At 38.4% G+C, this 125,621-nt stretch overlaps 6 protein-coding genes across 9 annotated transcripts; 3 read left to right on the plus strand and 3 right to left on the minus strand.

Annotated features, from left to right (window-relative positions):
- Nucleotides 1-52,520: 52,520 nt before the first annotated feature.
- On the minus strand, nucleotides 52,521-53,434 carry LOC116617777. The gene is made up of 3 exons (XM_048734511.1): nucleotides 53,425-53,434; nucleotides 53,108-53,319; nucleotides 52,521-52,944 (listed from the first exon to the last, which is right to left on the minus strand). The coding sequence occupies exons 1-3, from the start codon at nucleotides 53,432-53,434 to the stop codon at nucleotides 52,684-52,686; spliced, it is 483 nt and encodes a 160-aa protein (XP_048590468.1). The 3' UTR covers nucleotides 52,521-52,683.
- Nucleotides 53,435-54,615: 1,181 nt separating this feature from the next.
- LOC116617788 lies at nucleotides 54,616-72,382 on the minus strand. Of its 2 annotated transcripts, none has more exons than XM_048734431.1 (16): nucleotides 72,087-72,382; nucleotides 71,728-72,015; nucleotides 70,125-70,643; nucleotides 69,649-69,761; nucleotides 68,067-68,274; nucleotides 65,234-65,545; nucleotides 64,397-64,686; nucleotides 63,992-64,238; nucleotides 63,408-63,589; nucleotides 62,933-62,978; nucleotides 61,859-62,197; nucleotides 60,172-60,332; nucleotides 59,642-59,843; nucleotides 58,967-59,057; nucleotides 55,407-55,477; nucleotides 54,616-55,306 (listed from the first exon to the last, which is right to left on the minus strand). In XM_048734431.1, exons 1-16 carry the CDS (start codon nucleotides 72,130-72,132, stop codon nucleotides 55,266-55,268), a joined length of 3,156 nt encoding a protein of 1,051 aa, XP_048590388.1. In that variant the 5' UTR covers nucleotides 72,133-72,382; the 3' UTR covers nucleotides 54,616-55,265. The 2 variants fall into 2 exon arrangements, with proteins under 2 accessions (XP_048590388.1, XP_048590387.1); XM_048734430.1 differs by having other exon boundaries at nucleotides 62,642-62,978; nucleotides 72,087-72,381.
- A 12,745-nt stretch (nucleotides 72,383-85,127) lies between these two features.
- On the plus strand, nucleotides 85,128-98,974 carry LOC5511416. 3 transcript variants are annotated; one of them, XM_032380751.2, is made up of 8 exons: nucleotides 85,128-85,290; nucleotides 85,635-85,691; nucleotides 93,164-93,235; nucleotides 94,183-94,403; nucleotides 94,655-94,806; nucleotides 95,342-95,667; nucleotides 96,066-96,319; nucleotides 96,526-98,974. In XM_032380751.2, the coding sequence occupies exons 3-8, from the start codon at nucleotides 93,223-93,225 to the stop codon at nucleotides 97,372-97,374; spliced, it is 1,815 nt and encodes a 604-aa protein (XP_032236642.1). In that variant the 5' UTR covers nucleotides 85,128-85,290; nucleotides 85,635-85,691; nucleotides 93,164-93,222; the 3' UTR covers nucleotides 97,375-98,974. The 3 variants fall into 3 exon arrangements, with proteins under 3 accessions (XP_032236642.1, XP_032236643.1, XP_001631813.1); XM_032380752.2 differs by lacking the exons at nucleotides 85,128-85,290; nucleotides 85,635-85,691 and adding an exon at nucleotides 89,249-89,403; XM_001631763.3 differs by lacking the exons at nucleotides 85,128-85,290; nucleotides 85,635-85,691 and adding an exon at nucleotides 92,458-93,100.
- A 996-nt stretch (nucleotides 98,975-99,970) lies between these two features.
- On the plus strand, nucleotides 99,971-104,399 carry LOC5511406 (uncharacterized PE-PGRS family protein PE_PGRS3). Its single transcript, XM_032380754.2, has 7 exons — nucleotides 99,971-100,263; nucleotides 100,671-100,880; nucleotides 101,432-101,698; nucleotides 102,033-102,233; nucleotides 103,034-103,210; nucleotides 103,609-103,860; nucleotides 103,967-104,399. Exons 1-7 carry the CDS (start codon nucleotides 100,008-100,010, stop codon nucleotides 104,209-104,211), a joined length of 1,608 nt encoding a protein of 535 aa, XP_032236645.1. The 5' UTR covers nucleotides 99,971-100,007; the 3' UTR covers nucleotides 104,212-104,399.
- A 2,603-nt stretch (nucleotides 104,400-107,002) lies between these two features.
- LOC116617784 lies at nucleotides 107,003-111,333 on the minus strand. The gene is made up of 4 exons (XM_032380764.2): nucleotides 110,983-111,333; nucleotides 110,389-110,726; nucleotides 108,867-109,163; nucleotides 107,003-107,432 (listed from the first exon to the last, which is right to left on the minus strand). The coding sequence occupies exons 2-4, from the start codon at nucleotides 110,465-110,467 to the stop codon at nucleotides 107,137-107,139; spliced, it is 672 nt and encodes a 223-aa protein (XP_032236655.1). The 5' UTR covers nucleotides 110,468-110,726; nucleotides 110,983-111,333; the 3' UTR covers nucleotides 107,003-107,136.
- LOC5511410 (DELTA-alicitoxin-Pse2b) lies at nucleotides 111,185-119,138 on the plus strand. Its single transcript, XM_032380734.2, has 4 exons — nucleotides 111,185-111,241; nucleotides 111,413-111,487; nucleotides 115,541-115,765; nucleotides 116,901-119,138. The coding sequence occupies exons 1-4, from the start codon at nucleotides 111,185-111,187 to the stop codon at nucleotides 117,972-117,974; spliced, it is 1,431 nt and encodes a 476-aa protein (XP_032236625.2). The 3' UTR covers nucleotides 117,975-119,138.
- Nucleotides 119,139-125,621: the final 6,483 nt, after the last annotated feature.

A 125,621-nucleotide genomic window follows, 5' to 3' on the forward strand; every position in this document is an offset into this window, starting at 1 on the left:
TAACCCGTGAAACAAAGTGTGATAGTTAAACGGTAATAGTTAGTAAAACACAAAAAAGTACAATAGAATCAGATCACCACAAAGTGTAATACGCTAAAGCGTAGTTCACGGGTTAATGAAGGTTTTGACATTTCAACCTTACATCCACATGAAGGTAATGCCTAATATCGAGTGCCCTACAGTAAGTGTTTTGCAGTCAAGTTGTTTTCTGTTAGTAGGTAAAAAAATATTCTAAATAATAGTAATCATAGCTATGGTCACCACTTACACATATAGAACTTGTAATGTAAAGAAAGAAAAATATATATATATATATATATATGCAGTCAAACAACAGAATTGCATGATAACCTTGAATATATTGAATAAAGGACTGCAAAAAAACATCTTTTGTACTAGTTGCTTGAATTGACCCTTGGCTATTTTTAGCTGAATTCCCCTCCCCCTCTAAAAAAGAAAATAATAATAATAATAGAACAAAACTAAAAAGAAAACAAACACAACAGAGACCCCCACCAACAATTTTGATTTTTTTTTACTTTCCTTTAAAGGGGGAGTGTCATGGTTAAGAGATTTGCAATAGCATTAGAGCCCTGACACAATGAACTTCAGTGAAATTCTAATACTGACTTATGAGCTTTTGGTACATGTGGGAGACTTTAAACAAAACAAAAAAAATGACCACAAACTGTCAATTAACATAGTTTACAATATAATATTGCATATTATTTAATAAGGTATTCACAGCTTTTAAAAAGTTCAACTGTTTGTTGACACTTAAAAGCCTACAATAATCACTGACTCCAGACATGCGCAGTACTATGCTGCTGCCCCTTTAAAGTAAAATACACTTTACTTAGTCAGCGTAGACAAAATTGCGGATTTTGTCAATATTCTAATATGAAGATGTCAATATTCTCCTCCCTTACGTCTTTATTTCTATTTATTTTATGATTTTCACATGATACCAAAACAGCGTCTTTTTTCTTCGCTAATTTGATGTCATGTACACAATAAAAGAGATGCGCCCGTGCGCATGGCGAGTCCCAAAGGGACCCAAGACGCCCAAATAGACCTCTATTTTTTGTCATCCACAATCTCGGCGAGCTGTGCGTGGCGTAACCGTATTACAGACCTGGGATCCTGGTTATTGTCCTCCCCATTAATCCGCGGGTTGGAATAACCTTGCAAGAGTGTTGTACAGCATATTCGCTCGGAAATATCGGTGCTTGGGGCCTTCGGGTTCTTTACAGCCTTCCGTAAAAGCCTTGTGCTGCCATACCGATTGGGTAATCCGTATGTATGGTTTCCGTTTTGTTCTTCAGACCGGGTTCGATCCCAGGCCAATAGGCTTTTTTTTTAGTTCGTTTTTTTTTTCTTTGTGCTGGACCCCCTTAATCCTGATAGGTTTTGCGCAAAAATAATAAAAAAAAGTGAGTTTGCAAAATAAGCTTGCTAGATTTACTGATTATATGTATTCAATTTGTTCCTAGGAAGTTAAAAAAAACACAAAGCAAAGAGTTTGAGGAAGTAAACAAGTATGTGAACTTTAATGTTCTATTTGAAGGGGTGCATTTTGTACAGGGAAGCATACATAGAATGCTTAACTGGTGGAGAGGGAAGAGGTAAAAGTTTATTGAGCATAATTTCAACAATAGCAGGGGGAAGAGAGGGGCACTCTCTTCATACAATATTGCAGTTGTTACCTATTATTAAATAAGTTTGTAACATGTCTTTGTTTATTAAGCAAGGTCTATTTCTGAGACAAGCAAACTCAAGTAAGGATATTGAAATAACAGGTGAGTGTTAAAAGAAAAACAATTATCTGATTAGAAAACTACTGTAGATTCCTTTGCACCAAAATAAGAACAAACTTCATTTTGTTTGTTATTTATGAGGAACGAGATGAGCTCTACAAAGCCATAAAGAAATATGTATTGCTCATCTAAATTATACAAGTAAATAATAATATTAAAAAAGAACTACTGTAAGTAATTAGAGTGGTTTTCATTAACCCGTGAAACAGAGTGTGATAGTTAAACGGTAATAGTTAGTAAAACACAAAAAAGTACAATAGAATCAGATCACCACAAAGTGTAATACGCTAAAGCGTAGTTCACGGGTTAATGAAAGTTTTGACATTTCAACCTTACATCCACATGAAGGTAATGCCTAATATCGAGTGCCCTACAGTAAGTGTTTTGCAGTCAAGTTGTTTTCTGTTAGTAGGTAAAAAAATATTCTAAATAATAGTAATCATAGCTATGGTCACCACTTACACATATAGAACTTGTAATGTAAAGAAAGAAAAAAAAATATATATATATATATGCAGTCAAACAACAGAATTGCATGATAACCTTGAATATATTGAATAATGGACTGCAAAAAAACATCTTTTGTACTAGTTGCTTGAATTGACCCTTGGCTATTTTTAGCTGAATTCCCCTCCCCCTCTTAAAAAGAAAATAATAATGATAATAGAACAAAACTAAAAAGAAAACAAACATAACAGAGACCCCCACCAACAATTTTGATTTTTTTTTACTTTCCTTTAAAAGGGGAGTGTCATGGTTAAGAGATTTGCAATAGCTCTAGAGCCCTGACACAATGAACTTCAGTGAAATTCTAATACTGACTTATGAGCTTTTGGTACATGTGGGAGACTTTAAACAAAACAAAAAAATGACCACAAACTGTCAATTAACATAGTTTTCAATATAATATTGCATATTATTTAATAAGGTATTCACAGCTTTTAAAAAGTTCAACTGTTTGTTGACACTTAAAAGCCTACAATAATCACTGACTCCAGACATGCGCAGTACTATGCTGCTGCCCCTTTAAAGTAAAATACACTTTACTTAGTCAGCGTAGACAAAATTGCGGATTTTGTCAATATTCTAATATGAAGATGTCAATATTCTCGTCCCTTACGTCTTTATTTCTATTTATTTTATGATTTTCACATGATACCAAAACAGCGTCTTTTTTCTTCGCTAATTTGATGTCATGTACACAATAAAAGAGATGCGCCCGTGCGCATGGCGAGTCCCCAAGGGACCCAAGACGCCCAAATAGACCTCTATTTTTTGTCATCCACAATCTCGGCGAGCTGTGCGTGGCGTAACCGTATTACAGGCCTGGGATCCTGGTTATTGTCCTCCCCATTAATGCGCGGGTTGGAATAACCTTGCAAGAGTGTTGAAGAGCATATTCGCTCGGAAATATCGGTGCTTGGGGCCTTCGGGTTCTTTACAGCCTTCCGTAAAAGCCTTGTGCTGCCATACCGATTGGGTAATCCGTATGTATGGTTTCCGTTTTGTTCTTCAGACCGGGTTCGATCCCAGGCCAATAGGCTTTTTTTTTTAGTTCGTTTTTTTTTTCTTTGTGCTGGACCCCCTTAATCCTGATAGGTTTTGCGCAAAAATAATAAAAAAAAGTGAGTTTGCAAAATAAGCTTGCTAGATTTATTGATTATATGTATTCAATTTGTTCCTAGGAAGTTAAAAAAAACACAAAGCAAAGAGTTTGAGGAAGTAAACAAGTATGTGAACTTTAATGTTCTATTTGAAGGGTGCATTTTGTACAGGGAAGCATACATAGAATGCTTAACTGGTGGAGAGGGAAGAGGTAAAAGTTTATTGAGCATAATTTCAACAATAGCAGGGGGAAGAGAGGGGCACTCTCTTCATACAACATTGCAGTTGTTACCTATTATTAAATAAGTTTGTAACATGTCTTTGTTTATTAAGCAAGGTCTATTTCTGAGACAAGCAAACTCAAGTAAGGCTGTTGAAATAACAGGTGAGCGTTAAAAGAAAAACAATTATCTGATTAGAAAACTACTGTAGATTCCATTGCACCAAAATAAGAACAAACTTCATTTTGTTTGTTATTTATGAGGAACGAGATGAGCTCTACAAAGCCATAAAGAAATATGTATTGCTCATCTAAATTATACAAGTAAATAATAATATTAAAAAAGAACTACTGTAAGTAATTAGAGTGGTTTTCATTAACCCGTGAAACAAAGTGTGATAGTTAAACGGTAATAGTTAGTAAAACACAAAAAAGTACAATAGAATCAGATCACCACAAAGTGTAATACGCTAAAGCGTAGTTCACGGGTTAATAAAGGTTTTGACATTTCAACCTTACATCCACATGAAGGTAATGCCTAATATCGAGTGCCCTACAGTAAGTGTTTTGCAGTCAAGTTGTTTTCTGTTAGTAGGTAAAAAAATATTCTAAATAATAGTAATCATAGCTATGGTCACCACTTACACATTTAGAACTTGTAATGAAAAGAAAGAAAAAATATATATATATATGCAGTCAAACAACAGAATTGCATGATAACCTTGAATATATTGAATAAAGGACTGCAAAAAAACATCTTTTGTACTAGTTGCTTGAATTGACCCTTGGCTATTTTTAGCTGAATTCCCCTCCCCCTCTAAAAAAGAAAATAATAATAATAATAGAACAAAACTAAAAAGAAAACAAACACAACAAAGACCCCCACCAACATATTTGATTTTTTTTACTTTCCTTTAAAGGCGGAGTGTCATGGTTAAGAGATTTGCAATTGCTCTAGAGCCCTGACACAATGAACTTCAGTGAAATTCTAATACTGACTTATGAGCTTTTGGTACATGTGGGAGACTTTAAACAAAACAAAAAAATGACCACAAACTGTCAATTAACATAGTTTTCAATATAATATTGCATATTATTTAATAAGGTATTCACAGCTTTTAAAAAGTTCAACTGTTTGTTGACACTTAAAAGCCTACAATAATTACTGACTCCAGACATGCGCAGTACTATGCTGCTGCCCCTTTAAAGTAAAATACACTTTACTTAGTCAGCGCAGACAAAATTGCGGATTTTGTCAATATTCTAATATGAAGATGTCAATATTCTCCCCCCTTACGTCTTTATTTCTATTTATTTTATGATTTTCACATGATACCAAAACAGCGTCTTTTTTCTTCGCTAATTTGATGTCATGTACACAATAAAAGAGATGCGCCCGTGCGCATGGCGAGTCCCCAAGGGACCCAAGACGCCCAAATAGACCTCTATTTTTTGTCATCCACAATCTCGGCGAGCTGTGCGTGGCGTAACCGTATTACAGGCCTGGGATCCTGGTTATTGTCCTCCCCATTAATGCGCGGGTTGGAATAACCTTGCAAGAGTGTTGTACAGCATATTCGCTCGGAAATATCGGTGCTTGGGGCCTTCGGGTTCTTTACAGCCTTCCGTAAAAGCCTTGTGCTGCCATACCGATTGGGTAATCCGTATGTATGGTTTCCGTTTTGTTCTTCAGACCGGGTTTGATCCCAGGCCAATAGGCTTTTTTTTTTAGTTCGTTTTTTTTTTCTTTGTGCTGGACCCCCTTAATCCTGATAGGTTTTGCGCAAAAATAATAAAAAAAAGTGAGTTTGCGAAATAAGCTTGCTAGATTTATTGATTATATGTATTCAATTTGTTCCTAGGAAGTTAAAAAAAACACAAAGCAAAGAGTTTGAGGAAGTAAACAAGTATGTGAACTTTAATGTTCTATTTGAAGGGGTGCATTTTGTACAGGGAAGCATACATAGAATGCTTAACTGGTGGAGAGGGAAGAGGTAAAAGTTTATTGAGCATAATTTCAACAATAGCAGGGGGAAGAGAGGGGCACTCTCTTCATACAATATTGCAGTTGTTACCTATTATTAAATAAGTTTGTAACATGTCTTTGTTTATTAAGCAAGGTCTATTTCTGAGACAAGCAAACTCAAGTAAGGCTGTTGAAATAACAGGTGAGTGTTAAAAGAAAAACAATTATCTGATTAGAAAACTACTGTAGATTCCTTTGCACCAAAATAAGAACAAACTTCATTTTGTTTGTTATTTATGAGGAACGAGATGAGCTCTACAAAGCCATAAAGAAATATGTATTGCTCATCTAAATTATACAAGTAAATAATTATATTAAAAAAGAACTACTGTAAGTAATTAGAGTGGTTTTCATTAACCCGTGAAACAAAGTGTGATAGTTAAACGGTAATAGTTAGTAAAACACAAAAAAGTACAATAGAATCAGATCACCACAAAGTGTAATACGCTAAAGCGTAGTTCACGGGTTAATGAAGGTTTTGACATTTCAACCTTACATCCACATGAAGGTAATGCCTAATATCGAGTGCCCTACAGTAAGTGTTTTGCAGTCAAGTTGTTTTCTGTTAGTAGGTAAAAAAATATTCTAAATAATAGTAATCATAGCTATGGTCACCACTTACACATATAGAACTTGTAATGTAAAGAAAGAAAAATATATATATATATATATATATGCAGTCAAACAACAGAATTGCATGATAACCTTGAATATATTGAATAAAGGACTGCAAAAAAACATCTTTTGTACTAGTTGCTTGAATTGACCCTTGGCTATTTTTAGCTGAATTCCCCTCCCCCTCTAAAAAAGAAAATAATAATAATAATAGAACAAAACTAAAAAGAAAACAAACACAACAGAGACCCCCACCAACAATTTTGATTTTTTTTTACTTTCCTTTAAAGGGGGAGTGTCATGGTTAAGAGATTTGCAATAGCATTAGAGCCCTGACACAATGAACTTCAGTGAAATTCTAATACTGACTTATGAGCTTTTGGTACATGTGGGAGACTTTAAACAAAACAAAAAAAATGACCACAAACTGTCAATTAACATAGTTTACAATATAATATTGCATATTATTTAATAAGGTATTCACAGCTTTTAAAAAGTTCAACTGTTTGTTGACACTTAAAAGCCTACAATAATCACTGACTCCAGACATGCGCAGTACTATGCTGCTGCCCCTTTAAAGTAAAATACACTTTACTTAGTCAGCGTAGACAAAATTGCGGATTTTGTCAATATTCTAATATGAAGATGTCAATATTCTCGTCCCTTACGTCTTTATTTCTATTTATTTTATGATTTTCACATGATACCAAAACAGCGTCTTTTTTCTTCGCTAATTTGATGTCATGTACACAATAAAAGAGATGCGCCCGTGCGCATGGCGAGTCCCCAAGGGACCCAAGACGCCCAAATAGACCTCTATTTTTTGTCATCCACAATCTCGGCGAGCTGTGCGTGGCGTAACCGTATTACAGGCCTGGGATCCTGGTTATTGTCCTCCCCATTAATGCGCGGGTTGGAATAACCTTGCAAGAGTGTTGTACAGCATATTCGCTCGGAAATATCGGTGCTTGGGGCCTTCGGGTTCTTTACAGCCTTCCGTAAAAGCCTTGTGCTGCCATACCGATTGGGTAATCCGTATGTATGGTTTCCGTTTTGTTCTTCAGACCGGGTTCGATCCCAGGCCAATAGGCTTTTTTTTTTAGTTCGTTTTTTTTTCTTTGTGCTGGACCCCCTTAATCCTGATAGGTTTTGCGCAAAAATAATAAAAAAAAGTGAGTTTGCAAAATAAGCTTGCTAGATTTACTGATTATATGTATTCAATTTGTTCCTAGGAAGTTAAAAAAAACACAAAGCAAAGAGTTTGAGGAAGTAAACAAGTATGTGAACTTTAATGTTCTATTTGAAGGGGTGCATTTTGTACAGGGAAGCATACATAGAATGCTTAACTGGTGGAGAGGGAAGAGGTAAAAGTTTATTGAGCATAATTTCAACAATAGCAGGGGGAAGAGAGGGGCACTCTCTTCATACAATATTGCAGTTGTTACCTATTATTAAATACGTTTGTAACATGTCTTTGTTTATTAAGCAAGGTCTATTTCTGAGACAAGCAAACTCAAGTAAGGATATTGAAATAACAGGTGAGTGTTAAAAGAAAAACAATTATCTGATTAGAAAACTACTGTAGATTCCTTTGCACCAAAATAAGAACAAACTTCATTTTGTTTGTTATTTATGAGGAACGAGATGAGCTCTACAAAGCCATAAAGAAATATGTATTGCTCATCTAAATTATACAAGTAAATAATAATATTAAAAAAGAACTACTGTAAGTAATTAGAGTGGTTTTCATTAACCCGTGAAACAAAGTGTGATAGTTAAACGGTAATAGTTAGTAAAACACAAAAAAGTACAATAGAATCAGATCACCACAAAGTGTAATACGCTAAAGCGTAGTTCACGGGTTAATGAAGGTTTTGACATTTTAACCTTACATCCACATGAAGGTAATGCCTAATATCGAGTGCCCTACAGTAAGTGTTTTGCAGTCAAGTTGTTTTCTGTTAGTAGGTAAAAAAATATTCTAAATAATAGTAATCATAGCTATGGTCACCACTTACACATATAGAACTTGTAATGTAAAGAAAGAAAAAAATATATATATATATATATGCAGTCAAACAACAGAATTGCATGATAACCTTGAATATATTGAATAATGGACTGCAAAAAAACATCTTTTGTACTAGTTGCTTGAATTGACCCTTGGCTATTTTTAGCTGAATTCCCCTCCCCCTCTTAAAAAGAAAATAATAATGATAATAGAACAAAACTAAAAAGAAAACAAACATAACAGAGACCCCCACCAACAATTTTGATTTTTTTTTACTTTCCTTTAAAAGGGGAGTGTCATGGTTAAGAGATTTGCAATAGCTCTAGAGCCCTGACACAATGAACTTCAGTGAAATTCTAATACTGACTTATGAGCTTTTGGTACATGTGGGAGACTTTAAACAAAACAAAAAAATGACCACAAACTGTCAATTAACATAGTTTTCAATATAATATTGCATATTATTTAATAAGGTATTCACAGCTTTTAAAAAGTTCAACTGTTTGTTGACACTTAAAAGCCTACAATAATCACTGACTCCAGACATGCGCAGTACTATGCTGCTGCCCCTTTAAAGTAAAATACACTTTACTTAGTCAGCGTAGACAAAATTGCGGATTTTGTCAATATTCTAATATGAAGATGTCAATATTCTCGTCCCTTACGTCTTTATTTCTATTTATTTTATGATTTTCACATGATACCAAAACAGCGTCTTTTTTCTTCGCTAATTTGATGTCATGTACACAATAAAAGAGATGCGCCCGTGCGCATGGCGAGTCCCCAAGGGACACAAGACGCCCAAATAGACCTCTATTTTTTGTCATCCACAATCTCGGCGAGCTGTGCGTGGCGTAACCGTATTACAGGCCTGGGATCCTGGTTATTGTCCTCCCCATTAATGCGCGGGTTGGAATAACCTTGCAAGAGTGTTGAAGAGCATATTCGCTCGGAAATATCGGTGCTTGGGGCCTTCGGGTTCTTTACAGCCTTCCGTAAAAGCCTTGTGCTGCCATACCGATTGGGTAATCCGTATGTATGGTTTCCGTTTTGTTCTTCAGACCGGGTTCGATCCCAGGCCAATAGGCTTTTTTTTTTAGTTCGTTTTTTTTTTCTTTGTGCTGGACCCCCTTAATCCTGATAGGTTTTGCGCAAAAATAATAAAAAAAAGTGAGTTTGCAAAATAAGCTTGCTAGATTTATTGATTATATGTATTCAATTTGTTCCTAGGAAGTTAAAAAAAACACAAAGCAAAGAGTTTGAGGAAGTAAACAAGTATGTGAACTTTAATGTTCTATTTGAAGGGGTGCATTTTGTACAGGGAAGCATACATAGAATGCTTAACTGGTGGAGAGGGAAGAGGTAAAAGTTTATTGAGCATAATTTCAACAATAGCAGGGGGAAGAGAGGGGCACTCTCTTCATACAACATTGCAGTTGTTACCTATTATTAAATAAGTTTGTAACATGTCTTTGTTTATTAAGCAAGGTCTATTTCTGAGACAAGCAAACTCAAGTAAGGCTGTTGAAATAACAGGTGAGCGTTAAAAGAAAAACAATTATCTGATTAGAAAACTACTGTAGATTCCTTTGCACCAAAATAAGAACAAACTTCATTTTGTTTGTTATTTATGAGGAACGAGATGAGCTCTACAAAGCCATAAAGAAATATGTATTGCTCATCTAAATTATACAAGTAAATAATAATATTAAAAAAGAACTACTGTAAGTAATTAGAGTGGTTTTCATTAACCCGTGAAACAAAGTGTGATAGTTAAACGGTAATAGTTAGTAAAACACAAAAAAGTACAATAGAATCAGATCACCACAAAGTGTAATACGCTAAAGCGTAGTTCACGGGTTAATAAAGGTTTTGACATTTCAACCTTACATCCACATGAAGGTAATGCCTAATATCGAGTGCCCTACAGTAAGTGTTTTGCAGTCAAGTTGTTTTCTGTTAGTAGGTAAAAAAATATTCTAAATAATAGTAATCATAGCTATGGTCACCACTTACACATTTAGAACTTGTAATGAAAAGAAAGAAAAAATATATATATATATGCAGTCAAACAACAGAATTGCATGATAACCTTGAATATATTGAATAAAGGACTGCAAAAAAACATCTTTTGTACTAGTTGCTTGAATTGACCCTTGGCTATTTTTAGCTGAATTCCCCTCCCCCTCTAAAAAAGAAAATAATAATAATAATAGAACAAAACTAAAAAGAAAACAAACACAACAAAGACCCCCACCAACATATTTGATTTTTTTTACTTTCCTTTAAAGGCGGAGTGTCATGGTTAAGAGATTTGCAATTACTCTAGAGCCCTGACACAATGAACTTCAGTGAAATTCTAATACTGACTTATGAGCTTTTGGTACATGTGGGAGACTTTAAACAAAACAAAAAAATGACCACAAACTGTCAATTAACATAGTTTTCAATATAATATTGCATATTATTTAATAAGGTATTCACAGCTTTTAAAAAGTTCAACTGTTTGTTGACACTTAAAAGCCTACAATAATCACTGACTCCAGACATGCGCAGTACTATGCTGCTGCCCCTTTAAAGTAAAATACACTTTACTTAGTCAGCGTAGACAAAATTGCGGATTTTGTCAATATTCTAATATGAAGATGTCAATATTCTCGTCCCTTACGTCTTTATTTCTATTTATTTTATGATTTTCACATGATACCAAAACAGCGTCTTTTTTCTTCGCTAATTTGATGTCATGTACACAATAAAAGAGATGCGCCCGTGCGCATGGCGAGTCCCCAAGGGACCCAAGACGCCCAAATAGACCTCTATTTTTTGTCATCCACAATCTCGGCGAGCTGTGCGTGGCGTAACCGTATTACAGGCCTGGGATCCTGGTTATTGTCCTCCCCATTAATGCGCGGGTTGGAATAACCTTGCAAGAGTGTTGAAGAGCATATTCGCTCGGAAATATCGGTGCTTGGGGCCTTCGGGTTCTTTACAGCCTTCCGTAAAAGCCTTGTGCTGCCATACCGATTGGGTAATCCGTATGTATGGTTTCCGTTTTGTTCTTCAGACCGGGTTCGATCCCAGGCCAATAGGCTTTTTTTTTTAGTTCGTTTTTTTTTTTCTTTGTGCTGGACCCCCTTAATCCTGATAGGTTTTGCGCAAAAATAATAAAAAAAAGTGAGTTTGCAAAATAAGCTTGCTAGATTTATTGATTATATGTATTCAATTTGTTCCTAGGAAGTTAAAAAAAACACAAAGCAAAGAGTTTGAGGAAGTAAACAAGTATGTGAACTTTAATGTTCTATTTGAAGGGGTGCATTTTGTACAGGGAAGCATACATAGAATGCTTAACTGGTGGCGAGGGAAGAGGTAAAAGTTTATTGAGCATAATTTCAACAATAGCAGGGGGAAGAGAGGGGCACTCTCTTCATACAATATTGCAGTTGTTACCTATTATTAAATAAGTTTGTAACATGTCTTTGTTTATTAAGCAAGGTCTATTTCTGAGACAAGCAAACTCAAGTAAGGCTGTTGAAATAACAGGTGAGTGTTAAAAGAAAAACAATTATCTGATTAGAAAACTACTGTAGATTCCTTTGCACCAAAATAAGAACAAACTTCATTTTGTTTGTTATTTATGAGGAACGAGATGAGCTCTACAAAGCCATAAAGAAATATGTATTGCTCATCTAAATTATACAAGTAAATAATAATATTAAAAAAGAACTACTGTAAGTAATTAGAGTGGTTTTCATTAACCCGTGAAACAAAGTGTGATAGTTAAACGGTAATAGTTAGTAAAACACAAAAAAGTACAATAGAATCAGATCACCACAAAGTGTAATACGCTAAAGCGTAGTTCACGGGTTAATAAAGGTTTTGACATTTCAACCTTACATCCACATGAAGGTAATGCCTAATATCGAGTGCCCTACAGTAAGTGTTTTGCAGTCAAGTTGTTTTCTGTTAGTAGGTAAAAAAATATTCTAAATAATAGTAATCATAGCTATGGTCACCACTTACACATTTAGAACTTGTAATGAAAAGAAAGAAAAAATATATATATATATGCAGTCAAACAACAGAATTGCATGATAACCTTGAATATATTGAATAAAGGACTGCAAAAAAACATCTTTTGTACTAGTTGCTTGAATTGACCCTTGGCTATTTTTAGCTGAATTCCCCTCCCCCTCTAAAAAAGAAAATAATAATAATAATAGAACAAAACTAAAAAGAAAACAAACACAACAAAGACCCCCATCAACATATTTGATTTTTTTTACTTTCCTTTAAAGGCGGAGTGTCATGGTTAAGAGATTTGCAATTACTCTAGAGCCCTGACACAATGAACTTCAGTGAAATTCTAATACTGACTTATGAGCTTTTGGTACATGTGGGAGACTTTAAACAAAACAAAAAAATGACCACAAACTGTCAATTAACATAGTTTTCAATATAATATTGCATATTATTTAATAAGGTATTCACAGCTTTTAAAAAGTTCAACTGTTTGTTGACACTTAAAAGCCTACAATAATCACTGACTCCAGACATGCGCAGTACTATGCTGCTGCCCCTTTAAAGTAAAATACACTTTACTTAGTCAGCGTAGACAAAATTGCGGATTTTGTCAATATTCTAATATGAAGATGTCAATATTCTCGTCCCTTACGTCTTTATTTCTATTTATTTTATGATTTTCACATGATACCAAAACAGCGTCTTTTTTCTTCGCTAATTTGATGTCATGTACACAATAAAAGAGATGCGCCCGTGCGCATGGCGAGTCCCCAAGGGACCCAAGACGCCCAAATAGACCTCTATTTTTTGTCATCCACAATCTCGGCGAGCTGTGCGTGGCGTAACCGTATTACAGGCCTGGGATCCTGGTTATTGTCCTCCCCATTAATGCGCGGGTTGGAATAACCTTGCAAGAGTGTTGAAGAGCATATTCGCTCGGAAATATCGGTGCTTGGGGCCTTCGGGTTCTTTACAGCCTTCCGTAAAAGCCTTGTGCTGCCATACCGATTGGGTAATCCGTATGTATGGTTTCCGTTTTGTTCTTCAGACCGGGTTTGATCCCAGGCCAATAGGCTTTTTTTTTTAGTTCGTTTTTTTTTTCTTTGTGCTGGACCCCCTTAATCCTGATAGGTTTTGCGCAAAAATAATAAAAAAAAGTGAGTTTGCGAAATAAGCTTGCTAGATTTATTGATTATATGTATTCAATTTGTTCCTAGGAAGTTAAAAAAAACACAAAGCAAAGAGTTTGAGGAAGTAAACAAGTATGTGAACTTTAATGTTCTATTTGAAGGGGTGCATTTTGTACAGGGAAGCATACATAGAATGCTTAACTGGTGGCGAGGGAAGAGGTAAAAGTTTATTGAGCATAATTTCAACAATAGCAGGGGGAAGAGAGGGGCACTCTCTTCATACAATATTGCAGTTGTTACCTATTATTAAATAAGTTTGTAACATGTCTTTGTTTATTAAGCAAGGTCTATTTCTGAGACAAGCAAACTCAAGTAAGGCTGTTGAAATAACAGGTGAGTGTTAAAAGAAAAACAATTATCTGATTAGAAAACTACTGTAGATTCCTTTGCACCAAAATAAGAACAAACTTCATTTTGTTTGTTATTTATGAGGAACGAGATGAGCTCTACAAAGCCATAAAGAAATATGTATTGCTCATCTAAATTATACAAGTAAATAATAATATTAAAAAAGAACTACTGTAAGTAATTAGAGTGGTTTTCATTAACCCGTGAAACAAAGTGTGATAGTTAAACGGTAATAGTTAGTAAAACACAAAAAAGTACAATAGAATCAGATCACCACAAAGTGTAATACGCTAAAGCGTAGTTCACGGGTTAATGAAGGTTTTGACATTTCAACCTTACATCCACATGAAGGTAATGCCTAATATCGAGTGCCCTACAGTAAGTGTTTTGCAGTCAAGTTGTTTTCTGTTAGTAGGTAAAAAAATATTCTAAATAATAGTAATCATAGCTATGGTCACCACTTACACATATAGAACTTGTAATGTAAAGAAAGAAAAAAATATATATATATATGCAGTCAAACAACAGAATTGCATGATAACCTTGAATATATTGAATAAAGGACTGCAAAAAAAACATCTTTTGTACTAGTTGCTTGAATTGACCCTTGGCTATTTTTAGCTGAATTCCCCTCCCCCTCTAAAAAAGAAAATAATAATAATAATAGAACAAAACTAAAAAGAAAACAAACACAACAGAGACCCCCACCAACAATTTTGATTTTTTTTACTTTCCTTTAAAGGGGGAGTGTCATGGTTAAGAGATTTGCAATAGCATTAGAGCCCTGACACAATGAACTTCAGTGAAATTCTAATACTGACTTATGAGCTTTTGGTACATGTGGGAGACTTTAAACAAAACAAAAAAAATGACCACAAACTGTCAATTAACATAGTTTACAATTTAATATTGCATATTATTTAATAAGGTATTCACAGCTTTTAAAAAGTTCAACTGTTTGTTGACACTTAAATGCCTACAATAATCACTGACTCCAGACATGCGCAGTACTATGCTGCTGCCCCTTTAAAGTAAAATACACTTTACTTAGTCAGCGTAGACAAAATTGCGGATTTTGTCAATATTCTAATATGAAGATGTCAATATTCTCCTCCCTTACGTCTTTATTTCTATTTATTTTATGATTTTCACATGATACCAAAACAGCGTCTTTTTTCTTCGCTAATTTGATGTCATGTACACAATAAAAGAGATGCGCCCGTGCGCATGGCGAGTCCCCAAGGGACCCAAGACGCCCAAATAGACCTCTATTTTTTGTCATCCACAATCTCGGCGAGCTGTGCGTGGCGTAACCGTATTACAGGCCTGGGATCCTGGTTATTGTCCTCCCCATTAATGCGCGGGTTGGAATAACCTTGCAAGGGTGTTGTACAGCATATTCGCTCGGAAATATCGGTGCTTGGGGCCTTCGGGTTCTTTACAGCCTTCCGTAAAAGCCTTGTGCTGCCATACCGATTGGGTAATCCGTATGTATGGTTTCCGTTTTGTTCTTCAGACCGGGTTCGATCCCAGGCCAATAGGCTTTTTTTTTTTAGTTCGTTTTTTTTTCTTTGTGCTGGACCCCCTTAATCCTGATAGGTTTTGCGCAAAAATAATAAAAAAAAGTGAGTTTGCAAAATAAGCTTGCTAGATTTACTGATTATATGTATTCAATTTGTTCCTAGGAAGTTAACAAAAAACACAAAGCAAAGAGTTTGAGGAAGTAAACAAGTATGTGAACTTTAATGTTCTATTTGAAGGGGTGCATTTTGTACAGGGAAGCATACATAGAATGCTTAACTGGTGGAGAGGGAAGAGGTAAAAGTTTATTGAGCATAATTTCAACAATAGCAGGGGGAAGAGAGGGGCACTCTCTTCATACAATATTGCAGTTGTTACCTATTATTAAATAAGTTTGTAACATGTCTTTGTTTATTAAGCAAGGTCTATTTCTGAGACAAGCAAACTCAAGTAAGGCTGTTGAAATAACAGGTGAGTGTTAAAAGAAAAACAATTATCTGATTAGAAAACTACTGTAGATTCCTTTGCACCAAAATAAGAACAAACTTCATTTTGTTTGTTATTTATGAGGAACGAGATGAGCTCTACAAAGCCATAAAGAAATATGTATTGTTCATCTAAATTATACAAGTAAATAATAATATTAAAAAAGAACTACTGTAAGTAATTAGAGTGGTTTTCATTAACCCGTGAAACAAAGTGTGATAGTTAAACGGTAATAGTTAGTAAAACACAAAAAAGTACAATAGAATCAGATCGCCACAAAGTGTAATACGCTAAAGCGTAGTTCACGGGTTAATAAAGGTTTTGACATTTCAACCTTACATCCACATGAAAGTAATGCCTAATATCGAGTGCCCTACAGTAAGTGTTTTGCAGTCAAGTTGTTTTCTGTTAGTAGGTAAAAAATATTCTAAATAATAGTAATCATAGCTATGGTCACCACTTACACATATAGAACTTGTAATGTAAAGAAAGAAAAAAAATATATATATATGCAGTCAAAGAACAGAATTGCATGATAACCTTGAATATATTGAATAAAGGACTGCAAAAAAACATCTTTTGTACTAGTTGCTTGAATTGACCCTTGGCTATTTTTAGCTGAATTCCCCTCCCCCTCTAAAAAAGAAAATAATAATAATAATAGAACAAAACTAAAAAGAAAACAAACACAACAAAGACCCCCATCAACATATTTGATTTTTTTTACTTTCCTTTAAAGGCGGAGTGTCATGGTTAAGAGATTTGCAATTACTCTAGAGCCCTGACACAATGAACTTCAGTGAAATTCTAATACTGACTTATGAGCTTTTGGTACATGTGGGAGACTTTAAACAAAACAAAAAAATGACCACAAACTGTCAATTAACATAGTTTTCAATATAATATTGCATATTATTTAATAAGGTATTCACAGCTTTTAAAAAGTTCAACTGTTTGTTGACACTTAAAAGCCTACAATAATCACTGACTCCAGACATGCGCAGTACTATGCTGCTGCCCCTTTAAAGTAAAATACACTTTACTTAGTCAGCGTAGACAAAATTGCGGATTTTGTCAATATTCTAATATGAAGATGTCAATATTCTCGTCCCTTACGTCTTTATTTCTATTTATTTTATGATTTTCACATGATACCAAAACAGCGTCTTTTTTCTTCGCTAATTTGATGTCATGTACACAATAAAAGAGATGCGCCCGTGCGCATGGCGAGTCCCCAAGGGACCCAAGACGCCCAAATAGACCTCTATTTTTTGTCATCCACAATCTCGGCGAGCTGTGCGTGGCGTAACCGTATTACAGGCCTGGGATCCTGGTTATTGTCCTCCCCATTAATGCGCGGGTTGGAATAACCTTGCAAGAGTGTTGAAGAGCATATTCGCTCGGAAATATCGGTGCTTGGGGCCTTCGGGTTCTTTACAGCCTTCCGTAAAAGCCTTGTGCTGCCATACCGATTGGGTAATCCGTATGTATGGTTTCCGTTTTGTTCTTCAGACCGGGTTTGATCCCAGGCCAATAGGCTTTTTTTTTTAGTTCGTTTTTTTTTTCTTTGTGCTGGACCCCCTTAATCCTGATAGGTTTTGCGCAAAAATAATAAAAAAAAGTGAGTTTGCGAAATAAGCTTGCTAGATTTATTGATTATATGTATTCAATTTGTTCCTAGGAAGTTAAAAAAAACACAAAGCAAAGAGTTTGAGGAAGTAAACAAGTATGTGAACTTTAATGTTCTATTTGAAGGGGTGCATTTTGTACAGGGAAGCATACATAGAATGCTTAACTGGTGGCGAGGGAAGAGGTAAAAGTTTATTGAGCATAATTTCAACAATAGCAGGGGGAAGAGAGGGGCACTCTCTTCATACAATATTGCAGTTGTTACCTATTATTAAATAAGTTTGTAACATGTCTTTGTTTATTAAGCAAGGTCTATTTCTGAGACAAGCAAACTCAAGTAAGGCTGTTGAAATAACAGGTGAGTGTTAAAAGAAAAACAATTATCTGATTAGAAAACTACTGTAGATTCCTTTGCACCAAAATAAGAACAAACTTCATTTTGTTTGTTATTTATGAGGAACGAGATGAGCTCTACAAAGCCATAAAGAAATATGTATTGCTCATCTAAATTATACAAGTAAATAATAATATTAAAAAAGAACTACTGTAAGTAATTAGAGTGGTTTTCATTAACCCGTGAAACAAAGTGTGATAGTTAAACGGTAATAGTTAGTAAAACACAAAAAAGTACAATAGAATCAGATCACCACAAAGTGTAATACGCTAAAGCGTAGTTCACGGGTTAATGAAGGTTTTGACATTTCAACCTTACATCCACATGAAGGTAATGCCTAATATCGAGTGCCCTACAGTAAGTGTTTTGCAGTCAAGTTGTTTTCTGTTAGTAGGTAAAAAAATATTCTAAATAATAGTAATCATAGCTATGGTCACCACTTACACATATAGAACTTGTAATGTAAAGAAAGAAAAAAATATATATATATATGCAGTCAAACAACAGAATTGCATTATAACCTTGAATATATTGAATAAAGGACTGCAAAAAAAACATCTTTTGTACTAGTTGCTTGAATTGACCCTTGGCTATTTTTAGCTGAATTCCCCTCCCCCTCTAAAAAAGAAAATAATAATAATAATAGAACAAAACTAAAAAGAAAACAAACACAACAGAGACCCCCACCAACAATTTTGATTTTTTTTACTTTCCTTTAAAGGGGGAGTGTCATGGTTAAGAGATTTGCAATAGCATTAGAGCCCTGACACAATGAACTTCAGTGAAATTCTAATACTGACTTATGAGCTTTTGGTACATGTGGGAGACTTTAAACAAAACAAAAAAAATGACCACAAACTGTCAATTAACATAGTTTACAATTTAATATTGCATATTATTTAATAAGGTATTCACAGCTTTTAAAAAGTTCAACTGTTTGTTGACACTTAAATGCCTACAATAATCACTGACTCCAGACATGCGCAGTACTATGCTGCTGCCCCTTTAAAGTAAAATACACTTTACTTAGTCAGCGTAGACAAAATTGCGGATTTTGTCAATATTCTAATATGAAGATGTCAATATTCTCCTCCCTTACGTCTTTATTTCTATTTATTTTATGATTTTCACATGATACCAAAACAGCGTCTTTTTTCTTCGCTAATTTGATGTCATGTACACAATAAAAGAGATGCGCCCGTGCGCATGGCGAGTCCCCAAGGGACCCAAGACGCCCAAATAGACCTCTATTTTTTGTCATCCACAATCTCGGCGAGCTGTGCGTGGCGTAACCGTATTACAGGCCTGGGATCCTGGTTATTGTCCTCCCCATTAATGCGCGGGTTGGAATAACCTTGCAAGGGTGTTGTACAGCATATTCGCTCGGAAATATCGGTGCTTGGGGCCTTCGGGTTCTTTACAGCCTTCCGTAAAAGCCTTGTGCTGCCATACCGATTGGGTAATCCGTATGTATGGTTTCCGTTTTGTTCTTCAGACCGGGTTCGATCCCAGGCCAATAGGCTTTTTTTTTTTAGTTCGTTTTTTTTTCTTTGTGCTGGACCCCCTTAATCCTGATAGGTTTTGCGCAAAAATAATAAAAAAAAGTGAGTTTGCAAAATAAGCTTGCTAGATTTACTGATTATATGTATTCAATTTGTTCCTAGGAAGTTAACAAAAAACACAAAGCAAAGAGTTTGAGGAAGTAAACAAGTATGTGAACTTTAATGTTCTATTTGAAGGGGTGCATTTTGTACAGGGAAGCATACATAGAATGCTTAACTGGTGGAGAGGGAAGAGGTAAAAGTTTATTGAGCATAATTTCAACAATAGCAGGGGGAAGAGAGGGGCACTCTCTTCATACAATATTGCAGTTGTTACCTATTATTAAATAAGTTTGTAACATGTCTTTGTTTATTAAGCAAGGTCTATTTCTGAGACAAGCAAACTCAAGTAAGGCTGTTGAAATAACAGGTGAGTGTTAAAAGAAAAACAATTATCTGATTAGAAAACTACTGTAGATTCCTTTGCACCAAAATAGGAACAAACTTCATTTTGTTTGTTATTTATGAGGAACGAGATGAGCTCTACAAAGCCATAAAGAAATATGTATTGTTCATCTAAATTATACAAGTAAATAATAATATTAAAAAAGAACTACTGTAAGTAATTAGAGTGGTTTTCATTAACCCGTGAAACAAAGTGTGATAGTTAAACGGTAATAGTTAGTAAAACACAAAAAAGTACAATAGAATCAGATCGCCACAAAGTGTAATACGCTAAAGCGTAGTTCACGGGTTAATAAAGGTTTTGACATTTCAACCTTACATCCACATGAAAGTAATGCCTAATATCGAGTGCCCTACAGTAAGTGTTTTGCAGTCAAGTTGTTTTCTGTTAGTAGGTAAAAAATATTCTAAATAATAGTAATCATAGCTATGGTCACCACTTACACATATAGAACTTGTAATGTAAAGAAAGAAAAAAAATATATATATATGCAGTCAAAGAACAGAATTGCATGATAACCTTGAATATATTGAATAAAGGACTGCAAAAAAACATATTTTGTACTAGTTGCTTGAATTGACCCTTGGCTATTTTTAGCTGAATTCCCCTCCCCCTCTAAAAAAGAAAATAATAATAATAATAGAACAAAACTAAAAAGAAAACAAACATAACAGAGACCCCCACCAACAATTTTGATTTTTTTTACTTTCCTTTAAAAGGGGAGTGTCATGGTTAAGAGATTTGCAATAGCTCTAGAGCCCTGACACAATGAACTTCAGTGAAATTCTAATACTGACTTATGAGCTTTTGGTACATGTGGGAGACTTTAAACAAAACAAAAAAATGACCACAAACTGTCAATTAACATAGTTTTCAATATAATATTGCATATTATTTAATAAGGTATTCACAGCTTTTAAAAAGTTCAACTGTTTGTTGACACTTAAAAGCCTACAATAATCACTGACTCCAGACATGCGCAGTACTATGCTGCTGCCCCTTTAAAGTAAAATACAGCTTTACTTAGTCAGCGTAGACAAAATTGCGGATTTTGTCAATATTCTAATATGAAGATGTCAATATTCTCCTCCCTTACGTCTTTATTTCTATTTATTTTATGATTTTCACATGATACCAAAACAGCGTCTTTTTTCTTCGCTAATTTGATGTCATGTACACAAAAAAAGAGATGCGCCCGTGCGCATGGCGAGTCCCCAAGGGACCCAAGACGCCCAAATAGACATCTATTTTTTGTCATCCACAATCTCGGCGAGCTGTGCGTGGCGTAACCGTATTACAGGCCTGGGATCCTGGTTATTGTCCTCCCCATTAATGCGCGGGTTGGAATAACCTTGCAAGAGTGTTGTACAGCATATTCGCTCGGAAATATCGGTGCTTGGGGCCTTCGGGTCCTTCCGTAAAAGCCTTGTGCTGCCATACCGATTGGGTAATCCGTATGTATGGTTTCCGTTTTGTTCTTCAGACCGGGTTCGATCCCAGGACAATAGGCTTTTTTTTTAGTTCGTTTTTTTTTCTTTGTGCTGGACCCCCTTAATCCTGATAGGTTTTGCGCAAAAATAATAAAAAAAAAGTGAGTTTGCAAAATAAGCTTGCTAGATTTATTGATTATATGTATTCAATTTGTTCCTAGGAAGTTAAAAAAAACACAAAGCAAAGAGTTTGAGGAAGTAAACAAGTATGTGAACTTTAATGTTCTATTTGAAGGGGTGCATTTTGTACAGGGAAGCATACATAGAATGCTTAACTGGTGGAGAGGGAAGAGGTAAAAGTTTATTGAGCATAATTTCAACAATAGCAGGGGGAAGAGAGGGGCACTCTCTTCATACAATATTGCAGTTGTTACCTATTATTAAATAAGTTTGTAACATGTCTTTGTTTATTAAGCAAGGTCTATTTCTGAGACAAGCAAACTCAAGTAAGGCTGTTGAAATAACAGGTGAGTGTTAAAAGAAAAACAATTATCTGATTAGAAAACTACTGTAGATTCCTTTGCACCAAAATAAGAACAAACTTCATTTTGTTTGTTATTTATGAGGAACGAGATGAGCTCTACAAAGCCATAAAGAAATATGTATTGCTCATCTAAATTATACAAGTAAATAATAATATTAAAAAAGAACTACTGTAAGTAATTAGAGTGGTTTTCATTAACCCGTGAAACAAAGTGTGATAGTTAAACGGTAATAGTTAGTAAAACACAAAAAAGTACAATAGAATCAGATCACCACAAAGTGTAATACGTTAAAGCGTAGTTCACGGGTTAATGAAGGTTTTGACATTTCAACCTTACATCCACATGAAAGTAATGCCTAATATCGAGTGCCCTACAGTAAGTGTTTTGCAGTCAAGTTGTTTTCTGTTAGTAGGTAAAAATATATTCTAAATAATAGTAATCATAGCTATGGTCACCACTTACACATTTAGAACTTGTAATGAAAAGAAAGAAAAAAAAAATATATATATATGCAGTCAAACAACAGAATTGCATGATAACCTTGAATATATTGAATAAAGGACTGCAAAAAAACATCTTTTGTACTAGTTGCTTGAATTGACCCTTGGCTATTTTTAGCTGAATTCCCCTCCCCCTCTAAAAAAGAAAATAATAATAATAATAGAACAAAACTAAAAAGAAAACAAACACAACAGAGACCCCCACCAACAAATTTGATTTTTTTTTACTTTCCTTTAAAGGGGGAGTGTCATGGTTAAGAGATTTGCAATTGCTCTAGAGCCCTGACACAATGAACTTCAGTGAAATTCTAATACTGACTTATGAGCTTTTGGTACATGTGGGAGACTTTAAACAAAACAAAAAAATGACCACAAACTGTCAATTAACATAGTTTTCAATATAATATTGCATATTATTTAATAAGGTATTCACAGCTTTTAAAAAGTTCAACTGTTTGTTGACACTTAAAAGCCTACAATAATCACTGACTCCAGACATGCGCAGTACTATGCCGCTGCCCCTTTAAAGTAAAATACACTTTACTTAGTCAGCGTAGACAAAATTGCGGATTTTGTCAATATTCTAATATGAAGATGTCAATATTCTCCCCCCTTACGTCTTTATTTCTATTTATTTTATGATTTTCACATGATACCAAAACAGCGTCTTTTTTCTTCGCTAATTTGATGTCATGTACACAATAAAAGAGATGCGCCCGTGCGCATGGCGAGTCCCCAAGGGACCCAAGACGCCCAAATAGACCTCTATTTTTTGTCATCCACAATCTCGGCGAGCTGTGCGTGGCGTAACCGTATTACAGGCCTGGGATCCTGGTTATTGTCCACCCCATTAATGCGCGGGTTGGGATAACCTTACAAGAGTGTTGTACAGCATATTCGCTCAGAAATATCGGTGCTTGGGGCCTTCGGGTTCTTAACAGCCTTCCGTAAAAGCCTTGTGCTGCCATACCGATTGGGTAATCCGTATGTATGGTTTCCGTTTTGTTCTTCAGACCGGGTTCGATCCCAGGCCAATGGGCTTTTTTTTTTAGTTCGTTTATTTTCTTTGTGCTGGACCCCCTTAATCCTGATAGGTTTTGCGCAAAAATAATAAAAAAAAGTGAGTTTGCAAAATAAGCTTGCTAGATTTATTGATTATATGTATTCAATTTGTTCCTAGGAAGTTAACAAAAAACACAAAGCAAAGAGTTTGAGGAAGTAAACAAGTATGTGAACTTTAATGTTCTATTTGAAGGGGTGCATTTTGTACAGGGAAGCATACATAGAATGCTTAACTGGTGGAGAGGGAAGAGGTAAAAGTTTATTGAGCATAATTTCAACAATAGAAGGGGGAAGAGAGGGGCACTCTCTTCATACAATATTGCAGTTGTTACCTATTATTAAATAAGTTTGTAACATGTCTTTGTTTATTAAGCAAGGTCTATTTCTGAGACAAGCAAACTCAAGTAAGGCTGTTGAAATAACAGGTGAGTGTTAAAAGAAAAGCAATTATCTGATTAGAAAACTACTGTAGATTCCTTTGCACCAAAATAAGAACAAACTTCATTTTGTTTGTTATTAATGAGGAACGAGATGAGCTCTACAAAGCCATAAAGAAATATGTATTGCTCATCTAAATTATACAAGTAAATAATAATATTAAAAAGGAATTACTGTAAGTAATTAGAGTGGTTTTCATTAACCCGTGAAACAAAGTGTGATAGTTAAACGGTAATAGTTAGTAAAACACAAAAAAGTACAATAGAATCAGATCACCACAAAGTGTAATACGCTAAAGCGTAGTTCACGGCTTAATAAAGGTTTTGACATTTCAACCTTACATCCACATAAAAGTAATGCCTAATATCGAGTGCCCTACAGTAAGTGTTTTGCAGTCAAGTTGTTTTCTGTTAGTAGGTAAAAAAATATTCTAAATAATAGTAATCATAGCTATGGTCACCACTTACACATATAGAACTTGTAATGTAAAGAAAGAAAAATATATATATATATGCAGTCAAAGAACAGAATTGCATGATAACCTTGAATATATTGAATAAAGGACTGCAAAAAAACATCTTTTGTACTAGTTGCTTGAATTGACCCTTGGCTATTTTTAGCTGAATTCCCCTCCCCCTCTAAAAAAGAAAATAATAATAATAATAGAACAAAACTAAAAAGAAAACAAACATAACAGAGACCCCCACAAACAATTTTGATTTTTTTTTTACTTTCCTTTAAAAGGGGAGTGTCATGGTTAAGAGGTTTGCAATAGCTCTAGAGCCCTGACACAATGAACTTCAATGAAATTCTAATACTGACTTATGAGCTTTTGGTACATGTGGGAGACTTTAAACAAAACAAAAAAAATGACCACAAACTGTCAATTAACATAGTTTTCAATATAATATTGCATATTATTTAATAAGGTATTCACAGCTTTTAAAAAGTTCAACTGTTTGTTGACACTTAAAAGCCTACAATAATCACTGACTCCAGACATGCGCAGTACTATGCTGCTGCCCCTTTAAAGTAAAATACAGCTTTACTTAGTCAGCGTAGACAAAATTGCGGATTTTGTCAATATTCTAATATGAAGATGTCAATATTCTCCCACCTTACGTCTTTATTTCTATTTATTTTATGATTTTCACATGATACCAAAACAGCGTCTTTTTTCTTCGCTAATTTGATGTCATGTACACAATAAAAGAGATTCGCCCGTGCGCATGGCGAGTCCCCAAGGGACCCAAGACGCCCAAATAGACCTCTATTTTTTGTCATCCACAATCTCGGCGAGCTGTGCGTGGCGTAACCGTATTACAGGCCTGGGATCCTAGTTATTGTCCTCCCCATTAATGCGCGGGTTGGAATAACCTTGCAAGAGTGTTGTACAGCATATTCGCTCGGAAATATCGGTGCTTGGCGCCTTCGGGTTCTTTACAGCCTTCCGTAAAAGCCTTGTGCTGCCATACCGATTGGGTAATCCGTATGTATGGTTTCCGTTTTGTTCTTCAGACCGGGTTCGATCCCAGGCCAATAGGCTTTTTTTTTTTAGTTCGTTTTTTTTTTCTTTGTGCTGGGCCCCCTTAATCCTGATAGGTTTTGCGCAAAAATAATAAAAAAAAGTGAGTTTGCAAAATAAGCTTGCTAGATTTATTGATTATATGTATTCAATTTGTTCCTAGGAAGTTAAAAAAAAACACAAAGCAAAGAGTTTGAGGAAGTAAACAAGTATGTGAACTTTAATGTTCTATTTGAAGGGGTGCATTTTGTACAGGGAAGCATACATAGAATGCTTAACTGGTGGAGAGGGAAGAGGTAAAAGTTTATTGAGCATAATTTCAACAATAGCAGGGGGAAGAGAGGGGCACTCTCTTCATACAACATTGCAGTTGTTACCTATTATTAAATAAGTTTGTAACATGTCTTTGTTTATTAAGCAAGGTCTATTTCTGAGACAAGCAAACTCAAGTAAGGCTGTTGAAATAACAGGTGAGCGTTAAAAGAAAAACAATTATCTGATTAGAAAACTACTGTAGATTCCTTTGCACCAAAATAAGAACAAACTTCATTTTGTTTGTTATTTATGAGGAACGAGATGAGCTCTACAAAGCCATAAAGAAATATGTATTGCTCATCTAAATTATACAAGTAAATAATAATATTAAAAAAGAACTACTGTAAGTAATTAGAGTGGTTTTCATTAACCCGTGAAACAAAGTGTGATAGTTAAACGGTAATAGTTAGTAAAACACAAAAAAGTACAATAGAATCAGATCGCCACAAAGTGTAATACGCTAAAGCGTAGTTCACGGGTTAATAAAGGTTTTGACATTTCAACCTTACATCCACATGAAAGTAATGCCTAATATCGAGTGCCCTACAGTAAGTGTTTTGCAGTCAAGTTGTTTTCTGTTAGTAGGTAAAAAATATTATAAATAATAGTAATCATAGCTATGGTCACCACTTACACATATAGAACTTGTAATGTAAAGAAAGAAAAATATATATATATATATGCAGTCAAAGAACAGAATTGCATGATAACCTTGAATATATTGAATAAAGGACTGCAAAAAAACATCTTTTGTACTAGTTGCTTGAATTGACTCTTGGCTATTTTTTAGCTGAATTTCCCTCCCCCTCTAAAAAAGAAAATAATAATAATAATAGAACAAAACTAAAAAGAAAACAAACATAACAGAGACCCCCACCAACAATTTTGATTTTTTTTACTTTCCTTTAAAAGGGGAGTGTCATGTTTAAGAGATTTGCAATAGCTCTAGAGCCCTGACACAATGAACTTCAGTGAAATTCTAATACTGACTTATGAGCTTTTGGTACATGTGGGAGACTTTAAACAAAACAAAAAAATGACCACAAACTGTCAATTAACATAGTTTTCAATATAATATTGCATATTATTTAATAAGGTATTCACAGCTTTTAAAAAGTTCAACTGTTTGTTGACACTTAAAAGCCTACAACAATCACTGACTCCAGACATGCGCAGTACTATGCTGCTGCCCCTTTAAAGTAAAATACAGCTTTACTTGGTCAGCGTAGACAAAATTGCGGATTTTGTCAATATTCTAATATGAAGATGTCAATATTCTCCCCCCTTACGTCTTTATTTCTATTTATTTTATGATTTTCACATGATACCAAAACAGCGTCTTTTTTCTTCGCTAATTTGATGTCATGTACACAATAAAAGAGATGCGCCCGTGCGCATGGCGAGTCCCCAAGGGACCCAAGACGCCCAAATAGACATCTATTTTTTGTCATCCACAATCTCGGCGAGCTGTGCGTGGCGTAACCGTATTACAGGCCTGGGATCCTGGTTATTGTCCTCCCCATTAATGCGCGGGTTGGAATAACCTTGCAAGAGTGTTGTACAGCATATTCGCTCGGAAATATCGGTGCTTGGGACCTTCGGGTCCTTCCGTAAAAGCCTTGTGCTGCCATACCGATTGGGTAATCCGTATGTATGGTTTCCGTTTTGTTCTTCAGACCGGGTTCGATCCCAGGACAATAGGCTTTTTTTTAGTTCGTTTTTTTTTCTTTGTGCTGGACCCCCTTAATCCTGATAGGTTTTGCGCAAAAATAATAAAAAAAAAGTGAGTTTGCAAAATAAGCTTGCTAGATTTATTGATTATATGTATTCAATTTGTTCCTAGGAAGTTAACAAAAAACACAAAGCAAAGAGTTTGAGGAAGTAAACAAGTATGTGAACTTTAATGTTCTATTTGAAGGGGTGCATTTTGTACAGGGAAGCATACATAGAATGCTTAACTGGTGGAGAGGGAAGAGGTAAAAGTTTATTGAGCATAATTTCAACAATAGCAGGAGGAAGAGAGGGGCACTCTCTTCATACAATATTGCAGTTGTTACCTATTATTAAATAAGTTTGTAACATGTCTTTGTTTATTAAGCAAGGTCTATTTCTGAGACAAGCAAACTCAAGTAAGGCTGTTGAAATAACAGGTGAGTGTTAAAAGAAAAACAATTATCTGATTAGAAAACTTCTGTAGATTCCTTTGCACCAAAATAAGAACAAACTTCATTTTGTTTGTTATTAATGAGGAACGAGATGAGCTCTACAAAGCCATAAAGAAATATGTATTGTTCATCTAAATTATACAAGTAAATAATAATATTAAAAAAGAACTACTGTAAGTAATTAGAGTGGTTTTCATTAACCCGTGAAACAAAGTGTGATAGTTAAACGGTAATAGTTAGTAAAACACAAAAAAGTACAATAGAATCAGATCGCCACAAAGTGTAATACGCTAAAGCGTAGTTCACGGGTTAATAAAGGTTTTGACATTTCAACCTTACATCCACATGAAAGTAATGCCTAATATCGAGTGCCCTACAGTAAGTGTTTTGCAGTCAAGTTGTTTTCTGTTAGTAGGTAAAAAATATTCTAAATAATAGTAATCATAGCTATGGTCACCACTTACACATATAGAACTTGTAATGTAAAGAAAGAAAAAAAATATATATATATGCAGTCAAAGAACAGAATTGCATGATAACCTTGAATATATTGAATAAAGGACTGCAAAAAAACATATTTTGTACTAGTTGCTTGAATTGACCCTTGGCTATTTTTAGCTGAATTCCCCTCCCCCTCTAAAAAAGAAAATAATAATAATAATAGAACAAAACTAAAAAGAAAACAAACATAACAGAGACCCCCACCAACAATTTTGATTTTTTTTACTTTCCTTTAAAAGGGGAGTGTCATGGTTAAGAGATTTGCAATAGCTCTAGAGCCCTGACACAATGAACTTCAGTGAAATTCTAATACTGACTTATGAGCTTTTGGTACATGTGGGAGACTTTAAACAAAACAAAAAAATGACCACAAACTGTCAATTAACATAGTTTTCAATATAATATTGCATATTATTTAATAAGGTATTCACAGCTTTTAAAAAGTTCAACTGTTTGTTGACACTTAAAAGCCTACAATAATCACTGACTCCAGACATGCGCAGTACTATGCTGCTGCCCCTTTAAAGTAAAATACAGCTTTACTTAGTCAGCGTAGACAAAATTGCGGATTTTGTCAATATTCTAATATGAAGATGTCAATATTCTCCCACCTTACGTCTTTATTTCTATTTATTTTATGATTTTCACATGATACCAAAACAGCGTCTTTTTTCTTCGCTAATTTGATGTCATGTACACAATAAAAGAGATTCGCCCGTGCGCATGGCGAGTCCCCAAGGGACCCAAGACGCCCAAATAGACCTCTATTTTTTGTCATCCACAATCTCGGCGAGCTGTGCGTGGCGTAACCGTATTACAGGCCTGGGATCCTAGTTATTGTCCTCCCCATTAATGCGCGGGTTGGAATAACCTTGCAAGAGTGTTGTACAGCATATTCGCTCGGAAATATCGGTGCTTGGCGCCTTCGGGTTCTTTACAGCCTTCCGTAAAAGCCTTGTGCTGCCATACCGATTGGGTAATCCGTATGTATGGTTTCCGTTTTGTTCTTCAGACCGGGTTCGATCCCAGGCCAATAGGCTTTTTTTTTTTAGTTCGTTTTTTTTTTCTTTGTGCTGGGCCCCCTTAATCCTGATAGGTTTTGCGCAAAAATAATAAAAAAAAGTGAGTTTGCAAAATAAGCTTGCTAGATTTATTGATTATATGTATTCAATTTGTTCCTAGGAAGTTAAAAAAAAACACAAAGCAAAGAGTTTGAGGAAGTAAACAAGTATGTGAACTTTAATGTTCTATTTGAAGGGGTGCATTTTGTACAGGGAAGCATACATAGAATGCTTAACTGGTGGAGAGGGAAGAGGTAAAAGTTTATTGAGCATAATTTCAACAATAGCAGGGGGAAGAGAGGGGCACTCTCTTCATACAACATTGCAGTTGTTACCTATTATTAAATAAGTTTGTAACATGTCTTTGTTTATTAAGCAAGGTCTATTTCTGAGACAAGCAAACTCAAGTAAGGCTGTTGAAATAACAGGTGAGCGTTAAAAGAAAAACAATTATCTGATTAGAAAACTACTGTAGATTCCTTTGCACCAAAATAAGAACAAACTTCATTTTGTTTGTTATTTATGAGGAACGAGATGAGCTCTACAAAGCCATAAAGAAATATGTATTGCTCATCTAAATTATACAAGTAAATAATAATATTAAAAAAGAACTACTGTAAGTAATTAGAGTGGTTTTCATTAACCCGTGAAACAAAGTGTGATAGTTAAACGGTAATAGTTAGTAAAACACAAAAAAGTACAATAGAATCAGATCGCCACAAAGTGTAATACGCTAAAGCGTAGTTCACGGGTTAATAAAGGTTTTGACATTTCAACCTTACATCCACATGAAAGTAATGCCTAATATCGAGTGCCCTACAGTAAGTGTTTTGCAGTCAAGTTGTTTTCTGTTAGTAGGTAAAAAATATTATAAATAATAGTAATCATAGCTATGGTCACCACTTACACATATAGAACTTGTAATGTAAAGAAAGAAAAAAAATATATATATATGCAGTCAAACAACAGAATTGCATGATAACCTTGAATATATTGAATAAAGGACTGCAAAAAAACATCTTTTGTACTAGTTGCTTGAATTGACTCTTGGCTATTTTTTAGCTGAATTTCCCTCCCCCTCTAAAAAAGAAAATAATAATAATAATAGATCAAAACTAAAAAGAAAACAAACATAACAGAGACCCCCACCAACAATTTTGATTTTTTTTACTTTCCTTTAAAAGGGGAGTGTCATGGTTAAGAGATTTGCAATAGCTCTAGAGCCCTGACACAATGAACTTCAGTGAAATTCTAATACTGACTTATGAGCTTTTGGTACATGTGGGAGACTTTAAACAAAACAAAAAAATGACCACAAACTGTCAATTAACATAGTTTTCAATATAATATTGCATATTATTTAATAAGGTATTCACAGCTTTTAAAAAGTTCAACTGTTTGTTGACACTTAAAAGCCTACAATAATCACTGACTCCAGACATGCGCAGTACTATGCTGCTGCCCCTTTAAAGTAAAATACAGCTTTACTTGGTCAGCGTAGACAAAATTGCGGATTTTGTCAATATTCTAATATGAAGATGTCAATATTCTCCCCCCTTACGTCTTTATTTCTATTTATTTTATGATTTTCACATGATACCAAAACAGCGTCTTTTTTCTTCGCTAATTTGATGTCATGTACACAATAAAAGAGATGCGCCCGTGCGCATGGCGAGTCCCCAAGGGACCCAAGACGCCCAAATAGACATCTATTTTTTGTCATCCACAATCTCGGCGAGCTGTGCGTGGCGTAACCGTATTACAGGCCTGGGATCCTGGTTATTGTCCTCCCCATTAATGCGCGGGTTGGAATAACCTTGCAAGAGTGTTGTACAGCATATTCGCTCGGAAATATCGGTGCTTGGGACCTTCGGGTCCTTCCGTAAAAGCCTTGTGCTGCCATACCGATTGGGTAATCCGTATGTATGGTTTCCGTTTTGTTCTTCAGACCGGGTTCGATCCCAGGACAATAGGCTTTTTTTTTAGTTCGTTTTTTTTTCTTTGTGCTGGACCCCCTTAATCCTGATAGGTTTTGCGCAAAAATAATAAAAAAAAGTGAGTTTGCAAAATAAGCTTGCTAGATTTATTGATTATATGTATTCAATTTGTTCCTAGGAAGTTAACAAAAAACACAAAGCAAAGAGTTTGAGGAAGTAAACAAGTATGTGAACTTTAATGTTCTATTTGAAGGGGTGCATTTTGTACAGGGAAGCATACATAGAATGCTTAACTGGTGGAGAGGGAAGAGGTAAAAGTTTATTGAGCATAATTTCAACAATAGCAGGAGGAAGAGAGGGGCACTCTCTTCATACAATATTGCAGTTGTTACCTATTATTAAATAAGTTTGTAACATGTCTTTGTTTATTAAGCAAGGTCTATTTCTGAGACAAGCAAACTCAAATAAGGCTGTTGAAATAACAGGTGAGTGTTAAAAGAAAAACAATTATCTGATTAGAAAACTTCTGTAGATTCCTTTGCACCAAAATAAGAACAAACTTCATTTTGTTTGTTATTAATGAGGAACGAGATGAGCTCTACAAAGCCATAAAGAAATATGTATTGCTCATCAAAATTATACAAGTAAATAATAATATTAAAAAAGAACTACTGTAAGTAATTAGAGTGGTTTTCATTAACCCGTGAAACAAAGTGTGATAGTTAAACGGTAATAGTTAGTAAAACACAAAAAAGTACAATAGAATCAGATCACCACAAAGTGTAATACGCTAAAGCGTAGTTCACGGGTTAATGAAGGTTTTGACATTTCAACCTTACATCCACATGAAGGTAATGCCTAATATCGAGTGCCCTACAGTAAGTGTTTTGCAGTCAAGTTGTTTTCTGTTAGTAGGTAAAAAAATATTCTAAATAATAGTAATCATAGCTATGGTCACCACTTACACATATAGAACTTGTAATGTAAAGAAAGAAAAATATATATATATATATGCAGTCAAACAACAGAATTGCATGATAACCTTGAATATATTGAATAAAGGACTGCAAAAAAAACATCTTTTGTACTAGTTGCTTGAATTGACCCTTGGCTATTTTTAGCTGAATTCCCCTCCCCCTCTAAAGAAGAAAATAATAATAATAATAGAACAAAACTAAAAAGAAAACAAACACAACAGAGACCCCCACCAACAATTTTGATTTTTTTTACTTTCCTTTAAAGGGGGAGTGTCATGGTTAAGAGATTTGCAATAGCATTAGAGCCCTGACACAATGAACTTCAGTGAAATTCTAATACTGACCTATGAGCTTTTGGTACATGTGGGAGACTTTAAACAAAACAAAAAAAATGACCACAAACTGTCAATTAACATAGTTTACAATATAATATTGCATATTATTTAATAAGGTATTCACAGCTTTTAAAAAGTTCAACTGTTTGTTGACACTTAAAAGCCTACAATAATCACAGACTCCAGACATGCGCAGTACTATGCTGCTGCCCCTTTAAAGTAAAATACACTTTACTTAGTCAGCGTAGACAAAATTGCGGATTTTGTCAATATTCTAATATGAAGATGTCAATATTCTCCTCCCTTACGTCTTTATTTCTATTTATTTTATGATTTTCACATGATACCAAAACAGCGTCTTTTTTCTTCGATAATTTGATGTCATGTACACAATAAAATAGATGCGCCCGTGCGCATGGCGAGTCCCCAAGGGACCCAAGACGCCCAAATAGACCTCTATTTTTTGTCATCCACAATCTCGGCGAGCTGTGCGTGGCGTAACCGTATTACAGGCCTGGGATCCTGGTTATTGTCCTCCCCATTAATGCGCGGGTTGGAATAACCTTGCAAGAGTGTTGTACAGCATATTCGCTCGGAAATATCGGTGCTTGGGGCCTTCGGGTTCTTTACAGCCTTCCGTAAAAGCCTTGTGCTGCCATACCGATTGGGTAATCCGTATGTATGGTTTCCGTTTTGTTCTTCAGACCGGGTTCGATCCCAGGCCAATAGGCTTTTTTTTTTTTAGTTCGTTTTTTTTTTCTTTGTGCTGGACCCCCTTAATCCTGATAGGTTTTGCGCAAAAATAATAAAAAAAGTGAGTTTGCAAAATAAGCTTGCTAGATTTACTGATTATATGTATGCAATTTGTTCCTAGGAAGTTAAAAAAAACACAAAGCAAAGAGTTTGAGGAAGTAAACAAGTATGTGAACTTTAATGTTCTATTTGAAGGGGTGCATTTTGTACAGGGAAGCATACATAGAATGCTTAACTGGTGGAGAGGGAAGAGGTAAAAGTTTATTGAGCATAATTTCAACAATAGCAGGGGGAAGAGAGGGGCACTCTCTTCATACAACATTGCAGTTGTTACCTATTATTAAATAAGTTTGTAACATGTCTTTGTTTATTAAGCAAGGTCTATTTCTGAGACAAGCAAACTCAAGTAAGGCTGTTGAAATAACAGGTGAGCGTTAAAAGAAAAACAATTATCTGATTAGAAAACTACTGTAGATTCCTTTGCACCAAAATAAGAACAAACTTCATTTTGTTTGTTATTTATGAGGAACGAGATGAGCTCTACAAAGCCATAAAGAAATATGTATTGCTCATCTAAATTATACAAGTAAATAATAATATTAAAAAAGAACTACTGTAAGTAATTAGAGTGGTTTTCATTAACCCGTGAAACAAAGTGTGATAGTTAAACGGTAATAGTTAGTAAAACACAAAAAAGTACAATAGAATCAGATCACCACAAAGTGTAATACGCTAAAGCGTAGTTCACGGGTTAATAAAGGTTTTGACATTTCAACCTTACATCCACATGAAAGTAATGCCTAATATCGAGTGCCCTACAGTAAGTGTTTTGCAGTCAAGTTGTTTTCTGTTAGTAGGTAAAAAATATTATAAATAATAGTAATCATAGCTATGGTCACCACTTACACATATAGAACTTGTAATGTAAAGAAAGAAAAAATATATATATATGCAGTCAAAGAACAGAATTGCATGATAACCTTGAATATATTGAATAAAGGACTGCAAAAAAACATCTTTTGTACTAGTTGCTTGAATTGACTTTTGGCTATTTTTTAGCTGAATTTCCCTCCCCCTCTAAAAAAGAAAATAATAATAATAATAGAACAAAACTAAAAAGAAAACAAACATAACAGAGACCCCCACCAACAATTTTGATTTTTTTTACTTTCCTTTAAAAGGGGAGTGTCATGGTTAAGAGATTTGCAATAGCTCTAGAGCCCTGACACAATGAACTTCAGTGAAATTCTAATACTGACTTATGAGCTTTTGGTACATGTGGGAGACTTTAAACAAAACAAAAAAATGACCACAAACTGTCAATTAACATAGTTTTCAATATAATATTGCATATTATTTAATAAGGTATTCACAGCTTTTAAAAAGTTCAACTGTTTGTTGACACTTAAAAGCCTACAATAATCACTGACTCCAGACATGCGCAGTACTATGCTGCTGCCCCTTTAAAGTAAAATACAGCTTTACTTGGTCAGCGTAGACAAAATTGCGGATTTTGTCAATATTCTAATATGAAGATGTCAATATTCTCCCCCCTTACGTCTTTATTTCTATTTATTTTATGATTTTCACATGATACCAAAACAGCGTCTTTTTTCTTCGCTAATTTGATGTCATGTACACAATAAAAGAGATGCGCCCGTGCGCATGGCGAGTCCCCAAGGGACCCAAGACGCCCAAATAGACATCTATTTTTTGTCATCCACAATCTCGGCGAGCTGTGCGTAGCGTAACCGTATTACAGGCCTGGGATCCTGGTTATTGTCCTCCCCATTAATGCGCGGGTTGGAATAACCTTGCAAGAGTGTTGTACAGCATATTCGCTCGGAAATATCGGTGCTTGGGACCTTCGGGTTTTTTACAGCCTTCCGTAAAAGCCTTGTGCTGCCATACCGATTGGGTAATCCGTATGTATGGTTTCCGTTTTGTTCTTCAGACCGGGTTCGATCCCAGGCCAATAGGCTTTTTTTTTAGTTCGTTTTTTTTTTCTTTGTGCTGGGCCCCCTTAATCCTGATAGGTTTTGCGCAAAAATAATAAAAAAAAGTGAGTTTGCAAAATAAGCTTGCTAGATTTATTGATTATATGTATTCAATTTGTTCCTAGGAAGTTAAAAAAACACAAAGCAAAGAGTTTGAGGAAGTAAACAAGTATGTGAACTTTAATGTTCTATTTGAAGGGGTGCATTTTGTACAGGGAAGCATACATAGAATGCTTAACTGGTGGAGAGGGAAGAGGTAAAAGTTTATTGAGCATAATTTCAACAATAGCAGGGGGAAGAGAGGGGCACTCTCTTCATACAACATTGCAGTTGTTACCTATTATTAAATAAGTTTGTAACATGTCTTTGTTTATTAAGCAAGGTCTATTTCTGAGACAAGCAAACTCAAGTAAGGCTGTTGAAATAACAGGTGAGCGTTAAAAGAAAAACAATTATCTGATTAGAAAACTACTGTAGATTCCATTGCACCAAAATAAGAACAAACTTCATTTTGTTTGTTATTTATGAGGAACGAGATGAGCTCTACAAAGCCATAAAGAAATATGTATTGCTCATCTAAATTATACAAGTAAATAATAATATTAAAAAAGAACTACTGTAAGTAATTAGAGTGGTTTTCATTAACCCGTGAAACAAAGTGTGATAGTTAAACGGTAATAGTTAGTAAAACACAAAAAAGTACAATAGAATCAGATCACCACAAAGTGTAATACGCTAAAGCGTAGTTCACGGGTTAATGAAGGTTTTGACATTTCAACCTTACATCCACATGAAGGTAATGCCTAATATCGAGTGCCCTACAGTAAGTGTTTTGCAGTCAAGTTGTTTTCTGTTAGTAGGTAAAAAAATATTCTAAATAATAGTAATCATAGCTATGGTCACCACTTACACATATAGAACTTGTAATGTAAAGAAAGAAAAATATATATATATATATGCAGTCAAACAACAGAATTGCATGATAACCTTGAATATATTGAATAAAGGACTGCAAAAAAAACATCTTTTGTACTAGTTGCTTGAATTGACCCTTGGCTATTTTTAGCTGAATTCCCCTCCCCCTCTAAAAAAGAAAATAATAATAATAATAGAACAAAACTAAAAAGAAAACAAACACAACAGAGACCCCCACCAACAATTTTGATTTTTTTTACTTTCCTTTAAAGGGGGAGTGTCATGGTTAAGAGATTTGCAATAGCATTAGAGCCCTGACACAATGAACTTCAGTGAAATTCTAATACTGACTTATGAGCTTTTGGTACATGTGGGAGACTTTAAACAAAACAAAAAAAATGACCACAAACTGTCAATTAACATAGTTTACAATATAATATTGCATATTATTTAATAAGGTATTCACAGCTTTTAAAAAGTTCAACTGTTTGTTGACACTTAAAAGCCTACAATAATCACTGACTCCAGACATGCGCAGTACTATGCTGCTGCCCCTTTAAAGTAAAATACACTTTACTTAGTCAGCGTAGACAAAATTGCGGATTTTGTCAATATTCTAATATGAAGATGTCAATATTCTCCTCCCTTACGTCTTTATTTCTATTTATTTTATGATTTTCACATGATACCAAAACAGCGTCTTTTTTCTTCGCTAATTTGATGTCATGTACACAATAAAAGAGATGCGCCCGTGCGCATGGCGAGTCCCCAAGGGACCCAAGACGCCCAAATAGACCTCTATTTTTTGTCATCCACAATCTCGGCGAGCTGTGCGTGGCGTAACCGTATTACAGGCCTGGGATCCTGGTTATTGTCCTCCCCATTAATGCGCGGGTTGGAATAACCTTGCAAGAGTGTTGTACAGCATATTCGCTCGGAAATATCGGTGCTTGGGGCCTTCGGGTTCTTTACAGCCTTCCGTAAAAGCCTTGTGCTGCCATACCGATTGGGTAATCCGTATGTATGGTTTCCGTTTTGTTCTTCAGACCGGGTTCGATCCCAGGCCAATAGGCTTTTTTTTTTTAGTTCGTTTTTTTTTCTTTGTGCTGGACCCCCTTAATCCTGATAGGTTTTGCGCAAAAATAATAAAAAAAGTGAGTTTGCAAAATAAGCTTGCTAGATTTACTGATTATATGTATTCAATTTGTTCCTAGGAAGTTAAAAAAAACACAAAGCAAAGAGTTTGAGGAAGTAAACAAGTATGTGAACTTTAATGTTCTATTTGAAGGGGTGCATTTTGTACAGGGAAGCATACATAGAATGCTTAACTGGTGGAGAGGGAAGAGGTAAAAGTTTATTGAGCATAATTTCAACAATAGCAGGGGGAAGAGAGGGGCACTCTCTTCATACAATATTGCAGTTGTTACCTATTATTAAATAAGTTTGTAACATGTCTTTGTTTATTAAGCAAGGTCTATTTCTGAGACAAGCAAACTCAAGTAAGGCTGTTGAAATAACAGGTGAGTGTTAAAAGAAAAACAATTATCTGATTAGAAAACTACTGTAGATTCCTTTGCACCAAAATAAGAACAAACTTCATTTTGTTTGTTATTTATGAGGAACGAGATGAGCTCTACAAAGCCATAAAGAAATATGTATTGCTCATCTAAATTATACAAGTAAATAATAATATTAAAAAAGAACTACTGTAAGTAATTAGAGTGGTTTTCATTAACCCGTGAAACAAAGTGTGATAGTTAAACGGTAATAGTTAGTAAAACACAAAAAAGTACAATAGAATCAGATCACCACAAAGTGTAATACGCTAAAGCGTAGTTCACGGGTTAATGAAGGTTTTGACATTTCAACCTTACATCCACATGAAGGTAATGCCTAATATCGAGTGCCCTACAGTAAGTGTTTTGCAGTCAAGTTGTTTTCTGTTAGTAGGTAAAAAAATATTCTAAATAATAGTAATCATAGCTATGGTCACCACTTACACATATAGAACTTGTAATGTAAAGAAAGAAAAAATATATATATATATGCAGTCAAACAACAGAATTGCATGATAACCTTGAATATATTGAATAAAGGACTGCAAAAAAACATCTTTTGTACTAGTTGCTTGAATTGACCCTTGGCTATTTTTAGCTGAATTCCCCTCCCCCTCTAAAAAAGAAAATAATAATAATAATAGAACAAAACTAAAAAGAAAACAAACATAACAGAGACCCCCACCAACAATTTTGATTTTTTTTACTTTCCTTTAAAAGGGGAGTGTCATGGTTAAGAGATTTGCAATATCTCTAGAGCCCTGACACAATGAACTTCAGTGAAATTCTAATACTGACTTATGAGCTTTTGGTACATGTGGGAGACTTTAAACAAAACAAAAAAATGACCACAAACTGTCAATTAACATAGTTTTCAATATAATATTGCATATTATTTAATAAGGTATTCACAGCTTTTAAAAAGTTCAACTGTTTGTTGACACTTAAAAGCCTACAATAATCACTGACTCCAGACATGCGCAGTACTATGCTGCTGCCCCTTTAAAGTAAAATACAGCTTTACTTAGTCAGCGTAGACAAAATTGCGGATTTTGTCAATATTCTAATATGAAGATGTCAATATTCTCCCCCCTTACGTCTTTATTTCTATTTATTTTATGATTTTCACATGATACCAAAACAGCGTCTTTTTTCTTCGCTAATTTGATGTCATGTACACAAAAAAAGAGATGCGCCCGTGCGCATGGCGAGTCCCCAAGGGACCCAAGACGCCCAAATAGACATCTATTTTTTGTCATCCACAATCTCGGCGAGCTGTGCGTGGCGTAACCGTATTACAGGCCTGGGATCCTGGTTATTGTCCTCCCCATTAATGCGCGGGTTGGAATAACCTTGCAAGAGTGTTGTACAGCATATTCGCTCGGAAATATCGGTGCTTGGGGCCTTCGGGTCCTTCCGTAAAAGCCTTGTGCTGCCATACCGATTGGGTAATCCGTATGTATGGTTTCCGTTTTGTTCTTCAGACCGGGTTCGATCCCAGGACAATAGGCTTTTTTTTTAGTTCGTTTTTTTTTCTTTGTGCTGGACCCCCTTAATCCTGATAGGTTTTGCGCAAAAATAATAAAAAAAAGTGAGTTTGCAAAATAAGCTTGCTAGATTTATTGATTATATGTATTCAATTTGTTCCTAGGAAGTTAAAAAAAACACAAAGCAAAGAGTTTGAGGAAGTAAACAAGTATGTGAACTTTAATGTTCTATTTGAAGGGGTGCATTTTGTACAGGGAAGCATACATAGAATGCTTAACTGGTGGAGAGGGAAGAGGTAAAAGTTTATTGAGCATAATTTCAACAATAGCAGGGGGAAGAGAGGGGCACTCTCTTCATACAACATTGCAGTTGTTACCTATTATTAAATAAGTTTGTAACATGTCTTTGTTTATTAAGCAAGGTCTATTTCTGAGACAAGCAAACTCAAGTAAGGCTGTTGAAATAACAGGTGAGCGTTAAAAGAAAAACAATTATCTGATTAGAAAACTACTGTAGATTCCTTTGCACCAAAATAAGAACAAACTTCATTTTGTTTGTTATTTATGAGGAACGAGATGAGCTCTACAAAGCCATAAAGAAATATGTATTGCTCATCTAAATTATACAAGTAAATAATAATATTAAAAAAGAACTACTGTAAGTAATTAAAGTGGTTTTCATTAACCCGTGAAACAAAGTGTGATAGTTAAACGGTAATAGTTAGTAAAACACAAAAAAGTACAATAGAATCAGATCACCACAAAGTGTAATACGCTAAAGCGTAGTTCACGGGTTAATGAAGGTTTTGACATTTCAACCTTACATCCACATGAAGGTAATGCCTAATATCGAGTGCCCTACAGTAAGTGTTTTGCAGTCAAGTTGTTTTCTGTTAGTAGGTAAAAAAATATTCTAAATAATAGTAATCATAGCTATGGTCACCACTTACACATTTAGAACTTGTAATGAAAAGAAAGAAAATATATATATATATATATGCAGTCAAACAACAGAATTGCATGATAACCTTGAATATATTGAATAAAGGACTGCAAAAAAACATCTTTTGTACTAGTTGCTTGAATTGACCCTTGGCTATTTTTAGCTGAATTCCCCTCCCCCTCTAAAAAAGAAAATAATAATAATAATAGAACAAAACTAAAAAGAAAACAAACACAACAGAGACCCCCACCAACAATTTTGATTTTTTTTACTTTCCTTTAAAAGGGGAGTTTCATGGTTAAGAGATTTGCAATTGCTCTAGAGCCCTGACACAATGAACTTCAGTGAAATTCTAATACTGACTTATGAGCTTTTGGTACATGTGGGAGACTTTAAACAAAAGAAAAAAAATGACCACAAACTGTCAATTAACATAGTTTTCAATATAATATTGCATATTATTTAATAAGGTATTCACAGCTTTTAAAAAGTTCAACTGTTTGTTGACACTTAAAAGCCTACAATAATCACTGACTCCAGACATGCGCAGTACTATGCTGCTGCCCCTTTAAAGTAAAATACACTTTACTTAGTCAGCGTAGACAAAATTGCGGATTTTGTCAATATTCTAATATGAAGATGTCAATATTCTCCTCCCTTACGTCTTTATTTCTATTTATTTTATGATTTTCACATGATACCAAAACAGCGTCTTTTTTCTTCGCTAATTTGATGTCATGTACACAATAAAAGAGATGCGCCCGTGCGCATGGCGAGTCCCCAAGGGACCCAAGACGCCCAAATAGACCTCTATTTTTTGTCATCCACAATCTCGGCGAGCTGTGCGTGGCGTAACCGTATTACAGGCCTGGGATCCTGGTTATTGTCCTCCCCATTAATGCGCGGATTGGAATAACCTTGCAAGAGTGTTGTACAGCATATTCGCTCGGAAATATCGGTGCTTGGGGCCTTCGGGTTCTTTACAGCCTTCCGTAAAAGCCTTGTGCTGCCATACCGATTGGGTAATCCGTATGTATGGTTTCCGTTGTGTTCTTCAGACCGGGTTCGATCCCAGGCCAATAGGCTTTTTTTTTTAGTTCGTTTTTTTTTTTCTTTGTGCTGGACCCCCTTAATCCTGATAGGTTTTGCGCAAAAATAATAAAAAAAAGTGAGTTTGCAAAATAAGCTTGTTGATTTATTGATTATATGTATTCAATTTGTTCCTAAGAAGTTAAAAAAAACACAAAGCAAAGAGTTTGAGGAAGTAAACAAGTATGTGAACTTTAATGTTCTATTTGAAGGGGTGCATTTTGTACAGGGAAGCATACATAGAATGCTTAACTGGTGGAGAGGGAAGAGGTAAAAGTTTATTGAGCATAATTTCAACAATAGCAGGGGGAAGAGAGGGGCACTCTCTTCATACAATATTGCAGTTGTTACCTATTATTAAATAAGTTTGTAACATGTCTTTGTTTATTAAGCAAGGTCTATTTCTGAGACAAGCAAACTCAAGTAAGGCTGTTGAAATAACAGGTGAGTGTTAAAAGAAAAACAATTATCTGATTAGAAAACTACTGTAGATTCCTTTGCACCAAAATAAGAACAAACTTCATTTTGTTTGTTATTTATGAGGAACGAGATGAGCTCTACAAAGCCATAAAGAAATATGTATTGCTCATCTAAATTATACAAGTAAATAATAATATTAAAAAAGAACTACTGTAAGTAATTAGAGTGGTTTTCATTAACCCGTGAAACAAAGTGTGATAGTTAAACGGTAATAGTTAGTAAAACACAAAAAAGTACAATAGAATCAGATCACCACAAAGTGTAATACGCTAAAGCGTAGTTCACGGGTTAATGAAGGTTTTGACATTTCAACCTTACATCCACATGAAGGTAATGCCTAATATCGAGTGCCCTACAGTAAGTGTTTTGCAGTCAAGTTGTTTTCTGTTAGTAGGTAAAAAAATATTCTAAATAATAGTAATCATAGCTATGGTCACCACTTACACATATAGAACTTGTAATGTAAAGAAAGAAAAAAAATATATATATATGCAGTCAAACAACAGAATTGCATGATAACCTTGAATATATTGAATAAAGGACTGCAAAAAAACATCTTTTGTACTAGTTGCTTGAATTGACCCTTGGCTATTTTTAGCTGAATTCCCCTCCCCCTCTAAAAAAGAAAATAATAATAATAATAATAGAACAAAACTAAAAAGAAAACAAACATAACAGAGACCCCCACCAACAATTTTGATTTTTTTTACTTTCCTTTAAAAGGGGAGTGTCATGGTTAAGAGATTTGCAATAGCTCTAGAGCCCTGACACAATGAACTTCAGTGAAATTCTAATACTGACTTATGAGCTTTTGGTACATGTGGGAGACTTTAAACAAAACAAAAAAAATGACCACAAACTGTCAATTAACATAGTTTTCAATATAATATTGCATATTATTTAATAAGGTATTCACAGCTTTTAAAAAGTTCAACTGTTTGTTGACACTTAAAAGCCTACAATAATCACTGACTCCAGACATGCGCAGTACTATGCTGCTGCCCCTTTAAAGTAAAATACAGCTTTACTTAGTCAGCGTAGACAAAATTGCGGATTTTGTCAATATTCTAATATGAAGATGTCAATATTCTCCCCCCTTACGTCTTTATTTCTATTTATTTTATGATTTTCACATGATACCAAAACAGCGTCTTTTTTCTTCGCTAATTTGATGTCATGTACACAATAAAAGAGATGCGCCCGTGCGCATGGCGAGTCCCCAAGGGACCCAAGACGCCCAAATAGACATCTATTTTTTGTCATCCACAATCTCGGCGAGCTGTGCGTGGCGTAACCGTATTACAGGCCTGGGATCCTGGTTATTGTCCTCCCCATTAATGCGCGGGTTGGAATAACCTTACAAGAGTGTTGTACAGCATATTCGCTCGGAAATATCGGTGCTTGGGGCCTTCGGGTTCTTTACAGCCTTCCGTAAAAGCCTTGTGCTGTCATACCGATTGGGTAATCCGTATGTATGGTTTCCGTTTTGTTCTTCAGACCGGGTTCGATCCCAGGCCAATAGGCTTTTTTTTTAGTTCGTTTTTTTTTTTCTTTGTGCTGGGCCCCCTTAATCCTGATAGGTTTTGCGCAAAAATAATAAAAAAAAGTGAGTTTGCAAAATAAGCTTGCTAGATTTATTGATTATATGTATTCAATTTGTTCCTAGGAAGTTAAAAAAAACACAAAGCAAAGAGTTTGAGGAAGTAAACAAGTATGTGAACTTTAATGTTCTATTTGAAGGGGTGCATTTTGTACAGGGAAGCATACATAGAATGCTTAACTGGTGGAGAGGGAAGAGGTAAAAGTTTATTGAGCATAATTTCAACAATAGCAGGGGGAAGAGAGGGGCACTCTCTTCATACAATATTGCAGTTGTTACCTATTATTAAATAAGTTTGTAACATGTCTTTGTTTATTAAGCAAGGTCTATTTCTGAGACAAGCAAACTCAAGTAAGGCTGTTGAAATAACAGGTGAGTGTTAAAAGAAAAACAATTATCTGATTAGAAAACTACTGTAGATTCCTTTGCACCAAAATAAGAACAAACTTCATTTTGTTTGTTATTTATGAGGAACGAGATGAGCTCTACAAAGCCATAAAGAAATATGTATTGCTCATCTAAATTATACAAGTAAATAATAATATTAAAAAAGAACTACTGTAAGTAATTAGAGTGGTTTTCATTAACCCGTGAAACAAAGTGTGATAGTTAAACGGTAATAGTTAGTAAAACACAAAAAAGTACAATAGAATCAGATCACCACAAAGTGTAATACGCTAAAGCGTAGTTCACGGGTTAATGAAGGTTTTGACATTTCAACCTTACATCCACATGAAAGTAATGCCTAATATCGAGTGCCCTACAGTAAGTGTTTTGCAGTCAAGTTGTTTTCTGTTAGTAGGTAAAAAAATATTCTAAATAATAGTAATCATAGCTATGGTCACCACTTACACATTTAGAACTTGTAATGAAAAGAAAGAAAAAAAATATATATATATGCAGTCAAACAACAGAATTGCATGATAACCTTGAATATATTGAATAAAGGACTGCAAAAAAACATCTTTTGTACTAGTTGCTTGAATTGACCCTTGGCTATTTTTAGCTGAATTCCCCTCCCCCTCTAAAAAAGAAAATAATAATAATAATAGAACAAAACTAAAAAGAAAACAAACACAACAGAGACCCCCACCAACAATTTTGATTTTTTTTTACTTTCCTTTAAAGGGGGAGTGTCATGGTTAAGAGATTTGCAATTGCTCTAGAGCCCTGACACAATGAACTTCAGTGAAATTCTAATACTGACTTATGAGCTTTTGGTACATGTGGGAGACTTTAAACAAAACAAAAAAAATGACCACAAACTGTCAATTAACATAGTTTTCAATATAATATTGCATATTATTTAATAAGATATTCACAGCTTTTAAAAAGTTCAACTGTTTGTTGACACTTAAAAGCCTACAATAATCACTGACTCCAGACATGCGCAGTACTATGCTGCTGCCCCTTTAAAGTAAAATACACTTTACTTAGTCAGCGTAGACAAAATTGCGGATTTTGTCAATATTCTAATATGAAGATGTCAATATTCTCCTCCCTTACGTCTTTATTTCTATTTATTTTATGCTTTTCACATGATACCAAAACAGCGTCTTTTTTCTTCGCTAATTTGATGTCATGTACACAATAAAAGAGATGCGCCCGTGCGCATGGCGAGTCCCCAAGGGACCCAAGACGCCCAAATAGACCTCTATTTTTTGTCATCCACCATCTCGGCGAGCTGTTCGTGGCGTAACCGTATTACAGGCCTGGGATCCTGGTTATTGTCCTCCCCATTAATGCGCGGGTTGGAATAACCTTGCAAGAGTGTTGTACAGCATATTCGCTCGGAAATATCGGTGCTTGGGGCCTTCGGGTTCTTTACAGCCTTCCGTAAAAGCCTTGTGCTGCCATACCGATTGGGTAATCCGTATGTATGGTTTCCGTTTTGTTCTTCAGACCGGGTTCGATCCCAGGCCAATGGGCTTTTTTTTTTAGTTCGTTTATTTTCTTTGTGCTGGACCCCCTTAATCCTGATAGGTTTTGCGCAAAAATAATAAAAAAAAGTGAGTTTGCAAAATAAGCTTGCTAGATTTATTGATTATATGTATTCAATTTGTTCCTAGGAAGTTAACAAAAAACACAAAGCAAAGAGTTTGAGGAAGTAAACAAGTATGTGAACTTTAATGTTCTATTTGAAGGGGTGCATTTTGTACAGGGAAGCATACATAGAATTCTTAACTGGTGGAGAGGGAAGAGGTAAAAGTTTATTGAGCATAATTTCAACAATAGCAGGGGGAAGAGAGGGGCACTCTCTTCAAACAATATTGCAGTTGTTACCTATTATTAAATAAGTTTGTAACATGTCTTTGTTTATTAAGCAAGGTCTATTTCTGAGACAAGCAAACTCAAGTAAGGCTGTTGAAATAACAGGTGAGTGTTAAAAGAAAAACAATTATCTGATTAGAAAACTACTGTAGATTCCTTTGCACCAAAATAAGAACAAACTTCATTTTGTTTGTTATTTATGAGGAACGAGATGAGCTCTACAAAGCCATAAAGAAATATGTATTGCTCATCTAAATTATACAAGTAAATAATAATATTAAAAAAGAACTACTGTAAGTAATTAGAGTGGTTTTCATTAACCCGTGAAACAAAGTGTGATAGTTAAACGGTAATAGTTAGTAAAACACAAAAAAGTACAATAGAATCAGATCACCACAAAGTGTAATACGCTAAAGCGTAGTTCACGGGTTAATGAAGGTTTTGACATTTCAACCTTACATCCACATGAAGGTAATGCCTAATATCGAGTGCCCTACAGTAAGTGTTTTGCAGTCAAGTTGTTTTCTGTTAGTAGGTAAAAAAATATTCTAAATAATAGTAATCATAGCTATGGTCACCACTTACACATTTAGAACTTGTAATGAAAAGAAAGAAAAAAAATATATATATATGCAGTCAAACAACAGAATTGCATGATAACCTTGAATATATTGAATAAAGGACTGCAAAAAAACATCTTTTGTACTAGTTGCTTGAATTGACCCTTGGCTATTTTTAGCTGAATTCCCCTCCCCCTCTAAAAAAGAAAATAATAATAATAATAGAACAAAACTAAAAAGAAAACAAACACAACAGAGACCCCCACCAACATATTTGATTTTTTTTACTTTCCTTTAAAGGCGGAGTGTCATGGTTAAGAGATTTGCAATTGCTCTAGAGCCCTGACACAATGAACTTCAGTGAAATTCTAATACTGACTTATGAGCTTTTGGTACATGTGGGAGACTTTAAACAAAACAAAAAAAATGACCACAAACTGTCAATTAACATAGTTTTCAATATAATATTGCATATTATTTAATAAGGTATTCACAGCTTTTAAAAAGTTCAACTGTTTGTTGACACTTAAAAGCCTACAATAATCACTGACTCCAGACATGCGCAGTACTATGCTGCTGCCCCTTTAAAGTAAAATACACTTTACTTAGTCAGCGTAGACAAAATTGCGGATTTTGTCAATATTCTAATATGAAGATGTCAATATTCTCCTCCCTTACGTCTTTATTTCTATTTATTTTATGATTTTCACATGATACCAAAACAGCGTCTTTTTTCTTCGCTAATTTGATGTCATGTACACAATAAAAGAGATGCGCCCGTGCGCATGGCGAGTCCCCAAGGGACCCAAGACGCCCAAATAGACCTCTATTTTTTGTCATCCACAATCTCGGCGAGCTGTGCGTGGCGTAACCGTATTACAGGCCTGGGATCCTGGTTATTGTCCTCCCCATTAATGCGCGGGTTGGAATAACCTTGCAAGAGTGTTGTACAGCATATTCGCTCGGAAATATCGGTGCTTGGGGCCTTCGGGTTCTTTACAGCCTTCCGTAAAAGCCTTGTGCTGCCATACCGATTGGGTAATCCGTATGTATGGTTTCCGTTTTGTTCTTCAGACCGGGTTCGATCCCAGGCCAATGGGCTTTTTTTTTTAGTTCGTTTTTTTTTTTCTTTGTGCTGGACCCCCTTAATCCTGATAGGTTTTGCGCAAAAATAATAAAAAAAAAGTGAGTTTGCAAAATAAGCTTGCTAGATTTATTGATTATATGTATTCAATTTGTTCCTAGGAAGTTAACAAAAAACACAAAGCAAAGAGTTTGAGGAAGTAAACAAGTATGTGAACTTTAATGTTCTATTTGAAGGGGTGCATTTTGTACAGGGAAGCATACATAGAATGCTTAACTGGTGGAGAGGGAAGAGGTAAAAGTTTATTGAGCATAATTTCAACAATAGCAGGGGGAAGAGAGGGGCACTCTCTTCATACAATATTGCAGTTGTTACCTATTATTAAATAAGTTTGTAACATGTCTTTGTTTATTAAGCAAGGTCTATTTCTGAGACAAGCAAACTCAAGTAAGGCTGTTGAAATAACAGGTGAGTGTTAAAAGAAAAACAATTATCTGATTAGAAAACTACTGTAGATTCCTTTGCACCAAAATAAGAACAAACTTCATTTTGTTTGTTATTAATGAGGAACGAGATGAGCTCTACAAAGCCATAAAGAAATATGTATTGCTCATCTAAATTATACAAGTAAATAATAATATTAAAAAGGAATTACTGTAATTAATTAGAGTGGTTTTCATTAACCCGTGAAACAAAGTGTGATAGTTAAACGGTAATAGTTAGTAAAACACAAAAAAGTACAATAGAATCAGATCACCACAAAGTGTAATACGCTAAAGCGTAGTTCACGGGTTAATGAAGGTTTTGACATTTCAACCTTACATCCACATGAAAGTAATGCCTAATATCGAGTGCCCTACAGTAAGTGTTTTGCAGTCAAGTTGTTTTCTGTTAGTAGGTAAAAAAATATTCTAAATAATAGTAATCATAGCTATGGTCACCACTTACACATTTAGAACTTGTAATGAAAAGAAAGAAAAAAAATATATATATATGCAGTCAAACAACAGAATTGCATGATAACCTTGAATATATTGAATAAAGGACTGCAAAAAAACATATTTTGTACTAGTTGCTTGAATTGACCCTTGGCTATTTCTAGCTGAATTCCCCTCCCCCTCTAAAAAAGAAAATAATAATAATAATAGAACAAAACTAAAAAGAAAACAAACATAACAGAGACCCCCACCAACAATTTTGATTTTTTTTTACTTTCCTTTAAAAGGGGAGTTTCATGGTTAAGAGATTTGCAATAGCTCTAGAGCCCTGACACAATGAACTTCAGTGAAATTCTAATACTGACTTATGAGCTTTTGGTACATGTGGGAGACTTTAAACAAAACAAAAAAAATGACCACAAACTGTCAATTAACATAGTTTTCAATATAATATTGCATATTATTTAATAAGGTATTCACAGCTTTTAAAAAGTTCAACTGTTTGTTGACACTTAAAAGCCTACAATAATCACTGACTCCAGACATGCGCAGTACTATGCTGCTGCCCCTTTAAAGTAAAATACAGCTTTACTTAGTCAGCGTAGACAAAATTGCGGATTTTGTCAATATTCTAATATGAAGATGTCAATATTCTCGTCCCTTACGTCTTTATTTCTATTTATTTTATGATTTTCACATGATACCAAAACAGCGTCTTTTTTCTTCGCTAATTTGATGTCATGTACACAATAAAAGAGATGCGCCCGTGCGCATGGCGAGTCCCCAAGGGACCCAAGACGCCCAAATAGACCTCTATTTTTTGTCATCCACAATCTCGGCGAGCTGTGCGTGGCGTAACCGTATTACAGCCTGGGATCCTGGTTATTGTCCTCCCCATTAATGCGCGGGTTGGGATAACCTTGCAAGAGTGTTGTACAGCATATTCGCTCGGAAATATCGGTGCTTGGGGCCTTCGGGTTCTTTACAGCCTTCCGTAAAAGCCTTGTGCTGCCATACCGATCGGGTAATCCGTATGTATGGTTTCCGTTTAGTTCTTCAGACCGGGTTTGATCCCAGGCCAATGGGCTTTTTTATTTAGTTCGTTTATTTTCTTTGTGCTGGACCCCTTTAATCCTGATAGGTTTTGCGCAAAAATAATAAAAAAAGTGAGTTTGCAAAATAAGCTTGCTAGATTTACTGATTATATGTATTCAATTTGTTCCTAGGAAGTTAACAAAAAACACAAAGCAAAGAGTTTGAGGAAGTAAACAAGTATGTGAACTTTAATGTTCTATTTGAAGGGGTGCATTTTGTACAGGGAAGCATACATAGAATGCTTAACTGGTGGAGAGGGAAGAGGTAAAAGTTTATTGAGCATAATTTCAACAATAGCAGGGGGAAGAGAGGGGCACTCTCTTCATACAATATTGCAGTTGTTACCTATTATTAAATAAGTTTGTAACATGTCTTTGTTTAGCTTTACTTAGCGTAGACAAAATTGCGGATTTTGTCAATATTCTAATATGAAGATGTCAATATTCTCCCCCCTTACGTCTTTATTTCTATTTATTTTATGATTTTCACATGATACCAAAACAGCGTCTTTTTTCTTCGCTAATTTGATGTCATGTACACAATAAAAGAGATGCGCCCGTGCGCATGGCGAGTCCCCAAGGGACCCAAGACGCCCAAATAGACATCTATTTTTTGTCATCCACAATCTCGGCGAGCTGTGCGTGGCGTAACCGTATTACAGGCCTAGGATCCTGGTTATTGTCCTCCCCATTAATGCGCGGGTTGGAATAACCTTGCAAGAGTGTTGTACAGCATATTCGCTCGGAAATATCGGTGCTTGGGGCCTTCGGGTTCTTTACAGCCTTCCGTAAAAGCCTTGTGCTGCCATACCGATTGGGTAATCCGTATGTATGGTTTCCGTTTTGTTCTCCAGACCGGGTTCGATCCCAGGCCAATGGGCTTTTTTTTTTAGTTCGTTTTTTTTTCTTTGTGCTTGACCCCCTTAATCCTGATAGGTTTTGCGCAAAAATAATAAAAAAAAGTGAGTTTGCAAAATAAGCTTGCTAGATTTATTGATTATATGTATTCAATTTGTTCCTAGGAAGTTAAAAAAAACACAAAGCAAAGAGTTCGAGGAAGTAAACAAGTATGTGAACTTTAATGTTCTATTTGAAGGGGTGCATTTTGTACAGGGAAGCATACATAGAATTCTTAACTGGTGGAGAGGGAAGAGGTAAAAGTTTATTGAGCATAATTTCAACAATAGCAGGGGGAAGAGAGGGGCACTCTCTTCATACAATATCGCAGTTGTTACCTATTATTAAATAAGTTTGTAACATGTCTTTGTTTATTAAGCAAGGTCTATTTCTGAGACAAGCAAACTCAAGTAAGGCTGTTGAAATAACAGGTGAGTGTTAAAAGAAAAACAATTATCTGATTAGAAAACTACTGTAGATTCCTTTGCACCAAAATAAGAACAAACTTCATTTTGTTTGTTATTTATGAGGAACGAGATGAGCTCTACAAAGCCATAAAGAAATATGTATTGCTCATCTAAATTATACAAGTAAATAATAATATTAAAAAAGAACTACTGTAAGTAATTAGAGTGGTTTTCATTAACCCGTGAAACAAAGTGTGATAGTTAAACGGTAATAGTTAGTAAAACACAAAAAAGTACAATAGAATCAGATCACCACAAAGTGTAATACGCTAAAGCGTAGTTCACGGGTTAATGAAGGTTTTGACATTTCAACCTTACATCCACATGAAAGTAATGCCTAATATCGAGTGCCCTACAGTAAGTGTTTTGCAGTCAAGTTGTTTTCTGTTAGTAGGTAAAAAAATATTCTAAATAATAGTAATCATAGCTATGGTCACCACTTACACATATAGAACTTGTAATGAAAAGAACGAAAAATATATATATATATATATGCAGTCAAACAACAGAATTGCATGATAACCTTGAATATATTGAATAAAGGACTGCAAAAAAACATCTTTTGTACTAGTTGCTTGAATTGACCCTTGGCTATTTTTAGCTGAATTCCCCTCCCCCTCTAAAAAAGAAAATAATAATAATAATAGAACAAAACTAAAAAGAAAACAAACACAACAGAGACCCCCACCAACAATTTTGATTTTTTTTACTTTCCTTTAAAGGGGGAGTGTCATGGTTAAGAGATTTGCAATAGCTCTATAGCCCTGACACAATGAACTTCAGTGAAATTCTAATACTGACTTATGAGCTTTTGGTACATGTGGGAGACTTTAAACAAAACAAAAAAATGACCACAAACTGTCAATTAACATAGTTTTCAATATAATATTGCATATTATTTAATAAAGTATTGACAGCTTTTAAAACGTTCAACTGTTTGTAGACACTTAAAAGCCTACAATAAACACTGACTCCAGACATGCGCAGTACTATGCTGCTGCCCCTTTAAAGTAAAATACAGCTTTACTTAGTCAGCGTAGACAATATTGCGGATTTTGTCAATATTCTAATATGAATATGTCAATATTCTCCCCCCTTACGTCTTTATTTCTATTTATTTTATGCTTTTCACATGATACCAAAACAGCGTCTTTTTTCTTCGCTAATTTGATGTCATGTACACAATAAAAGAGATGCGCCCGTGCGCATGGCGAGTCCCCAAGGGACCCAACACGCCCAAATAGACCTCTATTTTTTGTCATCCACAATCTCGGCGAGCTGTGCGTGGCGTAACCGTATTACAGGCCTGGGATCCTGGTTATTGTCCTCCCCATTAATGCCCGGGTTGGGATAACCTTGCAAGAGTGTTGTACAGCATATTCGCTCGGAAATATCGGTGCTTGGGGCCTTCGGGTTCTTTACAGCCTTCCCTAAAAGCCTTGTGCTGCCATACCGATTGGGTAATCCGTATGTATGGTTTCCGTTTTGTTCTTCAAACCGGGTTCGATCCCAGGCCAATGGGCTTTTTTTTTTATTCGTTTTCTTCCTTTGTGCTTGACCCCTTAATCCTGATTGGTTTTGAGCAAAAATAATAAAAAAAGTGAGTTTGCAAAATAAGCTTGCTAGATTTATTGATTATATGTATTCAATTTGTTCCTAGGAAGTTAACAAAAAACACAAAGCAAAGAGTTTGAGGAAGTAAACAAGTATGTGAACTTTAATGTTCTATTTAAAGGGGCGCATTTTGTACAGGGAAGCATACAGTGTATTGAGCATAATGTCAACAATAGCAGGGGGAAGGGAGGGGCACTCTCCACCCAACGCAGTACATTTAATTAAGAAGACCGCGGGGGGCCAACGGAAGAAGAAAAGTTATATGGTTACCTCGAGGTGATCATTGGTCACTCTGGCAATGAATCCATTTGCGCACCAAGATGACTCGAAGGTTCGACGGGACCGGCTTGACTTACATATATCGAATAGAACGAGAAGAAATTCCCGTAGGCGAGCTTTGATGGAATTGATAGCCTCCAAAGCACTTGGGAAGATGCCGCGGAAACGCCAGTTGTTTCTAGCAAGCCATAGAACGTGACGCATCGCCACGAGGAGGTAGCAGAACACTGGAGAAATAACCTACAATTCCTGCTTAGAAAAACAAAACAAAGCATGGCGGGGCTCCAAATTTGGAAAATTAGGAAAAGTATCATGCTGTATGGAAGTGATCCAGTTGAGGACGCTTTGCGCTAGAGGGCAATGGAACATTAGGTAAGGTAGATCCTCAACAAGATAGTGGGACATCATAATTAAAGGATGAGACTAAACGATGAGCGGTGTAGGGAACGCCATGAGCCACCTTCCAGGAGAAATCGGCTGCATGGCGATCAAGGACACATGAATGACATTGGGATAAAGTCTCCTCCCAATCTACATATGGAAAGGTTGGAGAGAATTTGTCAATACATTGTGGACTGACATATAAAACTATAAAGTTTACGTTTGAGTGGTATACTAGTCAGGTAAATTTTTGGATGTTTCACTTACTCTTAGGGATGGGGTTATCTCTACTGATCTGTATAGTAAGCCTACTGATAAGCATCAATATCCTATTCATACGTCCTGTCATCTCTCTGCTTGTAAGAAAGGCATTCCTTTTGGACAGGCACTACGTATTCGTAGGATATGTTCGGAAGACTCTTCTTTCAAAAAGAGGGAATTAGAGTTACAAGATTATTTAGTTGACAGGGGTAATGACAGCAGATTTGTGGGAAGGGAAGTTGACAGGGTTAGACGTATTCCTAGGGAAGACACATTGAAAGACAGGCGTAAAGGTAAGACTGGGCGATAGTTTCGCAGTACGGTTACTAATAAGAAATATGTCATTAATTTTGACTTGGACTGTAACTCAGATTTTGTTGTTTATCTCATTACTTGCTCTATGTGTAACAAGCAATACGTAGGCTCTACTATCAATAGTTTTAGGAAGCGTTTTAATAATCACAAAAGTAGGATAAATAAGCACCCTAGTTTACCGGTTAGTGAAAGAGTTAAGGATGACCTTATCTATCAACATTTTTTATTGTGACAATCATTTAGGTCTAAATAATGCTAAGGTACAACTTATAGATAAGTGTAACTCTGAGGCTCAGCTTAGGGAAAGGGAAGGCCAGTGGGTTTATCGGCTTAAGTCTATCTACCCGCGGGGTCTTAATAGTGATTACTTTTTTTGTAGTAGGAACCCACGTAGAGATGTGTAAATTCTTTTTATCCATAGCGCGCGCTATTCTAGAAAATGCGCGTTTTTGCGTCTCGCGCCACTATTCTGATGTTAATAAGCTTGTAACGATTCACCTTCTTCAGTCTGCCCTGAAGAAGTCTTATTAAAGAAGAAAATTTGGCAGAGTCGAAGTCCAGTTTTTGGTGTATTGGATCTGGTAACAAGATTGTGATTTGATGCGCAATTGTAAGATCGCGCATGCGCAGTAGATAGATTTCGCTAGTCAAGTCGAGTATGTAAACTCCTTCTACTCAGACACATTAACAACTATACATAAAGAGCATATTTTCTTTTTTTTTCTTTTCTCTTCCTTCGTTTATCTTCCCTCGTTTATCCTTCCAGTCCTCTAAAAAGTCTATGAGCGCTTGTCGCTTGTTCAAACAATGAGTGACTTTGCTTCCAGTGATTCTCTGAAACAAGAATGTAACTTCAGATTTGCTGTAATAAGGAATTCGTCAAGAAGCCCATCTTTTTATGCCATTTGAGAATTTTATAAAAATGCCCATCGCAATCCAATAACGTGAACAGCGTGAGAAAATAGATGTACTTTATTAAATTATTCCTCTGTTGTGGCTCATCACAGAGTTCAGTTAATGTGCCTAAATAGTAATACATACAGCAACGAGCAAGACCATTTAAAAATGCATTTGCGAGATAATTTCTTTAAAAAATCAGTCTCCTACTTCGAGTCTTGTCTTAATATTTAAAAAAATGTGGTGTCCGATATCGAAGAAGAAAAAAAAATCATTTTTCGCTCCTGACGAAAACCTCGATGCGGTAGGGATAAATTATAATACGGTTAATACTGACTAGGTTGTCGTTTGTAAGAGTTAATTGATATATAAAAAAGAGGAAAAAAGACCCGAACGTTTGTTTCCTTTCCGATTCATTACAGTGTTTTGCCACGGTGTCTGACACGGTGTACGACAAGTCAGACTGAAATAGCAAAGTAATACAGTATTGTTGTCAAGCAGCTACGCTTTATGTGCGGTGTCTTTCCGAGAGTGGCGTAAATTTGGTGTGTAAACGAGTAAATAAGTTACACCATAAGAAAGTAATGAGTTGTTAATATAGCAATTATAAGATGACACGAGACACCGTCCGCCACTATGTGAAAATTGCTGTCTCAGCGCCCGTCAAAGCATGGCCTGGTCCAGCGGTGTTCCCCATTAATTTCCGCCTAATATCTGTGCATTGGAGTTCGGTACCGGGTTGAGGTGGCTATAAAAAAAATCAGATTAGAGTCACACATCAGATACAGCGATCAAAAACACGCCCAGAAAACAAGTGAAAGAACAAGTGACATGAAGACATTACTTACGCTTTGGCAACATTTCATCATCCTCGTCTTCTTCGTCCTCAAGCAATCTCCGTTGTTTTATGATCTTATTTCTAAAAAAGGAAACAGTTAGATTAGATTAGTTTTGAATATGAGTGATTATCAGATTCTTTCTGCTTACCATGTAAATCATTTTTTTAGGGGGATTTAGAAAAAAATTGAGTGTTTGGGTGTTGGGATGTGTATCTTGTTACGATTCGGTCACGGGAACTAGGATACTTTGTCAGCGATTTCTTTATAAAATAAACAAAAATGAATCCCCAATTTATGTTGAATATTGAACTCAGCGAATAAAATATTTCTAACCTTGTAATCCAAAATGTCTCCTGCCTTCTGAGTTAGCGAAATCCTTTTAATTGCCTCTTGTTATATTTCTATTTCTCTTGTCAAAAACCCTAGCGGTCGTTGTTTTCAAGTCTCGAAACATTTGAACGGTACTGTGGAACCGTAGCCTCTTTAGTGTTCGTGACAAGCCCGAGCCCTCTCCAACGTAACTGTGTATTTAAATTCTATATAAAATAAGAAGGGAGTGAAACAACGCTCTTCCCTGCTAGCAGAGGCCTCTTTTCTCTGTATTTCGTTGTGCTGGCGTTCGCGAGGAAAAGAGACCTCTGCCATGGGTCGAAACTGTTTTTGTTGCGCATGCGTGAGCGTTAATAAGCGACCGACGTGCCAAAACCTGTACCATCGCGCGAAAGCTGTCAATATGCTAATATACTTTGCATGGGTTTAGTCGGAAATCATGAATCAAACTCCGGTTAGTTCTTCTCTTCGAAAAAAGAAAACAACTGTTCAATTTCAATCACCTAAAACGTCACAAAAAGATTGAACAGCAAACGCAGCAAAGACGAGTTTTGTCTTGTTTGTGGGATTAATTTCAAGACATCTGGGCAGGCGAGTTTCTTCAATGTAAATATCGCACAGTTGGACTCGAAGAAAATGTTACAAAACTTTTTGGTAAACTTAGATCAGCTATTTCCAGAAGAATATGCAAAACCTGTAAACGGAAGATTGACTCGTTAGTCAAAAGAGAGAAAATTCTGAATGAAGATAAGGCATTGAATGGCTTCTTTTATAATTCGTCGCGTGATATTTCTACGGAGGACGCCGTTTAGAATGCGGGCTTATTATCCCGCAGCGGATACAGTATACGTTTCACGCATGCGCTAGTCATTGTGGGCTCAAATAGTGGCCAGTAATTAATGAACGGAGCATGCGCTCTGGATCTCCCGTCCACGATAGTTTGATCAAACGAACTTGCGACCCATAGCAGAGGTATCTTTTCCACGCGAACGCCAGCCAAGCGAAATACAGAGAAAAGAGGCCTTTGCTAGCAGGGAAACAACGCTCGATTCCATTGTTCAAAACCTGCCTAGTTACGGCCAATGTTGTGATGTTGGTATGAGACATGATTGATTGACAGCTCACTTTCTCTTCGAACTTATCGGGCCGCCGACACACGCCTGGGCATGCGACAAGTGCTGGGATCGGGGTTAATTTTTCTACGGACCGTTGGATTTCTTCATCCAAAAAGTTAAATGGCATCCGATGACCAGATAATAATTTGATTTGCTCTATCCCTCTTCTTCACTTCTCCATTAAAAATAAAACACTTTGCCCTTTGTCGATAACTTGCAGAATTTTATGTTGTTCCGGGTAAATATTCAAATTCATGTGACTTTCGATATTTGAGCGGGAAAACATTGCTTTTTCCCGCCTAGACAAAATTAGCCCCGATCCCTGGTTTTGTCGCATGCCCGGGCGTGTGTCGGCGGCAGTAAGTGGGTATTCCTTGGGGTTACGGGGGGCTTGGTTTTTCACAGGCAGCCCAAGGCTACTGTCAGTGGTTTATAAAGCCAACGGAATGTATGGGGAATTTATATGTTAGCGAAAAAATACTTTATCGTGAAAAATAAAACTTTAGACCATGTAATAATGTGTTTGAGTCTTCCTTTATTTCAATTTTGGCGATAGAATGTCAGTAGAGCGAGTTTGAAGCCCGCCACGAATTGTGTTTCTCTCTCTGTATAAAAATAGGAAAGGCTGGGGACTCCATCGGCTAACGGCCACCACACAACTACTTCGAGGACCGATAAAACTAGCAAAAATTAACCAGCCACCAATCCAGCACAAAAACACTTTGAAAATATGCCTTAGCTTTCAATTGAACCGACTCTCATGTCACCGATTTGCGAATTTCACTCATATTGTTTACACTTTTTACCGTCGACTATCGAATTCACCATCTGTGATAACAGATCGTGTGCACTTTCTAACCGAGGGGCTCTAGGAACGAGGCACTGCTCGGAAATTCAAACTTCGAGCAGTCGTGAGTATCTGTCTAATCTGTCTGTCTGTCTGTCTAGTGAGTGTCTACTGCCGCGCCACCAGCGTTGCAGGGAAAACACACTCACTCGGCGCGGCCGTTGTCGGCCGTTTGGTGCTCAAGGCCTTTGTACTCTATTTCATTGTCTCGTTCTAAGGTCTTTGTTTTTGGCTTATGTTCCCCCTTTTTTGTGCTGGTTCTCCGTAACAACAAGAAACTACCCATAAGTTCAAAGAGTTCAAAGAGAAATCATGTCTCATACCAACATCACAACATTGGCCGTAACTAGGCAGGTTTTCGAAAAATAGAATCGAGCGTTGTTTCACTTCCTTCTTATTTTATATAGAACCTAAATACGAAGTTAGGTTCGGAGAGGGCTCGGGCTTGTCACAAACACTAAAGAGGCTACGGTTCCACAGTACCGTTCAAATGTTTCGAGACTTGAAAACAACGACCGCTAGGGTTTTTGACAAGAGAAATAGAAATATAACAAGAGGCAAGTAAAAAGGGTTTCGCTAACTCAGAAGGCAGGAGACATTTGGGTTTAAGGTTAGAGATTTTTTATCGCTTTCTTTAAATATTCAACACAAATTGGGGATTTAGTTTTGTTTATTTTATAAAAAAAAAATCGCTTACAAAGTATCCTAATTCCCGTTATTCGGTTGTTAGTCGCGCGCTCGATCATCCGGGAACTTCGTACTTTCAGGTGGGGAAATCAAGTGGCGGGAAAACAATTTACGCGCGCGAGAGATTTTTGGCTATGTAAACAAACGCCCGAAACTGGCGAAAAAACCTTGTCCTACCTATTGATTTTCCGATATAGAAAATATTTTTCCGAATGGAAAAACAAAATTTAAGCTGTGCGAAAATTTTATTCTAACGCATGCGTTTCATTTTAGGAACTCTACGAATAATTTAAAAAGCATGCAATATTGCCCCAAATTTTTCTGCTGTGACGTCATGTGTTGGTATCATCGCTTGATGACGTCAATTAAAAGGATATTAATAAACAATGATGCCATGCCTAAATTCATTCCATTTCTCAAATGTTAAGCGGATTTATATTTTTATAAAATGGCCATTCTATGAAGCAAATTCAACAACACTTGAATTCTTTACTTGACTTACTGACCTATGCATACATAGGCACATACGGTAAGTACTTTATGTAGGATGAGGGACATGAGGCACTAGCCCTTCACTTTGAGTCGCGTACCTTTTAGTGCAAACACAGGCAGCCCATATGACACCTCCAAGCCCGGCCGCAAACGCGAGTGAGCCCGCGATGATGTACACGATCATCCAATCTGAGTTGCGATAACAAGTGGTTAAATGTACGCAGTGAAAGACTGATTCAAAATGACCAGGTTTTACGATCAACCAAAGTGTACGAAGGATCCTTGATTAAAGGTGACCCGGTTTAACGATCAAGTCAAGTGCATGAAGGATCTCTTCTTTTCCTGTTAAAAGCTCCGCTTACACTTATATGTCACGCGTTCTATGCAGTTCTTAGGGATACTCCATGCTCGTATCAGTCACTTCAATTCTTTAGTTGAGTCCCCACCCCTCCCCAGATTGGTTATGCTTGGTTTCTGTCCATATAAGCCAACACAAGATGTAAATCACTATCCCTCCCTTTGAAGGGTTGTGCTTGCTGTCTGTCCATATAAGCGAACATAAGAAGTAAATCCCCACCCCTCTCCTTGACGGGTTGTGCCTGGTGTCTATCCATATAAGCGAACATAAGAAGTAAATCCCTACCCACTCCTTGACGGGTTGTGCTTGGTGTCTATCCATATAAGTGAACATAAGAAGTAAATCCCTACCCCTCCCCAGACTGTTTGTGCTTGATGTCTGTCCTTATAAGTGAGTTTAACATTTAAATCCCTACCCCTCTCCTTGACGGGCTGTGCTTGGTGTCTGTCCATATATGCGAACTTGACGTTTGTGTTGTCATCTGCCTGGTGGGCGGCGGTTTGACACTGAACTCCGTCGTTGCAGTGCACTGCGAAACACTTGTTATTCTCCATGTATGCAATGTCGCACCTTGGTCTCGTGCAACACAACGCGATGCACATCTTGATGTTATCAACCTGCAAAAGGGTTTTTTATAAAATGCCAGCGTCTACCGCTTTCGCTTCTAAGGTTATAAATGATGTGTCTCATTAAGTCAAGTAAACAAGTCACAAAGATATCATTTTAAGATTTTTAGCATGTATCAGCGTCACCAACACTTTCATCATCATTACCGTCTCCATCGTTATCGTCATTGTTATGATAATTGTCATTATCATCACCGTCATCACAGTCATCATCTTTATTAACGCCATCGTCATAATAATCGACATCACCGTTACAACCATCATCGTTATCGTCCAAAACTCTCGACGCTCTGTCTACTTATCTCTGACTATGGCGTACATTTCCCATTGACGTGAAGTTCCCTGGCCTGTTTCCTCGTAGTGACACTCCGCTTGATATCCTACTGCCCGTGCACGCATGATGGGGCTCGTATTGCTGTAAGTTGGTGACTTCTTCTGAGGCTGAGCTCTTTTCCTCGCCACCCTCACCGATATCAAATCCTACAGAACGAGATATTAAAGGGTTATAAACCAAGCGAGAGGGATAATATCAGAACCTACAAAATGAGATATTGAAGGGTTATTAACCAAGCAAGAGGAAAGATATCAAATCCTACAGAACGAGATATTAAAGGGTTATTAACCAAGCGAGAAGAATGATATTAGTACCTACAGAACTAGATATTAAAGGGTTATTAACCAAGCGAGAGGAATGATATCAGTACCTACAGAACGAGATATTAAAGGGTTATTAACCAAGCGAGAGGAATGTACGAAGAAAGACTGGCAGGTAGAAGGCCGAGACTGAGAATTCCCGAAGTCTGAAATTTCCCGTACAGACTCTGCTAACGAAAACAACGTTTTAATCATACGGCTCTCAAGTTCATTTTATTGAGAGAAAAAAGTCACTTCCGCTTTTGCTTGAATTTTAATAAATTTATCGACAAATTAAAAAAAAGGCTGGAAAACAAGAACGCTCTGCGCGGTCAACTCAGAATGTGAAACATTTACAAGAAACTGTGCATTACTCATAGTTATCAAATGATTAACTTAGTAAGAGTAATGTGAAACATTTACAAGAAACTGTGCATTACTCATAATTATGAAATGATTAACTTAATAGTAATGTGAAACATTTACAATAAACTGTGTATTACTCATAGTCATCAAATGATTAACTTAGTAAGAGTAATGTGAAACATTTACAAGAAACTGTGCATTACTCATAATTATGAAATGATTAACTTAATAGTAATGTGAAACATTTACAAGAAACTGTGCATTACTCATAATTATGAAATGATTAACTTAATAGTAATGTGAAACATTTACAAGAAACTGTGTATTACTCATAGTCATCAAATGATTAACTTAGTAAGAGTAAGCGCTCATAGTGATAAAAAGTATACCTAGTGGTCTTCCACGCCGAATAGAATCTAAAAAGAATCGCCCGAAATAAAAAAATGGAAAAAACTTTTTTCAGCGTTCATCATTGTTTTTGACTTTTTAGAGACGCTCCGCGATAATTAAACAGGTTTTATCCTAAAGTTGCTTTGCAAATAAGTTGCTGTTGTTGCTGTTATCCCTTTATTCGTAAGAACTAAATAAGTTGCTGTTGTTGCTGTTATCCCTTTATTCGTAAGAACTAAATAAGTTGCTGTTGTTGCTGTTATCCCTTTATTCGTAAGAACTAAATAAGTTGCTGTTGTTGCTGTTATCCCTTTATTCGTAAGAACTAAATAAGTTGCTGTTGTTGCTGTTATCCCTTTATTCGTAAGAACTAAATAAGTTGCTGTTGTTGCTGTTATTCGTAAGAGCTAAATAAGTTGCTGTTGTTGCTGTTATCCCTTTATTAGTTAGAACTAAAAAAGTTGCTTTTCCCGCTGTTATTTTGCCCTTTCTTGCTTTATTTGTAAGCGCTAAATAAGTTGCTTTTTGTTATTTTGCCGCTGAAAGCGCGGTGGTTTGCCACACAAAATGTCACGTGATCTCTTAGTACAAGCCCCCTATTGGGCATGTTTTCTTACCACCAATGACGTCATCCTCAGGTTCTTTTGGTTTCATCAACATGGCGGACAGAAGAGGAACCTTCCCCCTGCCTTTACCGCTGACCGGCCTGCAGGCAGCTTTAGTGGAGCATGTCACGGCGTAGCACGTGCTGTCTACATAGTACGCGATGTCGCATTTGTTGTCATGGCAACACTTCGTCATGCACTCGCCCATGTCCTCCACGTCATGGATGATTGTGAAATTTTTCTTGCCCATCCCACCAGCCAGTACCTTGTCATTCGTGATGTTGCTAGGGCGACAGCGAAGGTTTGCTGGAGCCTTCGGGATTGCTTGAAAGTTCTGCGGCTTTTCTGGCTCTGCAACGTTGAAAAGACAATCGTTAAAAATGACCAAGCTTTTAGTATTCATAACGGCTAATAGTCAATAAAAAACTTATAAGATTGGTTATGACCCCTCCTTTGAGCGTATTCATAATGGATAATAGTCAATGAAAACATAATTAGATTGGTTATGACCCCTCATTTTGGCGTATTCATAATGGATAATAGTCAATGAAAACATAATTAGATTGGTTACGACAAAGTTTTTGAATTTTTTGGAACTGCGAAAAGCCGATGGAAAATATCTTTATGAAAATGCTATTTATCAATCCGTTTAATTAAGAGTCTGTTTTCACTTTTAATAAAACATAAAGTATAAAACGTAGATAAAACTGCTACGACTTGATGATAGGTGACAAGCGGACTCGATGCTCAAATGGCTCCTTTGGATGGAGAGGGAGTGGACCGTAGAGGTCGTACCTGTTTCTCCCTCGTCCAGCGGCCTGACGTAAGACACACGTGGTCTGAAGTTAGAGGGCGGGGCTGACGTGTGATCGCAAAGATCTTTATTCTTACACGTGACTGTGTAACATGTTTTCTCTAACATGAAGGCGAGGTTGCATTCCTCGTCCTGACAGCATAGCTTTTTGCAGGCTCTCATGTTTTTGACGTCACCGTGATCTTTGAATTTGCCGGCTTTTTTCCCTCCTTTCAGAGTGACGTCTGTTAAGACTTTTGTTGCCATGCATTTGTCATTTTCCTCTGACTCACCGCCGAAAATTGCATCGAAGGCTCCGCTTGGCTTCTTTGGCTTGCTCTATTATACAAAAAAAGGATGGATATAAAAGTGTACATGCTATTTTATTTTTCAGATATTATTAGCGGACTACTGGTATCGCAAACACGTGTCAAAACACAGGGTTGGATAATGAAAAAATGTATCTCGTAACTGGAATATCTGTCATATTCGTGCGCTTAGAAATACCAATATTTTTTTCTCTGATCGATATTGCAAAAGTGACCACAAATATGTATCAAAATAGGAAGTTGAAAGAGAGAATATCTCCAACCCGAATATCTGTAGTGCTTTTTCCCTTAAAAGTCTTCGGACGATATTGCAAAAGTGACGATCAGTAATGGTCACAATCCTTTCAGCCTTCGTGGTTCGAGGCTCACAAAAGACAACTAGCTGGACAATCGGCAGGCTACAAGTCCTTGTGGTTTGACCCCTCGAGAGAGATATTACCTTGTCAGCCTCGGTTTCGTTTGCGGCCGTGTCGACTGGGGTGAGTTGTAGCTTGCCATCCACGATGTTCATCTTCATCGCCTGGCCAGGCCTCGCTTTTGTTATGGTACTGCCCAAATTTACTTCCGGTTTCTCTTCTGGTTTGGGAATCTTCAGTGGTTTGTTAGCAGTGATGGGTTTATCTATAGTAACAAATGATTGTAATATAAATGAATATAACAAATGATTTTAATATAAATGAATATAACAGATGGTTCTAAGATAAATGATTATAACAAATGATTCTAATAATAAAATGATTATAACAAATGACAAAAAAAAAACAGTAGCATGCACCACAACGTCAAAATGCCAAAAAAAGTGTGTACCTGACTTTAAGAACTAGCGGGACAACACGTGTGTACCTGACTTTAACAACTAGCGGGACAACACGTGTGTACCTGACTTTAACAAACAGCGGGACAACACGTGTGTACCTGACTTTAACAAACAGCGGGACAACACGTGTGTACCTGGCTTTAACAAACAGCTGGACAACACGTGTGTACCTGACTTTAACAAACAGCTGGACAACACGTGTGTACCTGGAATAGACGAGTCCGACATCATGGCCTCAAGGCCAGCCTGTAGCGCGGGCATGGCAGACTGCTGACCAGTCTGAAGCGCGGGCATGGCAGACTGCTGACCAGTCTGAAGCGCGGGCATGGCAGACTGCGGGTGCTTGTCAGGGGCCGGGAGGCCTGGTGCCATAGCCTGCTGGGCTTCTGTCACGTGATTAGGTAGCGGAGGATGGGTGGTTGTCGATTGCATTGGGTTAAAGGGACTGCTCGGCTGCAGTTTGATTAAAGGATTAGTTGGAACAATATCCATTGATTTATAACCTTGCGTTACGTCTGAAACATCTTTGAACAAACAATCATCAAGGATTTATTTTTTACAGATGCAAAGTGGATCGAGACTTTTTTTAAACTGATGTACACGTGAATTACCTGTGGTGGCAAAAGTGGCTGCCCGAAAGCTTCAAGAGGTGGCTGCCCATTTCCTGGCCCATGGGGCTCACCAAGTCCAGGAAGGTCTGGTAAACCAGCTTGCGGCCCTGGTACGGCCGGTGACGCCATGCCTGTCACATCTGGTCCGGCTGCAAGCGTCGTGATTGGTTGTGCTGCAGATGTTGTGATTGGCTGTGGTGCAGATGTTGTGATTGGCTGTGGTGTAGTTGAGATCGTACTGAGAGAGGCAGGTGGTACTGGGGGTGTGGATGATTTTGCAGTTGGGGAGCCTAGAAGTGAGATAAACATTAATTAGAATTATAGTATTATTAGTATTAATTAACTAATTAATTAGAATAGACTAGTTTTGTTGCAGCAACAAATATACAGTTATTACAATGGCTAACACTTTCTATGAACCCAACACCTAAACATCATGATGTAGCTTTGTAAAATCAATATGATTTGAGTGGCGAAAATCCACAGGCTTCTCTTGCAAGTGCCTTTGAAAATATCAAATAAATACATGTTTCTTTTAGCTTTGAGAACTGTTTTCTTTAAGGCAAAGTCACCACGGAAGTTATTTCTTTGAGATAAGAGGAGTTTTATCTTTTAGCTCTAAATATATTTATAATCAGTTTAATGTAACGCTTAAAATATTCAAATCCGGTCTTGTATTGTAACATCTATATTTTTACAACCGAGTATCTGAGGCCTAGTATAGATTCAACTCTTTTTATGTGCCGCTTCAGATATAACTGAATATGCAAATGAATATGAAACAATAACAAGGGAGCATGAAAAGAACGGCGTCTATGCCCGACTCTTAGTTCTTACCTATAAAGTCATTTGATCCAAAAGGCCTGACGAAGGAAATCTTTGGCGAGAACTGTGATGGCTTTGCCGGCATTGTCTTACACAAAGCCACATTTTTGCAGATAACGGTGAAACAGCTCACACCCAGCATGAAAGCGAGGTTGCACATTGGCTTTTCGCAGCAGATTCTACGGCATTGCGTCATGTCTGTCACCTTGCCGTTGTCGTGGAAACTGCCAGCATTGAGCCCGCCTACTAGGGTAACCTGCTCTTCAATCTTCGTGTTTGGGCAACTGGGCGCGGGCTTTGGAATAGCAGACTTTGTTGATGGAGCTGAAACGAATTATCAAACATGACAAGTCTTTTGCGACGCCTAACATGTCCAGAACAAGATAAATTTTGATGCAGAATATGATAGCATGCAAACGCAAGATACAGTCGATTGACAAACGTTTGTCGTCAACCGGCTTCGGAGTAGGATTCTGGCAAATCAACAACAACTGCACAAACGTCCGACTAGCCCTTTTCACCCCTCCAATGTTACTTTACTCCCTTTCACACCCCTCCATTGTTACCTTGTTGCCTTTCCCACCCCTCCATTGTCACCTTGTTGCCTTTCCCACCCCCTATTTTCACCTTGTTGCCTTTCCCACCCCCTATTTTCACCTTGTTGCCTTTCCCACCCCCTATTTTCACCTTGTTGCCTTTCCCACCCCCTATTTTCACCTTGTTGCCTTTCCCACCCCCTATTTTCACCTTGTAGCCTTTCCCACCCCTTCATTGTCACCTTGTTGCCTTTCCCACCCCTTCATTGTCACCTTGTTGCCTTTCCCACCCTTTCATTGTCACCTTGTTGCCTTTCACACCCTTTCATTGTCACCTTGTTGCCTTTCCCACCCCTTTATTGTCACCTTGTTGCCTTTCCCACCCCCTATTTTCACCTTGTTGCCTTTCCCTCCCCCTATTGTCACCTTGTTGCCTTCCCCACCCCTTCATTGTCACCTTGTTGTCTTTCCCACCCCTCTATTGTCACCTTGTTGCCTTTCCCACCCCCTATTGTCACCTTGTTGCCTTTCCCACCCCCTATTTTCACCTTGTAGCCTTTCCCAACCCTTCATTGTCACCTTGTTGCCTTTCCCACCCTTTCATTGTCACCTTGTTGCCTTCCCCACCCCTTCATTGTCACCTTGTTGTCTTTCCCACCCCTCTATTGTCACCTTGTTGCCTTTCCCACCCCCTATTTTCACCTTGTTGCCTTTCCCACCCCCTATTTTCACCCTGTAGCCTTTCCCACCCCTTCATTGTCACCTTGTTGCCTTTCCCACCCTTTCATTGTCACCTTGTTGCCTTTCCCACCCTTTTATTGTCACCTTGTTGCCTTTCCCACCCCTTTATTGTCACCTTGTTGCCTTCCCCACCCCTCTATTATCACCTTGTTGCCTTTCCCACCCTTTCATTGTCACCTTGTTGCCTTTCCCACCCTTTCATTGTCACCTTGTTGCCTTTCCCACCCCTTTATTGTCACCTTGTTGCCTTCCCCACCCCTTCATTGTCACCTTGTTGTCTTTACCACCCCTCTATTGTCACCTTGTTGCCTTTCCCACCCCTTTATTGTCACCTTGTTGCCTTTCCCACCCCTTTATTGTCACCTTGTTGCCTTTCCCACCCCTTCATTGTCACCTTGTTGTCTTTACCACCCCCTATTTTCACCTTGTTGCCTTTCCCACCCTTTCATTGTCACCTTGTTGCCTTTCCCACCCCCTATTTTCACCTTGTTGCCTTTCCCACCCCCTATTTTCACCTTGTTGCCTTTCCCACCCCCTATTTTCACCTTGTTGCCTTTCCCACCCCCTATTTTCACCTTGTTGCCTTTCCCTCCCCCTATTGTCACCTTGTTGCCTTCCCCACCCCTTCATTGTCACCTTGTTGCCTTCCCCACCCCTTCATTGTCACCTTGTTGTCTTTCCCACCCCTCTATTGTCACCTTGTTGCCTTTCCCACCCCCTATTTTCACCTTGTTGCCTTTCCCACCCCCTATTTTCACCTTGTAGCCTTTTCCACCCCCTATTTTCACCTTGTAGCCTTTCCCACCTCTTCATTGACACATTGTCGCCTCCTCCCCTCCATTTTCACCTTTTTGCCTTTCCAACCCCACCATTGTCACCTTGTTGCCTTTCCCACCCCCCCCCCCCCCCTCTATTGTCACCTTGTTGCCTTTCACTGCCCCCATTGTCACTTTCTTGCCTTTCCCAACCCTCCATGGCTACCTCGTTGCCTTTCCCACCCCTTCATTGTCACCTTGTTGCCTTTCCCACCCCTTCATTGTCACCTTGTTGTCTTTCCCACCCCTCTATTGTCACCTTGTTGCCTTTCCCACCCCCTATTTTCACCTTGTTGCCTTTCCCACCCCCTATTTTCACCTTGTAGCCTTTTCCACCCCCTATTTTCACCTTGTTGTCTTTCCCACCCCCTATTTTCACCTTGTAGCCTTTCCCACCTCTTCATTGAAACATCGTCGCCTCCTCCCCTCCATTTTCACCTTTTTGCCTTTCCAACCCCACCATTGTCACCTTGTTGCCTTTCCCACCCCCCCCCCCTCCATTGTCACCTTGTTGCCTTTCACTGCCCCCATTGTCACTTTCTTGCCTTTCCCAACCCTCCATGGCTACCTCGTTGCCTTTCCCACCCCTTCATTGTCACCTTGTTGCCTTTCCCACCCCTTCATTGTCACCTTGTTGCCTTTCCCACCCCTTTATTGTCACCTTGTTGCCTTCCCCACCCCTTCATTGTCACCTTGTTGTCTTTACCACCCCTCCATTGACACCTTGTTGCCATTACCACCCCTCCATCTTACCTTGTTCTGGCTTGTCCTTGTGCGGAGTCATTTTTCTATTCCAGACGTACGCTATCTGTGGGTTATATATAGACGGTTGCGCGGGGATAGTCGAGCACAAGTCCTTGGTGTAGCATTTGACGGAAAAGCAGTTTTGCCCTAACATGAAAGCAAGGTTGCAGGTAGGTTGCTGACAGCATAGGTCATAGCACTCGCCGATATTGTTGGCCTGAAAAGCAGATATTTATCGCTTAGACTTAAACAATACATGGTATAATTAAGACGGATGGCACTGCATCGAATAACACTAGCCGATACTGTTGAGCTGGAAATAGGAAGTTTAAGGAACAAAATGGCAGAGAAAGCGTGACCCAAAAAAGTTATCATGCTTAGCGGTCAATTCTAAACTAGTTTAGATAGAATTGACATTTTTTTTGTAATCCCCAAAAAAAATAGATGCATGACATAGTAATAGCGAGATGTACGACATAGTAATAGCGACATGCACGACATAGTAATAGCGAGATGTACGATACAGTAATAGCGAGATGCACGAAATAGTAATAGCGACATGCACGACATAGTAATAGCGAGATGTACGATACAGTAATAGAGAGATGCACGACATAGTAATAGCGATATGCACGACATAGTAATAGCGACAGGCACGACATAGTAATAGCGAGATGTACGACATAGTAATAGCGACTTGCACGACATAGTAATAGCGGGATGTACGATACAGTAATAGCGAGATGCACGACATAGTAATAGCGAGATGTACGACATAGTAATAGCGAGATGCACGACATAGTAATAGCGAGATGTACGACATAGTAATAGCGACTTGCACGACATAGTAATAGCGAGATGCAAGACATAGTAATAGCGACATGCACGAAATAGTAATAGCGACATGCACGACATAGTACTAGCGACTTGCACGATATAGTAATAGCGACATGCACGACATAATAACAGCGAATTGCACGATATAGTGATAGCAAAATGCACGACATAGTAATAGCGAGATGCACGATATAGTAATAGCGAGATGCACGATATAGTAAAAGCGAGATGCACGATATAGTAATAGCGAGATGCACGATATACTAATAGCGAGATGCACGATATAGTAATAGCGAGATGTACGATATAGTAATAGCGAGATGCACGATATAGTAAAAGCGAGATGCACGATATAGTAATAGCGATATGCATAATATTAAGTAAGCATCAGCTACCGTACAAGAAATAGCTTAGTTATACCAGAGTTTTGTGTCTACCGCAAAATGGTTGAAACCTCTTAGACACAATGCATTTCTACTTTTCAAATTACCCTTGCCGTCTTAATTTGTTGCTGCCTTAGCATCTGACATAAAGATCGTCGTCATTTCCGGTTTCGACCGCTGACTACCTATAGACCAGGCCCGTTCCCAGGATTGGACGAGGGGGGAGGGGAGGGGCGCTCAGTCATAGGTGTAATATGGCATAGTATTTGAAAAATTACTTAATAAGAAAATAAGAAATGACCCAGCTTTTGCATACTGCGCACCCCCTCCCCCAACCCCACTGTGTACGCGCCTGTGGTTAGCCGTCATACCTTCCCGGTGTCTGTGAAATCCCCTGCCTTGAGCCCACCCTTAAGGGTCACTTTTGACATTAGTTTCATCGGGCTGCATTTATAGTTGGAATTGACGTCATCTTTGACATTGACTACACAAGAGGGCAAAACTGATGTTAAACCAAGAAAACAAAAGTAACGGGCGAAGTTATTCAAGAAAACACCACACACAATTTGGTGCAAAAAATGCGAAACACACAATATGCACACAAGTAATTAGTCAAACTTGTGAAAGCAAATTGTACAATGAAACATTCGTAGACATTTTTGGTATTGGTAATCATGTGTCTTCGAGATTAATTTGAAAGTATTTTGTATGAGTGAGTTTTCAAAATCTCATTCCGTTCCACCTTCCTTTCCTGCTCATTCTATTCCTCGTTCCATTTTCATTCCATTCCTCTCTCTATTTCTCTCCCATTTCATCTTCCATCCCACCTTAGAGAGTTCGTACTTACTTGTGTGTTTGACGCCTTCACTGTTCCATCGTGAGACATAAGCAATTGCCGGATTATACGGAGAGGGTTTAGCTTTCTGCAAGTCGCAGCTTTTAACGTCCGAGCACCCGACGAGATAGCACCGGCTGCGCAATAAGAACGCCAAGTCACACTGCGCATACCCACAACACCTGTCCGCGCATTCTCTCATGTCAGCTACCGCACCAACGTCCTTGTATGTGCCCGCTTTGATGCCTCCCTTGAGAGTCACCTGGAAGTGCATTTTTCCCGCCTTGCACTGGCCCGCCAGTCCGGGACTAATGTTTGCTGGGTGATTATCTACTTGCGCCTTCGGTGCCACAGTAGTCATACCAGCGGTCCTGCCGCTCGCAGGGCCCATATTCGGAGGGTGTCCTGGGATGATACCCTTTGCTTGTGGGTTGATGCCAAGGGTATTGATTAGCGGCGCTTTTGCAGCTTGCTTGAAAGTAGGGGTGTTGTGTGTCGGGATCCCAGCGAGAGCAAGCGGTGACTTGCCTTCTGTTTGAGAACATGTTAAAACAACCAGTTTAAACAAGAGAAATCAAAGTATATATTTCTTTGGTGAACAATCTTATATGGGATATTTTGTGTGATTGATGGAATTACAAAATGCAAGCTGGAATTCAGAATATCTTGGGGACGAAAATCAATTTTTTTAATTAATAGAATAAAACTCCCTCAGCATAAGAACGCTGTAAAAAGTTTAAATTTAGATCTCATCGTTTAGGTGGTGGAGCGAAGCAAATATTTTATTCACAATTATTTGAAGAGGGTTCAAAGGTTCTTATTATTTTTAATTTATTATTCGCTGTTTTTCCATCCCCTCTGTTTATAGTTGACCGTGTTGTTTTGATTGATTGCGTTGTTTACGATTAAAAAGTCCCCTTTACAATTCACCCGACCTGTCGCTACTGAAAGGCGATTTCTGGTGGCCGCACACAAATATATCTCTTCCTTACTCTAATTAAACATTAAATGGGCAGCACAAATGACTGCTATTTTTCGCTTCAATGAAAACTACTTAGAGCGAGACTTTTTCGTAGTACACTCAGTTCTCAGCTGCTTCAAATCCTTACTTTGGGTCTAGATCTATATTTTCTAATTTTCTTAAAACAAGTTTTTCGACGTTTTTATGTAAAGGATCTCAAAATAAAAATTAGAGACAAATGTCTCTATCGCGACTCCAAGTTATCAAGTTAGCGTGAACATGTTTATGTCGATAGCAAATAAAGCTTTGGGGAAAAAATTAAAGGCTAAAATTTGAGACTTTGATTTATCTGCGTTTCATTCAAGCGAGTTCAAGTTTCTTCGCAAAAAACCTAATGATGTGATAAAGCTAGTGATATAGGATTTCTGTGTGGATGAGCGTTCCTAATGATGTGATAAAGCTAGTGATATAGGATTTCTGTGTGGATGAGCGTTCCTAATGATATGATAGAACTAGTGATATAGGATTTCTGTGTGGATAAGCGTTCCTTATGATATGACAGAACTAGTGATATAGGATTTCTGTGTGGATAAGCGTTCCTAATGATATGATAGAACTAATGATATAGTATTTCTGTGTGGATGATGAACATACCTTTCTTCTTTCCCGTCCGAACGTGCGCTATTAGCACCTTGGTATCGGAAGTATCGGTCGTGGTGGATTCGCACTCCGCGTCGCTTACACATTCCACTCCATAGCATTTCATGTTGGACAGAAACGCGACATCGCACGAGGATGTCTTACAGCAAAGTTCAATACACGAAGCCATACTCGTGACTTTCGCCAGCTTACGAAATGTACCAGCGCCGATTCCTCCGCGTAACGTCACATTCTCCTCGATTTTAGTCTTTTTACATGCTTCTAGGTATTCACAGTTCGCTCCTGAGAAGAAATAAAGGCATTGCTAGGAAGAGGTCCGTTATGGTAGACTATTTAGCGTTGGACTTTCTTACCTTTCAAGCCGATCCACGCGAAAAAAAACAAAAAGCCAAGAAACATTTTTCTCCTTTGACGAAAGTCAAACTATTTTCGCTTCTTTACGAAATTCATGCTTGCCATAGCTATTATTCAAACGCACCAAAAGTAGTCTAAAAAGTACAAAAAGGTACGAAAGCTTCATTTTCTTTTGATTTTAACCATATTTTTGTCATCTATTTGTCTTTCCCTGTTCCAATTTTTACCCGAACCCATCGGAAACAATGGGGAATTACATCATGAGCGACCAAGGTCTTGACCAATCGGAGAACGCATCGGTGTCATGTGAGCAGCGGCTTGGAAGGGGGTTGAAGATGAATGTTGATATGGTCTAGTGCACGCTCGACCTGCATGTCATCATAGAATAAGAATTCATTGGAGTGCTTAGTTGTTGATGGGGCAGGTGCCTTGAATCACCTGTCAGGCGAGACCCCTAAAAAAACCCATTCTACGACTCTCTCCTAGGACTGTTTACACTGGCAATTCTTATTGCGCGGCACAAACTGCGATTTTCACGGTGATTTTTATTGCACTAAAATAGCAAGGGTAAACACCCTGCAATTCCACGCGATTCCACGCTGACATCTCGAAACTTATGTGCAAATCGCTGCATCTCATACAGTAAGCTTATTTCTAAGATACTAGAATTGTCATTTTACTTGGAGTTGAATAGGCAAATAACATTGCAAAAATTTAACATTGCCTTGTTTGAAATGGTTTGGGGCAATATGCGACTACTTTGACACCAATTTCGTCACATCCCAGGGCGATCTGAGATTGCAATATAAATCGCAGCTGATGTGCGACAAACTTTAGCAGTTTAAACAGCCTTTAGAATACCCCGGTAGCAAATAACAAAACCATATAATAGTATAAGACACCCTCAAACTCGAATATTTATCCACTAACCAGCTGTTAATATGTTACAAATTCGGTAAAGAGACCACAAATGGTACTCAAGTATAATAAGGCCTGACTTATAGGCTTATACGTCAGTACGAGGCAGCTGCATGGTCTTGCGCCCTTTTAGCCATGTTCACCCGTGATTATAACGTGCTCAGGTGAGCCGATAAACCGTGACGAACCGTGAAAAGAAAGCGTTATTCCGCGTCATTCTTCAGCCCGCGTTATTTGCCATAGAAACTACACAACACACTATTTGCGCAGGCGATCATTGGTTCCATATCATATAATACCTAAAGAGGTAAAAAAAAAACAAGCAAACAAAAACAGGAGCTTAGGCACTTTCCCTAATTCAACACAGCATGGAGCAATAACGTTCAGCATTTAGATTTTAGTGCGACAGACGTTTCTACAATAGCGGTCTTAGGCGACCAGACGAAACACAAATGGGCATTCTACGACACACATCCTATAACATCCTAGTACTGCTAAACACGATACAGCATCCTAGTACTGCGAAACACGATATAACATCATACTACTGCGACACACGATGTAGCATCCTAGTACTACGACACACGATATAACATCATAGTACTGCGACACACGATACAGCATCCTAGTACTACGACACACGATATAGTATCCAAGTACTACGTCATACGATATAACATCCTAGTACTACGACACACGATATAGCATTCTAGTACTACGTCATACAATATAGCATCCAAGTACTAAGAAACACGATGTAGCATCCTAGTACTACGTCATACGATGTAGCATCCTAGTACTACGACACACGATATAACATCCTAGTACTACGACACACGATATAGCATCCTAGTACTACGACACACGATATAGCATCCTATTACTGCGACACACGATATAACATCCTAGTACTACGACACACGATGTAGCATCCTAGTACTACGACACACGATATAGCATCCTAGTACTACGACACACGATATAACATCCTATTACTGCGACACACGATATAACATCATAGTACTACGACACACGATATAGCATTCTAGTACTACGACACACGATATAGCATCCTAGTACTACGACACACGATATAACATCCTAGTACTACGACACACGATATAGCATCCTAGTACTACGACACACGATATAGCATCCAAGTACTACGACACACGATATAACATCCTATTACTGCGACGCACGATGTAGCATCCTAGTACTACGACACACGATATAACATCCTAGTACTACGACACACGATATAGCATTCTAGTACTACGACATACGATATAACATCCTAGTACTACGACACACGATGTAGCATCCTAGTACTACGACACACGATGTAGCATCCTAGTACTACGACACACGATGTAGCATCCTAGTACTACGACACACGATATAACATCCTAGTACTACGACACACGATGTAGCATCCAAGTACTACGTCATACGATATAACATCCAAGTACTACGTCATACGATATAACATCCTAGTACTACGACACACGATATAACATCCTAGTACTACGACACACGATGTAGCATCCAAGTACTACGTCATACGATATAACATCCTAGTACTACGACACACGATATAACATCCTAGTACTGCGAAACACGATATAACATCCTAGTACTACGACACACGATATAACATCATAGTACTGCGACACACGATACAGCATCCTAGTACTACGACACACGATATAGTATCCAAGTACTACGTCATACGATATAACATCCTAGTACTACGACACACGATATAGCATCCTAGTACTACGACACACGATGTAGCATCCAAGTACTACGTCATACGATATAGCATCCTAGTACTACGACACTTGATATAACATCCTAGTACTACGACACACGATATAACATCCAAGTACTACGTCATACGATATAACATCCTAGTACTAAGGCACACAATATAGCATCCTAGTACTACGACACACGATATAACATCCTAGTACTGCGAAACACGATATAGCATCCTAGTACTACGACACATCCTATAACATCATAGTACTACGACACACGATGTAGCATCCAAGTACTACGTCATACGATATAACATCCTAGTACTACGACACACGATATAACATCCTAGTACTGCGACATACGATATAACATCCTAGTACTGCGAAACACGATATAGCATCCTAGTACTACGACACATCCTATAACATCATAGTACTACGACACACAATATAACATCCTGGTACTACGACACACGATATAGCATCCTAGTACTACGACACACGATATAACATCCTAGTACTACGACACACGATATAACATCCTAGTACTACGACACACGATATAGCATCCTAGTACTACGACACACGATATAACATCCTAGTACTACGACACACGATATAACATCCTAGTACTGCGAAACACGATATAGCATCCTAGTACTACGACACATCCTATAACATCATAGTACTACGACACACGATGTAGCATCCAAGTACTACGTCATACGATATAACATCCTAGTACTACGACACACGATATAACATCCTAGTACTGCGACATACGATATAACATCCAAGTACTACGTCATACGATATAACATCCTAGTACTACGACACACGATATAACATCCTAGTACTACGACACACGATGTAGCATCCAAGTACTACGTCATACGATATAACATCCTAGTACTACGACACACGATATAACATCCTAGTACTGCGAAACACGATATAACATCCTAGTACTACGACACACGATATAACATCATAGTACTGCGACACACGATACAGCATCCTAGTACTACGACACACGATATAGTATCCAAGTACTACGTCATACGATATAACATCCTAGTACTACGACACACGATATAGCATCCTAGTACTACGACACACGATGTAGCATCCAAGTACTACGTCATACGATATAGCATCCTAGTACTACGACACACGATATAACATCCTAGTACTACGACACTTGATATAACATCCTAGTACTACGACACACGATATAACATCCAAGTACTACGTCATACGATATAACATCCTAGTACTAAGGCACACAATATAGCATCCTAGTACTACGACACACGATATAACATCCTAGTACTACGACACACGATATAGCATTCTAGTACTACGACATACGATATAACATCCTAGTACTACGACACACGATGTAGCATCCTAGTACTACGACACACGATGTAGCATCCTAGTACTACGACACACGATGTAGCATCCTAGTACTACGACACACGATATAACATCCTAGTACTACGACACACGATGTAGCATCCAAGTACTACGTCATACGATATAACATCCAAGTACTACGTCATACGATATAACATCCTAGTACTACGACACACGATATAACATCCTAGTACTACGACACACGATGTAGCATCCAAGTACTACGTCATACGATATAACATCCTAGTACTACGACACACGATATAACATCCTAGTACTGCGAAACACGATATAACATCCTAGTACTACGACACACGATATAACATCATAGTACTGCGACACACGATACAGCATCCTAGTACTACGACACACGATATAGTATCCAAGTACTACGTCATACGATATAACATCCTAGTACTACGACACACGATATAGCATCCTAGTACTACGACACACGATGTAGCATCCAAGTACTACGTCATACGATATAGCATCCTAGTACTACGACACTTGATATAACATCCTAGTACTACGACACACGATATAACATCCAAGTACTACGTCATACGATATAACATCCTAGTACTAAGGCACACAATATAGCATCCTAGTACTACGACACACGATATAACATCCTAGTACTGCGAAACACGATATAGCATCCTAGTACTACGACACATCCTATAACATCATAGTACTACGACACACGATGTAGCATCCAAGTACTACGTCATACGATATAACATCCTAGTACTACGACACACGATATAACATCCTAGTACTGCGACATACGATATAACATCCTAGTACTGCGAAACACGATATAGCATCCTAGTACTACGACACATCCTATAACATCATAGTACTACGACACACAATATAACATCCTAGTACTACGACACACGATATAGCATCCTAGTACTACGACACACGATATAACATCCTAGTACTACGACACACGATATAACATCCTAGTACTACGACACACGATATAGCATCCTAGTACTACGACACACGATATAACATCCTAGTACTACGACACACGATATAACATCCTAGTACTGCGAAACACGATATAGCATCCTAGTACTACGACACATCCTATAACATCATAGTACTACGACACACGATGTAGCATCCAAGTACTACGTCATACGATATAACATCCTAGTACTACGACACACGATATAACATCCTAGTACTGCGACATACGATATAACATCCTATTACTGCGAAACACGATATAGCATCCTAGTACTACGACACATCCTATAACATCATAGTACTACGACACACGATATAACATCCTAGTACTACGACACACGATATAACATCCTAGTACTACGACACACAATATAACATCCTAGTACTACGACACACGATATAACATCCTAGTACTACGACACACGATGTAGCATCCTAGTACTACGACACACGATATAACATCCTAGTACTACGACACACGATGTAGCATCCTAGTACTGCGACACACGATATAACATCCTAGTACTACGACACACGATATAGCATCCTAGTACTACGACACTTGATATAACATCCTAGTACTACGACACACGATATAACATCCTAGTACTACGACACACGATGTAGCATCCTAGTACTACGACACACGATATAACATCCTAGTACTACGACACACGATGTAGCATCCTAGTACTGCGACACACGATATAACATCCTAGTACTACGACACACGATATAACATCATACTACTGCGACACACGATGTAGCATCCTAGTACTACGACACACGATATAACATCCTAGTACTGCGACACATCCTATAACATCATAGTACTACGACACACGATGTAGCATCCAAGTACTACGTCATACGATATAACATCCTATTACTACGACACACGATATAACATCCTAGTACTACGACACACGATATAACATCCTAGTACTACGACACACGATATAACATCCTAGTACTACGACACACGATGTAGCATCCTAGTACTACGTCATACGATATAACATCCTATTACTACGACACACGATATAACATCATAGTACTGCGACACACGATATAACATCCTAGTACTACGACACACGATGTAGCATCCAAGTACTACGTCATACGATATAACATCCTAGTACTGCGACACACGATATAACATCCTAGTATTACGACACACGATATAGCATCCAAGTACTACGACACACGATATAGCATCCAAGTACTACGTCATACGATATAACATCCTAGTACTACGACACACGATGTAACATCCTAGTACTACGACACACGATATAACATCCTAGTACTACGACACACGATATAGCATCCAAGTACTACGTCATACGATATAACATCCTAGTACTACGACACACGATATAACATCCTAGTACTACGACACACGATGTAGCATCCTAGTACTACGACACACGATATAACATCCTAGTACTACGACACACGATATAACATCCAAGTACTACGACACACGATATAACATCCAAGTACTAAGAAACACGATAAAACACCCTAATACTACGACATCTAGCTGACAGTCGTACTATAGAAAGTTAATATATTGATTTAGGCACTGCCTAAAAGCGGAGCCAGCATTGAACACCTGTGTTGACTGATTGAGGTATTTTTGGGGGATCTAGGACCTGCTCTTTACTGAGATTTATTTATTGTACAAACCAAATGGATCCAGGCCTTATTCAATAATTTCAATTATGCAGTACATCAAAGTTAACAAACACAATTCCTGGTGTGAATATGGCTGTCAAAGTTGTCAAGAGTCTAATGGTAAATTCTTATGTCCCATCATAGAAGTTTCATCATAAATATTTTTTTAAATCAAAACAATACTCCGAAAAGCTTTGCCCATGTGCAGAATATGTCATGAATGTAACAGCATTCCAAAGATTTAAAATAATATATTTAGACTGTTTAGATGCCATACTGTAATTTGTTTGTATTGATTTAGAGGCGATTCTCTCCTTCATTGGACCGAATATTCAGAAAAATGTCTGGAAATTGAAATCCAAAAATATATCTCCTTTTATGCATTACATATTAGTGCACCCACCCTTTACCATATGGTGGCCTTGTTGTTGCTACTCCAAAATGAATGCAATGAAGAAAAAACAGATTGATTTTGGAAGCAAATCCTAAAAAAAACATCTAAGGCATCACTGACAGTGCTAAAATGCTAACTTCTAATTTCAAACCAAACCCTTTCATTGATCTATGTTTGGGGTAGAGAGGAAGCAAAGAATATCAATCGACTAAAAAATACTCGAAGATGAGGAGATATAAAGGGAATTGACTCAACTTGAAAGGTTTTTTGAAAAAAAAATACAACATTAATGAAAATAATTTGATTGAGCATTTCTTGAAATTTCCCCTTTCCCATTATCCTAACCCTTTCACCACCACAGGCCTCTAAAGAGGCCATGTCTATGCTATCCAAGCTATGTGAACAGAATTCTATTATTGAAAAAGAACAAGGTTGTTGCTAGTGTTATAAAGTTTAAGTATCTTGCCCTAAAAAACCCTTCCCCTTAATAGAAGTTCCATTAATGTACATTTGTAAAGTTACATTCTGACAAGCTTTGTCCTTGCGAAGAACAAATAATGGATGAAACAAGATTTCAAAGATAGAATATAGTGTCAGACACAATTTTAGATAAGATGCAATACTGAAGTTTTAATGTACCATTTTAAGTGGTGATTTTCCATCCCCATGGGAATTAATATCTACAAATATACATCCAGTAATGCATTATATTTTGGTGTTTTTAGAAACCCTGGATCTAACCATTCCAATGAAATAAATCTAAACCATTAAAATAAATGTAATGGAAAAGAGACTTGGAAAGGAAATCCTAAAAAGAAGCTAAAAGTGAAAGTACTAAATGAAAATTTCTAATTTAAAAATCAAATCTGTTTATTAATTTATTTCTGGTGTAGAGGGGAAATAGCAAAGAGCATCAATTGCATAAAAATAGTCAACAGGGAGAAGGAAAAGGAAGAAATATGACGTTTGAAAAGAAAATATAATAACAATAATGTGATAATTATATTCAGTACTTTCCTAAAATATCCACTTTCCCATTATCTTTAGGTTAATAGAAAACTGTTTTCGTTACAGATTTATTATTTAAAAAGCAAAATTATGTTTTTAGCTTTATATAATATTATATATCTTGTTCTAAAAAAACCCTGCTATTGAGTGTGTACTGCTGAATCACATAGTAATGCCCTAGTCATTTGAGCCCCCTCCTTTATGGCCCTGGGGAAGTCAGGGGTTAATGTGGGGTTTTAAATTACTTTTTAACCAGAATATATCAAGAGGGGTGGTGGTATTGACTGTTTTTGACTCTTAACTTGGAAACAGGCTTCTAATTCTAATCCCCACCCTTTCCTGGGACCATGTGTGTGGGGGTATCAAATGATTAGTGAATAAGAACTCCCTACTGCTATCTTTCAAGACATGGTTTTCAATTCTCATGTCTTCCAGTCTTTAGCATTCATCTTGGCCCTCAGGTAGTCCCTGGTTTATAAAAGAGTGACATTTCTTCCAAAAACATCTTTTCATCAAACATTTATAATCTGACTAATTTCCACAAATATTTGAAAAAAATAAACACATGAGATGTAAGATGCAGACAATAACAATACATATTGGCAATAGGAGTTGAATTTTTTTTTTTATCCTCGGTAAGGAAAATTTCTCTTGTAAGTTGAAAAAGTTGCTGTATCTTCTAAGGATATGTATCTTCTTAGGACTAAGAGCACCGGATATAGAGACAAGAACGGTCTTCTTTACCAGTATATGACAAATGCAACACGATATTGGTTAGAAATATTTCAACAGAATCAAGAATAAAGATAGAACAAAGAATGTCAAAACAAAAGGTGTCATGCTCAAATAATTTGATTACTAACTTAAGTACTCGCATTCTCAAAGCAAACAAAAAGGACAACAAAAAGCCCAATAACTGTCATATCCTAAATAGACAATACAAATCGTCGTCCGAAACTCACCTTGCATTGTTTTTGTCGCTTTTTTGTGGTTGTGTCCGCTTTTTAATGTAAACTATTACTAACTTAAATTTACTAGCTAAAACCATACATATCCTTACATAAATATTGGCGTGAATGAATGTTAGTAGATCTCCTCTAGTTGACTTTATTTATTTATTTATTTATTCTATTTCCACCAGTTATACTGGTGCGGAAGGCACAACAGAGCTAGGCTCCAATTCAAGTACCCCCTTGAGTGTATTGTTAGTAAGCATTGTAAGCACTGTCACTGGGGGTGGTCACTGCCAGAGGGTTTATTGCGTCCCCAGTGGTTCTTTTACGTCCCTTCGGTTCAGGTTAATGTAGTGCAGCTTGAAGAGACGGGACCTCCGGTTTAGTGTCCTTATCCGAGAAGACTGGAAACACGGGAGAATAACTTCAACTCACTTGTGACACAAATTCGAACCAAGGCAGTAACCCGGAAAAATCCCCAGTTTGAGCCAGGATTCGAACCTTTGGCCACAGTCACAAAATTTGAGGCAAAAATAAATAATCAACGCATGACAAGAACTTTTTCCCTTGCTCCGTGCTTGTATTTAGCCGCCATTTCGGGGCCGAGTGGGGCCTGGGAGTTGCGCGGCTGACTGACTGGCTGGCTGGCGAGTGACACCACAGGGTACCCGCGCAATGTACCACAAAACCAAATCGCATAGTTATACCATATTTCTATATCATGGAGCTCCGCGCGCGGCCTACGGCCGCGCTTGTTCCGCTAAAAATGTAACACCGCACAAATGTTACATTCCCCGCTATGTCCCGGAAGTCGGGGGGCGGGGTTTCAATTGACTAGTGCATTATTGGGATTGTTTCGAGAGAAGGATCCAACTTGGAAAAGGGGTGTGGTTCGAGGAATGTGCGTCGCAATAGCCAATAAGGAACTGTTTTAGGCGTAATGGAAACTAGGAATAGCCAATCAGGCACTGTTTTTGGTGTAACGGAAACTAGGAATAGACAATCCGGTACTGTTTTACATGTAATAGAAACTAGGAATAGCCAATCAGGCACTGGTTTAGATGTAACGGAAACTAGGAATAGCCAATCAGGTTCTGTTTTAAATTTAATAGAAACTAGGAAATGCCAATAAGGGACTGTTTTAAATCTAATGGAAACTAGAAATAGCCAATCAGGAACTGTTTTAGATGTAATAGAAACTAGGAATAGCCAATCAGGAACTGTTTAGATGTAATGAAAACTCGGAATAGCCAATCGGGAACTGTTTTAAATGTAATAAAAACTAGGAATAGCCAATCAGGCCTTGTTTTAAATGTAATGAAAACTAGGAATAGCCAATCAGGAACTGTTTTAGATGTCAAATATGGCATATTACCCTGTGCTTATTGATCACCAATTAAGACAAATATACCACGCAGTTTCCATTTGTCTTCCCTACCCCCCCCCCCCCCCTTCTAACAACTTATGCCATTGAATCAAAATGAAATGAAACTGCTCGCTTCCCTTATCCTACTCCCTTCCCTCTGATGTTATTATCATTCGAATAAAGCTACATGCGCAAACTGTTCGCTTCCCTCCTCCCCCCACCCTACCCCTGCTTTCCCATCTGATGAACCCCACCCTACCCTTGTACCACCTAATATCAATGTTATTGAAAGTTATCTGCGCGGTTTTAAGCGTCTGGTATTCTCTACAGTAAAACACTATTAATTTTTCTTCTAGTTTAGATTGTGACGGTTTAACGAACTGTTTGCTCAATCGTGCGACTCTTAGAGTATCTATTCAACCTCTACCCGCAATGACGGGTGACCGCGGGAAAGACACAAAGGCAGTTGCGATCAATGATCAGAAGATCAAGAGATCAAAGCCCAGCATTAATACACACATATACAAAAGGAAAACCGTAGAAACAGATCAGAGCTATTAACTACGATTATGTAGCTACCCTAAATAAGCAAAGACTGTATTCCTCTAAGTCATTCCTGCTATGGCTATCACTGTATCTCGCCAGTCCCACACTCTTAACATCTTTCATAGGAACAAAAAGCTGTCGTGCTGCCATTTGAGTTGTGCGCTCATTGTGCTGTGATTAGAACAAGTTTAAAAGTAATTCACACAAAATAGCTAAGTGAGCAAACTGACTTCAGCCGCGAAAGCAAATGTAATACAGCCTTTCTCCGTTTTGCCTTATTGTCCATGACGATTTCTCTGAGTCCCTATGCATTTTTTCCGCTCTGACTTCTATCTTCTTGTCCCATCCCAACACTTCTTTTAATACTTCAGTAACACAGCATATCTGTTTCTGGGTCCATGTCTATATAATGTCTCTATGTTTAAATATCTCTAGGTCATATATGCACTTATCTATGCATGGTCGCTATCGTGTCTGTTATGGCTGGTGATGTGTGTGAGGTTCACACACATCAACGCTTCGATCGAGATAAGAACGGAATCAAACTCGGCTCAGTGAGTTAATTAACAAATAAGAACCCTTGTTCATTCGTTAAGCCCCTTGTTCATTTGTTGGCGCTCTTGTTGTCCGCACCATCACTTTGAGGAAGGTACAGAGAAGGAAAAAAAACTTGCAATGCATTTTACTCCCATCAATTAATTTTAAAAATCTACAGAAATAAGAATAAAAGTCTACTTCTGAGTCATTCGTTTAGCTTGTCTTGTGCTACCTATTTCTTGTAAGTAAGGCGTTCCGGGTATTCTGATCTAGAAAAAAATATTTTGGTGCTCCCCCCGGTACACGCCACATCAGGCGCGAGAAATGTGTCGCCCAGAGTATGCATGCCTGAACATCATCGCATCGCTAAACTCGACGCCCATCTTAAACGAATCCCAGTAAAGCGAAACAACAGTTGATATTTAATAAAAACGCACAAGTGTACAAAAGTATTAAGGGGAATGTAAGAAAAGAAAGTAGTTTTGGCTCCAGAAGAGTCGTGAAGATTTGTTTTGATCTGCCCAATCATGGTACGCGAACTAAACAATAGATTGATTGACAGCGATCAAATTGTTCTTTTTTTGTTTTACATAGTCACCAGTACCCGCTGAGAATGTCTCAGATGCTTGTTATGTTTCTCAAAGATTATGTTGGTGTAGAAGCTGTAAACATTCGACCTGTTTATCTAAAGGATTAACGGCTTTGTGACAGGCTCATACCCATTAGTAGATAGATAACTGGGCACAGCACGATGGCGACGAAGCACGAAGCGTGCGATTACTCACACAAAATAGCGATGCACTCGTAGTTTACTCAAAATAATGTTGTATTCGCCACTATGAGTGTAAATATGTTCTTTTTGGACACATTCGAAGAAAAGTTTAGTCATATGACATTTGTTGGCATTTACAACTCAACTTTTTAGTTTCTTGAATTTGGTACTTTGAAAAATGTTGCATATATGCTCTCTATATCATTAGACATTATTATTTTTGTTTTGTTTTTTCGATGATTTCCGTTCTCGATAAAATGCTAGTTGCTTTACAGGGGCAGCGACCTCCTGCTTCGCTGTGATTCTAACTCGTGAGAGCTTTCTACTCGGTCGGTATGACACGGATGACATTTCCATTATGTTTATACCCTTTCAATTACACTGGGATACTCTCTGGCTTGCCGATCAAATGTTCTTAGCAGGTGGATCACGGGTTGTCCGACTTGATCTTTCTGGTAGCGATCAATGCTTTGATTCTAACTTTTTTCAAGCTAGGCCTACATTTCTGGAATGTTCAGAATCTAGGATCGAGGCAACTGTAGGCGTGAGCCTTTTCTCAGCTCTGATGCCTCCCTGTCGCAGTCCGCTTGGTTTTTCTTGGATGAGAAGGCACAATGTTACTAGCCACCCGCCCAGAAAGTTTGAGAGCAGCTATGTAAAATATTCATGCCCCGGATGCCAGTCTTTGAAGAAAGCAGCTCACGCATGGCAAATGCTACAACTGCGATCAACTGTTCCCGAACAACAGTTCGACTCGCTCTTGTTTTCAAGAGGAATTTGGGGTTCGGCTTCTAATTTGCATAACCATGACGGGGTAAATGAAGCAAGGGGAAAAGCGAGCAGGATGAAGTAACGGAAATTCGGTAATTTCGAGAATTGTCTTTTGTATTCATGAATAGCAGCTTTCAAATGTTTTGATTTAAAAGCAAAATCCCTCTATTTCTAAATTTTTATATTACTATAATTTCTGTACTGCACTTTGTCAAATGTTGAAATCAAAATTCATTGATCGCAGAAAGAAGGAATATATTTATATACATTTTTAAAAATTCCATAAAGCCTTTTTCCTATAATTACCGCCATATTTGTTCGAAATCTCAAACGAATCTTAGAGTTTAATTAAATTATATTAATCGGGCAGTTAACGAAAAAAAAACACAAAAATTCACTAATCTATAAAATAACTGCAGTTCTCTATGTATTGTAGCCGGATTCAAGCCCAACCGTCCTTTCTTCCAACCAAAGCATATTTTGAAAACAAAAGGTAAACGACGATAAAATGTAAGCGGCATTCCGTCTATTGTCATGCGCTTGCCGACTGGCTGGATTAATGGCTCTTATTGCGCGTTTTTTGTTAAATGATCCGTACATAAATGGATATAATCTTACATATAAATGTATATAATCTTACATATAAATGGATATAATCCTACATATAAATGGATATATTTAACATATAAATGGATATATCTTACATATAAATGGATATATCTTACATATAAATGAATATATCTTACATATAAAATGATGTAATCTTACATATAAATAGATATATCTTACATATAAATGGATAGAACTTACATATAAATGGATATATCTTACATATAAATGGATATAATCTTACACATAAATGGATATATCTTACATATAAATGGATATATCTTACATATTAATGGATATATCTTACAAATAAATGGACATAATCTTACATATAAATGGATATATCATACATATAAATGAATATATCTTACATATAAAATGATGTAATCTTACATATAAATAGATATATCTTACATATAAATGGTAGAACTTACATATAAATAGATATATCTTACATATAAATGGATATAATCTTACACATAAATGGATATATCTTACATATAAATGGATATATCTTACATATAAATGGATATAATCTTACATATAAATGGATATAATCTTACATATAAATGGATATATCTTACATATAAATAGATATAATCTTACAAATAAATGGATATATCTTACATAGAAATGGATATATCTTACATATGTCCAGACCAGCTATCCAGTCTTAGCTTAATGCTGTAAGGCCCTATAATATACAGTATTAGGACCGCTTGAGATATTACTTTCGGTTTGTAACATTGGACACCATACTTGTTTTATGTTTTTCCATGTCGGTGTCATGTTGGCCGATGTCGCATTGTATGTTGAGCAAGAAAGGGGTAACTTATGATAGGCTATAATTTCCGTAAGGTATTATTCCTAAAAAAAGCACCTTGAATGAAATATCCCTAAAAAGTTATTATCCCTAAAACGTGTTCTCCTTAAAAGGTATTATTCCTAAAAAGTTATTTTCCTTTATACGGTATTATTCCTAAAAAGGTATTATTCCTAATAAGATTTTTTCCCGATATTGTTTTTTTCCGGGTTAGGTTTTATCCGAATGATCCCTAATCATTTCAATAAGATATTATCTTTAATGAGATATCTTGCCTAATTCACACACATTATTATTATTTGACATTTACTATTGAACTCTATCTTCACACTTTATATATTTTGATTTGCTCAGACGGAAAGTGGGAGGTTCCCGTGCTGTGTCAATCAGATGTACCGCAAAAATAAATCTATTCCATATTAGTTATTGCGCGACTTCAGCGAATCCAAAATCCTCGTCTCGTTTGGAAATAGGGTGTAGTCCATTGACCGTCCAAACCAAACGATGGCTTTTATGTTTTCACTACCTCATAATAAACCATTAAACTGCATACAAGGGAATTGATTGGTCATGGTGGTATTATTGACAACGCGTTATTCCCATGCGAGAAATGGATTTGAATTCTCGGTCGTCACGCAACAATAAAATCGGCTATAACATCAGCCTTAGAAGAAAGTTACTTGGGATAGATTAAATTACTTGAAGATATGGAAAAGGTTATTTCTGCTTTTTAAAGCGATAATGCTGAAGTCTTTGTGAGCCTTTCGACAGGCTACAGCTACGAGAATTTGTTTATCCCTTTTAAAGAGAGGTCATTAATTGTTAAATAATTTTTTTTTTATTCATTCTTTGAGGAGCTATAAATTTAGTATCAAATTCCCAACGAGCCGGCTGTAATGTTTCTCAGGAACAGAGAAGTAATGCGTTTTGACGTTATCAAATTTTAAACAGAGACGAAGAATGTGCACTTCTTGGACATTAGCAACTAAAGAAAGATGTTGGAATGCTATGTTTTGAAGGGCGAGTCGTCTTGGTGTTTCGAGCGTGTATTGCATTGTCAAACATGATTTTTGTGTTTTTGTATAGACGCTAAGAGGAATTTTTTTGTGAGTCAGTGGCTCCACGTAGGATAATATGTGTTTTTGTGAGTCAGTGGCTCCACGTAGGATAATATGTGTTATTGTGTGTATTGATGCTGAGTGGAGCTTTACAACCGTTGACTTGTAAGCTCCAGAACTGTGCTTGATACGCAAGGAAGAAAGTCCTATATTCATTCAGTTCTTTTTCTGTGGATAATGATCCGATAATAATGATAAACAATCTACAATAAAATAATAATTAATTTGATTTTGGTCTTTTTTTCTAGTTGTTTTAAATCATTTTATAAATTTTACGCATAAACTTAATATCTAAGTACGATACTGTTGGGACTAAAGCTAACTAATAGATGTTGATGTATGTTTTCTTTTGAAGCAAAATTATTATTAAACCATCCAAAGAGCGAGCAAAAATAGGACCTTCTAAGATTATTATTAGAATGAAAAATAAAAAGTATGATTATTCTTTCGATAAAAATGGTTCTTGTAGGGCACTTTATGGTTGTTTTGTTTTTATTGCAACTTAGGTTGTAAGGAATAATTAGTGCTGCGAACTGTGTGTAAAATTACTCAAAATAGGTTGACTTAGTAAAAAAATTGTCAATCAAATTTAGTAAAAATAGTGGCAATTAGTTGTTTTGTTGTTGTTGTCATTTTGCCGCCAAAAGTCGGAGCGTACACGAGTTACCACACAAAAGTCACGTGATTTCTTAGTGCAAATTGATGTGCTTGGGAAGCCAGCTAGGTCCCCTACTTTTGTTTGACCGTCTTTCCATCTCACCGCTGCCTATACTGTTGAATGATTACCTGATTTTCAAGGAATGCGCTTGGTCAATTAACTGTAACCTGCCGTGCTTCCCATCAGGGCTCATCGCACGCCTTTCAACTGACCCATAGTACGAAACCCGCCGGCTTGATCTACCATCGGCTAAGTGCCCTTGTTAGAAACACTAAAAGTGCACATCAAGATAATAAAAGTCGCTCAATATTTGCTTAAAAAAGTTGCTAGAAATTGACATAGTTGTCAAGCATTTTGCTCAATTTAATCCAAATTCAACGGGCATCGGTTCATTGAACGCATGAAGATATTAATGGGTTCGTTGTTGTTCAAATACAACTTAGTGAGATCACTGGAAGAGGGCACTAGCCTAGCTTCACTTCTGACACCATGTTATGGATATGTTTGACCATTTATGATGTAAAGTTCAAAAAGGTTAAGATGAAGGTTCACAACAGCTACCCACTAATTTATCACGTGATGAAAAAAAATTTACGCTTGGTTAGCATGCGGAAAATTCGTTTAATTAGAGCCAATATATTTTGTCCAATAACAAGATTCCATGATGATTCTTTTTCGATTTTGGAGTATGTCTTTCTTATGAGTATTTTTTATGTTATTGGGAATTCTGTTGATGATAGTTTTGGGATAGCCGTGCCTTTGCCCGATCACTCACACATGTAGCGCCGTGACCCATAATGTTTATGAGGTAATGCTTCTATCAACCAGACCCTCGCCACGTTAAGGGGCATTCAAGTCATTGCATCCGACTTGACCGGAAAGGCTGAACCCCAATACTCGAAACTTTTGCTTTTATTTGCTTCCAATCAAAAACAATCAGGGCGACTAAAGGGAAAGAAACCATTCAGGACTTTAGACCACCAGCTGAAGATATAAGGTTAGAGTGAATATCGTTATCGTTATTACTACAGGTACATTTTAGCAGGCGCTATTTGCTACCACCTTAAGAAACGTCTTGTTTAGTTTCTTCTGGAATCCTTTCTCTCGTTATATCAGATAACATATTTTTTATACTACTAAATTGTGGGAATTTATTACCCGCTTTTCATCCTTAAATTCTAGTTTAAAAGGGACGAAAAAAGTGAGAATCGTTGAATTGTCAATAGCGTAACGAATATCATTGTCCGTTTTGCAAAGTTATTTATGTTCTTTTTATAACATGGTCTTAATTAATCAAGACATATCTTTTATGCTGTTCCAACAAACAGTACAGGCTGCAGTATCCATATCAAAGTAAGGGAGGACAAGAAATTCATGGAATATGGTTGGGTAAACGTCAGGTATTACAATAGGGGCTGTTGAATACTAGGTATAGTAAGGAAGAATAAGAATAGAGTTTGACAGGCCTATAGCCAGGGCAGGGTTCGGGGGGTTCGCAATAGCCAGCCCATCACACGACTTGAAGGTCCGCTCTGATGAAGGAAAATTGAGTACCACTGCGAAGTAGGACGAGCTACCTAAGAGAAAATGGTCCGCTAAATGAGTAAACGAACCCCCCCTGTTCAAAATCTTGTCTACGGGCCTGTTTGGTAAACATCAGGTATTACAATATGGTTTGGTTAATTAGGTATTGTAGAGTAGGAATAGGGTTTGGTAACACCAGGTATTACAATAGGGGTTGGTATACACCTATTTTAAAATACGTTATCAGCGCAAATGGCAAATAGCGATTGCCAAATGGCAGTGCTACTATCCAAAAGTACCTCATATTTTACTGAAATCAGAAAAATGTGAAGAACTCGTGCGATTAGTTTGCTTATTCTTTACTCTTAGGGGAAATTATACCTACAAGCCGCGATTTGTTATACAACCACCATTTGCCATTCGCCATTTGCACCGACAACGTTAATTGAAATAGGTGTATATAAGATATTAGAGTTTGGTATTTATCAGATATAGGAATAGAGTTTAGTATATATGAGATTAAGGAATAGAGTTTAGTATATATCAGATATAGGAATAGAATTTGGTATATATGAGATTAAGGAATAGAGTTTGGTATATATCAGATATAGGAATAGAGTTTGGTATATATGATATTAAGGAATAGAGTTTGGTATATATCAGGTATAATAATAGGGTTTAGATAATATCAAGTATTATGGATAGGGTTTGGTTGATATATAGGTTATGAATGAGGTTTAATCGATATATAGGTTATGGATGGGGTTTGGTTGATATATAGGTTATGGATAAGGTTTGGTCGATATATAGGTTATGAATGTGGTTTGGTCGATAAATAGGTTATGAATGTGGTTTGGTCGATACTTAGGTTATGAAAAAGGTTTGGTCGATATATAGGTTATGAATGTGGTTTGGTCGATAAATAGGTTATGAATGTGGTTTGGTCGATACTTAGGTTATGAATGTGGTTTGGTCGATATATTGCTTACGAATGAGATTTAATCATTTTATAGGCTATGAATGGGATTTAATCGATATATAGGTTACGAATGGGGTTTAATTGATATATAGGTTACGAATGGGGTTTAATTGATATATAGGTTATGGATGGGGTTTTATCGATATAAAGGTTATGAATGGGGTTTAATCGATATATCGGTTATGAATGGGGTTTAATCGATATATCGGTTATGAATGGGGTTTAATCGATATATCGGTTATGAATGGGGGTTACTAGATATATATGTTATAAATGGGGTTTAATCGATATATATGTTATGAATGGGGTTTAATCGATATATGTTATGAATGGGGTTTAATCGATATATGTTATGAATGGGGTTTAATCGATATATGTTATGAATGGGGTTTAATAGATATATGTTATGAATGGGGTTTAATCGATATATGTTATGAATGGGGTTTAATCGATATATGTTATGAATAGGGTTTAATCGATATATGTTATGAATGGTGTTTAATCGATATATCGGTTATGAATGGGGTTTAATCGATATATATGTTATGAATGGGGTTTAATCGATATATCGGTTATGAATGGGGTTTAATCAATATAAAGGTAATGAGTGGGGTTTAATCGATATATATGTTATGAATGGTGTTTAATCAAAATATATGTTATGAATGGGGTTTAATCGATATATCGGTTTGAATGGTGTTTGTATGATGTTTTTGATAAATCTCGAGCCTAGGGATGGTTCAGGGTTGGCTGGTAGGTAGAGTAGATTGCATACGAAAATACGCATGACTCTTAGTCACGTGGCTCGTGGAAAGGCCCAGTAGCTTATGATGTCAGGTGTATTGGACCTTCTCCCTCGATTTCGCTTGACTCTTAGTCACGTGGCCCGCGGACAGTCCTAGTAGCTTATGACGTCAGGTGTATTGACCCTTCTCCCTTGGTACCCGCTCGCTGCAGTGAATGAAGTAGCTCCATCACCTCTCTCCGGATCAAACATCATCATCTCTTTACTCATCAATTGATTTGGCGACTATCACGTAATAGGAAGTTCAAACCGAGCACATAATCTGTATTCGTGTCACCAGGTTATAGTATCTAACAATCATTATTTTCATCATCATTATTTTCGCTTATATCTAATAAGCGAAAATAATGATGATTGATATCAATAACAATGTAATGACACAATGATGAAGAACAATAATAGTAAAGATGGTGATAATGATGGTAACAACACTACTTTTGATTAAGATTATGAAAATAAGATGATGGAAAATTGCATATATTTAGAGGTAAAAAGAAGCAGGAATATAAAAGATCCTCGAACCAAAAACCCCTAGTTTGTTTTGGACCATTATTCAAAGGTTTGAAAATACATAAAGTTGAACTGATTATATACAAAAAGTATTACAGCCATGAACAGTGTTTGCTGTTTTTGTACAATAAGAGCTTAAAAATACGAGTTTTCTAGGAAAGACAGCGTTTGGCACATACCACACTTAATCACTCTCTTTAGTGGAATACCATTTTATCTTTTTCTCTGCGTAGGACATAAGACACAGTTGTATTGTCCTCAGAAAAATGCTTATTGCACTTGCAAGATAAAAATTGTTTTAATGATATTATTTTGCCTAAGAGGTCATGATATTGAAGTGGAGTAGTCCTCTTGTCCTCAGTCACAACTAGATCGTAATTGCCTGGCATTTCGTGATAATGAGGTTGCTTAGCCTTCTTGCCACTATTGGCAATCCTATCTGTTCGATAAAATGTTTTACAAACATGAATCTAAATTCCGCTGTATGGTAAAATTACCCCGCTGCTCGAAGGAGTCAATATTTTCCGATAGCGACTTGTTGTAGGAGTCAAATATTTTCGGATGTCGACTTGTGGCTCCTGGTGCCGGTACTCAGTGATTTCCAAGACCTGCGCTGTGCTACCCTGTCCATTGTTCTCTTGCCCATATATGGGCATTAGTAAGCAGCCCGTTTGGCTAGTGGTAAAAGTCTTCAATTGTTAAGGAGAGGATTGAAAGCCACTGCTTCACCGGCATGTCCCCCGCGATGACAAGCGAGAAATTGAAAATGGTACACTGACCTTGGGGAAACAGAAACTATGATATTTTATTCGGGGATATCGTTAGATTTTGGACTTAAAGCTGAATTGATAGGAAAATGGGCTTTCTCTCCGACAGGTAAATTATATGTTGGTATCTTGAGGCTGTGCCGTGATCGCTAACCTTTTTTCTTCTTTACAGAATTCTAGACGGGGGAAAAAAAGGGAAGAAATATTGAGCAATTAATTTCTTCCTGGAGTATGCCTCATAGAGGTAAATAAAAAAATAGCGTTATGTTTGGGCTAGGGAATAGGTGATTATATCCCATTTTGAATGCTGCTAGATATTTTTAGTAAAAGGCACTTTTTATTGTCACTTTTTTTAATTAACTCAAGAAAAAAAATTGGCATGTTAACAAAACCTCTCTGAAAGGAATTACATTTCACCGCTGCTTTTACGCGAAATAATTTTCAATATCACACAATAACCCGTGTTACCGTTGAGAGGTCGCTGGTATGTTTTGATAAAATTCTGATAATAAACAAAGATACCTTTAAAAATATAATCTAACGTTTCTGAAAAAAAAAATACACCTGAACGAAACGGTAAACAATCGATCCTTCTTTTAGAATTGCCCATCAAAACATTTCCTTTCTCTCTATAACTATTTTTTGCGCGTTTTTAAGAATATCAAAGGCAATCTCAGAATATCGGGAAACAGAGTTTTAAAGGTACCACAACAAAAAAGAATAACCAGATTTATTGATATAATGAATATTGAAAGGAATTTTCAATTCGTCTTGGCTCGGGCGGATTCTCGAAACAATAATCTAGCAGGGTTCAAGAATGAGGAAAGATTAATTAGGTTCTCAAACAGTTCGCAATTCATATAGCATATAAAGGGTTTTCATAAAGCATATAAAGGGTTTTCATATAGCATATAAAGGGTTTTCATATAGCATATAAAGGGTTTTCATATAGCATATTAAGGGTTTTCATATAGCCTATAATTATTATATGTTTATTATAACTGCAAATCAAAACAATGCCTTTCTCTCCTGAGTTCATGTGATAAAAGGTTAAGGATGCCCACTAACACTATTCTCAGGAAAACGGGCGTAGAGTGCGTGTGCGGGCGTAGAATGGGAATGTTTGTCATTCTTCAGGGTTAGGGTCTTATGGCGTCTGCGATGTCTTATAATTATCGAATGTTCTTGAAGGTCCTGGTGGGGTGAACCAGCTCGGAGGTGTATTCGTCAATGGCCGACCACTTCCCGACTACATGCGCCATCGCATCGTAGAGCTCGCTCATTGCGGCGTCCGACCCTCGGAGATCTCTCGGCAGCTCCTCGTGTCCCATGGATGCGTCAGTAAGATCCTCGGCAGGTATTATGAAACAGGTTCGGTGCGGCCCGGCGCTATCGGCGGCAGCAAGCCGAAGGTGAGATTGGAAGACACTTAGGTAACCATGGTAACCATATTCTACTTGATGTTAGCTATCAGCGCAAAGCCGTCGCTTCCCAGAGTTATATGCGCGATATGAATGATCGAAACCTACTGAACTTGTATGTGCATTAGATTGTAAACAAAGCAATATCATTAACGCTCGTTTAGAACTCTATAAATGCTCTTCTAAGCGCCAATTTTTCCGATAAGGCCCATTATCCTAATGTATCATGTCGTATTATCCAGGTTGCCACACCCAAGGTGGTGTCTAAGATCTTGGAGTACAAAGACAAAAATCCTTGCATCTTCGCCTGGGAAATCAGGAACAATCTGCTGGCGGACGGCGTCTGCGATAAAACGAACGTCCCCAGCGTCAGCTCAATCAACAGAATACTCAGGTACGGTCCTGCGCGTATCTCGCGGTTATGCCTTGAGTGCCCGCCAAGTCCCGCAAAAATCCCGTAATGACTCGAACATGCCTCGAGTGCCTGCTAAGTCCTGCAAAACTACCGTAATGACTCGAACATGCCTCGAGTGCCTGCTAAGTCCTGCAAAACTACCGTAATGACTCGAACATGCCTCGAGTGCCTGCTAAGTCCTGCAAAACTACCGTAATGACTCGAACATGCCTCGAGTGCCTGCTAAGTCCCGCAATCATCCCGTAATGACTCGAACATTCCTCGAGTGCCTGCTAAGTCCCGCAATCATCCCGTAATGACTCGAACATGCCTCGAGTGTTTGCTAAGTCCCGCAATCATCCCGTAATGACTCGAACATGCCTCGAGTGTTTGCTAAGTCCCGCAATCATCCCGTAATGACTCGAACATGCCTCGAGTGTTTGCTAAGTCCCGCAATCATCCCGTAATGACTCGAACATGCCTCGGGTGTTTGCTAACATTAGTCGACAGTAGTCTCACAGCATTTACTTATTAGAAACTCGGCGGCCGAGAAAGAGGCGAGAGCGGTACACGAGCAAGTGAAACATGTACAACACCTTCAGCAACAAATAGCGCTACAACCACAACTAAACGGCTACCCGTCCCAGATCAACTTCAGCTTCCCCCAAACAGCAGCTGTAACCCTACCACAACAAATCCAACACCCAACTCAACTCTCTCAACAACCACAACAACCCGATCCTCCCCCCACACACAAGCCACATTCTGCACCTCCGCCACCCGTGAAAACTCCACAAGAAATCGTCACCCCTACAGCGCACGCAGGGAAGTCACCAATGGAGAATGGACACAAACCAGACGGTAAGGCCTGGGGCGGATACACGGCAAGGCCCGGGACGGGTACACGGCAAGGCCCGGGACGGGTACACGGCAAGGCCTGGGGCGGGTACACGGCAAGGCCTGGGGCGGGTACACGGCAAGGCCCGGTGCAGGTACACCGCATGGCCTGGGGCGGGTACACGGTAAGGCCCGGGGCGGGTACACGGTAAGGCCCGGGGCGGGTACACGGCAAGGCCCGGGACGGGTACACGGCAAGGCCCGGGACGGGTACACAGCAAGGCCTGGGGCGGGTACACGGCAAGGCCCGGGGCGGGTACACGAAGGCGATTGCCTCTATTGTTTCAAACAACGCCATGCACGAATTTATCGGTGTATAGTTCAATTCTCAAACTTCCTGTTTTTCATTGGAACCGTTCAAGACCTGAGCATCAAATCCGAACTTGAGACCTCCCACGACAAGTCACAGGCAAATAGATCAATTGACGAAGACCGGAAACGGAAGTCGGACGAGTTGGTCAGTGTTAAAGGCGACTCAGAGGAGGAAGGACTAGAAAACGTGGAAAATACGGACGTGAACGGTAACGAGGGCCCAGAAGCGAAAAAGCGGAAGGTGATTTACCAGGAGAACAGTGGACTTGCACAGAATGTAGACGCAAAATCCGAGACAGTCAGTGTAAGTACCACCACTTCCCCCAGAAGAACTCATAATAAGTAGAGGGAGGGGAGGGGAGGTATTTCCAAAGGATACGATCTCCCAATCCTCTCAACACACACATGATGATGATGATGATGATGATGATGGTGGTGATGATGATGGTGGTGATGATGATGATGATGATGAGAGCTTCCAAATAATAGGATAATCTTTATTTCTTTTAGCCCGTCTACACGCGAGTAAGTCCCACATGGATCAAGTACAACTCAGTTATACCTAGCGGCTTTGCCATCGCAGGGGGAATAAATGGGCTTGGGCCCATCACGGATATGAACGGGATCAACATGAACGGGTTCAACGGGATCCCGAATGGGATCGGCACCGTGAACGCGATCCCAAACTCCATGGCGGCCCAGATGAACGGAATCGCAGGAATGAATGGAATCGGGAATGGAATGGGGAATGGTATAGGGATCATGAATGGCAACATGAATGGGATGGCTGGGATAAGCGCGCTTGCAAATCTTAGCTGTCAGGCAATGAACGGATTCAACGGCTTAAATGGAATGAACGGGATTCATCAGATCAACGGGCAAGTGGGCAACACAGGTTACCCGCATAGCATAGAGCACGACAGAGCGGTCAACCAGAACCAAATGAACACGCAAAACGGTCACACTGAAAACCTGCAGTGGTCTCCGTCGTATCCGGTGGTGTGCATTTCCGATTCCTCTAATTCCACCGGGATGACACAGACCAATGGGCTTAACAGGCAGGAGCATTACCAGCCACACCACATAACTTTCCAATTTGCCGGCGCGCCGAGACCGGAAATACATACCACTAACGGAAATACCACCACCACTTCCGTTTTCGCACCAATTACTACAAGTGGTCCAAGAATCTCCACACTTCCGGTAGGCAGCCACCTGACCAATGGGGTCCAAACGATGCAGTTCACTCGACCAATGACGACAGAATTCACGCAGCCAATAATGAAGCTTGTAGCGCCCGCGACATTTTTACCGCTGAGACCCTCAATGTCCGCCCTTGATACACTGACCCAGGGCTGAGTAACCAGGCACGATGGTCTCCACAGGGTACCCAAGGTTATGCGCGGAATGTTAACATATCCTCTACTGAAAAATTCGTAGGTATTCTACTGAATCCTACTGAAAAGTATTGGCTTAATATCACGTGTTAATCTCATAGGGAATGTCGTCCTATGGAAATAAACCATTTAAATCAACCACTTTATAGTGGTTAAAGATCAAGGAAAATTAATACAACGATTAATCTAATCAATTTAAGAATTCATTATTGACGAGGATTTATGATTGTAAATCTGAACAATCAATCATTGCAAATCTTACCAAAAGTAGTTAACCCAAATATGTAGAATATTTCTAGCAAATCCAGAGTAGGCTATTCCTACCTTAACTTGTATTTATCAAATCGTGTATTTATGTTAATATCTTATTATACCCGACTCGTGATTTTGCATCATTTGAATAAGCTTAATATTATAATAGCATTGTTATATAAAACACCTGTAGAGTTGTGTTGAAAACCATTTTTATTCAAAACCAAGCTTTAGCGATTATGTTAGCTAATCTGAATGATGAATGGCTTCAAATAAGCGCAATTGCTGATGGTGAAGGCCGTTGACTATTAGATTGATTTCAATATAAACAGAGGCACTCTATATCACAAGGAATCGTGTATTACGTTGTTTGATCCTCGGTAACAGTAACCAGAGTAACCGTATTCGACCATCGCCTCTGGCGTAAAACATTGCGGACTTAGTATTAAATTATGCGTAAGATTTAAAGAAAACAAAGTCTGTCACTTCAGACTCGTTATAGTAGAACGGTAGAATTGCGAGTTAGTTACCTTCGCAATCTATTTTCTTATTAGTTATTTGTTCAGTGATAAGCTACTTGTTTGATCGAGTTGAGTTTGATCGCAAAACGCAATACCATTAACATTTTTTCTAGAACAAATGTATAAAAGGTATAACCAAAATATGATGATTATTCGCATTGTAAAGTCTGAAAAGAGTCGCGCGATTTATCATAATTGTTTTCTCGTTTACAAAAAGGTTACGGGCTCAGATCGGTGCTCCATCTTCCGTTATATTTTAAATGTAAAATTAGTTTTAAAAAGTCTAAAATGGCGTTTATCGTGCTTTACTATCCAACTTTTCATCGATTTGTTAACAATATCGCTCCATGCCCATATTACTATGGTGATGTATTCACTCGCGGTGGAATCTCTATATAAAAAACTATTGTATCTATTCATACGCTTAAAAAGAATTTATTTTTCCATACTATAACAATAACGCATAAATCCCAAACTACTTTGCTTGATAAGGGGCAGCTTGTATTCAAGGTTTAAATTTGCGAAGTTTTGACTACAAACACAATATTAACTTTTTTCTATACTCGATATTCCAATGACAAGCACCATACCCCTTTAAAAATCTTTATGCCGCTTTTGATCGATAAAAATGGCAATCTAAAAAAAAACGCGGCATTTGGATTCGTAGTTTTAGATGAAAATTAGCGCCTGTATCCGAATGTTTGTAGTCAAAATCAATGTATGTAAATGACAAGTGAAATATTTCTTGTACCCTGCTATCAACAAATGAAATAAACCAGATTATGCGAATCAATGCTGTGATGGTTGAGTATCTAATATTTGATTGGTCGGCGGAAAACTAGAAGGGAATTACCAGGGAATTTGTGGCCGTGAAAACGAGAACTAGTACTTAGTCCCCAATCCGTCCTTAGTCATTTTTCTTGGAGAATGAGCCTTGTTTATATGGGAAGGAGTGGATGTTGAGGCAAATACAACCCCCCCCCCCCCTCCGTTTGCTTATATCCCATCGCATTGGAAACAAACCAAATTAATGACACGAGCCGTATTCGATTATGGTACCTGCAGGAATCACCAATTGAAGTGAATCAATAACGAGGACATAAAGGCGACCCATGGCTAGACGAGAGACGCACACGGCTATTTAAATTTTTAAAAACATTCGTATTAATTAAGCTGAAATTTAAACATACTGAACAGTAATTATCGTTTTTACATGTATTCACGGCATCGTAAAAGCGCAAAGAAAGCGCGCGACATAGACACGTACACAAGATTCAGATGAATAAACCTTAGCGCCGTATACTGATAAAAATATATATACTCTTCTTCACTCGCACAGCACTCGACAGTAGAGATAGCGTATATTGTAAGAAATAAATGTTCTTTGCCATTTAATTGGAAATATTGACTTCAGTTTTATTTTCGTCTTAGCTCATAACATTCAAACTAGACATGCCAAGAAACCGTTTGCTGATAAAGGTATTCTCTCTTTTATTTCTATGATCTTTTCATAAGATATTTTTTTCAACAGAATAAAAATAAGATGGATAATAAGATTTCGCTCATTGCAAAGACACGGTCCAAAGACACGTGGATATAACCGCTGTCCGTTTGACGTCCGTTGCTAGGTGCTTGTCAAGTCCCCGTCAAGCATGCGCCAGCACATGGAAAACGTATCATTCACAATAGTTACACGAAGCGAAAAACACGTTCAACCCGACTACCCAATCACAAGCCTGCACTACCATCTTGCGTGGCAAACACCGCGAATTTAACGACATACAAGAAGTAATCTGGGCACATTTAGAGCAAGCCAGCAGCCATGTTTTGGGGGCTTGCTTTTATAGCGTTGTTCGGTAGCCTGAGCCATGCTTTTTTCATGAGTGGGTCTGACAGTAATGTTTACGGTCGGCACAAAGATAGCTGGGGATTCACTACTGACCACAAGATCTACTCGCATTTAGTTATTCCTCCATGGACTAGACCCTTCAAAATCGGGTACTGCACGAGCTGGGAGTGGAACACGGATAGGAAATACCGGGATCAGAGAATCGCTATCTGCAAAAAGTTCTCCAAAGGTGAGCATACATTCAACACCAACTTCTGCATCAGTTTTAACTTTTATTGAGGTGTTGCCGTCGGACCTCAGGGTGCCCCCATAGAACATTATGAGCAATAATTTGGCTACATTTTAAAACACTTTATAACCTCCTCCAAGGGATGAGCGACTAGCTCTTTATTTCTGCAAATAAGTTGAACTTTGTGGTAGAAAGCTTACACCTCATCTTTGTCGCAGTATTGTAGCTGTAGTTGCTGGTACTATATTTTAGTGCTCACATCTCTGTTTCCACATCCTCTTTGTCGTGTGTTGTAGTGCTCACATCACTGTTTACACATCCTCTCTGTCGTGTGTTGTAGTGCTCACAACTCTGTTTTCACATCCTCTCTGTCGTGTGTTGCGGTGCTCACATCTCATGTTTTACAGGAAAGCACGAGTGTGATTCCGAGTCCGGCTTCTGTGACACCAAGTGTCCCTTTACCAATGGCAGCTACCCGTTCTGGCGCCTGCGCAATGCGGCTGATGTGCCATTCTTGTGGGCGATTTCCACCCTGCAGATGTACGAGACACCTTTCTCAAAGAGACCGCTGACCACTGATCCGCACAAGGGTTACGCCAGTAGCTACTTCGGTCCAGGTGAATATCAGCTAATATACCTGCACTCTAGAGACCGCTTAATATATACACTTTCTTGTCTATATGTGAATATCAACTTTTATGACTTTATTCATGATTCACGCTTAAATGACAGCTTATTATCCGCATTTTTCTTTTTTCTTTTCAATATATGACAGTTATTTTCTCGTGCGAATGTTTTTATTCTATGTACCACCACCAAGTAATCATTTGATGACTTTCCCTTGCTTATAGTGGTGCTTAAACCAGAAATCTTTTTTAAGTAAAGTCTTGGTAAATATGCCTAACTCTCTCGAAAACGTATAAAAGCATAACACATGGCGTTCTTGCGTGTCCAAGCAACCAGCGCAGCTCTGGATAGCGAAATCAGAAAAAGTCGCATCGTTCCCTATATTGCATCTTCAGAAGTTCTACACTCTCGATTTTATCAACCATGGTTAACATGATTAAACCACTAAAAATAAAATGCCAGCAAAAAAATTAATAATAACAGCGGCACATCAAACCCCAATATAAACGCAAGTGTGCTACGCTATATTTTTTTGATGCAGGCTTCACTCCGAGTAATGCATTTGATAACAACGAGGATACCCTGTGGTTATCCAACGGCGCAGCTCCCCCAGGTATGCAGTGGATTGGGTACGAGTTTGATCACCCTGTCTACGTGGGGTCCGTCAGACTGGCGGCCGAGGCGGACAAGCCCGAGCGAGCGCCATCCATGATCTACGTGGAGGCCTCGTGCGAGAAGTACTTCAAAAACTTCGTGACCGCATGGGTGATCAATAACCCAGAAAGGGAAGCCAGCAAGCGGTTTAGCGGTATGTGCCAGCTAGTTCACAAATTATATTTCTTCTGCAGAGTTCAGAAACGTCAAGTTTATAAATCCTTTTTGTTCTGCAGCGTTCAGTAACGCCAAGTTTACAAATCTTCTTTGCTCTGTAGTATTTATTAACACTAAGTTTACAAATCATCTTTGTTTTGTAGTGTCCAGTAACGCCAAGATTACAATTCTTCTTTGTTTTGTAGTGTTTATTAACACTAAGTTTACAAGTCCTCTTTGTTCTACAGTGTTCAGTAACGCCAAGATTACAATTCTTCTTTGTTTTGTAGTGTTTATTAACACTAAGTTTACAAGTCCTCTTTGTTCTACAGTGTTCAGTAACGCCAAGTTTACAACTCTGGGCGCGAGTGGCCGTCTGGGTCCAGTAGGTGTTGGGCGACACTATAGCGGCATGGACCATGAGGGCCAGGTCAGCCTGAGAAAGGGTGTTCAGCTGTGGAAGGTACCGGCCACAGGCACATACAGCATCGAGGCAGCGGGGGCTGCGGGCGGATACGACAAGTTCAGCGTGGGTATGTACATGGTAAAAGAGGAAAAAGGGAGAGAAGGGAAGAAAGAAATAGTAACACAAGGGAAAGAAGGGAAAGGGAGAGATGATTGGAGAAGGGGAACAGAGAGGCGGAAGGGGAACGGAGATATAGTGGGGAAAAAAATAAGGTAGAGGAAGTAAGGAAGCCATAGTGAAACAAAGGAAAAAAGGGAAAGGGAGAGCTGATGGGAGAAGGGGACCACGAGACAGACGGGGAAGCGGAAGGGAGAGAAATTGGGATAAAGGGCCCAAGGGAGGGCAGGAAGGGAGAGATAGTGGAGGGGAGGGAGGGACTGAGGGAGGAAATAGATAGTGTAAGAAAGGAAAGAAGGGTGGGCCACATGCATAGACTTCTATATCTAATGAGTATACTTTATAAGTTCAACATATGATTCTTTTGAGGGTAAAGATAAGGGGAATAGGGTCGAAGCAGCGAAGAGGGAGTAAGAGATCAAGGAATGGATAAGAGTCCATGCTCAAACACAAACTTTCTTTGATTCTTTAGCACAATTGTGCACGACCGCGACAAATCCTTGTCTACCCAAACCAGTCGTAGCTTTCATGTTTTCACTGTCGCGTCATAAGCCATTTGACTGCACACAACAAGGGAATCGAATGGTCGCGGTGGTATGACTGACTACGCGCTATTCCCAGACAAGAAATGGATTTTATTTTTCGGCGGTTCCGCGGCTACCGGTTATAACAGAATTTGTTAGCTGGTGCTAAGACACCAGACAAAATCCGTTTGCTTGTAATATAACTGCATTTTTACTTGTGATAAAGGAGCCAACAGATTTCGGGGACGTGGTGCGCGGGTGAAGGGTAACTTCAAGCTGAAGAAGGGCGAGTTACTGAAGATCTTGGTCGGTCAGGAGGGGACCAACAACCCCATCTCAGGCGGAGCAGGGGGAGGGGGAGGGACATTTATCCTGAAGGAGGACAACACCCCCCTTATTGTCGGTAAGTCTTCTTGACCACTTGGTTTACCTGTGGTAATTTTGCTTTAGCGCTTGCTTTCCCTGTGATAGTAAGTGTTCTTGACCACTTGGTTTCCCTGTGGTAGTAAGTCTCCTTGCGTACCTGGTTTCCTTGTGGTAATTCTGCTATAACGCTTGGTTTCCCTGTGGTAGTAAGTGTTCTTGATCCCTGCTGTCTTGATTACTTGTATTGTTGTTGTGTTTCTCTGGCAATTTTAACTTAGATTGCTTAGTGGCCATGTATAACTCAGTGACCAGCTTTGTATTTACCATCCACGGCCGCGCCTTCGTGGATTAAATCAATACATATAAAAGCAATGCCTTTCATTGTAAATGTTATTATTTGTTGTTAATTAATTTATTTTTGTTTTGTTTTATCAGCCGGTGGCGGCGGTGGTGTTGATAAGTTAAAGGGGGATTCACCTCGTTGCCATGGTAGTATCAACGAAGACGGTAACCCTGGTTACGGCGGCTCTCAGTTCCGCGGAGGCTCTAGTGGAAACGGCGCAGAAGAAGGTGACAACGGCTACTCAGGGGGAGGAGGTGCGGGACTCAACAGCAATGGCCGCAACAACAAAAACTTCGGTGGCTCGAGAGGTACTGGGGGAGAAGGCGGCAAGTCCTTCCTTGCAGGTGATTATTTATTGCTCTTGTGGAACTGATTTATCAGGAAATTCTCCCGCTTTATAAGTATGAATGATGCTATCACACTAATGAGAATCTATATCTTGATAATCAGGTGGTGCTGGCGGTCGCTCCAATCAGAATGACGTCGAAGGCGGCTTTGGCGGCGGCGGAGGGCCAAACGGTGCCGGAGGGGGAGGGGGTGGTGGAGGTGGCTACTCAGGGGGTGCTAGTGGGTCACGCTCTAACTCCTGTGGGGGAGGGGGTGGCTCGTATAATGCAGGTAGTGACAAGTCCCAACAGGCAGGCGCTAATAATGGTGCTGGATATGCGCTCGTCTCTCTAGTAAGCTTTAACTAGACTTTAGGTATTTCCACTTTTATTTTGACCATTTAACTTTTTTTTGACATTTTTTTCTCTTCTTAATTTTTTTTGCTTTTTTTACCTTTTTCATACTCATTTCAGGCTACAGCTAAAACTCATCTTGTACCTTAACACCACCATATGTCATAGTAACCAATGCCGTAATAAAGCCACCGTTTTGTTAACATAATGTTTGTGTTATGCCCAACATCTAAACTATTCACGAATCATTCCTACGCACTGTCACACAATATTCATGTCACAATATGCTATCACTTTTTGCTGTATTGTGATGCATTCTCAAATAATATAATTGATCAATCAATATATTGATGTCACGCTGCTCACATCACATACAACAAAGTATCGTCATGAGGTCACGAAACATATTTCAGTCACGTTCACAACATCGTAATTTTGTCACCATCGCCATCGCCATCGCCATCGCCATCGCCATCGCCATCGCCATCGCCATCGCCATCGCCATCGCCATCGCCATCGCCATCGCCATCGCCATCGCCATCGCCATCGCCATCGCCATCGCCATCGCCATCGCCATCGCCATCGCCATCGCCATCGCCATCGCCATCGCCATCGCCATCGCCATCGCCATCGCCATCGCCATCGCCATCGCCATCGCCATCGCCATCGCCATCGCCATCGCCATCGCCATCGCCATCGCCATCGCCATCGCCATCGCCATCGCCATCGCCATCGCCATCGCCATCGCCATCGCCATCACCATCATCATTCCCATCACCATCACCATCATCATTCCCATCACCATCACTATCGTTCATATCTCCGCACCATAGCCATAATCGTCACAAACACTACCACCATTATTACTAAAACCATCATTTGTATACCCATCTCGATTGTTATCGCAATTTTTACATCAAGCATCATCTCTCATATCATAATCGCTGCCACGTATCATCATCACCATCATAATAACCCTGAAATCATTACCATCACGCTAATCAATACATTAGTTACCATTATTACAAACCTCACCACCATAGTAATTACTAATACAGATCACATCAATGATTTCCGCCGTCGTAGTTTTCGTCCTCGCCACAGCCACAATCACCAAGGCATTCATTAGTTTATTCTACATTCCTCCGTTCACACTACTAATACTACCAGCATCAGGTCACCATCTTTTTTAATCAACACCAGTACTAAATTGTAATGTACTAACATTACCATCATCATTATCGTTACCACAAACCATAGCTATCGTTATCATTGTCGCCATTATCACAATCTCCAGAAATTCCGCAACCAAACAGCTGGTTTACGTGTTTTCCCGTCAATATATTGACATAACCCCACCACCACAAACAGTAGAACAATTTGCCATCACATCATTCACTCGCCTAATACCATCATTTAATGTCATGATTTCCATTCTACTATCGTAGATCATATAATCATGAGCTTGCCGTGGCATGTGTAAATGTTAGGCGCTTGAAGTAGTTCAAAATGGCCACGAATGGCGATGACTAAGAGGGGTTAGAACAGAACCAGAGAGAAATAAAAATGATATTGTCAAGAATGTCTTAATTGTTTTGATATACAATTCGCACTTTACCTTACTCGCCTGATTGTTCAACAAATCCCAGACAACTTGATAGCACTAATTTAAATATTGCTTCAATTTTAAGTGCCAAAAAATATTTATATATTGCCAAACAGCAATTGAAATAATTTTCTGATAAGCAATAAATAATAATGACAAATTTTACCCCGCCATGATTGATTCTAATTTGCACTAAGGGATGGTAATTAGGGGGGAGGGCTGCAATGTTTGGGGAAGGGTTGCAATTTTTTTGATCGTCGATTTAGGGGAGGGCTTCAATTTTTAAACAAGGTTTAGGGGATGCCCTTATTTCTTAAACATTTTCTTATTCTTGACGAAGTGCACAGTCTACGTTTTTTGCACATCACGGCACCGTAACAAGAGTGCCTATACTATCATAAATTTTCTTTGGTCCTCTTGAGAGAACGTGCCGTGCGTAAAGAGTATCTCATGACTACACAATAACTTTAATAGATTAACAAAGACGACCGAAAATTTACATGAACGAAGTTAATGGATAAAGATAGGAGAGAAATCCCACCGACACCCTTTAACATACGCAATCTAAGTAGCACAGGAAATATTTCACAGCGAACTGTAAAAAAGGAGAAAGGAAGATAAAAAAAACGCGCCGCTGGAGGTCGAGAACCAGGCGGCGGTTGCACAGCGCGTCGTTTGTAAGGTCATAAGCGTCTGTAAGGTCATAAGCGTCTGTAAGGTCATAAGCGTCTGTAAGGTCATAAGCGTTTGTAAGGTCATAAGCGACTGTAAGGTCATAAGCGTCTGTAAAGTCATAAACGTCTGTAAGGTCATAAGCGTCTGTAAGGTCATAAGCGCGTAGTGACATAGCATGTCGTCTGTAAGGTCATAAGCGTTTGTAAGGTCATAAGCGTCTGTAAAGTCATAAGCGTCTGTAAAGTCATAAGCGTCTGTAAGGTCATAAGCGCGTAGGGACATAGCACGTCGTTTGTAAGGTCATAAGCGCGTAGGGACATAGCACGTCGTTTGTAAGGTCATAAGCGTCTGTAAGGTCATAAGCGTTTGTAAGGTCATAAGCGTTTGTAAGGTCATAAGCGTCTGAAAGGTCACAAGCGTCTGTAAGGTCATAAGCGCGTAGGGACATAGCACGTCGTTTGTAAGGTCATAAGCGCGTAGGGACAAAGCTCGCTGGAGGAGCGCCACCAAGGCAAATACAACCTATTGAGGTAGGAATACATGATTTATTTGGCACTTACAAACATTAGCACTTTTAAAATTGTCCTATATCCCGTGTGCCATGGCATCTAAAGCAAGTAAACACTGTAAACCAAAAGATCTATGGTATTGTAAGTAAACTATCCGTGCTTGACCATTTTCTCCGCTAACACGTGAATCTTATCTGCATCCAAAGACATCTCGCATCTATAGATGACCTTCAACTCTCCCTTCCCGCCATTTCTTGGGATCGTACACGCCGCGGGCATTTTTCCCCCTGAGGGGGAAGGTAGGTAGCTCCTGAAAACCTGATCTTGACATGATCGCACCAGGGTGTCGTAGCTAGACGCCCTCTCGTTGTTCAGGGTGATGTCCTTGATGTTGATGGTGTCACCATGGCCACACGAGGGTCTGACGTCACCAGACGATGAAGTAACTGAAATCCATCAAGGTCACGATGTTATTTCGCTTCAAACAATGGCACTGTATTTATACTTCATGTTACAAAACTGCAAGTATTTACTTTTTTGCATCGTATACTTTTTTTATTCTATACAAAGACGGTTGTCTTTGTAATCTTTGTTTATCGAGAGTAGCATATTTAACCGAATATACAGTTTTCTAACATATGGCCCTCGGTTAGTAAGCACTGTCACTGGGGGTGGTCAGTGCCAGAGCTGTGTTGACAACTAAATGGTTTCTTCTCGCCTTTTGAGGACACCGGGTTCCAGCGTGCCAGCGCGAGCTATCAGTGTGGAGTTGCGTTACATTTTCTTCCCTGTATTAAGGTCACGCGTGTGACGTATCTATGAGATCATCCCTGTACTAAGCTCACGTGTGTGACATACCTGTGATATCTTCCTTGTACTGAGGTCACGCGTGTGTCATACCTGTGAGATCTTCCTTGTACTAAGCTCACACGTGTGACATACCTGTGATATCTTCCTTGTACTGAGGTCACGCGTGTGACATGCCTGTGAGATCATCCCTGTACTGAGGTCACGCGTGTGACATACCTGTGAGATCTTCCCTGTACTAAGGTCACGCGTGTGACATACCTGTGAGATCTTCCTTGTACTAAGGTCACGCGTGTGACATACCTGTGAGATCTTCCCTGTACTGAGGTCACGCGTGTGACATACCTGTGAGATCTTCCCTGTACTGAGGTTACGCGTGTGACATACCTGTGAGATCATCCCTGTACTAAGGTCACGCGTGTGACATACCTGTGAGATCATCCCTGTACTGAGGTCACGCGTGTGACATACCTGTGAGATCATCCCTGTACTAAGGTCACGCGTGTGACATACCTGTGATATCTTCCCTGTACTAAGGTCACGCGTGTGACATGCCTGTGAGATCTTCCTTGTACTGAGGTCACGCGTGTGACATACCTGTGAGATCATCCCTGTACTGAGGTCACGCGTGTGACATACCTGTGAGATCATCCCTGTACTAAGGTCACGCGTGTGACATACCTGTGATATCTTCCCTGTACTAAGGTCACGCGTGTGACATGCCTGTGAGATCTTCCTTGTACTGAGGTCACGCGTGTGACATACCTGTGAGATCTTCCCTGTACTAAGGTCACGTGCGTAGCGAGACATGTCAATCAAGGATTGCGTGACATACAAAAGAGCTCTTCCCTATACTAAGGTCATGTGCGTAGTGCGACATGTCAATCAAGGATTGTGTGACAAGTATTGCGTGACATACATGTAAGATCTTTCCTGTACTAAGTTGACGCGCGAAGCGAGACATGTCAATCAAGGATGACGTGACAAGTATTGCGTGACACACCTGTGAGATTCTGTCTGTACTAAGGCCACGTGCGTAGCGAGACATGTCAATCAAGGATTGCGTGACATACCTGTGAGATCCTCTCTGTACTTGTGAGTCCCTGAAAAACACCAGAAGACCACCACGACCATCTCATCATCCGGGATAGCAGATCCCGCAAGTGCAATCTGGCATCCCGCAGGATGCGTCCCCTTAGGTGCTCGTATTGTACTCTCACACTCCCTTTGAGCCTTAGCCTCGATTCCAGGATAGCGCTTGTTGGCAGCTATGGTCTTGCCGTGCTTTGATAGAGTAATACCGCTGACCTGTATGTGCGGCTTGTCGAGCATCTCGCATTTGAGATCGACAGGTGTACCCCATGATGACGCTGAGGAAAAATAGTAAAAGTAAAAATGAATAGTAACAGTAAGGATAAATAAGGGATAAATAGTAAAGATAACGATAAATAAGGAATGAATAAGTTAGTAAGTAAGTAAAGATACTGATAGATAAAGAACAGATGATAATGGCGAGGAAAAAAGGGAAAAGAAGTAAAGATAAGGATTAATAAGGGACAAATAATAAAGACGACGATAAATAATGGACAAGGAGTTAAGTCGAAGGATAAATAAGGGATAAATAAATAAAAATAATAAATGGCATAGATGATAAAAACGGAATAAACACAAACATAGTGCAGTTTTATAGAACTCTAGGTATTTTATATCAAAATTGATGGGATGCATTTTTGGTTTGGGTTTCTATTTTATTTTACCAAATAACATCTAATTTCTGAAAGCTTTCTTCAATAAACATAATGTTATAATAACCAAACATTTCATTATTATTTTCATAGGCAACCTCTAAGGGAAGAAACTTGTTAATGTGTCAAATTGAATTGCATGAATTATTATTTAATCAAGGCAAAGAGTGAATATAAAAACCGAGATGATTTAACTTAAAACGAACAATATACTCTAGGTTCTCGTTCGAAGATAAAAGATACCACACCTGCTAGATCGATTTGGTGTTTTTCGCCTTTTACATGTACCAACTTTATATAATAATGTTTGTTTAGGGAAGACTGGAAACAGAAATATAAGAATGATTTGATCGCAATTTTCCAGATCCAGTAAGTTATAAGCTTGCTTACAGAGCCTAAGCAGCGCAAACTTTGAAATCACAAGCTCAACCAAAAAGAGCTTTAGGAGGTATATAGCTATAGAGGTATAGATGAGGAGACAAGAAGTCCTCTTTACAATCCGTTAACAGTATTCATTATCCGTCTTAGAAACTCATAACAGTTAAGCAAAGTCCCCTTTGAAACTCAGTAAAGTACTCTTTGAAACTCAGTAAAGTACTCTTTGAAACTCAGTAAAGTACTCTTTGAAACTCAGTAAAGTACTCTTTGAAACTCAGTAAAGTACTCTTTGAAACTCAGTAAAGTACTCTTTGAAACTCAGTAACAGGTAGTTAAATCATCAACACGAGCAAACGTGATTATGATCTTACCCCCTCGACTAGAGAGGCCCATTTTGCCTCTTAATTTTTATGTACTAAAGGGTGAACGGAATACTATTAAGTTACTCGCAGTCAGGCGATGGCACTCTTACCGATGGTGATCTTGAATTTATCAGCGCTTGTACCGCAAGAGAGAAAAACAACGAACAAGCAAAGGATAAGCTCAGCCATCCCGAAATGAGCCAAGATGAATGAATTGATCACAAATCATGGAGAACCAAATAACTGTTAGAACATGCGCAGGACTCTTTGTCCCGTCCGTGTGGCAATTATAGCCTAAGTGGTGGGTTCGCAAGCGTCCCATTATTTGTGCAATTTATCGCTTTTATTTGCCTTTCTTGTTTTGACGCTGTTTCTAGGCGAGCAACACAGGGGTAAATTAGCGTTCTGGTGGTTGTTATGGTAACCGCGGGTGCCATGGGGAATTTCGCTGGAACAAAAAATGAACGGTTATTCAAACTTTCTCGGTATAAATTAAGTCCTTTCCTATACAGCAGCTAAGAATAAAGATAAATGTAAAATCTGGGTACACGAATATTATTATAGCTAAAGTAACAACGACAAGAGAATATAAAATATAAAACAAATGTTTATTTTCGGAAATAAACGCCGCATCTTCGGGTTATATTATTTTATTATATTAGGTGGGGAAGGGAGTACTACACCTCATCTTTTTGTCTACTTACAGAAAATTGTCACAAAGTCGTTGGAGTCCTTGGAGTAGATTCATATTGGCCAGCACTGAAATGGTTAGCAATCACGTCACATCTCCGCAAGCATTGACCAATAAAAAGCACCAAATGTTATTCCACTAGTTTGAGTGATGGAAGCCAGGAAGCGGTTTAGCAGTTGGTCATTGTTGACAAGAGTTCGCAAAATAAGTTGAAAATGGCAGTAATTCGAAAAGAGGTCAAGGTTAAACTGTCGTGCCAACGGAAAGGTCAAGTAAAAATGAGAAATCTAAATGAGGAGAACACTTTTACAAATAAAAGAAATCATTCATGTTCGGGATAAATATAATTCCTAATTTACACTTGTTTCGTTTGAAAGATTTAGTATTGTGTTAAGTTCATTTTGATCAACAAAAAAGTATTTTGATAACGTTATGTTAATCAGGTAATCTGTCAAGTCTTTGTGCTTTTTGGTGCTTTGATTGGTGATATAGAAACAGGGCACCGGTTGATAGCAGAGGTTAGTTTAAGCTTCTGATTGGACAACCCTGAGTGATGATAAATCAAGGTTTCTATGTAACAGAGAGACGCATAGTAATGACTCCCGAGATTTTTTTTTCTTTCTTTCTAACTTTTCAGAAAAGGTTATAGGCACCGAATTATTTTTTCTCCAGATATATCTACACAACATTTGAGAAGAAACTTCAAAAGCGTAGTCAAACTTTCTCGCCAAATTGCTTAAAATTCCTTTTTTTATAGATGCTCTGGCTAGTTAGACGATCAGGGCAAGAGGATAATACAATGCGGAAATTCTAAAAAACAAAATAATATAAAACATTATATAAAATAACAAAAAATTTTATTTATAATAAAAAAAGAAGAAAATGAAGAGGTTACAATGAAATGCAATATAGATGTTACGATGTTACGATGTTACGATGCAGGCCTGTACATTTGAAAAAGATGTTACGATGTTACGATGTAGGCCTGTACATGTGAAGAAGATGTTACGATGTTACGATGTAGGCCTGTACATGTGAAGAAGATGTTACGATGTTACGATGCAGGGTGTACATTTGAAAAAGATGTTACGATGTTACGATGCAGGCCTGTACATGTGAAGAAGATGTTACGATGTTACGATGCAGGCCTGTACATGTGAAAAAGATGTTACGATGTTATGATGTAGGCCTGTACATGTGAAGAAGATGTTACGATGTTACGATGCAGGCCTGTACATGTGAAGAAGATGTTACGATGTTACGATGCAGGCCTGTACATTTGAAAAAGATGTTACGATGTTACGATGCAGGCCTGTACATGTGAAAAAAGATGTTACGATGTTATGATGTAGGCCTGTACATGTGAAGAAGATGTTACGATGTTACGATGTAGGCCTGTACATGTGAAGAAGATGTTACGATGTTACGATGCAGGCCTGTACATGTGAAAAAGATGTTACGATGTTACGATGCAGGCCTGTACATGTGAAAAAGATGTTACGATGTTACGATGTAGGCCTGTACATGTGAAGAAGATGTTACGATGTTACGATGTAGGCCTGTACATGTGAAGAAGATGTTACGATGTTACGATGCAGGCCTGTACATGTGAAAAAGATGTTACGATGTTACGATGCAGGCCTGTACATATGAAGATGTTACGATGTAGGCATGTACATATTATTTGGGGATGATGCACAGTGCTATGTATTTAGACTTGCTCCGTGGAACGCTCCATTCTCGATGGGACATAAAATGTTCAAAACAAATAAGCAGGATGTCACGTGACCTTATTGTGGATCGATTTTTAGTAGGCGGCAAGCCAGTTTTGCAGTTTCGGTATCCCTATGTACACAGGGCTTCCAATTGTGGATCGATTGTTACAATACGGTATGTTAGCTTTGAAATGTCAGGGATACCTGTGCTCTGAGAGTTCCTATTTAGGGACGCCACTATAGGGTTTATCTGTCAGTCTTTAGGGTCTAAACCATATGAGACTCCTAGAATAACACTATTCGCAACACCAATGTTCTCATTGAAGTTGGGTTATTTTGATTATTTGTGATCATCCAAATTTTAAGCTTTCAACGTCTGCTAGTGGACTCAGTTTTAAAAAATAAAAAAACAAGTCATGGAAAGCTTTTAGGGAGAAGCGGCCCGACACAACGCTGCGATTAGTATACGGTCAGCTCTCATAAACTTGCTTGTCCAAGTTTTTTAGCATCCAGCTTCAAAATGCTGTAAGAACGTTCTTATCTAAAATAGCCGCGAAGTCAAAATGTTAGATTCGTCATTCGACGAATTCTTGTACAGAGAAAATAAACACTGACACAATTAAATCGATCCAAAAACATGTTATTTTCGCCGTCTATTGTAATATTACACCACTCTTTCGAAACAAACCGTATCCTAGCAGGCGATAAAGGCCATGTGAAATGATATTTAATTTTTAATGGGTCAAATCGATTATATTCTATTATTGATATTTTTCATGTCATCTATTATTAATTCTTAATTATCATGTTTATTTAATAATTACAAATTGGCGGGTAAAGTGACAGATATCAAGTGCTATTACGTCAGCTGTCACTCATGTCTTTGTTGGGCCAATCGGAGTACGTTCTGTCACACTATCCAATCAATGCAGTCCTTGTCAAGTGCTAACGCTTAAATGAAGTCTTTAAACAAGCAGGATGATTCATAATCTGATCGAGCTCAGATAAGAACTGTTGCAAGTAAAAATGGTAAGTAATTAGCGATATAACAATAAGATATACCGGGTATTCTAGACCCTCGACAATATCATCAACAAGCAAATTATGATTCTTCTGCAAAATTCATCATTGTATATCGTGAGCTTTATATTTAGTTCGGTTTTATAATTGCAAGCTAACTATCAATAATAATGATAATTAAAGAACTGCATCTTCCTTTAAGTAAAATGATTAATCCGAATGATAACTAGATCTTAGACTGGGGAATATCTTACAATAATTTAGAAAATCATATAATTATATTCCCTCCCCGATAACTTTTATTTGACTATAATTTTAAGGTTAAGAGAATGCGTTCCCCTCCCCCGTCAATGTTGAACTTAAAAACGATGACGTCAACTTTTGACGTCTAAAATTGCTAATCATAAACGGCGTTTCCGGCAAATCTAGAACAGCAATTCCCTATTTTAACTTTCTACCCGCACGGACGTGAACTTTTTACGATACTCGTAATGGCGCGATTCGCCCTCGGTCCGCGAGCGCTAAAATCCTGGGTGGGCGCTGTCGTAGACTCTTCGCCGTAAATCTTACAATAAAGATACTTTATCTCTTGCTTTATTTTTTTTCTCGATTTTCAAAGATTATGTTCTCTTTTGTTATGATTCTTGGTTGGTTGCCGCAATAAAAATGCTTTATCTCTTATTATCATTTCTGCTTGATTTTCCGGATCACTTCACATATCTGGAACACGTAGGACGATATCATCGTCCTACGTTATATCGTCCTACGATTTACGTTATCGTAGACGATGTTCGTTTATCGTCTACGATTTACCATCGTGGACGATTTACGTCACGATTTACGTTTACGATTTTCGTTACGATTTACGACTACGATTTACATTTGAATCATGAATGTTGGACCACCTTTCACGGAAAAACAGCTGAGCATCCCATCTCAAAATGTTACCGTTTTATTTCAAGATCATACCGAGGAAGAAAGTTATATCTCATGCGTTTCTCTATGCGGGATCTATGAGGGATCACATTCGCAAAGGCGCGACGTTGAAGACTATCACAAGCCAAAAAAGTATTTTTGCAACAAAAATGACTAATGAATGGCCTTCAAAATTCCTTTTTCTCAAGCAAATTACACGAGGGCAGATACGAAAATAAAATCTAAATAGAATTCAAATACTCTCGCTGTAGTTTAATTTTAATGTAGCTGAAAATAGAACAGTCTTCTTTTTATCTTTATTTATAAAGGTATCATTCTTACCTTAAAAAGAAAGTCGATTCTTATTAGATGAATCTTTTATAGTGTAAAATTAAAGAATCTGCTTTCTTTTCGAGGTAAAAATGATACCTTTTAAAATATAGAGAAAAATACTGTTTCATTATCAGCTACAATTAATCCACGCAATAATTTCCGAATGGGCCCCCTCATTCATTGTCTGTTTTTTTTTTCGAAATTCCAGCAGCTTGAATGGAAATATTTTTTGGGATGAGTACCATGTGTATCACTTCATTTTCTTTCACCGCAATATGGGGCGAAAAACGGCCAAAACAAAGACACAGAACCTGAACAGCTTCCCTATAACGTTCCCCGAACAGATAAATAGTAAACGTAGATGCTATCGAAACTATACCTCCCGGAAATCCCGAGTGATTTTGAATCGTAAACGTAAATCGTAACGTAAATCGTAAATGTAAATCGTAACGTAAATCGTCCACTATATTAAATCGTAGACGATAAACAAACGTCGTCTACAATAACGTAAATCGTAGGACGATATAACGTAGGACGATGATATCGTCCTACGTGTTCCAGATAGGTGAAGTGATCCGATTTTCCTAGATTCTAGTCCCTTTTGCTGCGGTTCTTCTTTCCCTGGCGCCTTACTGTCACGCAGATGCCTCCATCCCACTTGGCAAAGGCCTCGGAGTGTACAGCACGGATCTCTTCTCAAGTAACCTCCCTGAAGATGGCACCACTGTCTTAGACCTCGACCCTGCGTGCATCAAAGAAAACCCCATCGACAAGGATCAGTATAATGATCAATATTACTCGTCCACCAAACAGGTGAGCCGCCATCAGTATAATGATCGATATTACTCGTCCACCAAACAGGTGAGCCTCTATTAGTATAATGATCGATATTAGTCGTCCACCAAACAGGTGAGCCGCTATCAGTATAATGATGGATATCACTCGTCCACCAAACAGGTGAGCCGCTATCAGTATAATGATCGATATTACTCGTCCACCAAACAGGTGAGCCGTTATCAGTATAATGATCCATATTACTCGTCCACCAAACAGGTGAGCCGCTATCAGTATAATGATCGATATTACTCGTCCACCAAACAGGTGAGCCGCAATCAGTATAATGATCGATATTACTCGTCCACCAAACAGGTGAGCCGCTATCAGTATAATGATCGATATTACTCGTCCACCAAACAGGTGAGCCGCTATCAGTATAATGATCGATATTACTCGTCCACCAAACAGGTGAGCCGCTATGAGTATAATGATCGATATTACTCGTCCACCAAACAGGTGAGCCGCTATCAGTATAATGATCGATATTACTCGTCCACCAAACAGGTGAGCCGCTATCAGTATAATGATCGATATTACTCGTCCACCAAACAGGTGAGCCGCTATCAGTATAATGATCGATATTACTCGTCCACCAAACAGGTGAGCCGCTATCAGTATAATGATCGATATTACTCGTCCACCAAACAGGTGAGCCGCTATCAGTATAATGATCGATATTACTCGTCCACCAAACAGGTGAGCCGCTATCAGTATAATGATCGATATTACTCGTCCACCAGTAGCAGTACCTACATTACATACATACATACATAAACTTCATTTTATCCCGAATTGAGGGCTTTGCCACTTAATCCAGTGGGTTCCATCCAAGCTCAGATCAACTTTTTTTAAATTTGTATAAACCTGGTTTTCTACATTGTGACTCCCATATCCAGGATAAGGACGTTAAACCGGAGGTCCCACACTTCATAACCGTATTGGGGGACTTTACTGGCAATGTTACACATTCATGATTGCGTTGAACAGCCTGTATTTACACATTGACGAGTAGAGTCTGTTACATGTGGAGCGCATTTGACCATGTCTCGCGATGTTACGCTGTGCGCCATACAAATATATAGATAGCATCTGTTTTTTAACTTTTGTTCAGGTCTACGAGGACCTGGGCGGCGCCATGGGCTTGGAATATGACCTACTGGCAGACTACACCTTGAAGAAGTCCCTGGGGGCCCTTACAGGCATCGACTCCAGTAAACCGGTTACAGGCTACGCCATTACCCTGGGCTATCACACCAAGGATCGCTCTATCTCAAGCGAGTGCTTGGTTGAGCCAAAGTTCACGGCGGACCTACTAGGGAGATTCAAAGCCTTGCCGTCGACGGTCCCCAAGCCGTACAAATCAGTTTCCTGGACCGAGTACGAGGACTTTGTCAAGAGGTTCGGCACACACGTGGTAACGTCGGCACTTCTTGGCTCGTTCATTTGTCAGTACGCATTCGCAAGGGGCGACAAAAGGTACAGCATGGATGATCTAAAGGTGAAGGCTTGCGCATTGTTTTCCAAGGACCCGGATGGTATCCCTGCATGCCGGAGGGTCACGGAGGACCAGCTTGGCAAGGTGAATGGTATGGAGATGAATAGCAAGACCGTGATCCGCGGAGGAACTGTCGACACGCGCAGCAAACTCTTGTTCAGCCGAACCAAGGAACTCTTAGAAACGTTCAAGTCAGAAGCAAAGAACTCCACGTCTCCCATTTCTTATATCCTCTCCCCCTTATGGCGATTGCTAAAGATGAAGTTTCATGGCACTAAACATTACGCCAAGGCCAAAAACCTGGAAGAATTCTACAAAGGAATGCTTAACTTTGGCTGTCCTTACAAGGAAATTGGCGGGAAAGAGATGCAGGTGTTCGAGAAGACTCCGCAAAGCCCCGACAGTAACCCGACGTACCAATGCAAGCTAAGACAGCAAGGGTGCCTCGCGGACAAAGACTGCCACTATGTTCCTCTACTCTCCTGCTCTTGTAATGGTCCCACGTGCATCGAGCACAAGACAGTGGAGCGTGGAGACGGCACGGTCAGGAAGGAGCCGTACGCGTGGCATAACAAGAGGGATGAGGCGAGGGGATGTAGCTACTCCATGTTCCTGCCAGGCTGCGCGTGCAAGACCAAGGCTGGGTTTGACGTCATCTGGTACAACAACAAGAAACACGACTACGCGTAACTGGGATTTTTGTACGTGACCTCGTGTGCGTGACCTTCTTAACGTGACATCGTGTTGTGACCTCATTTTCTGACCTTTTGTACGTGACAGCGTGTCGTGACTTCATCTTCGAGACTTTTGTATGTGACAGCGTGTCGTGACCTCATCTTCTAGCCTTTTGTACGTGACCTCATCTTCTAGCCTTTTGTACGTGACATCGTGTTGTGACCTCTTTTCCTGACCTTTTGTACGTGACAGCGTGTCGTGACCTCATCTTCTAGCCTTTTGTACGTGACATCGTGTTGTGACCTCTTTTCCTGACCTTTTGTACGTGACAGCGTGTCGTGACCTCATCTTCTGGCCTTTTGTACGTGAAAGCGTGTCGTGACCTCGTCTTCTGGCCTTTTGTACGTGAAAGCGTGTCGTGACCTCATCTTCTAGCCTTTTGTACGCGAAAGCGTGTCGTGACCTCGTCTTCTGGCCTTTTGTACGTGAAAGCGTGTCGTGACCTCATCTTCTGGCCTTTTGTACGTGAAAGCGTGTCGTGACCTCATCTTCTAGCCTTTTGTACGTGAAATCGTAAACATAATGCACGTGAATTTTCGTACGTGGAGTTTTGTACGTGACTTTTTGATCATGGGTTTTTGTACGTGGCCTAATCACGTGACCTTATGTATGTGACTTTGTCTACGTTATCTTATGCCCAACACTGTTTATGTATGGTTTTATGATATTTCAGGCTGTGATGTATTATAAATATGTGTCTTATGTAAAGTATTAAAATTCAGACTGTGGAAGGTGGAGTCATTGCGAGCCAGTGGGCTGGAGATAGTAAAACAGGATAAAGTGCGCTAGTCATTCGAGCCAGTGGGCTGGAGATAGTAAAACAGGATAAAGTGCGCCAGTCATTCGAGCCAGTGGGCTGGAGATAGTAAAACAGGATAAAGTGCGCTAGTCATTGCGAGCCAGTGGGCTGGAGATAGTAAAACAGGATAAAGTGCGCTAGTCATTGCGAGCCAATGACTAGCGCACGACCGTTAAGCGGTTGCACGATATGACGGTAATTGTCAGACAAGACAGACAAGCTGTAGACTAACTAGGTGGACTGACTAGAAAGACTACAGACAAGCTGTAGACTAACTAGGTGGTCTGACTAGAAAGACTACAGACAAGTTGTAGAATAACTAGGTGGTCTGACTAGAAAGACTACAGACAAGCTGTAGACTAACTAGGTGGTCTAACTAGAAAGACTACAGACAAGCTGTAGAATAACTAGGTGGTCTGACTAGAAAGACTACATACAAGCTGTAGGATAACCACATGGTATGACTATAAAGACTACAGACAAGCTGTAGAATAACTAGGTGGTCTGACTAGAAAGACTACAGACAAGCTATAGACTAACTAGGTGGTCTGACTAGAAAGACTACAGACAAGCTGTAGAATAACTAGGTGGTCTGACTAGAAAGACTACAGACAAGCTATAGACTAACTAGGTGGTCTGACTAGAAAGACTACAGACAAGCTGTAGAATAACTAGGTGGTCTGACTAGAAAGACTACAGACAAGCTATAGACTAACTAGGTGGTCTGACTAGAAAGACTACAGACAAGCTGTAGACTAACTAGGTGGTCTGACTAGAAAGACTACAGACAAGCTGTAGAATAACTATGTGGTCTGACTAGAAAGACTACAGACAAGCTATAGACTAACTAGGTGGTATGACTAGAAAGACTACAGACAAGCTATAGAATAACTAGGTGGTCCGACTAGAAAGACTACAGACAAGCTGTAGAATAACTATGTGGTCTGACTAGAAAGACTACAGACAAGCTATAGACTAACTAGGTGGTATGACTAGAAAGACTACAGACAAGCTGTAGAATAACTAGGTGGTCTGACTAGAAAGACTACAGACAAGCTGTAGAATAACTATGTGGTCTGACTAGAAAGACTACAGACAAGCTGTGGACTAACAAGGTGGTATGACTAGAAAGACTACAGACAAGCTGTAGACTAACTAGGTGGTCTGACTAGAAAGACTACAGACAAGCTGTAGAATAACTATGTGGTATGGCTAAACAAACTACAGACAAGCTGTAGAATAATTACCTTATTAAACTTAATTATCGCGTCACTTTAATTTCGCGAATTTCGCGATTTTACAAGATTTGCGAAAATAAAGTGACGCGAAAATTAGTACACAAGAAGCCTTTGGGGGAATATAAGCCGTTCAATCTTTATGGAAACACCTTGTTTATTTAGTCATCTAATGTACATATAGTACGGTAAGGGTTGAGTTGGACTTATGCATAGATTGTTATGAAACTAAGTTTAGCCCACACATCTTTTTGTTATAAATTGTTTCAGTTTGATGATAACAGCACATTTTAAAGCCGCATTGTCACCAGTTTACTTCTGGTCGATAACATAACAATATCCGATAATTTTTAACGGAAAATGCGAAAAATATTTCAAAATATTAAAAGCAGTGTGTTTATTAGAAGTTTCTTTGAGGATGTGATTGATAATTTAGAGCGATTTTAATAGATTATTTTGTATTTTAACGGCTGAGGTTTCCGTCGGACCTCCGGAAGTAAACTGGTGACAATGCGGCTTTAATCCCACGTGACAGACTCGTGGTAAGGGGGGTTCTTCAGCGAACCGTTATACCGGAAAAAAATCAGCGTTGCTAGGCAACAGTGAGCCAATCGAGAACTCTTGGTCTAAATCCGTTACGTTTCCAGCTGAGAAGAAAGATCAAGTATCAATGTGGGATCAAGTGATCAATTAGATATGAAATCCAATCAAAGCAGACAGAAGTCTGCGGCCTGGGTGTCAATAGCGTATAAATGATGTATTAATAAGGGATCAATAAGTTATAAATAATGTATTGATAGGGTATCAATAGGTTATTAGTGATGTGTTAATGCGGTGTTAATGATGTAATAAGTATTTAGAAAAGGATATTTGGGTAAAAATCGTATTCACCTACCTGTTGTTACATTCTCGACATATTTTAACACTTTTGCAAGCCCGGCATTCTCGACTCCAACCTGCAAACCAAACACACTCTCAGTATACACACATTGTAAACACACAAGATATCTCTCATTATACACACATTGTAAACACACACGATATCTCTCATTATACACACATTGTAAAAACACACGATATCTCTCAGTATACACACATTGTAAACACACACGATATCTCTCATTATACACACATTGTAAAAACACACGATATCTCTCAGTATACACACATTGTAAACACACACGATATCTCTCAGTATACACACATTGTAAACACACAAGATATCTCAGTATATACACATTGTAAACAGACACGATATCTCTCAGTATACACACATTGTAAACACACACGATATCTCTCAGTATACACACATTGTTGACACACACAATATCTCCCATACACACATTGCAAACACAAACGATATCTCTCAGTATACACACATTGTAAACACACACGATATCTCTCAGTATACATACATTGTAAACACACACGATATCTCTCAGTATACACACATTGTAAACACACACGATAACTCTCAGTATACACACATTGTAAACACACACGATATCTCTCAGTATGCACACATTATAAACACACAGTATCTCTCGGTAAACACACATTGTAAACACACACGATATCTCTCAGTATATACACATTGTAAACACACAGTATCTCTCGGTAAACACACATTGTAAACACATATCTCTCTGGTAGGTGTTAAACTGGCTGGTAGGCTGGTAGGTGTTGCGGTTTAGGTCGAATGTGACGTCTAGGAAGTTGACTACTCGCTTGTTGGCTTCTATGGTGATTCGCAGTCCGTTGTTGTTGAAGATGCGGCATAGTTCTTTCTTTATATTTTCTGTGTTTTTAGGTGTGGCGCTTGTGATGGCTAGTCCGTCGTCGCGGTAGAGTCCTACGTTGATGTTAAGGTCTTGGAGTTGGGAGAGGAGGAAGTTGCCTACAAGTTCGCATGTTTCAGCGCCGTCGTAGCGTCCTAGCCTTTCACCAAACCGAACGCCCCACTACAGTAAGTCCACAAAGAAACCTTCGACCAAGCCGCCCCGCCATATCCCCGCCCCGTCATACGCTGCACTACGAACCAAACACCACAAGCAAACGCAAGAACCGCCAGCGCAACAACATCATCTGGTACAACCCCCCTTTTAGCAAGAACACAAGCACCAACATCGTCCATCGTCACTCATAGACAAGCACTTCCCTAAAGACCACAAACTCAGAAAAATCTTCAACCGGAACACAATTAAAATCAGTTATAGCTGCATGAGCAACACCAAGCAGATAATTGACAGCCACAACAAACGCATAATCGCCTCATCAATAACAACCGAAAACGCCCCTACCTCCCTCGCCACCGCCAATAACAAAACATGCAACTGCAGACAAAAGAACGCGTGCCCCCTTGACAGAAAATGCCTCCAATAATCTGTTATCTACCAAGCTACTGTAACAAGAAAGGACAACAACACCTCTGAAACCTACGTAGGACTAACCGAGAACGAATTCAAGACAAGATATAGAAACCACAACGCCTCATTCCGACACGCTAAACACAGAAACTCGGCCGAACTAAGCAAGTACATATGGAGCCTTAAAGACAACGACATAGAACACTTTATTTCATGGAAAATCCTGCCATCTCACTCCGCCTACAACAGCTCTAGCAAAAGATGTAATCTCTGCCTCAAAGAAAAACTTATCATTATCCGCCAACCCAAGCTATCAACTTTTAACAAGCGTAACGAGCTAGTGTCTTCGTGTCGCCACAGGAACAAAGCCTTGTTATGCAACAGCTGATCTATTCAATTTCATCATAACAGCCATTCAAATTTCGCGCCCTATTTTTATGTTAATTTTATACATAGATAGTATAAAAGTGATGGTAGTAATATATTCTTAATAAATTTTCTGATGAGTGGGCAACCACGAAACAGGCTTGTAGAGATGAAACGGTAGTTCGCGTGTTTTTTTTCCTACAAACCAAGATATATCCCGCTCTACACCTATGTATTGAGCACTGTTATATGAACGCCTGCACTCACGCATCAGTAAATACACATTAAATGTAAGGTTTTGGTATTAGCCAGCAAAAATTAAGGCAAGCAAACATTTTCACAGATATTTTGGCAGGTAAAGAAATAGCTTATCTTCATCATCACGTCCTACCTCCATGATGTCCATCAGGTTTATCGGCGGCGGTTGACATGTCCGCGTACTTGGTGTTGAGTTTACGATGTGAATCTGGTAACCGCAAAGATCGCCACATTCGCTGCAAATTTGCGTACGATCGCAACCGATCGCATAGTGTTTTTCATATGATCGTACACGATCGCCTGTGACAAGCGGGGTCATATGATGTAGAATTTCCTTGCAATTCTTCTACATCCATGTGCATCCATCCATTTACTTACCCATGTATCCTGCATCGAGTTTTTGCAGGAGTTTAGTAACTTGATCGATTTTAATCTTATTGAATGAAAAATGAGAGTCGACTGGAGGCATGAATGAAACTGGATCAATGTCAGTTATTGGAAGTTCATGGGCCAATTGCGCACCAATAGTTGTAAAATGCTCATTAAAGGCGCTAGCAATTTCTGCGGCTGAGTTTAATGAACCAGCTCCAGTTTTGTCCCCCAATACGTGAAGTTGTCGACTGCCGGCCCAGAGGTTCGTTTATAAGTTTCCAAGTTTGTCTTGGATCGTTTTTCGCTCGCTCAAGACCGGCGGAAAAAATTCCTTTTTGGCTGCTTTAATTGCGTTATTTGCTTTGTTGCGAGAAAGCCTGAACTCAAGCCAGTCGTCACTATTATTTGACTGGGCTGCTTTTTTCTTTAGAAAATCTCTTTTGTATGTTAAACGAAGGAGGGCAGGCGTGATCCACCGGGACCTTTTATTTTTGCTTCGTGCTTATCCAAGACTTTAAGAAAATGCGATTTCCATGTTGCCCACATATCGTTTGGATCTGAGCAATTAGCGCCACCGAGCCAATCTTTATTAGCAAGGTCCCCGAGGAACTTTTGTTTGTCAAACCCTTTCATGCTTCTAGATTCTATGGTATTGTGTACGGAAGAGCGGTCATTATGAACTTTGCGTATGGCATACATCAAGGAATGATCACCAACACCAAGATGTATTACGTCACACTCAATAATTTTTTCTGGATTGTTTGTCATAAATCAATCAATAAGTGTTTTCGAGATGGGTGTAATTCTTGTTGGTTTGGTGACCAGTTGAGATATGCCATACACATCAGTTATATTGCGTAGTTTGCGCGATGGAAAATCAAGAGGCCGTCTGAGTTGATCACAGTTTGTGTCTGATAAAATATAATTTTCAAGTCCGAGGGCGTCAAATTTACTGACAAGTTCTTCAAAGTGTGCGAATGTTTCAACGCGTGCTTCGGGGCGTCTGTACCACGTACAAACTAAGAAAGGCCGCGATCTCGGCTTCGTAATTTCTAAAGTGATGCACTCAAGTTTTTCATGGTTTAAGTCATCACGAATAGTATAATTGATGTTAGATTTCACATAGATACACACACCACCGCCGCGTTTACGGTCTTTGCGAATAATTTCGTAGCCAGGAATATTAACTTCCTGGTCTGAGATCATATCATCGATTTTGGTTTCATTAATAGCCAAAACATCAACATTAGAGTTTACACTCATGAATATTCTAATTTCATCTATATGATTTGATAAGGAATTAGCATTCAGGCAAGCCATAACAAAACCGCGACTTAGCCAGAATCTGCTAAGCCAGGCTCACCAACGGCATCCTGGTCTATCGGTTGTAATGGTGGCGTTGGCTCTGAGACTCGCTGCCCTGTGCTAGTTGCATAAGTAGTTGACCTATTTGTTCCAAGGGCGATTGAAAACCCTTATTACCAGTGTTCCGATTATGCTGTCCAGATTTACGTCTGCTGTTCTTATCTCTACTGGTCTTATCTCTACTGGTCTTGTCTCTGCTGGTCTTGTCTCTACTGGTCTTATCTCTACTGGTCTTGTCTCTACTGGTCTTGTCTCTGCTGGTCTTGTCTCTGCTGGTCTTGTCTCTGCTGGTCTTGTCTCTGCTGGTGTTGTCTCTGCTATTCGATCGCCGCAAGAAACTAATAAAGTGTGTTGCCAGAAAGAGCATTTCCTTTCAGATTGAGGTGGAGATGGCTTCGGTTCAGGCAGGTTTCATCGATGTGTTTGTTGTCAATGAAGGCGAAGTCTTCTTCTTTAGAGAGTTCTTTAAGTCTTGCATTTGTAGCGCCGATCTTCAAGGCTAAATTCTTGATGTCGGACCGGTGTGTTAGACTGGACACAGCAATTTTCGCGCCCGGGGACAACACTTTAGCTTTCCGTGCAAGGCTACCGATCTTGACAGCACAGGTCTCCGCTGAATCAGAGGGAAGGTTGTTGGTACCTGCGTGTACAATAATTTGACTTGGGGCAGCGTGGGAGGGAAGGGAGAGCTTATCTACATGCATGTAGAGCAAATCTCTAGTGCTATGTTTGTAGCAAGTATGCTCTGTTAAAATAATCGGCAGGCCTGCGAACAGACTACAACAACCTTTCACTGGATGAGTAAACAAAGACATATTACTTTGGTTTTACACAATCCTTT

This window comes from Nematostella vectensis, chromosome 11 (assembly GCF_932526225.1).
Source record: "Nematostella vectensis chromosome 11, jaNemVect1.1, whole genome shotgun sequence".
Classification (NCBI taxonomy): Eukaryota; Metazoa; Cnidaria; class Anthozoa; order Actiniaria; family Edwardsiidae; genus Nematostella; species Nematostella vectensis.

Bases quoted from the DNA above. Each gene is read 5' to 3' on its own strand.
- LOC116617777 (XM_048734511.1), bottom strand. The intron at 52,945-53,107 runs GTCCCACTATCT...CAGGAATTGTAG, and splicing joins TCTCATCCTTTAATTATGAT to GTTATTTCTCCAGTGTTCTG.
- LOC116617788 (XM_048734430.1), bottom strand. From the start codon at position 72,132: ATGTTTCTTGGCTTTTTGTTTTTTTTCGCGTGGATCGGCTTGAAAG. The intron at 72,016-72,086 runs GTAAGAAAGTCC...ATTTCTTCTCAG, and splicing joins CGCGTGGATCGGCTTGAAAG to GAGCGAACTGTGAATACCTA. The intron at 68,275-69,648 runs GTATGACGGCTA...TCTGCTTTTCAG, and splicing joins ATTTCACAGACACCGGGAAG to GCCAACAATATCGGCGAGTG.
- LOC5511416 (XM_032380751.2), top strand. The intron at 94,807-95,341 runs GTACGGTCCTGC...TTTACTTATTAG, and splicing joins TCAATCAACAGAATACTCAG to AAACTCGGCGGCCGAGAAAG. The intron at 95,668-96,065 runs GTAAGGCCTGGG...GAACCGTTCAAG, and splicing joins GAATGGACACAAACCAGACG to ACCTGAGCATCAAATCCGAA.
- LOC5511406 (XM_032380754.2), top strand. From the start codon at position 100,008: ATGTTTTGGGGGCTTGCTTTTATAGCGTTGTTCGGTAGCCTGAGCCAT. The intron at 100,264-100,670 runs GTGAGCATACAT...CATGTTTTACAG, and splicing joins CTGCAAAAAGTTCTCCAAAG to GAAAGCACGAGTGTGATTCC. The intron at 103,861-103,966 runs GTGATTATTTAT...CTTGATAATCAG, and splicing joins CGGCAAGTCCTTCCTTGCAG to GTGGTGCTGGCGGTCGCTCC.
- LOC116617784 (XM_032380764.2), bottom strand. From the start codon at position 110,467: ATGGCTGAGCTTATCCTTTGCTTGTTCGTTGTTTTTCTCTCTTGCGGT. The intron at 109,164-110,388 runs GTAAGAGTGCCA...ATTTTTCCTCAG, and splicing joins TAAATTCAAGATCACCATCG to CGTCATCATGGGGTACACCT. The intron at 107,433-108,866 runs GTATGTCACGCA...GATGGATTTCAG, and splicing joins GTACAGAGAGGATCTCACAG to TTACTTCATCGTCTGGTGAC.
- LOC5511410 (XM_032380734.2), top strand. From the start codon at position 111,185: ATGGCAGTAATTCGAAAAGAGGTCAAGGTTAAACTGTCGTGCCAACGG. The intron at 111,242-111,412 runs GTAAAAATGAGA...TATGTTAATCAG, and splicing joins CGTGCCAACGGAAAGGTCAA to GTAATCTGTCAAGTCTTTGT. The intron at 115,766-116,900 runs GTGAGCCGCCAT...ACTTTTGTTCAG, and splicing joins ATTACTCGTCCACCAAACAG to GTCTACGAGGACCTGGGCGG.